This window comes from Triticum aestivum, chromosome 1A, assembly GCF_018294505.1.
Source record: "Triticum aestivum cultivar Chinese Spring chromosome 1A, IWGSC CS RefSeq v2.1, whole genome shotgun sequence".
NCBI lineage: Eukaryota > Viridiplantae > Streptophyta > Magnoliopsida > Poales > Poaceae > Triticum > Triticum aestivum.
The window spans coordinates 22102596-22246774 of NC_057794.1; the positions used below are offsets into that span (position 1 = coordinate 22102596).

General features: G+C 45.3%; 2 protein-coding genes and 1 pseudogene across 3 annotated transcripts; all 3 read right to left on the minus strand.

Moving 5' to 3' along the window:
• Positions 1-26740: 26740 nt before the first annotated feature.
• Positions 26741-28341, minus strand: LOC123066461 (F-box protein At5g07610-like). Its single transcript, XM_044489817.1, has 3 exons — positions 28213-28341; positions 27969-28112; positions 26741-27862 (listed from the first exon to the last, which is right to left on the minus strand). The coding sequence occupies exons 1-3, from the start codon at positions 28339-28341 to the stop codon at positions 26741-26743; spliced, it is 1395 nt and encodes a 464-aa protein (XP_044345752.1).
• A 6345-nt stretch (positions 28342-34686) lies between these two features.
• LOC123187270 (F-box protein At5g07610) lies at positions 34687-36451 on the minus strand. 2 transcript variants are annotated; one of them, XM_044599092.1, is made up of 2 exons: positions 36145-36451; positions 34687-36037 (listed from the first exon to the last, which is right to left on the minus strand). In XM_044599092.1, the coding sequence occupies exons 1-2, from the start codon at positions 36286-36288 to the stop codon at positions 34934-34936; spliced, it is 1248 nt and encodes a 415-aa protein (XP_044455027.1). In that variant the 5' UTR covers positions 36289-36451; the 3' UTR covers positions 34687-34933. The 2 variants fall into 2 exon arrangements, with proteins under 2 accessions (XP_044455027.1, XP_044455020.1); XM_044599085.1 differs by having other exon boundaries at positions 34687-36040; positions 36145-36449.
• Positions 36452-38304: 1853 nt separating this feature from the next.
• On the minus strand, positions 38305-73123 carry LOC123067528 (DNA-directed RNA polymerase IV subunit 1-like; annotated as a pseudogene).
• Positions 73124-144179: the final 71056 nt, after the last annotated feature.

The following is a 144179-nucleotide window of genomic DNA, read 5'->3' on the forward strand; positions in this document are numbered from 1 at the left end:
TTCTATAGACATGCTTGCCCAGTAATACACTACAAACCATTATTTTAACATATTTCTTATAGTGTATGAATTAGAAATTTGTACCCATGATATTTAATCATATTAAAGTACATATGAACACACCCATACATGCAAATATGTGTTTTTAAGTATATAATTTGTGCAATGTTAAAATGAGTTCCTTACATCGTAAAATTTGCATTTAATAAAAGTAAAAAACATTGCATATTACAATTTTGTAACAACACACACTATAACTACTCTATAAAAACATCATTATGTGGTGAACTATGATATATAGGCAATAGAATTTTTTTGCTCGGTAACTATATTATGATACTTTTTGTTACAATAATCTAGTATGGTACGATTAAATTAAATAAGCATAAAAGTTTAGCATGCAAATATTTATTTTACTTTTCCCCCATACAAAAATTGCTTGGATCATCTCTAAGACAAAAATATTTATTTTCTTATTTTCCCGATGGAGCCGCACCGACACACCCGAGATAATTCAAACAAGTACAACATAAATTATTTTTCATTCATTGTCAACTCAGTGATCGAATCATTCAGATCGATGCGCTCTCCGACCTCTAGCCAAAAAGCACAGGATTCACTAGTAGAAAAAGGGTCATCTGTCCCGGTTGGTAAGGGCCCTTTGTCCCGGTTTTTGAAACCGGGACTAAAGGATCATTACTAATGCCCTAGCCCTTTAGTCCCGGTTCTTACACGAACCGGGACAGATGGGCCTTTGGTCCCGATTGGTGGCACCAACTGGGACCAATAGGCATCCACGCATCAGCATTTCAGGGGCTGGGGTTTTTGTTTTTTTTGAAGGGGGAGGGGTTGGAGGTTTTGGGGGTTTAATTTAGGTGTTTCATATATTGTGTTAGCTAGCTAATTAATAGAGAGAAGTGTCCTCTCTTATGTCCGTGCTTGGTCGACGCTATATATACATATAGAGAGGACTAGACATGCTAGCTGGTAAGCAAATGAAGGAAACAAAAGATCGTCATGAACATATGTATACAGAGAGAAGTGATATCGACCACCTCTCCTCCGAGAGATTGGTCGAACAACAAGTTCTCGTATATCTATCTGACACTACCGGCTACATATATACAATAATTATCTCTTACAATATAATCTCCTAATTATATATGAACACAGGGTCCACATAGTATTCTCCGTCTTCAGCGATCACGTGGTCAAGGAAGAATGCCGCCAATTCCTCTTGAATTGCTCGCATACGATCTGGTGGTAGGAGTTCATCCCGCATCCGAAAGATCTAATTTGAACAAGGGGGTTAATACATATATAAATGAATAAATGAAACTCAACACAAATGATGGTAATAAAATAAAATTGTGAATATTATTGCTTACGCACTTCATATTGTTCGTCAGAGTACCCCCATTCACAGGTCGTGTGGCGGATGGACTCGCAAACGTAGTATCCACAGAAATCATTCCCTTGTTCCTGCCACAATCACTTTACAAGAAATAGAGGTCAATCAAACTAATAAGCAAGCATGCCAAATGGTATTGATGAAACTAGCGCTTGAATCACTAGGAGATGCACAGAACATGTTACTATGGTACTTACTTTCGGGTGTCTAAATTGCAGCTTCTTCGGCAGTTCCGGAGCTTTTTTGGTGAATTTTCTCCAAACCCTGCCAGACAAAGAAAACAATTACTTGATATCAGGAAATGAACAAAGTTGCTGATATGGTGGATAATGATCGATTTAACTTACTTCTCGAGCATTTGAGTCATGTCCGCATAGTCCTGGGGATCTTTTCATCTCGAGTCTAAGACGGTTACTAGTCCCTGCTCAAGCTTAATCTCTAGGAGAATATAGTGGAAGCTGCGCACGCATGCATAACTCATCAATTACATTACTATAACCTGGACTAGTAAGGGAAACTGAATATGCACAAGACAGTAACACTCACTTGAAGTTGTAAGGAAAGAGTATTGTATCTTTGTTTTCATTTATTATCAACGATCGTAGCAAGTTGGCCTCGGTATCTTCGGCATGATATTTAACCTCAGTTGCATCTATGAGATTTGTGTTAATGAACCCAATATCACCGATTTGTCTTTTCTTCAATTCGGCGATCTTCAATCTGCATAATATAGTGAGAAAAATTATAAATACATGCAATGAAAGAGCTGACCTATATAGAGAGACTTAATGACAGAAGTAGTACTACTTAGAGACAGTAGCAAGTGACCGTTGCTTTGTTGAGGGCCTTTTGATTGAAAAACTGGAAGAACTCCTCAAATGGAACATTCAACAGTTCAATTCCAACGAGGTCATGATCCTCTCTAACTCTCAGTGTCAAAGTATCCCTCCCCCAGACTCTCTGCAAGTTTTCATGTACCAATCATGGAATCTTCGCATCATCGTTGTTAGAGATCTTTCATCTTTGACGGGAGGCTTCCCGTACTCGTATTTGTGTTCCTCCACCTCCAAGAAATCATAATGTACATCGTCGGGCAGGTAATCTCCAAGATTGCTATAACCGGGCACCATCCTCGGATCATTAGCGACGATGTTGCTAGACACCTTGAGCGGGGGGCACGATTGGTTCGCTTGTTCGCCGAGCTGGGCAATTTTTTTCCCAGCTCGCCGTTCTTTTATCCTTTGATCACTGCAGTATTTCCCGACCGCTCCGCTTGGACAAATGTCTTTGCAATAATGCACTCATAGTTTCCTTTCAGCGGAGACTTTGGTGGTTTTGTCAGGGCAGCCAGAGTGCGCTTTGCTTTCACCGGATCTACCTTCTCCTCCGGAGGTGGATGTTTCTTTGCTTTCACCCCTTGAAAGAAGTTCGTCACTTCGGCTTGCGCGGTCTTCGTGTTCTCCTCCGGGGTCCTCTCGTATGGTAACTTCTCTGGAGTCTTCAGAGAAGGACCGAATTTGTATTGCCTCCCGTCTCTGGCTGTACTGCTAGACGCCGGCAGAGCAGACGGAGCGGCTGCAGCTGTCTTCTCTCCTTGCTTACGAGGCGGAGGAGAAGGACTACGACGCACCGGAGCGACCGGAGAGGCGGGGGGTCTCTTCCGCCCTTGCTGGCGAGGCGGAGAAGGAGGAGGCTGGTTGCTCGGGTGCGCCGGCGCAGGCGGAGAAGGACGCGGAGTGCCGCCACGCGCCGGAGAAGGAGGCTGAGTGCCCTAATCACTCGCCGGAGGAGGAGGCGGAGGAGGAGGCGGAGTGCCCTTCAAGCCGGAGGAGGAGGAGGAGGCGAAGGCGTCCAGTTCGAAAGGTTGATGAGCTCCTTCCGCCATAGGCATGGAGTCTTCAGAGCAGAACCCAGCCGAGTCTCCCCTTCACCGGTAGGGTGGTCAAGCTGGAGGTCCTCAAATCCCTCCGTTATTTCGTCCACCGTCACCCTGGCATATCCTTATGGAATCAGACGACAATGAAAAGTTGCGCTGGGTTCAGGAGGTCGAACAGAGCCGACAGCCGCCTTGACTTTGAAGTTCTGCCATTGCGTCATAAGGTGGCAATGTTGAGACTCCGTGATAGCATCCACGGGGTAGCTAGCAGGAGCCGTCAAGACATGATCCGGCTAAAGCAGCTCGGTGGAAGCCATGCTGCTTCTCCGCTGAGATGGCGGGGTAGCTTCGGGGGTAGTTTAGGAAGGTCGCTTGCTGCGAGCTACTTCTCGTTCCTCCAGCGCTTGAACCCTTTCGTGCAGTGTCTGAATTTGGGCCTGCTCCACTTTTTTCCTCCTCTCCTGGCATTTGTAACCACCCGCGTCCGGAAAACCAGCCTTCCACGGAACGGAGCCTGGCGTGCCTCATGTCCGTCCAGGATGCTCAGGATTCCCGAGGGCCATTGTGAGCTCGTCGTTCTCTCTGTCTATAACGAACGTCCCTTGCTGCGCTGCATCGATATAGTGCTTAAGCCTCTTGACTGGTATTCTCATGTGCTCGTCCGTCGAAACGCACTTCCCTGATACAGGGTCCAAGGTTCCGCCAGCCTCGAAGAACCAAGTCCGGCAACGGTCTGGCCAGTTCATTGTATCTGGTTCGATCCCTTTATCAAGCAGATCATTCTCAGCCTTGGCCCACTTAGGCCGGGCTTTGAGGTAGCCACCTGACCCCGTGCGATGGTGAAGCTTTTTCTTCGCAGCATTTTTCTTGTTTGTCGCCGACATCTTCTTACTCTTTTCCGATGTCTTGTGGGCCACAAATGCGGGCCAGTGATCTCTGATCTTCTCATATTTGCCGATGAATTCTGGTGTCTCTTCTTTGTCGACAAACATTTTCAGCTCATTCTTCCACCTCCTGAATAGGTCTGCCATCTTCTTAAGAGCATCAGACTTGATTAATTGCTCTTTAACTGGCTTCTCCGGATCCTCCTCTAGCGGTAGGGTGAAATTTGCCTTCAGCTCAGTCCAAAGATCATCTTTCTGCATATCATTGACACAAGACACCTCAGGGTCTTCGTTCTAGGCTTATACCATTGGTGGATGCTAATTGGGATCTTGTTCCTAACAAGAACCCCGCACTGAGCAGCAAATGCTTCCTTTGTCCGGATGGGTTCAATCGGTTGGCCGTCGCGCGCGATTGCTGTGATCTCAAACCTTTCATCCGAGCACAACTTTTTCTTCAGGCCTCATCTCTTTACTGAAGTTGTGTTCGATCCGGAGGGCTAGAAAAAATAAGAAACACGAGATTTAATTAATATGTGTACATACCAAAACATTGAATGCATCAATTAGCTAGTCAACATATGCTTAACTAATATATTTACCTGGCCGGACTCTGTTCGGTCACCGGAGCCGTCACCACGGGCTCCTTCTTGCACCAGCATTGGGTCACCGGAGCCATCATAATCATGTCTTTCCTCCTCCATTATTCGATCACCGTAGCCTGCTTCTTCACCCTGTTCTTCCAGACCATCATTGTCGTTAAGATACGACAAGACATCACCTCCGTCTAAGATTATGTCCCCCAACACCTCTTCTGCTTCATCGTCTCGTCCGTGCTCCATTGTTTCTGCAAATATTACAACATGGCAATTATTACACAAACATGACAGCATGTGGATATATTAGTGGCAAACGTAGACCTATCTTATTCCGGGTTTGGGTGGCCTCAACAATGCTTCAAGGATAGGGGCGCGGCGGGAGGGGGTAGGAGACCGACATCGTTTTTTTTCTAGGGTTTGGGTGTCCTCGAGAGTTTTGGTCGAGCGAGAGGGCCAGGGGGTGCTCCCGTGGTATAAGTTATCATTGTCGAAGTTATCCGAGAGGGGGTTATATCGACAACGACGACATACATACATGGGAAAATAATGTTATCGGGAAGGGGGGTAGGTCGACCCCCCCTCGTGTTGAAGTTATCGGGACACGGGGTATATCGGCAATGACATATCCGATAAAAAATAAGAAGACGAAGAAGAAATAAAAAGAGGAGAAGATTGAAGAAAAAAAGAAGAAAAAAAGAGGAGAAGAAGAAAGGAATAGAGGAGAAGAAGATCTCTTCTTCTCCTCTATTCCTTTCTGTTGGGTTACGTAGTAATTTCAAAAAATTTCCTACGCTCACGCAAGATCATGTGATGTATAGAAACGAGAGGGGAGAGTGTTGTCTACGTACCCACGCAGACCGACTGCGGAAGCGTTGACGCAACATAGAGGAAGTAGTCGTACGTCTTCACGATCCAACCGATCAAGCACCAAAACTACGGCACCTCCGAGTTCGAGCACACGTTCAGCTCGATGACGATCCCCGGACTCCGATCTAGCAAAGTGTCGGGGAAGAGTTCCGTCAGCACGACGGCGTGGTGACGATCTTGATGCACTACAGCAGCAGGGCTTCGCCTAAACTCCGCTACAGTCTTATCGAGGAATATGGTGGCTGGGGGCACCGCACACGGCTAAGGAATAGATCACGTGGATCAACTTGTGTGTTTCTGGGGTGCCTCTGCCTCAGTATATAAAGGACTAGAGGGGGAAGGCTGGCCGGCCATAGGAGGCGCGCCAGGAGAGTCCTACTCCCTCTGGGAGTAGGATTCCCCCCCCCCCAATCCTAGTTGGAATAGGATTCGCGGAGGGGGGAAAGAGAGAGAGGGGGCCGGCCACCTCTCCTAGTCCTAATAGGACTAGGGGAAGGGGGGAGGCGCACAGCCACCTTGGGCTGCCCCTTTCTCCTTTCCACTAAAGCCCACTAAGGCCCATATAGCTCCCGGGGGTTCCGGTAATCTCCCGGTACTTCGGTAAAATCCCGATTTCACCAGGAACACTTCCGATATCCAAACATAGGCTTCCAATATATCAATCTTTATGTCTCGACCATTTCAAGACTCCTCGTCATGTCCGTGATCATATCCGGGACTCCGAACAACCTTCGGTACATCAAAATGCATAAACTCATAATATAACTATCATCGTAACCTTAAGCGTGTGGACCCTATGGGTTCGAGAACAATGTAGACATGACCGAGACACGTCTCCGGTCAATAACCAATAGCGGGACCTGGATGCCCATATTGGCTCCTACATATTCTACGAAGATCTTTATCGGTCAGACCGCATAACAACATACGTTGTTCCCTTTGTCATCGGTATGTTACTTGCCCGAGATTCGATCATCGGTATTCCAATACCTAGTTCAATCTCATTACCGGCAAGTCTCTTTACTCGTTCCGTAATACATCATCTCACAACTAACTCATTAGTTGCAATGCTTGCAAGGCTTATGCGATGTGCATTACCGAGAGGGCCCAGAGATACCTCTCCGACAATCGGAGCGACAAATCCTAATCTCGAAATACGCCAACCCAACATCTACCTTTGGAGACACCTGTAATGCTCCTTTATAATCACCCAGTTACGTTGTGATGTTTGGTAGCACCCAAAGTGTTCTCCGGTAAACGGGAGTTGCATAATCTCATAGTCATAGGAACATGTATAAGTCATGAAGAAAGCAATACCAACATACTAAACGATCGGGTGCTAAGCTAATGGAATGGGTCATGTCAATCAGATCATTCAACTAATGATGTGACCTCGTTAATCAAATAACAACACTTTGTTCATGGTTAGGAAACATAACCATCTTTGATTAACGAGCTAGTCAAGTAGAGGCATACTAGTGACACTAAGTTTGTCTATGTATTCACACATGTATTATGTTTCCGGTTAATACAATTCTAGCATGAATAATAAACATTTATCATGATATAAGGAAATAAATAATAACTTTATTATTGCCTCTAGGGCATATTTCCTTCACTTTCTTCTTCTCCTCTTCTTTTTCTTCTTTTTTCTTCTTCTTATTTATTTCTCCTCTTCTTCCTCTCCTCTTCTTCTCATTTCTTCCTCTTCTTATTTTCCTTTTTCCTCTCATTCTTTTTCTTCTTTTTCCTTCTTAATATCACTTAGCAACTTTTGCAACGATAGGAAATGTTCAAATAGAAAATTTAGAAAAAAAGTAAATGTTTTGCCTAATGCATTGCTCATATGAATATACAAACATTTGCATATTCTACAATAATTAATATCACCAAAAAAATCTATGAACAGAAAAAAATCCTAACTTTTCTAAAAATCTATCTTTTGCATATATACACAGAGAACATATACATACATATATACATTTTTTTGCATACATGAACATACATGAACGTACGGGGTCACCAAGGTAGAGTTCTGTAGAAGTGTGTAGTGTTCTTGAGACCAAGAATATCCGTCCCTGCATATTATTGAGTCCCCTCCAAGCGTGCCTTTTCCAGTCAGTCTCCCCTCATACCGTGATTTAGGGAGACCTATCTTCTTAAGGCCAGGAATGAACTCAAAACAAAACCCAATGACATCCTCTGTTTGATGGCCCATGGAGATGCTTCCTTCTGGCCTAGCGCGGTTACAGACATATTTCTTTAGGACTCCCATGAACCTCTCAGAGGGGAACATATTGTGTAGAAACACGGGCCCCAGAATGACAATCTCGTCGACTAGATGAACTAGGACGTGTGTCATGATATTGAAGAAGGATGGTGGGAACACCAGCTCGAAACTGATAAGATATTGCACCACATCACTCCTTAGCCTTGGTACGATTTCTGGATCGATCACCTTCTAAGAGATTGCATTGAGGAATGCTCATAGCTTCACAATGGCTAATCAGACGTTTTCCGATAGAAGCCCCCTCAATGCAACCGGAAGTAGTTGCGTCATAATCACGTGGCAGTCATGAGACTTTAGGTTCTGGAACTTTTTCTCTGGCATATTTATTATTCCCTTTATATTCGACGAGAAGCCAGTCGGGACCTTCATACTGAGCAGGCATTCAAAGAAGATTTCTTTCTCTTCTTTCGTAAGAGCGTAGCTGGCAGGACCTTCATACTGCTTCGGAGGCATGCCGTCTTTTTCGTGCAAACGTTGCAGGTCCTCCCGTGTCTCAGGTGTATCTTTTGTCTTCCCATACACGCCCAAGAAGCGTAGAAGGTTCATGCAAAGGTTCTTCGTCACGTGCATCATGTCGATTGAAGAGCAGACCTCTCGGTCTTTCCAGTAGGGTAGGTACCAAAATATAGATTTCTTCTTCCACATGGGTGCGTGTTCCTCAGCGTCATTCGGAACAGCTAGTCCGCCGGGACCCTTTCCAAAGATTACGTGTAAATCATTGACCATAGCAAGTACGTGATCACCGATACACATGGCGGGCTTCTTCCGGTGATCTGCCTCGCCTTTGAAATGCTTGCCTTTCTTTCGACATTGATGGTTGGTCAGAAGAAATCGACGATGGCCCAGGTACACATTCTTCCTGCATTTGTCTAGGTATATACTTTCAGTTTCATCTAAACAGTGCGTGCATGCGTGGTATCCCTTGTTTGTCTGTCCTGAAAGGTTACTGAGAGTGGGCCAATCATTAATGGTTACAAACAGCAACGCGTGCAGGTTAAATTCCTCCTGTTTGTGCTCATCCCACGTACGTACACCGTTTCCATTCCACAGCTATAAAAGTTCTTCAACTAATGGCCTTAGGTACACATCAATGTCGTTGCCGGGTTGCTTAGGGCCTTGGATGAGAACTGGCATCATAATGAACTTCCGCTTCATGCACATCCAAGAAGGAAGGTTATACATACATAGAGTCATGGGCTAGGTGCTGTGATTGCTGCTCTGCTCCCCGAAAGGATTAATACCATCCACGCTTAAACCAAACCATACGTTCCTTGGGTCACTGTGACGCCCCCGATTCAATCGTACACTAATCATGCACGCAAATGTGTACGATCAAGATCAGGGACTCACGGGAAGATATCACAACACAACTCTACAAATAAAATAAGTCATACAAGCATCATAATACAAGCCAGGGGCCTCGAGGGCTCGAATACAAGTGCTCGATCATAGACGAGTCAGCGGAAGCAACAATATCTGAGTACAGACATAAGTTAAACAAGTTGCCTTAAGAAGGCTAGCACAAACTGGGATACAGATCGAAAGAGGCGCAGGCCTCCTGCCTGGGATCCTCCTAACTACTCCTGGTCGTCGTCAGCGGCTGCACGTAGTAGTAGGCACCTCCAGTGTAGTAGGATCATCGTCGACGGTGGCGTCTGGCTCCAGGGCTCCAGCATCTGGTTGCGACAACCAGGTAGAAGGGAAAGGGGAAAAGAGGGAGAAAAGCAACCGTGAGTACTCATCCAAAGTACTCGCAAGCAAGGAGCTACACTACATATGCATGGGTATATGTGTAAGGAGGCCATATCAGTGGACTGAACTGCAGAATGCCAGAATAAGAGGGGGATAGCTAATCCTGTCGAAGACTACGCTTCTGGCAGCCTCCGTCTTGCAGCATGTAGAAGAGAGTAGATTGAGTCCTCCAAGTAGCATCCTCAAGTAGCATCTCCAAGTAGCATCTCATAGTATAATCCTACCCGGCGATCCTCTCCTCGTTGCCCTGCGGAAAAGCGATCACCGGGTTGTCTGTGGAACTTGGAAGGGTGTGTTTTATTAAGTATCCGGTTCTAGTTGTCATAAGGTCAAGGTACAACTCCAAGTCGTCCTGTTACCGAAGATCACGGCTATTCGAATAGATTAACTTCCCTGCAGGGGTGCACCACATAGCCCAACACGCTCGATCCCATTTGGCCGGACACACTTTCCTGGGTCATGCCCGGCCTCGGAAGATCAACACGTCGCAGCCCCACCTAGGCACAACAGAGAGGCCAGCACGCCGGTCTAAACCTAAGCGCACAGGGGTCTGGGCCCATCGCCCATAGCACACCTGCACGTTGCGTGGGCGGCCGGAAGCAGAACTAGCCCCCTTAATACAAGAGCAGGCTTACGTTCCAATCCGGCGCGCGCCGCTCCGTCGCTGACGTCTGAAGTGCTTCGGCTGATACCACGACGTCGGGATACCCATAACTACTCCCACGTAGATGGTTAGTGCGTATAGGCTCGTAGCCAGACTCAGATCAAATACCAAGATCTCGTTAAGCGTGTTAAGTATCCGCGAACGCCGAACAGGGCCAGGCCCACCTGTCTCCTAGGTGGTCTCAACCTGCCCTGTCGCTCCGCCACAAAGTAACAGTCGAGGGCCGTCGGGAACCCAGGCCCACCTCTACCGGGATGGAGCCACCTGTCCTTTCAGCCCCCTCGTCAGAATCACTTGCGGGTACTCAATGAGCTGACCCGACTTTAGTCACCATCTGTATAGTATGTATGTATGTATAGTATATACCCGTGATCACCTCCCAAGTGATCACGGCCCGATAGTATAGCAAGGCAGACTGACAAGAATGTAGGGCCAATGATGATAAACTAGCATCCTATACTAAGCATTTAGGATTGCAGGTAAGGTATCAACAGATGTAGCGACAATGTCAGGCTATGCATCAGAATAGGATTAACGAAAGCAGTAACATGCTACACTACTCTAATGCAAGCAGTATAGAGGAGAATAGGCGATATCTGGTGATCAAGGGGGGGGGCTTGCCTGGTTGCTCAGACAAGGAGGGGTCGTCGGTGACGTAGTCGTACTCGGTGGCATCAGCGTCGGTCTCGTAGTCTACCGGAGAGAAGAGGGGGAAGAAATAATGAATACAGAGCAAACAAAGCATCACAAAATATAACAAGGCAATACGCGGTGTTCGGTGTGCCCTAACACGGTAGTAGGTGATACCGGTGAAGGGGGGAAAACCCCGGGAAAGTATTCCCGGTGTTTCGTGTTTTCGGGCAGAGGAGCCGGAGGGGGAAAGTTGCGGGTTCGATAGGTTAGGGGTGTGTGGCGGACGAACGGACCGCGTATCCGGATTCGTCTCGTCGTTCTGAACAACTTTCATGTTGAAAATATTTTAATCCGAGTTACGGATTAAAAGATATGATTTTTAAAGATTTTAACAATTTCTGGAATTTAATTATTTATTTAATTAATTCGAAAAAATGTATTTATGACGTCAGCATGATGTCATGCTGACGTCAGCAGTCAACAGGGGTTGACTGAGTCAACCCGACAGGTGGGTCCCGTTCGTCATTGACTGTTTAGTCAAATTAATGTTTAGCTAATCTAATCACTGTTTAATTAAACTAATTAGTTAATTAGGTTAATCTAATTATGATTAATTAACTTAATTAATTCCTTAATTAATTAATTAATTTAATTATTATTTATTTATTTAATATCTTTTTTTAATTCTTTTTTCTTTTTTTTTTATAAAACCGCTCTGGGGCTGGGGTGTGGGACCCCACATGTCATAGGCCTAAGTGCCTTAGCGGGCGCACGGTTACGGGCGCCGGGTGGGTCGGGCGACGAGCGCCAGCCCGACGAGGCGCCGCGGGGCAGCGGGCGTGCGGCCTGGCTCCGACGACCGGAGCAGGGCGGCGCGGTTGGCTGAGAGGATCGCCGCAGCGGACGGCTGACGTAGCGGGAGTGGGATGAGGCGTCGGACGACGACGGCGCCCCGGGCAGACGCGGCCAGGAGCCGCAGGGCAGAGACGGCGGTGGGAGTCGGCAGCAGGGGCGACGGGCGTCGTGGCTACGGCTGGATGGCGCGGGTCGCGCGCGCGGGGGCGCACGGGAGCGCGTGGGCGCGCGCTGGGTCGAGCGGGGGCGAACGGGGTGCGGGCACGGTGACGTGCAACAGAGAGGGGAGAAGAGGAGAGGGAGGCCGTGGAGCACGTCCCCGTGCTCGGTGGCGGGGGAAGGGGGGCGGCCGGAGCCGGCGACGGGGGAGGGGGGGCGGTGGTGGCGCTCGGGAGGAGGACGAGGGGAGAGAGGGGATCCACGGGGAGGGGGGGAAGAGCTCACGGGGGGGGGGGCAGGGTCTCTGAGGCGTGCTCGGAGACGGTCGGGGGCGAACGATGAGGAGGAGGGCGGGGAGGCGGCCGTCCGGCGTCGCGGATCCGGCGAGGTGGGGTGGGGGTCGAGGCGGCGGGGTCCAGGTGGCGGCGCGGGCTTCGGACGACAACGAGCGATGGGGGCACGGCGTCGGGGTCGAGGCGATGGGGAAGTGGGGCGCTGGTGTCGCGCGGGGGGGGGGGGAGGCAGTTCGTCCCTGATCCAGATCGGATCGGGAGGCGAGAGGAGGGGGAAGAGCGACTGGGGGGATCGGGAGGAGTGGGGGGGTTAGGTGCGGTTGGGCCCTAGGGTTCCACGGGGGGGAGGTTAAGCAGGCGTGGCTGGGCCAGTCGGGGTGGGCTGGCCGGCTGAGGTGGGATGGGCCGAGGCCCATGCGGAGCTGGGGTCTCCTTTTCTCTCCTCGCCCCTTTTTTTTGTTTCATTTCATTTCTGTTTTTATTTATTCGTTCCTGTTTTATCTTAGTTACATTTTATTCTAGTTTTAGTAAAATATACACTTAGCATCTAAATTAGTATCTCAACTTAAGTCCATAGTCACAAAAGTCTAGTCCCCAAATAGCTTAGTTTGAAATTTTATTAACTATAAAAGGTATTTAAATATTCGTTTTTGCTACTGTTTTAATTAATATAGTGCACTTAAATACTTTACAGAAGTGTGGTTCCTTCAGCAATATTTAGTATGGAATATTTGCCACAACCCGAACATTTTTGTTTTATTGTTTTGAAAACTTTTGTTGTGTGTTTTTATTTTAAATTTTGAACTGGGTCTCATACTGACGCGAGTTTATCAACAGTAACCGAGGGGACGTGGCATCATTAGCGATGGTTCACTGTAGCTTAACTATCCGGGCGTCACAATTCTCCTCCACTACAAGAAATCTCGTCCCGAGATTTAAGAGGGGTCTAAGGGGGAAACGTTTGGTTACGAAATTCTAACAAATCTTCTCGGTCTTGGTTGCTCCTCTCAAAGTGGTCGATCCATTATATTGATGTCTTCATTTTTCTGCTTCAGGTCATCAAGATGAAGTCGATATCCTTTCTTTGGGGGTTCCATCGTACTTACGAAAGAATAAGGGGGTGGGCATACAGGGAGAACGAACCTCTGCAAGGTTAACTATCTGGTCGATAATATCGGGGAAGGTGGCGGAAAGTAACTCTCGAATTGAAACTTAACGAATTATCGAGAGCAAAGTAAGAAAGTACCACGAGAAGTTCCAAGCGGGTAGGTAATCGTTCGATGCCTGTTACAAGGCGTGAAAGGGGTTCAGAGCAACGGGAATAAGCATTGCGTCTGATACCAGAATAGATCACTAGGAAGGTGGCTCGTGATCTTTCATACGAAGCCAAGCGTGCGGGTTAGCTTTAGGAACAGGGGTGCAGGAGATTCAGGTTTTGATCCTGTGGAACTGTGGGTTATGGGCCCACCATGTGGGTTAAACGTTGAGAGAGCGGTGACATCTTGCACGGTTATGACAGCAAGGCATGCCAGAGAATAACCTGTCAGTTATGTCGGTAACAACGTCGATACCAAGGGCGAGGGACGAAGAGAACCATTTTCCTGCTCGTTGAACGAGGCGGACCAATAGGCAAAGTTCTCGTCCATCGGCGGCTACCGGAATGTCATCAACAATAGTATCAGGGTTACACCAGACAAGATGGTACACCGAGGTGTTTACTTGAGCAGGGATATTACTGCTTATATTATATAGATCACAATAAGGTTTAAACAAACCAATGGAAGGAAAATATGATCATCAGATTAAACAGAACAATGGAAAGGAAAATATGTTTAAACACATATTTCGAGGGTATATCCTTCCCAAGGACAAGCAAAGCAAGATATCCATGACAGGATATAAAGTAGAAAACCATTTAGGAAAGGGGGGAGGAATCTCATGATATTACTCATACAACGGTGTTAGGATAATTGATAATTAAAATATAGCATCGTGCTTCAAACGTGCCTGTTGAAAATCGGAGTACCATTGACATGCTTCGAGATAGCAGTGACATGGTCTTCAGGTGAAGATCAGACTTTGGAAACACGAAGGATCCATCAAGAATAACTTGTAGAATAAGTCTTACAATTTCCTCATGGATGAATGGATAACCTTGCTGAAAAGGAATCTATAATGATAGGTCCTCCAGCCGGGGGGGGGGGGTGCTAGGCATGACATCATGTTACCGGGTCATCAAAGGATCAACGTCATAACTCTTGGAAAGTTGTCCCAACCATCATACCTGACCGAGATTCAGATCCGATTGGTGTCAGGATACCTGAGACTCAGGATGTCCGAGAAGAAAAGGCGCAACACAAATCGTTGAAATGGCATTGCAAGCTTCTCAGGAAATGAACTATGGGAGCGGGTTTCTAAAGCAATAGTTCACCATTAAACCAAGGAGAGGACAAGGAGGCGTCTGGTGAACTCAACGGCAATTCACCGATATTCCCAAAAGATGGATTTCCACCATTAGGTGAACAAGGAGATAACATTGTCAGATCAAAAGATATAAGGAAGTATGCTCGAGGAAAACATACACAATTAAACATTGGTTGAAAGGTGCGCCCGAAATGTGGATTGGGTTGCACGACCAATGTCAGAATGGTGATTTAATTAGCGAAGGACTTAGAATGAACTATCGATCATTAACTTCAAAGCAATAGGGTTGCTAGAAGTGCATAATCCAAACAACACCGTTCACTTGTGGGTACCCCGGTTGGAATCAACACGAGGACCAAGAAAGAATGGTGATGGTGAGAAGTATCATTATAGCAAGAATTCTTAAGAGGTGGAGCAATCCTCACAACATTCTTAACATCAAAGATGGTAATACTCCGCGGTAGAATATAACATAAGTTGGATAGCAAGGAACTCAAGGTATAACAACAAACATGAACAAGCTTGTGTTGGTGGGAAGGCAATAAAGTGGTCGATGATAATACAATTCATCGAGGCAAGGATGGTATTTCTTATCATGAATCCAATTGATATCCTGGATGAGCTCAGAATGTTGATGATCACGACACCTTTGTCGCGAGAGTTCATGAAGATGTAATCGATCGGTGACGACATCAAGTCAAGTAATGATGAAGTGAAAGGTTATTGGAACCAAGGGTACGACACAAACTCGAAACCAAGCTTGTTGTTCAAGGCGAAATGATATGACGATGAGGATCGACGTAAGGTTAGTTCATCGTCGAAATTGGTGCTCCGAGAATAAGGACCAGGTAGCACAGTTAGAATCGTCACGACAATGATATAGCCAAACAGGCTAGGAATGGCGTGATCGGGTACAAACTCGTACTTATAGAAGCTTACTGAAGAGTTGTTGAACCGAAGAGCGGACTCGGTTCAGTTATCGGTGTCTTTGAGTGTTCAATAACTCAGAGCCCGCGAAAAATTGGAATCAGTGGGAAGGTAGCACTTGATGAAGAACTCATAAAAAGTTATGCAGTTCCATGATAATCTCGAGATACCAGGGGGGTAATACTCGACACAAGATCAAAGTAAAGGTTGGACTGGTGTATTGATCCATAGAAGACAATTGTTTTAACTTGTCCGAGAAATGAGATCAAAGAAGAACAATCATGGTCGGAACCACGGTTGCAAAAGGCCAGATCCTAGATATAAGATGAACTTATACCAAGGGAATAATTGATTTTAAAGAAGCTTCAATGATAAGATCTACATCGTGTCCATGGGCATGAACACAAGTTCAAGGTCGACTCCCACTTCTCCAATGCATAACCTTTCATTCACTTCTCACGTTCGATGAAGTTGCAGTGTTGAAATTTTATCTGGTGAAGCACCAGAAGAGTATGACTCGTGAAAACTTTCGGGTTCACACGGTTTAGAGAAGGCATATGTTCAACCCATAGGGGCTTCTTAGAAACATATACCACAAGTTTCAAGAGTAAATAACACAAGCCCGAAAGCAGAGCATGGTTGGCCAAGCAGAGGATACAACTTAACAAGGCATTATGTATCAGGGGAAGAACTCACAAGGTGATCAAATGTGAAGGACACTGTCGGATAACAATCCAACAAAGGACTTGATGGTCCACAAAGGATCTGATACGAGTATCGGTACTCAACTAGAGGAAGAAGAATGCAAGGAGATCAGATTATAGAAACAACTGACTAACTCAATTGTCAAATGCAAAGGAATTATGATTTCCAATTCAAGGGATCAGAAGCAATGCTCTGATTAGGGATGGATAAGTTGAATAGCCTTAGGGTACAATCAACGACAATTGGATTGGTCGAGAACCAATTCCAGTTAAAAGAATGGCAGCTTAGCCGGAGAAGTAATTTATAAGGATCAATGATGATTGCGTGCATTCGCAAACATATTGAGTCAGCAGACTCAAAATGATAATGACAAGGAATGTCATTAAGACTACGAGACTTATGGGATTAACCATAATGCGAGCAAGCAAGAATTTCAAGAGCCAAAGGCTCCAGAGGATTTTCGGAAGATCGAATAGTATTTTGAAGACTTTTGTGAAACTCATGAACAACTGGGGATGAGCGGATACTCGGCAAGCGCGAGTAATTATCCGTAGGGGTATTCATGCAGCAAGGAACTGCAGGGCAGTAAGTGCAAAGTATTTTCGGAACAGTAAAGAAACTTCGGGGTATCTTGTAATAACAAGATCAATGGGGGATGATCGTATGAATGGCAAGTGTAAGTAGTTATCCATACGGATTTATCGGTGGTCAGGAATAGCAAAAGTGATGGGCACAAAGTCTCGAGAGCACATCGTAGAGTATCTTCGGAATCTTCTGGTGCAGCAGGCGGTCATCGGTAACAAGTGGCTCTCCGGGAGAAAGTACTTGCGAGAACCTAAAGTTAGTTTTGTTTTTTAGCAAAAATCGTTTAACCCGAATAGAAGAGGGTTCAGAATCCCAGAGTAAAGGTCGAGGAATAAAAGATCCTAATACCTCCCGATGGCGACGTGGGCCCATGGGCCACACAGCCATGTTAGTAAAAGTTTTTCAACGACTAGACTCGACTTCGGCCAAGGAGTTGGAAAGGGGGATTCCTACAGGCAGTCGGCTCTGATACCAACTTGTGACGCCCCCGATTCAATCGTACACTAATCATGCACGCAAATGTGTACGATCAAGATCAGGGACTCACGGGAAGATATCACAACACAACTCTACAAATAAAATAAGTCATACAAGCATCATAATACAAGCCAGGGGCCTCGAGGGCTCGAATACAAGTGCTCGATCATAGACGAGTCAGCGGAAGCAACAATATCTGAGTACAGACATAAGTTAAACAAGTTTGCCTTAAGAAGGCTAGCACAAACTGGGATACAGATCGAAAGAGGTGCAGGCCTCCTGCCTGGGATCCTCCTAACTACTCCTGGTCGTCGTCAGCGGGCTGCACGTAGTAGTAGGCACCTCCAGTGTAGTAGGATCGTCGTCGACGGTGGCGTCTGGCTCCAGGGCTCCAGCATCTGGTTGCGACAACCAGGTAGAAGGGAAAGGGGAAAAGAGGGAGAAAAGCAACCGTGAGTACTCATCCAAAGTACTCGCAAGCAAGGAGCTACACTACATATGCATGGGTATATGTGTAAGGAGGCCATATCAGTGGACTGAACTGCAGAATGCCAGAATAAGAGGGGGATAGCTAATCCTGTCGAAGACTACGCTTCTGGCAGCCTCCGTCTTGCAGCATGTAGAAGAGAGTAGATTGAAGTCCTCCAAGTAGCATCTCCAAGTAGCATCTCCAAGTAGCATCGCATAGCATAATCCTACCCGGCGATCCTCTCCTCGTCGCCCTGAGGAAAAGCGATCACCGGGTTGTCTGTGGAACTTGGAAGGGTGTGTTTTATTAAGTATCCGGTTCTAGTTGTCATAAGGTCAAGGTACAACTCCAAGTCGTCCTGTTACCGAAGATCACGGCTATTCGAATAGATTAACTTCCCTGCAGGGGTGCACCACATAGCCCAACACGCTCGATCCCATTTGGCCGGACACACTTTCCTGGGTCATGCCCGGCCTCGGAAGATCAACACGTCGCAGCCCCACCTAGGCACAACAGAGAGGCCAGCACGCCGGTCTAAACCTAAGCGCACAGGGGTCTGGGCCCATCGCCCATAGCACACCTGCACGTTGCGTGGGCGGCCGGAAGCAGAACTAGCCCCTAATAAGAGCAGGCTTACGTTCCAATCCGGCGCGCGCCGCTCCGTCGCTGACGTCTGAAGTGCTTCGGCTGATACCACGACGTCGGGATACCCATAACTACTCCCACGTAGATGGTTAGTGCGTATAGGCTCGTAGCCAGACTCAGATCAAATACCAAGATCTCGTTAAGCGTGTTAAGTATCCGCGAACGCCGAACAGGGCCAGGCCCACCTGTCTCCTAGGTGGTCTCAACCTGCCCTGTCGCTCCGCCACAAAGTAACAGTCGAGGGCCGTCGGGAACCCAGGCCCACCTCTACCGGGATGGAGCCACCTGTCCTTTCAGCCCCCTCGTCAGAATCACTTGCGGGTACTCAATGAGCTGACCCGACTTTAGTCACCATCTGTATAGTATGTATGTATGTATAGTATATACCCGTGATCACCTCCCAAGTGATCACGGCCCGATAGTATAGCAAGGCAGACTGACAAGAATGTAGGGCCAATGATGATAAACTAGCATCCTATACTAAGCATTTAGGATTGCAGGTAAGGTATCAACAGATGTAGCGACAATGTCAGGCTATGCATCAGAATAGGATTAACGAAAGCAGTAACATGCTACACTACTCTAATGCAAGCAGTATAGAGGAGAATAGGCGATATCTGGTGATCAAGGGGGGGGGCTTGCCTGGTTGCTCAGACAAGGAGGGGTCGTCGGTGACGTAGTCGTACTCGGTGGCATCAGCGTCGGTCTCGTAGTCTACCGGAGAGAAGAGGGGGAAGAAATAATGAATACAGAGCAAACAAAGCATCACAAAATATAACAAGGCAATACGCGGTGTTCGGTGTGCCCTAACACGGTAGTAGGTGATACCGGTGAAGGGGGGAAAACCCCGGGAAAGTATTCCCGGTGTTTCGTGTTTTCGGGCAGAGGAGCCGGAGGGGGAAAGTTGCGGGTTCGATAGGTTAGGGGTGTGTGGCGGACGAACGGACCGCGTATCCGGATTCGTCTCGTCGTTCTGAGCAACTTTCATGTTGAAAATATTTTAATCCGAGTTACGGATTAAAAGATATGATTTTCTAAAGATTTTATTAATTTCTGGAATTTAATTATTTATTTAATTAATTCGAAAAAATGTATTATGACGTCAGCATGATGTCATGCTGACGTCAGCAGTCAACAGGGGTTGGCTGAGTCAACCCTGACATGTGGGTCCCGTTCGTCATTGACTGTTTAGTCAAATTAATGTTTAGCTAATCTAATCACTGTTTAATTAAACTAATTAGTTAATTAGGTTAATCTAATTATGATTAATTAACTTAATTAATTCCTTAATTAATTAATTAATTTAATTATTATTTATTTATTTAATATCTTTTTTTTAATTCTTTTTTTTCTTTTTTTTTATAAAACCGCTCTGGGGCTGGGGTGTGGGACCCCACATGTCATTGGCCTAAGTGCCTTAGCGGGCGCACGGTTACGGGCGCCGGGTGGGTCGGGCGACGAGCGCCAGCCCGACGAGGCGCCGCGGGGCAGCGGGCGTGCGGCCTGGCTCCGACGACCGGAGCAGGGCGGCGCGGTTGGCTGAGAGGATCGCCGCAGCGGACGGCTGACGTAGCGGGAGTGGGATGAGGCGTCGGACGACGACGGCGCCCCGGGCAGACGCGGCCAGGAGCCGCAGGGCAGAGACGGCGGTGGGAGTCGGCAGCAGGGGCGACGGGCGTCGTGGCTACGGCTGGATGGCGCGGGTCGCGCGCGCGGGGGCGCACGGGAGCGCGTGGGCGCGCGCTGGGTCGAGCGGGGGCGAACGGGGTGCGGGCACGGTGACGTGCAACAGAGAGGGGAGAAGAGGAGAGGGAGGCCGTGGAGCACGTCCCCGTGCTCGGTGGCGGGGGAAGGGGGGCGGCCGGAGCCGGCGACGGGGGAGGGGGGGCGGTGGTGGCGCTCGGGAGGAGGACGAGGGGAGAGAGGGGATCCACGGGGAGGGGGGGAAGAGCTCACGGGGGGGGCAGGGTCTCTGAGGCGTGCTCGGAGACGGTCGGGGGCGACCGATGAGGAGGAGGGCGGGGAGGCGGCCGTCCGGCGTCGCGGATCCGGCGAGGTGGGGTGGGGGTCGAGGCGGCGGGGTCCAGGCGGCGGCGCGGGCTTCGGACGACAACGAGCGATGGGGGCGCGGCGTCGGGGTCGAGGCGATGGGGAAGTGGGGCGCTGGCGTCGCGCGGGGGGGGGGGAGGCAGTTCGTCCCTGATCCAGATCGGATCGGGAGGCGAGAGGAGGGGGAAGAGCGACTGGGGGGATCGGGAGGAGTGGGGGGGTTAGGTGCGGTTGGGCCCTAGGGTTCCACGGGGGGGGGGTTAAGCAGGCGTGGCTGGGCCAGTCGGGGTGGGCTGGCCGGCTGAGGTGGGATGGGCCGAGGCCCATGCGGAGCTGGGGTCTCCTTTTCTCTCCTCGCCCCTTTTTTTTTGTTTCATTTCATTTCTGTTTTTATTTATTCGTTCCTGTTTTATCTTAGTTACATTTTATTCTAGTTTTAGTAAAATATACACTTAGCATCTAAATTAGTATCTCAACTTAAGTCCATAGTCACAAAAGTCTAGTCCCCAAATAGCTTAGTTTGAAATTTTATTAACTATAAAAGGTATTTAAATATTCGTTTTTGCTACTGTTTTAATTAATATAGTGCACTTAAATACTTTACAGAAGTGTGGTTCCTTCAGCAATATTTAGTATGGAATATTTGCCACAACCCGAACATTTTTGTTTTATTGTTTTGAAAACTTTTGTTGTGTGTTTTTATTTTAAATTTTGAACTGGGTCTCATACTGACGCGAGTTTATCAACAGTAACCGAGGGGACGTGGCATCATTAGCGATGGTTCACTGTAGCTTAACTATCCGGGCGTCACAGTCACTTGCAAACTCAGGCCAGTACTTTCTCTCTATTTTTCTCCACTTCGACCCGTCAGCGGGTGCTCTCAACTTCCCGTCTTTCTTACGGTCCTCACTGTGCCATCGCATCAACTTGGCATGCTCTTCGTTTCTGAACAGATGTTTCAACCGCGATATTATAGGAGAATACCACATCACCTTCGCAGGAACCCTCTTCCTGGGGGGCTCGCTGTCAACATCACCAGGGTCATCTCGTCTGATCTTATACCGCAATGCACCGCATACCGGGCACGCGTTCAGATACTTGTACGCACCGCGGTAGAAGATGCAGTCATTAGGGCATGCATGTATCTTCTGCACCTCCAATCCTAGAGGGCATACAACCTTCTTTGCTGCGTATGTACTATCGGGCAATTCGTTATCCTTTGGAAGCTTCTTCTTCAATATTTTCAGTAGCTTCTCAAATCCTTTGTCAGGCACAGCATTCTCGGCCTTCCACTGCAACAATTCCAGTACGGTACCGAGCTTTGTGTTGCCATCTTCGCAATTGGGGTACAGCCCTTTTTTGTGATCCTCTAACATGCGATCGAACTTCAGCTTCTCCTTTTGACTTTCGCATTGCGTCCTTGCATCGACAATGACCCGGCGGAGATCATCATCATCGGGCACATCGTCTGGTTCCTCATGATCTTCAGCAGCTTCCCCCGTTGCAGCATCATTGGGCACATCGTCTGGTTCCTCTTGATCTTCAGCAGCTTCCCCCGTTGCAGCATCACCGTATTCAGGGGGCACATAGTTGTCATCATCCTCTTCTTCGCCGTCTTCCATCATAACCCCTATTTCTCCGTGCCTCGTCCAAACATTATAGTGTGGCATGAAACCATTGTAAAGCAGGTGGGTGTGAAGGATTTTCCGGTCAGAGTAAGACTTCGTATTCCCACATTTAGGGCATGGACAACACATAAAACCATTCTGCTTGTTTACCTCAGCCACTTCGAGAAAATCATGCACGCCCTTAATGTACTTGGAGGTGTGTCTGTCACCGTACATCCATTGCCAGTTCATCTGCGTGCATTATATATAATTAAGTGTGTCAAAAACCATTATAGAACATCATGAATAGATAATTAAGTGACCAAATTAATAGAAGTTTATCGTCACATTAAAACCAAAGTACATACATAGTTCTCATCTAACAACATATAGCTCTCCAGAGCATCTAATTAATTAAACCATACATTAAAACTATGTAAAACATTTCAATGCGAAAACAAATGCGATCATAATCGCAACCAAGGTAACAATTGATCCAACAGCATAATGATACCAAGCCTCGGTATGAATGGCATATTTTCTAATCTTTCTAATCTTCAATCACATTGCATCCATCTTGATCTTGTGATCATCGACGACATCCGCAACATGCAACTCCAATATCATCTTCTCCTCCTCAATTTGTTTCCTTCAAGTAATTGTTTTCTTCTTCAACTAAATTTAACCTCTCGACAATAGGGTTGGTTGGAATTTCCGGTTCAACTACCTCCTACATAAATAAAATCTATGTCACGTTGGTCGGCATAATTGTCATAAACAATAAATGAACCAAATAGTTATAAAAAGATAATATATATACCACATCCGAATCATAGACAGGACGAGGGCCGACAGGGGCGGATACCAAAACCATCGCATTATATATTAACAAGCAATAAAATAGTAAGAAAATTAGACAAGTATCTAACTAAAGTAAGAATTTTTTCTTTCAGAAAGAAGATAAGAACAAGAGGCTCACCACGGTGGTGCCGGTGACGAGATCGGCGCGGGCGATCGACGGCGGTGAAGACGGGAATGGGACATGACGGGCCGCTAAACCTAGACAAATCTCGAGGAAAATGGAGCTTTGAGGTCGAGCTTCGAGAGGAGAAGGCTTAACTAGTGTGGCTCGGGCATTTCATCGAACACCTCATGTGCATAGGAGGTGAGCTAGAGCACCACAAAGCCCCCCCCTCGCCGGCCAGAGAAAAATAGAGCACTGGAGTGCTCTGCTCGCGGGCGAGGGGTGTATATAGGCACCTCATTGGTCCCGGTTCGTGACATGAACCGGGACTAAAGGGTAGCCTGTGGTCCCGGTTCAAGCCACCAACCGGGACCAATGGTGGTGGGCCAGGAGCGAGGCCCATTGGTCCCGGTTCGTCCCACCAATCGGGATCAAAGGGGCCAGGCGAACCAGGACCAATGCCCCCACGAGGCCCGGCAGGCCCCTGGCCTCACGAACCGGGACCAATGCCCTCATGGGTCCCGGTTCTGGACTGAACCGGGACTAATGGGCTAACCTGGCCTGAACCAAAGCCCTCTTTTCTACTAGTGATTATTTGAGATTGATTGTCAACATGGCATCATCTTGCAGGATGATAGAATTAAAACCATAAATATTTGGTTTGTGCAAAACTACTCAAATGAGCTATGGGCACTGGAGCATTACATCGAGTTGTCAATGGTAACACATCCATGATAAGTTACATGGTTCTGTCAAAAGGGAGATGTGATACTTCCGTGTAGCGATTTTACCCATATCATTCACCATGACAATGAGGACAATATGATCAAGGAGTTGACATGCGAGTCAAATGATCTCATCATCACTGAATATGACTTACCTTATTTCCGAGAGAAAAAGGACAACGCTCGAGACAGCAGACACACTTTCTCAAAGGTCTCTAAGAAGTTAATCCACATTTTCTTGCTGCGTGCATGCCTCGTTAGTCAGTATTTATATCTTCTAGTGGTGTCACGTGAAAATACCAAAGCAGTCATTATAGATACAACCAATGACCGCTCTGTTGAAATTGATGTCACTTAAAGTTTCATAAATAGTGTCATGTGAGTAACCAGAGCAGACATCATAGATGCAAATGGAGGGAGATGTAATTGCAGTATCAAAGGTTTCAGATAGCCACTCATGATAATGAATTGTGCAATGATTTTGTAGGAAAATAGAATAAGTACATCAAAACCAAACTAAAATTCTTTTGTTTCCAAAGGGATTCTAATAGAATGGGGGTAAAATTTTCACTTTCATGCTCGTATGTCCGCCTAACCTATGCAATCTTTTCTATATAATAATCAAATCTAGTCTGCATGACTCACTTGATTTTTGATAAATGAAATACTTGGTTGCTTAAAATACATTGGCTGTAGAAAAGCGAGTTATTTGTTGATGATGCAAAAGCATGGATGGTAGCTCTACGCGATATATATTTTATGTGTGGTTTTGTGATCTCTACTTTATTTGTTATGCCTAATCCTACCTTGTAACTTCATTCCGGTTCTTGTTCTAGCATGGGCTCTATTATAATGAGCAGGGAAAGAACGCGTTCATAAGCATCTTGTTCTCTTTAGACAAGAAAGAAAACGCTATGCTCTGAACAGGTTTGAATGCAATTGGAAGACCTACTTAATTCCAGACTATTATTTTTGTTGATAGTTAGTTTTGATTTTGTTTTAGTTCCATCAACAAGCTTGATGGTTTACTTTAAACCTTATATGGTTTATTTTAACAGAATATATGTTGCAAAGAGTTGGTAATTGCAAACAATAAGAAAATGAGCCCACGACATGGCGAATCACATGCAAATGTTTTTGTCATGGTTTACCGTCGAAGTCACAACACCATAGTGGCCGCCCGACCAGATAGATAACACATGCAACCTTCAAAAGCCAGCGGTCACAAGGGTAGTATGAATTCTAACCAGATTGTGCAGGAAGAAGACAAAACTGTCAAGGGCTCACACTCATCTCATGTTAAGACTCGGCCAGCCAAGCAAATGGACAATTTTTAGCTTCAGCATAGTGCAGGAAGCTTTCAGCAAAGAATAGCAGGGTGATACCTCCTGCGTGTAAGTTCGAGACAGCAGAAGTTCAGACTGGAACAAGATCCAATTTTGATCTAGTTAATCTATCGTGAACTCTGAAATTAAATGTTCTCATCCACCAACAACCTGCGTCGAACAAAATCAAAGGGTTTGAAGAATGAAGACACACCAGAATAAGCTGCTTGGCTGACCTAACACTAAAGGAAGCCCATCCCGCTCCAACAGACAATGTTTGAACTTTGAACAATATTGATTTGACTCCTGAGTCCTGATTCCCCAATGTAAGCACTATGTAGTAGCAAAGTACTCCCTCTATTGTATAATACTTGTCGTGATTTTAGATCAAATTTCAACTAAAACCACGATAAGTATTTTGGAATGGAGGGAGTAAGAATTAGTAGTACACTGCAGTAAGATCTCACAAATTTTACAAGCAATGCTCAGATTGGACCTGGCTTTCTTTTCCGATTTAAATTTACCAGTTTAGAAAAACAATACATAGGTAACAGTGAGCAATTATGAAGCAAATCACTCTACATATTAGCAACTCAAAGCAAGCCTTGGAGTGCTAACAACATGATAGGTAATGCACTAGAAGAATCTGCACGAGTTACAATATGGTCAGCAAAAATATAAGATGCCTCAGAAATAGATTTAGTAGGACAACAACTTAGAATCTTAACTAGTGAGAAGTCAAGTAGAAAATATTGGTCATGGGCAGCTTAAACGAAGATATTAGCCATGGATAGCTTAAGCAAAACAAAAATGAACAGTGGAGCTGCATGACTAGTAAGTACTCTAGTAGTAGTAATGAACAACTAACTTGTGTGCATCATTACCCATATCTACCTACAAACATATCATTTCAGTGAATTATGCTATTATCTACCTCATGGGAAAGGGAAATCCTCTTCCTATCTAAAAGGAGAAAAGGAAAGAAAAGGTAGTTTGTCTAGCTCTATTAAGCTGCACATATAGAGTTATAGAGTGAAACAACAATGGAACACCATGCAGATTGTTTACCCCCTGTAAATGCAGCGGTTATTCTGCCATGTTCTATTACTAAATTGAAAACTTTCCTAATCAGGCGAATGAAAGAGTAATAGTTTCAAATGCAGAATAACAGCACGACATCGATATTTGACATCGAAAGATACCAATTTAAAGGAAATAAAAATAGTTTGGCATAGATAAGACACTTGTACGATGTAAATGGAAATAAAAGGAGTTTGACATCTCTTAGATTCACCCAGCATATGGCTAACAAGGTGGCATTAATAATGACCAATTAGAGGGCACCTTACAGATTCTCTATGCTTAACCAGCATTGTTCAAAGCCACAAAACGCATTAGACGTTGAGGACACAAACCGATAGGAAGATCAAACTGAACTAGACATAGAAAGCTAGGAGATATCCAAGGCAGTGCCACAAACCAACAAGATTAGGCCCATACCCAACAACTTCTTTTAATGAAGTGCCACGCTAAGGACATTAAGCTGAATGCAGTACTTTCAGTGACCATCAGAAAACAACCATTCAGCAAAACATGGAATGTAAGGCAGAACACCCTGGAATTCTTGAGAAAAAGTGCATGTAGCATTGACTTTCTGATTCTCCATATCATATGACACTGCCATCTCCTCCTCATCGGTAAGGAAAATCAAATCACAATCTGGATGAATCGCGAACACCTTATAGGACATGTCATCTTCGCCACGTTGCCTCCCGAACAGCTCTGAAACGTTGACAGTATACTTGAGGGTCCAGTTTCCACCACCAGAATCTTCAAGAACCCACACATAGAGTTGGCAATCATGATCGTTATCAATTTGCCACGCATACAAGCGTCCTTGGGACTGCCCAATGGAAGCCAAATGATTTTTGTTTGGCATGTCCTCTGGCATTTCAATCTCCCTCCAGATCTTCCCTTCCGCGTCGACCGTGACCACTGAGGCATAATGTGTAGCCAAATGCATAGTGCCATTCAGGAAGACACATTCTGAATTCCCGACCAGAATAGTTTTGTAACCCCACTCACTCTGCACCTTGTTCCATCGTCCGGTTTCCGACGAGTAGATGGCCATCTCTGTGAATTCGCAGAAACAGTTGGTCAGGGGCACAAACACCACAAAGCGGGACGGAGCTGCTGTGTCGAAACCCAAGAAGATATCCATTATTGGTTCGAAATACACAATGTCACCATCCTCTTCGTCCAGCCATACCACAGGAGGCAACACAGTCCACTGCCCGGTCATAGGATTGCACACGACGTAATCGTATTCGTCTTCCTCATCATGACGCGATTCCCAGCACTTGCAAAGGAGGAGGCTGCTGCAGCACTGCTCGACAGAAAAGCAATCGTAGCTCTCGCGCAAGAAATGGAGCGAAGGGTCGACTAATGGGGGGCCTCTTCCCGACAAATTACGGAAATTGAAACGCCCACGCTCGATGAAGAAGAAGCCAGACAAGGTCTGCGGCGACCTCTTGTGGACTTCCGGATCGGAGCAGAGGGCCAGCCATGGCTTGGAGACGCACTTGAAGCGGCAGAGCGACCTGTAGGGCACCCTCGACAGGATCTCGACAATGGCGCCTTCAGGAAGATCTGTAGGGCACCCGGGCTGCTGCTGCTGCTGCTGGTTGTTACAAATGGATCCAAAGGCAATTCGTTTAGGTTCAGTTTAACGTCCGCTGTATTGGATTGGATTCAAGATTGGAAGAAGGCACTGTAGGGGAGCATACCTCAGAGTCAGACGCTTCATCGGTGGAGGGGAATGGCGGCGTGGCGCTGTCGCGGCCTGGGTTGCCGGTCGACGGCGAATGATCCTGCTCCGAGCAGCCATGGGGAAGGCTGGCCTGCTGCTCGTGCCCATGCTCCTTCTTCATCTACAGATGGTGGACACGATTCATACAGGTTCTTTTCTTGGATAGAACTAGAAGATTGGGAGAAGGAATAGTTAAAAAAGGAGGAAACCTCTGAACCTACCTCGGTGATGGGGAACGGCGGCGGCGAATGGCAGGGAACGTCCTCGCCGTGGCCTGGGTGAACAGTCGCCGGAGCATGGCCCTGCTCCGTGCAGCCTTGCTCGCCGCCTCCTCGTCTTCCTTGCGGCATCGCCTCCTCGATCGAGGCTAGACTGGGTGGGTCGTCCTAGGCAGGCGGCGCGGCTCGCCGAGTCTCGAGGGTTTTCAAGGACATCGTGGCTTTATGGCTTCGTTTCCCCCCTTGAGAAGTGGAATGGGCGCCTCACCCAAAAAATCGAGTAGAAAAGAAATGAAAACGTTTTGTGCTGACCGACCACCTACAAACTGCTACATGTTAGGCCAACTCCAACACACGACCCATTTCGTCCGGCCACACTTCGTTTGGATTATCGCGGCCCAACGCGCACCCGCAAACAGACAGGCGTCCATATTCTGTTCGTCTGTGACCCATTTTCAACCCGAAATTAGTTCACGTTTGCGTCGAAACGGACAGGACACAGACGGACGGGACGCGAGCCCTTGTCTTCCCCTTGCCAGCCCATGGGGAACACAACATTCTCATTTCCACCTTCTTTCCCAAAAACCCTCTCACCCACCCCCGCCCCTTCCCAGTTCCATGGCCGGTGCCCCGCAGCAACCCACCGTTGTCCTCTTGGACGCCATCTCCACCCGTCCCGCGATGAAAAAGAAGCCAAAGGTGGGGCTCGACCGAGTCATTCAAGAATCATCCAAGAGGAGAGGGCCGCTGTTGCGGAGAGGAAAGCCGCAGCCCAGTATGCTCTCAAGGCCGCTGCCGCACAACACAAGGCCGCTGTTGAGGCCAACGAGTCCCTTGTCGCCAAGGCCACACAGGCAACAACGCCACACTCCCTCCTCATGCTAGGGTTTAGCCGACCCGCGCCGGCCACATGCTCATCAGCCGTTCGCCCTCCTCATGCTAGGGTTTAGCCGACCCGCACCGGCCACATGCTCATCGGCCGTTCGCCCTCCACAGGGCCAGTCAATGAGCTCCTCCTCAACACCACAAACGGGTGGCATTTATCTGGCACGAGCATGGTGCAAACCGCTTCTCCATGTCGCGGGACGGCAACATGATCGCCCCGTGCCGCCGACCGTCATCGACCTCAATGTCACGTGCTGGGTTGGGTGTCGCCGGTCAGTAAGCCATCGGGATGCAAAGCTAGCGGCCACAGGCGATTGCTATGGCCAACCTTCGCAACGACCGCATCCTGTTCGACGGATCACCCTACCGTCGCCGGGCAAGACGGCCCCAACTTCAACGCTTTCATGGAGAATGTCATCTACGAGGGCCATGGCCAAGCCTTCCACACCAAGGGCCAAGGCCAAGGCTTCGATCCCGACAAGACCCAAAAGCGAAGACAGGCGTGACCAACATGAAAAGGCCGACGACATTGGCCATGGCAACCAAGATGAAGAGGCTGACAGCATTGGCTGCGGCAACCAAGATGAAGAGGCCGACAGTCATAGCAACTCATTGGCCATGGCAACCATGCAAATGCATACACATTTTTTTTAACATCAGTACAGACGCAAACGCTCATACATACACGCATACACTCACCCCTATGAACGCAAACATACACACCCTACCTCTATGAGCACCTCCGAGAGACTGAGGCGGCATGTCATCTTAAAATTTACGAAGTCACCGTAGGCGCCTCGTCGTCGACGGGAATGTCTCCTCCCACTGAAAGCACATCACCAGAAATCCTTAAATAAATCCAAGAATAATGCCACCACCAGACTTGAACCCTGGTGGGCTGGGGATACCACAGTCCCTCTAACCATCCAACCACATGTTGGTTCGCGTATACGCATTTTTAATTGGTTGTTCGTTCGTCATGTAGGGTAATCCAATTTTTTACCCTGCAAAAACAAATCCATTTTTTAGTGGTCTTTACATTTTCTAGTGGTGCCCTGTGAAATACTACAACAATCATCATAGATGCAACCAACGACTGCTACTCTGCCTGAATTGGTGCCACTTTTAATGTTTCATAAATAGTGCCATGTGAAAAACCGGACGTCCGAAAAAACCATAGCAGTCATTGATCATAGGTGCAGATGCACGGAGACGTAAGCATTATTAGAGGTTTCACATAGATACTCATGGTAAGGGCGTCTACTCCCTCCGTTCCAAATTACTCGTCATAGAAATGGATGTATTTAGAACTAAAATACATCTAAATATATCCATATGTATGACAAGTAATTCGGAACGGAGGGAGTACAATGCAGACGCTAAGGACGGACGCCAGGTTCCGAATCCTACTCGATTTCAGCGATTCCCGTCCAATCCCAGGAAAACCGTTGGCGTCGATGCCATATCATTTGCCGGGTGCTCCAGCCCTTTTTTCATACAGATTAAACTGGTCCGAAGGCGGGCGCTTATAACTATTGGCGTTGTACACAAAGGCTCCAAGGCAGACGGCAGGTTTAAAATTCCTTTTTTTTATTTTCCTCAAGCACTTTGGAAGTGCCTTGCGTTGGAGATGCCCTAATGAAATTGTGCGATTATTTTGTAGGAAAAGAGTAAAAGTACATCAGAACCAAACTAAAATTCCTTTCTTTCTGTTGGGGCAAAATAAGCCATGCTCTGCCGAGCTGACCGAGGTAGGGCGCGCCGGGTCTGGTCCGGCAAAGGTGTGGGCGTGTGCGTGTGTGTGAGTTCAGTTATAACAAATACAAGGCGTTGGAGCGCCGGTGCATTCGTTGCACACAAAACAAACTCGAGTCTCCTGTCCATCGTCTACCTTTGAGCGAGAGTAACCAGACAGAGAGAGAGCCACCCATCACTTGGTATACAGAGCTTTGTTGTGATCCTACCCGCAGCGATATCGCTCGCCCCGTACGCAGGCGGATCGGGGAGCTCGCTGCCTATGTCCGTCCCCATGCTCACTGGTGACAACTACACCACGTGGGCGATCAAGGTGGAAGCCAACCTCGACGCGGCCGGGCTGTGGGAGGCGGTCGTTCCGGCGGAGGATGCAGCAGCTGCGGTCATCGCGAAGAACAAAACAAACTCGAGTCTCCTGTCCATCGTCTACCTTTGAGCGAGAGTAACCAGACAGAGAGAGAGCCACCCATCACTTTCCAACGGGATTCTAACGGAACGGGGGTAAAAGTTTATCTTCCATTCTTGTATGTCCGCCAACACCTATGCAATCTAGTGTGTATAATAATCAAATCTACTCTGCATGACTCGCTAGATTTTTGATAAATGAATTTTTGGCTGCTTGTAGAAAGTGTCTTCCTTGTTTGCTGATGATGCAGCAACATGGATGGTAGCTGTACGCGATATCTATTTTATGTGTGGTTCTGGGGTCTCTACTTTATTTGTTATGCCTAATCCTGCCCTTCTTTTTGCAGGAATAATACTTGTATTACTCAATTATCAGGTCCTTACAATCCTCTTGGACAAACTTCAAAACATCCTCAGGGCCCGAACCAACCCACGTAATTGTTTGACCCTCTACTCTAGCAAAACTAGCTTGTTACTTCATGCCAATTCTTATTCTACAATAGGCTCTATTATAATGAGAAGGGGAAGAATGGGTTCACAAACATCTTGTTATGTTTAGACAAAAAAAAAACACTGTTCTGAACTTGTTATAATGTAACTGGAAGACCTACTTATGTGGGGTTCGACCTGGTAACGGAAATCGTAGCCTGCAATCCTCTGATTGGTGAAAGATTTTACCAAGCACATATGAACGATTAAACCTGATACTGTTTCCACTCATCCTCTTGTTTCAGTTTCGGGTTATTATTTTTGTTGGCAGTTAGTTTCAGTTTTGTTTTTGTTCCATTTGTCCTGCCTGTACCAGCACAATGGTTTACTTTAAACCTTGTATGGTTTGTTTTAACAGAATATATGCTGCAAATAGCTGTTACGTGCAAACAATAAGAAAAGGAGTCTGCGGCATGGGGAATCACATGCAAATGTTTTCGTAGTCAGTCTTGCTAAATCTCAGTCGACTAATGTTTGCTGTCAATGGCACAACACCACAGTGGACGCCCGACCAGATAGATAGTACATGCAACAAGTAGCTAGCAGCCTAAGTTGAACCCTCAACCTACAAAAGACAGCGGCCACAAGATCACACTATGGAGCTTTTTCAACTGAGACTTGATTATTTATAAGGAACAAGGTAGCATGAATTCTAACCAGACTGTGCCGGAAGACAAAACTGTCACAGGCGGTCACACTCACCTCATGTGAAGACTTGGCCAGCCAAGCAAATGGACTATTTTCCGTTGTAGCAAAATGCAGCCAGCTTTCAGACGGGAACACGATTTGATCTAGTTAATAGCTCCTAAACTGAATGTCCTCATCCGCCAACAACTTGCATCGAACAAAATACAAGGGTTTGACGAATGAAGACACACCAGAATAGGCTGCTTGGCTCAGCTAACCCGAAAGGGAGCTTATCCCACTCAAGAAGACAATGTTTGAACTTTGAACAATATTGATTTGACTGCTGAATCCTGATTCAATATAAGTACTATGTAGAAAAGTAACAATCGGTAGTACACTGCAGTAAGATCTCGCAAATTTTACAAGTAATGCTCCGATTGGACTTGGCTTTCTTCTCCGATTCAAATTTACCAGTCTAAAAAAGGAAGAATTTGTCAATACTGGACCGGAATGGTTACTGGATCTTCTAGCACGAATTAAAGAGGGAAAGAAAGAATGTGATCATGACAATCTGGAGGAACTGGCAACAAAGGAATGATCAAGTGCATAATAAACCGGTGCCACCAGTGCACGTAACGAAGAGTTTCTTGGTTAGCTACAATAATTCGCTTATCCCAAATTAAACGCAAAGATGGACAGGATCCTATCAAGGGGAAAGGACTTGCAGATGAATATTGTGTGCAGCGTGAACACAAGCTTAGGGCGACGGCCCATGCCCCATGGCCACCGCTAGCAGAAGGAAAACTGGCGATCTCAGTGGATGGAGCCTACCATGTCCAGAACAAAGATGCAGGCGTAGGCATGATTATTAGAGACTCGGTTGGTGACTTGGTTCTTGCATTCTACAAGTATGTGGCTAGGTGTGAAGATCCCTTTGAAGCAGGACTGTTGGCAGACAGGGAAGGGATTCAGGCAGCGACCACCTATGCAACAGGGCCGTTTGTCCTTCAAACTGACTGTTGGAATCTGATTAAGATGCCGAAGAACCCGAGCCAAGACAAGTCAGGAATAGGCCATCTGGTTAGAGAGGTGAAGAAGTTGTTCGTGGAAGAAAGGAGGCCATCTAGTTAGAGAGGTGAAGAAGTTGTTCGTGGTAGAAAGGGAGCTGATCATCATGAAATTAGATAGAAGCCAGAATAGAGTTGCAGATTTCATAGCTAAATTTTCGCGCTCAGAGCATCGTACCGACCTGTAGTTACAAGATGCCCCTGAGAATCTCAAAAGCCTTTTGGCTATGGATTGTAAACCTATTCACTAATCAGTAAGCTCCCAATTTTGTCGCAAAAAATATATAATTACAAAGCAAATCACTCTGTGAATTAGCAATTCAATGCAAGCCTTGGAGTGCTAACAAGATGATAGGTAAAGGACGAGAAGAATCTGTAAGTTATGTCAGCAAACATATAAGATGCATCAGAAATAGATTTAGTAGGACAACTTAGAATCTTATAACAGACTAATGAGAAGTCAAGCAGAAAAATATTGGTCATGGGCAGCTTAAACGAATATATCAGCCACGGATAGCTTAACAACAACAACAACAACAACAAAGCCTTTAGTGCCAAACAAGTTGGGGTAGGCTAGAGGTGAAACCCATAAGATCTCGCAACCAACTCATGGCTCTGGCACATGGATAGCAAGCTTCCACGCACCCCTGTCCATAGCTATCTCTTTGGTGATACTCCAATCCTTCAGGTCTCTCTTAACGGACTCCTCCCATGTCAAATTCGGTCTACCACGGATAGCTTAATCAAAACAAAAATTAACATTGGAGCGGCATGACTAGCAAGTACTCTAGTAGTAGTAATGAACGGCTAACTTGTGTGCATCATTACCCCTGTCTTACCTACAAACATATCATTTCAGTGAATTATGCACACACACTGGTCTGCATGAATCAATCCACGGAATATTTTGGAAGGGGAGTTCTCCCATAAAAAAAAGAAATGATAATTTGTCTAGCTCTATTAAACTGCATATATATAGACTGAAACAACAATGGAACATCATGCAGTTTTATTTACCCTCTGTACATGCAGCTGTTACTCTGCCATTTTCTGTTACTAAATTGAAACCTTCCAAATCAGGTGAATGAGAAAGTAATAGTTTCAAATGCAGAAGAACAGCACGACATCAATATTTGACATCAAAAGATAACCAATTTCATACTAGAAACTCGTATGATGTAAATGGAAATAAAAAGAGTTTGACATCTCTTAGATTCACCCCGCATAGGAGCTAACAAGGTGACATCAATAAGACAATAATGACCAATTAAGGGTCCCTTGCAGATTCTCTATGCTTAACCAGCACTGTTCAAAGCCACAAAACCCGTTAGAAGTTCAGGGCACAAAGAGATGGGAAGATCAAACTGAAGCAGACATAGACGCTAGGACACATCCAATCCAGTGCCACAAAACAAGAAGATTAGGCCATGTCCAATACCCAATAACCGCTTTTTATGAAGTGCCACGCTAAGTACACTAAGCCGCATGTAGTACTTTCAGTGAGCATCTGAAGCCCATTCCGCAAAACATGGGACGTACGGTAGAACATCCTCGAATTCTTGAGAAAAAGTGCAGGTAAAATTGACTTTCTGATTCTCCATATCATAAGACACTGCCATCTCCTCCTCATCGGTAAGGAAAATCAAATCACAATCTGGATGAATCGCAAACACCTTATAGGACATGTCATCTTTGCCACGTTGCCTCCCGAACAGCTCTGAGACGCCAACAGTATACTTGAGGGTCCACTTTCCAGCACCATAATCTTCAAGAACCCACACATAGAGTTGGCAATCATGATCGTCATCAATTTGCCACGCATACAGGCGTCCTTGGGACTTCCCAATGGAAGCCAACTGATTTGAGTCTGGCGAGTGCTCAGGCATTTCAATTTCCCTCCAAACCTTCCCCTCCGCGTCGACGGTGACTACTAAAGCATAATGGGTAGCCAAATGCATGGTGCCATTGAGGAAGACGCATTCTGAATTCCCAACCAGAATAGTTTTGTAACCCCACTCACTATGCACCTTTTTCCAGCGTCCGGTTTCCGACGAGTAGATGGCCATCTCTGTGAATTCACAGAAACAGTTGGTCAGGGGCACAAACACCAGAAAGCGGGACGGAGCTGCCGCGTCGAAACCCAGGAAGATGTCCCTTATCGGTTCGAAGTACGTCATAGCACCATCCTCTTCGTCCAGCCATACTATGGGAGGCAGCACAGTCCACTGCCCTGTCATAGGATTGCAGACGACGTAATCGCATTCGTCTTCCTTGTGACGTGATTTCAAACATTTGCAAAGGAGGAGGCTGCCGCAGCACTGCTCGACCGCGAAGCAGTCGTAGATCCCGCGCCAGAAACGGAGCGAAGGGTCGACCAAAGGGGGGCCTTTTCCAGACAAGTTACGGAAATTGAAGCGGCCACGGTCCATGAAGAAGAAGCCGGACAGGGTCTGCGTCGACCTCTTGCGGACATTCGGGTCGGAGCAGAGGGCCAGCCATGGCTTGGACACGCACTTGAAGCGGCAGAGCGACCTGTAGGGCACCCTGGACAGGATCTCGACGATGGCGCCCTCAGGAAGATCCACCCCGGGCGGCTGCTGCTGCTGGTGGTTGTCAGAAAGGGTGGAGGTTCAGGTTCAACACGTCCTCTGTATTGGATTGGATTCAAGATTGGAAGAAAGGGAGAGGAGGGGAGCATATTACATACCTCAGACGCTTCCTCGGTGGATGGGAATGGCGGCGCCTCGCCGTCGCGGCCTTGGTTGCCGGTCGGCGGCGAGTGGTCCTGCTGCGTGCAGTCATGGTCATGGGGAAGGCTCGCCTGCTGCTCGTGCACGTGCTTCTTCTTCATCTACAGATGGTGGACACAGGTTCCCTTTGTTGGATTCAAGATTGGGAGGAGGGAGAGTTCGCCGGAGAGGGGGCGGTGGTGGCGGCGTGAGAGGGGGGAGGGAGGAGCGGCGGCATGGGAATGGACGATTTGCTAGGGTAGGGTTAGGAGGAGCGAGGAATGTGGTTTGATTTGGGCTTTTGGTGCTGGGCCGCGTCACATGATCCAAACAAAGTGATTTTCGCGCGACGCGAGCGGGAACCCAAAAACATACTTACTGTTGTCACGTTTGAGTTCTTTACATGCACGTACAATTACAACTCGTCTTACTTCTGTCTGATCTTTCTAGAGGCATTTTGTCTTTCTAGAGGCATATCAGTGATTACCAGCTCCTAAGATTCGAATACATATCAATTCGATAGCCCTACTCCGTTGTTATCCGCTACATTCAAAAGGGTCTGAGTGAGATGGATCTTGAAAGTCTAGTTTTTGATTGAATAGTGATCTCGGGCATGAGTGGTCGATCTCCGCGGGCCGTGAATGGCCATGGAAAGGAGTATTGATGTCAATATGTTTGATCGAGAAGATTGGACGATGAAAGACGAATCCTTTGTGGTTTGAATAATAGGGTGTGGTCTTGATATTGGGCTATGGGCTGATTGCTTTCTGTCCCTCCGTTCTTAAATATTTGTCTTTCTAAAAATTTCAACAAATGATTACATACGAAGCAAAGTGAGTGAACCTACACTCTAGAATATGTCTATATACATCCGTATGTGATAGTCTATTTGAAATCTCTAAACAGACAAATATTTAGAAACAGAGGAAGTATTTGGTCTAGAGTGGTTGGTTTCGAGCGGGAGTCTCAGAATTTTTTTTTCCATAAAAGAAAGAGAATGAGTACAATAAAGGGTACAACGGCATAAATGGAAGGAGGCATGATCATGAAAACACGGAGCAGAGAGACAAGGGGCGTTCAGCCCGAACAGGGGAAATGACACAACTAAACCCACTAATCCTAAACAGAAAGGCGGGCCAAACTAGCACGATGTCGAACATCTCCAAATCCAACACCGGGGATGCTGCGAGTGAATAAGATGGTGCCTTCAAGAAGGGGTGCAACATTGTGACGCCACCGCCATCCGATCCGAAGAACAGAACCTAGGGTTTCCCCCCAATGCTTGAAGAGGGGCACAGATAAAAGGCCATGACAGCGCCTCCATGAAGGAAAAAGACACTCGCGAGTGCCAGCGCTGCCAGCATCGGCAAGCTGAGCATGGATTTCATCCGACCTGAGTCCGAGCAATCCCATAGCCGCCAACTCAGGATCCGAAGATGAGGAATACAAGCCACCGATCAACCGCCATCCCGGTAGGGAGGTGGTGGGGCTGCACCTGCTGCTGAACGAACACAAGCTTTGAAAATGACATGCCGTGAGCGTGGAGGGTAGGATGGTGGCTGGCGCCGCCGACGAGCTGGAGTTGAAAGGGAGCGCAGATCCAAGTTGTCGAAGGCAGAGCCGCCAGAACACCAGCAACCCGAAGACGCTGGAAGGAGACGCAACAACCAAAGTGTCGGGGCCGAAATCACGCCGGTAGGGACGCCAACAAGCAAAAGAATGGCATCATGTAAGACGTTTTAATGTAATAATGTAAGACGTTTTGTTTTTGCACTGCAAAAACATCTTACATTAAGTTAGAGGTTGTAGGATCGATTGCAGCACTATGCTAATTATACTACAAAGTTATGCATTTAGGTTACAATTAATGACGGTCATGGATGATCCATCAGCACACGGAGAAGAAAAAGGGTTGCACAACAAAACAATGGCATCGCCGGTCCTAGAAGACAACAACAGAGTTCGATGGAGTTCTTTTCCTATCAGAAGGGTTGTCAAGAAGCATGCCACCTTCGCTAATTGGCGGTTTACTCCTCTGCGATAACTGAGCATCATTCACTCGTGTTCGACAGTTCCTTGTCGACAAAGCATCAATCAAACTCTCTACCTATGGTCTGAAACAAATTGGCCTCTGCAAACTAGTGTGACCAACTTGCTCTGTTCTGAAATATCCTCTCGACATAGCATCCAAGCTGAGGCGAGATAGATCCGCAGCACCCTGGACACATTTCTTGTAAGACACGTCCTCAGTGGTGCCGTCGTTCCGCACCAAAATGAAACACCTTGTGCCTGGGTGACTGGGATGATGTCCGATCTGCAAACAGCACACCGTCACTTAATCACAGGGTCACTATTATAAGATGTTTTGGATATTTCAATATAAATTACATACGGACTGAAATAAGTGAACAAACACACTTAAATGTGTCTGTATACATCCGATTCAGAAAAAAGTTGCACCATATTATAATAGTGAACGGAGGCAGTAGAATTCAAGAGTAGCCATATTGCACTGCAAAATAGTCCAGTTGGCTAGCACAGATTAAGTGGACAGCTCATTTGCACATTTGCATGTCACCACCAAGAATATTAGCACGTATACCAAACGAAAAAACAGATGCACACAAAGATGTAAGAAAACTAATCCTGTAATTTTTGGAAACAATAGAAATCCTGTTAATACAGCCATCTGTAATTGTCCACATTCATATCAGTGGAATTGTAGAATTATGAAGCTATGAGAAAAACAGAAACACATTTGTATTACCTTTATATTTCTTATTCCAGCACCAATCTTTTCACGCCCTCTGGGATGAAATCTCAGGGCCTCAATCACATGTGATTTATCTAGCTCCACGGCATATGCATTTAATTGGTACCTTCATGCGAGTAAAACGTGCTATCATATAAGAAAGTAATTAAGATAAAACTTCAAACGGGATAAAAACTAATATACACAATACAATTCCATGGATAGTGATAGGGGGAATTACTTTCATAGCATTTTCTGCAAGCAAGTGTGCATATCAATAATATTGTCCCATATACCAACTGTAGCACCAAGAGAGTTCTGTTCCACAGATATGGTGCTACCATTTAAGACAGCGCCAACCGACACTTCCCGAACTTCAGGGCCATGTAGGAAGTCATAGATGTTCTCATTTGGTATGAGTGCATGCTCCTTGAGAAAAATTTAAACATTAGCATCGAACTGAACATATGTATACATCAAGTATAGTAAGGAGAAAATATATTTTTATCCATTTATCACTTGGCCAAGATTGACTCACTGGTTTCAAAATAATCCAGAGACAGGCTGTTCAAAGCCCACAGCTTTATCTCGGACAAGTATCTGGGAAAATATATGTGGCACTATGCTCTCGTTAACTAAATGCATGACACTAGAAGTGGGGTAGAGGGTGATTTCTATGTGAAGGCCTCAATTTGTTTGAGCTGTTTTTCATTTTTGGGAGTACAAAGAAATGCCTTCAAGAAATTATGTGCCTAAATTTGGCAGCAATTATAATACTCACCTTCCCAGAATACATAATCTTTAAAGGACCCGACGTCCCAGTAGAAGGCCATTGCATCTACAGTACCACAGAGATAGTCCACTGAAGATTGCTTTGCAGCATTTATAAAACTATGCGCAGGCCTCTACAGAAAATAACATCAAATGAGAATTTGTTCACCACACTTTAAAAAGACAACTCTTGTAGTAAACAGTCACTCAGAGTAGCATAAATTACTCACGGAAAAACATGCTTCAGAAAATGGAGATGAGATTGCTAATCGAGTCCGCTGTTGCTTTAAACCTTGACTGCTTAGTCCATGTAACTGCCCACTTACAGACAAGCAATCTGCCATGACCAGCAAGTGTTTGCGGTGAATGTTCCTTCCAATATCATCAGTTTTTGATCTTAAAGACTGTACAAGGAATGAGGAAACATCAAATGCTAAAGTCGAAATTATCACGGGCAATCAGGCTTAAAAAAATTGACCCAAATGTTTACGGAGAAGTCAAAATCAAAACAGAGAGAAGTAAATATATACTTCAACAAAATATTTCCACGCTGAGTCTGTGCCATATGAGCAGAAAATATCATATACACTCCCTGGCCGGCTCCATTCCCAGTCAATCAACGCCATAATTGCAACGCAAGACTTTTGTAGAGTAGCCCAAAATATCCCACTCTTGTTGCAATGCTCAGACATAACAACTTTCACAACAGGTTCACCGTCTTCATGACACTGGATCTCCACATCCTTAAATTCCCAAAATCCTGCAAAAGAAAACAAGTAGTGCACATCATATATTATCTGCATATTGTTTACTGAAGGAATCAAGGAACTATGTATTCTTTGATAAAAGTCACATAAGGGGTCCTCCGTCCCTGAAACCACCGGCCCCATCCCCCGCGTCCCTTTCCGAGGCGACACGGGGGAACCCTAGCCGCCCCCGCCGCCGGCCTTCAATTCCTCCACCCTCCCCTCCCCCTCGCCGCCGCCGAGAGCCACCGCTGGGCAAAGCCCAGGCAGTGCCGGCGGCGGCGGGGCTTCTCCCCTGGCGCGGCTTCCCTTCTTCCTCGCGGCGGCTTAGTCACTCCCGGTGGGCTTGGTGGAGCGGCGCTTCGAAGCTCCGGCGGCGGCTCGCTTTGCGGCAGGTTGGAGGGCTTGTCCCTGCCTGGTGGTGCCGCCTAGACAGCGGTTGCGGCCTAGGGCTCTTGACCCCAGATTGGATCTGGGTGGTGCTCGGGCCTGGCCGTGGTTGCCTGTTAGGCGTGGTGGCGGCGAGTCTCGCGGCCTCTGGGCATCGTGGAGGTGCCGGCGGCGGCGTGTGCTCAGCCTGGTGATGGCGGCGGCCGTGCACGGGAGTTGGATTCTTCCGAACAGATCTGGGTGAAAACTTGCTTTCGGCTACTGCCAAGGCCGGCGGTGGCGGCGCTATCTGCATCGTTCCCTTCTTGAAGGCATCGCCGTGAAGAAGTTCAAGGCCACTCTCTGCTACCTCCGGGGGAAACCCTAGATCGGATGATGGCGGCGCTCTAGTGTCGTTCCCCCCTTCGGGCGTCATTCTTGGAGGTACACACGTGATCGAGGGACCAGAGGAAGGATTCTTTGGTGGAGCGGTGTGTCATCTCACTCATTGATGGCGGCGGATCACGGCGGCATGGTGCTATGGTGACTCGGCGTCCGATGCGCGTAGATGGACTCGCGCAGGAGGGTGACGCGGTCTGGTGTCGTGGTGGCGTCGACGGCAACTAAACCGGGCAAGGTAGATGCATCAGTACAACTCTGAAGATGGATTGGTGGTAGGTGGCTGCGGCGGCCTCATACCCGGCAGGCGTCCTGGTTGAGGAGTGTGCCGGACCGGTGGGTGCCCCATACCCGGCAGGCGTCCTGGATGGCTTTAGTCTTATTGTTGTATTACTTTATAAGGTCTTGTGTGAACAATTAATAAAGTGGCTGCATGCATCGTCCAGATACAGAGGCAGGGGGTCTTCCTCCTTTTCTAAAAAAAACACAAAGGGTCCTCGGATTTGTGATAACATCAGAACTCAGAAGACTGGAATCATACAAGTTGCACCTAAAACAATTTTACATTTGTACCATGAAACATAGAAAAATAAAATTATATAATTTAGAACTTGATCTAGGAATTATTAAGGATTCCATGGCATGAATATATAGAGAACATATTTCGAAAAATCTATCGAACAATAATAACCTTTCACTGGTATGGCCAGGAGGCTTGGAATCACCCTTTTCTTGATACTGTCCAATTGAGACATGGAGTTCGATTCATCCTGTGTTACCACCACAGTGATGCAACAAGTCTGCTTGCTGACGCACGCATTGCCAGCAGAACATTTGCTGCAGGGTAGAAGTATGTTATATGTCAAAATATATATTGCAGAAGCACAAAGGGAAACGTAAAGTAGGTAATTGCATAATGTACCACACTTAAGACCTAAGCGCTACATAACCTACAATGCATCTCATGTTGCCTTGCCTGATATGTTTATTGAAATACTGATGTGTCAATATCACTTGGGCAGGCAATCCAATAATTGGACATAGCTACTTGAGGCCTTGAGATGAATGAATCAAGCAAAAAGAATTACGATCTATTTGCCATCTACTTTATCCTCCCAATCCCTATTCTAACCCCTCTCCCACACAGCTGCCTGACCATCTTCACAGCGGTATTTACTGTTCATGACAACTATCATTTTTACAAAGAAATGAAGCATGCACTAAAAAATGATGCTGCTGACATGCAATTAAGCATGAGATACACCAAAATGTTTATCCTTATTGGTAAACATCACACATATGTTGCCATGAATATTAGTGATTAGTGATATCTACCTCACTAATCACTAATCCTAGAAACAGCCTCTTACAGAAATGTAGGGAAAGACTGCGTACAATAGACCCAAAGTGGTCGGACCCTTCCCCAGACCCTGCGCAAGCGGGAGCTACATGCACTGGGGCTGCCCTTTAGTGATATCTACCTCACTGAGGGAGGGCAAAAAGTACAGAGTTGAGTATTTAAGGAAGAGGGATGATACTGTACGTATCTTCATTTTCAGGTTAGGGAGAACATAGAAGCAGTTGTAGTGTGGTTAGGCAACAGGAAACAGAGAAACATACAGATACTCATTTTAGGCCTCCTTTGGTACATAGAGTAGGAAAATTATAGGAATAGAAAAATCGTAGGAAATGAGATGACATGCATCTCAAATCCTATGAGTAGGAATAGGAAAGGAGATGTCCTTTGTTTCACATCATAGGATTTTTTTCATTGAGTCTAGGCTAATGTTTATTTTCCTATGAAATGTGGCGGATAGGAAGATTTCCTCCATAGGAATAATATTCCATTCCTACAAACCAAAGAGCTCTGTAGGATTTTTTTTTCTTATAAAAATCCTACCCTATAAAATTCCTACAAAATTCCTCCAAACATGACTTTTTTTTTACGGGAAGACAAAGTTTCTGTCTTTCTGAACTTACCCCTTTGAGATATAAACATCAGGCATCACATTGTTTGGCTTGTTTCTCGTGGCATTGTATTGTTCTGTAAGCTCTTCTACAACAAGTGCTAGTCCCAATCTTTTTCTCGTCATAAATTCCTGCATGTGCAATTGTGCGTACAAGTTTAAATATTGAAGACATCGGCTTATTTTATCCCTCATAAAATAGGAAATGCGGTCATTTTGCTTCAAAATAATACCGAAAAAGGCTTTCGCCCCGCTTTATATTATAAAGCAAATGCCGAAGCCAACATCCAACAAGGTTCAAACACACACACACACAAGGTCCAGACAGACAAGTAGTCAAAGGGTTAATGCTGAGGGCACAGCTCAACAAGCCCTGAAAAAACACAAAAGAGCGCACGCGCCGGGTGCGACACAGCATCTAGTCGGGCTCCGGGGGTGGCGGAGGGAGCGGAGGCGCCAAGCGGAAGGCCATCGATCGAAGGTCGGCGAGGAGGGTGCTGATGACGTCCCGGTCCTGGGGGCGGCTAAGCTGCCGCCAGAGCTGCAAATAACCACACATTTTAAAAATGGAGTCAGTAGCACACCGAAGAGGCACCTTCTGTATGACAAGCTTATTGCGTACGGTCCATAGCGTCCAGGCAAGGACCCCAATGCAAAGCCATCTAATATGCCTGTAGCGAGGGGGGGAGGCCTGAATTTCCGCAAGCAGATCAGGGAAGTTGGTGTTGCACCACTGGCCCCCAACCATTTCGCGGAAACAGGACCAAAGGAACTGTGCCATGTAGCACGAGAAGAAGATGTGGTTGGCATCCTCTACCGTGCCGCACATGGGGCACATCCCATCTCCAGGTCCATGACGCTTAAGGACCTTTACGCCGGACGGGAGGCGGCCGCGGATCCATTGCCACAGGAAGATCCTGATCTTCAGGGGCAGGCGGATGTCCCAGATCAAACTGAAGGGCTCGGGGGCCATCGATGGGGCGATAGCCGCGTAGAGGGATTTGGTGGAGAAGCAGCTGGAGGGTTCCAGACGCCAAGAGATGGCGTCCGGGGTGTCGGTGACGTCCATAGGGAGAAGGGCGATGTCCTGGAGGAGGACATCCCAAGCTGCAACCTCAGGGGGGCCAAAGGGGCGGCGGAAAGCGAGGCGCCCTAAGTCAATAAGGGCCGCCTCGACAGATACCCGAGGGTCGACAGCGATGTCGAAGAACACTGGAAAACGCGCGGCCAGGGGGGTGTCGCCAAGCCACCTATCAAACCAGAACAGGGTCGAGGACCCAGTACCCACCGAAATGGATGTGCCAATGCGAAGCACGGGCAGCAACTGGACGACGGCCTGCCAAAACTGGGAGCCGCCTGAGCGCTGACAGAATGCGAGAGGCTATCCACGAAGGTACTTGTTCTGGATGATAGTAAGCCAGAGATCTCCCTCTCCATTGGCAATGCGCCAGAGCCAACGGGTCAGGAGGGCAATGTTCATGCGTCGGGAGGACAAGATCCCAAGACCGCCCTGGTCCTTGGGTTTGCAGATATCTGGCCAGCTGACCATGTGGTATTTCTGCTTACCCCCCTCCCCTGCCCAGAAGAATCTGGATTGGTATTTGGCGATCTCCTGGTGAAGGGTTTCATGGAGGCTATAGAAGCTCATGAGGAACCAAAAGAGGCTAGAAAGCGAAAAATTGATAAGGATCACGCGAGCAGCCTTCGACAGCCAGCGCCCTTTCCAGGGCTCAACGCGATGTTGCATACGGGTCACCGTGGGGTGAAGATCGGCCATGGTGAGGCGTGAATCACTAATGGGGATCCCCAGATAGGTCGTGGGGAAAGAACCCAGCCGACAATTTAGTCGGTCAGCAATAGCCTGTGCTTCCTCCAAGGGGTAACCGAGAACCATCACTTCGCTCTTATCGAAGTTGATGGTTAGACCCGACATTTGTTGGAAGCACAGGAGGAGGAACTTCAGGTTAGTAATATCTAGAGCGGATCCCTCCACCATTATAATGGAATCATCCGCATATTGAAGGATGGAGACCCCTTCCCCTCCAACTAGGTGGGGGACTAAGCCGCGGATATGACCAGCGGCCTTGGCCTTATCCAGGATGGATGCCAGGGCATCGACCACCATGTTGAACAAGAACGGAGAGAAATGGTCACCCTGACGGACCCCACAGAGGGTGGGGAAGTAGGGCCCAATGTCTCCGTTGATGTTCACCGCGGTCCGGCCACAGGAGACAAGCTGCATGACGCAAGTCACCCAACGGTCGTCGAAGCCCTTGCGAAGCAACACTTCCCGCAGGAATGGCCAGTGTACCGTGTCGTATGCTTTGTGAAAGTCTAGCTTTAGGAAGACCGCGCGATGGCGTTTCAGCCGAACCTCGTGGAGGACTTCATGGAATACTAACACCCCATCAAGAATAAATTGGCCTTGTATGAAGGCGGATTGGTTCGGATGGGTAATCGTGTCAGCGAGGAGGGTCACCCTATTGGCGTACCCTTTGGCCAGGATCCGGAAAATCACATTAATCACTGTGATTGGGTGGAACTAGCGAATGTCAGAAGCGCCCGGGACCTTGGGGATGAGGGTCACAATCCCATAATTGAGGCGCCCAAGGTCCATGGAGCCCGAATAAAATTCTCAAACAGGGCCATGACCTCCGCCTTGATGGTAGGCCAGAACGTCTTGAAGAACGTCATGGGCAGGCCATCCGGACCCGGGGCTGAGGAGGGGTTCATCCCCTTAATGGCCGCGAGGACCTCATCCTCGTCAAAAGGGGCGACTAATGCCGCATTGGCCTCAGCCGAGACCAATTGCGTACCCGACCAAGTGTCGGGGGCAAGACTGGTCCCACCCTGCGGGGTGGGGGTGATTAAATAGGGCTTTATAGAAGCCGTCTATATGGGTACGGATGGCCGAGGGGAGAACGATAGGCATGCCGCCATCCCACAGGCAGTGGATGGAATTGCGACGACGCCGGCCGTTCGCCACCGCCTGGAAATAGGCGGTGTTGGCATCACCCCGAAGCACCCACCGTTGGGTACCGCGCAAGCGCCAGTAGGCCTCTTCATCGGTGTAGATGGTGGAGAGCTGGTCTTCAAGGTCGTATTGCAACATCCACTCATCTGGGGAGATCCCGGTCGAGTCGGCGCGGGCGTCCAAGGCTTGGGTAGCCGACAATAGGGCCTTTTTGCGATCTTTAAGGTCCCGGCCAAGGTTAGCCCCCCAACCCTTCATGAATTGGCGGGCGAGCTTGGCGCAGAAGTGCCACGAGTCCACAACAGACATGGAGCGATGGGGTGCAGAGCGAGCGGAAATCCAGCGAGCGACGACAGCCTCCCGGAAGCTGGCCTGATTGAGCCAGAAGGGCTCGAACCGGAATTGCGGCGGGGTGGAAGACAGCTCGTCGGCGGTGGAGAGGAGGGGGACATGGTCAGACCCGATCCGGGTGACAGCCCGGAGCGAGGCCAGGGGGCAGCGTAATTCCCATTCCGGGGAAACTAGGACATGATCCAAGACGGATTGTGTCGGGTCAATCTGCCAGTTCGTCCAGGTGAACCTGGCCCCCGTCCGATCAAGCTCGCGGAGCCCCAGCTCTGCGATCCAATCGTTGAATAACTGCATCCGGGGGAAGTTAATCCGATCATTATTCTTCTCATCCGGGGATCGGATGAGGTTAATGTCTCCGCCCACGAGAACTGGGAGGAGGGAGTTAGAGATATTCAGCTGTAGCTCTGCTAAGAAGGTCGGGGAGCACCGGTGGTCCGCGGGTCCGTATACAATTATGACCTCCCATTTGAAGTTCAGGGCACGCTCGAAGATCTCCATACTAACGAAGAATTCGCCCCGGTCCATGCTACCCACCTCAAAGGTGTTGGGGAACGTTGTAGAAAACAAAAAATTTCCTACCGTTTCACCAAGATCCATCTATGAGTTCATCTAGCAACGAGTGATCGGATTGCATCTACATACCTTTGTAGATCACGCGCGGAAGCGTTCAAAGAACGGGGATGAGGAAGTCGTACTCGACATGATCCAAATCACCGGAGATCCTAGCGCCGAACGGACGACACCTCCGTGTTCAACACACGTACGGTCAGCGTGACGTCTCCTCCTTCTTGATCCAGCAAGGGGGAAGGAGAGGTTGATGAAGATCCAGCAGCACGGCGGCGTGGTGGTGGATGCAGGGGTCACCGCAGCAGGGCTTCGCCATTCTACTGCGAGAGGGAGAGGTGTAGCAGGGGAGAGGGAGGCGCCAAGACTCAAGGGTGTGGCTGCCCCTCCCTCCCCCCTTTATATAGGCCCCCTAGGGGGTGCGCCGGCCCTAGGAGATGGGACCTCCTAGGGGGGCGGCGGCCAAGGGGTGGAGCGCCCCCCCACCCTAGGGTTCCCAACCCTAGACGCATGGGGTGGGCCAAGGGGGGCGCACCAGCCCACTATGGGCTGGTTCCCCTCCCCACTTAGCCCATGGGGCCCTCCGGGATGGGTGGCCCCACCCGGTGGACCCCCGGGCCCCTTCCGGTGATCCCGGTACAATACCGGTGACCCCCGAAACTCTCCCGATGGCCGAAACTGCACTTCCTATATATAATTCTTCACCCCGGACCATTCCGGAACTCCTCGTGACGTCCAGGATCTCAGCCGGGACTCCAAACAACTTTCGGGTTACTGCATATTCATATCTCTACAACCCTAGCGTCACCGAACCTTAAGTGTGTAGACCCTACGGGTTCGGGAGACATGTAGACATGACCGAGATGGCTCTCCGGTCAATAACCAACAGCGGGATCTGGATACCCATGTTGGCTCCCACATGCTCCTCGATGATCTCATCGGATGAACCACGATGTCGAGGATTCAAGCAACCCCGTATACAATTCCCTTTGTCAATCGGTACGTTACTTGCCCAAGATTCGATCGTCGGTATCCTAATACCTCGTTCAATCTCGTTATCGGCAAGTCACTTTACTCGTACCGTAATGCATGATCCCGTGACCAGACACTTGGTCACTTTGAGCTCATTATGATGATGCAGTACCGAGTGGGCCCAGAGATACCTCTCTGTCATACGGAGTGACAAATCCCAGTCTTGATCCGTGTCAACCCAACAGACACTTTCGGAGATACCCGTAGTATACCTTTATAGTCACCCAGTTACGTTGTGACGTTTGGTACACCCAAAGCATTCCTACGGTATCTGGGAGTTACATGATCTCATGGTCTAAGGAAAAGATACTTGACATTTGGAAAAACTCTAGCAAACGAACTATATGATCTTGTGCTATGTTTAGGATTGGGTCTTGTCCATCACATCATTCTCCTAATGATGTGATCTCGTTATCAATGACATCCAATGTCCATAGTCAGGAAACCATGACTATTTGTTGATCAACGAGCTAGTCAACTAGAGGCTTACTAGGGACATGTTGGTGTCTATGTATTTACACATGTATTACGATTTCCGGATAACACAATTATAGCATGATAAAAGACAATTATCATGAACAAGGAAATATAATAATAATCCTTTTATTATTGCCTCTAGGGCATATTTCCAACAGTCTCCCACTTGCACTAGAGTCAATAATCTAGTTACATTGTGATGAATCGAACACCCATGGAATTCTGGTGTTGATCATGTTTTGCTCTAGGGAGAGGTTTAGTCAACGGATCTGCTACATTCAGGTCCGTATGTACTTTACAAATATCTATGTCTCCATCTTGAATATTTTCACGAATGGAGTTGAAGTGACGCTTGATGTGCCTGGTCTTCTTGTGAAACCTGGGCTCCTTGGCAAGTGCAATAGCTCCAGTGTTGTCACAGAAGAGTTTGATCGGCCCCGACGCATTGGGTATGACTCCTAGGTCGGTGATGAACTCCTTCACCCAAATTGCTTCATGCGCTGCCTCCGAGGCTGCCATGTACTCTGCTTCACATGTAGATCCCGCCACGACGCTCTGCTTGCAACTGCACCAGCTTACTGCCCCACCATTCAAAATATACACGTATCCGGTTTGTGACTTAGAGTCATCCAGATCTGTGTCGAAGCTAGCGTCGACGTAACCCTTTACGACGAGCTCTTCGTCACCTCCATAAACGAGAAACATTTCCTTAGACCTTTTCAGGTACTTCAGGATATTCTTGACCGCTGTCCAGTGTTCCTTGCCGGGATTACTTTGGTACCTACCTACCAAACTTACGGCAAGGTTTACATCAGGTCTGGTACACAACATGGCATACATAATAGAACCTATGGCTGAGGCATAGGGGATGACACTCATCTCTTCTATATCTTCTGCCGTGGTCGGACATTGAGCTGAGCTCAATTTCACACCTTGCAACACAGGCAAGAACCCCTTCTTAGACTGATCCATATTGAACTTCTTCAATATCTTATCAAGGTATGTGCTTTGTGAAAGACCTATGAGGCGTCTTGATCTATCTCTATAGATCTTGATGCATAATATATAAGCAGCTTCTCCAAGGTCCTTCATTGAAAAACTCTTATTCAAGTAGGCCTTAATGCTGTCCAAAAGCTCTATATCATTTCCCATCAAAATTATGTCATCTATATATAATATGAGAAATGCTACAGAGCTCCCACTCACTTTCTTGTAAACGCAGGCTTCTCCACAAGTCTGCATAAACCCAAACGCTTTGATCATCTCATCAAAAGCGAATGTTCCAACTCCGAGATGCTTGCACCAGCCCATAAATCGAGCGTTGGAGCTTGCACACCTTGTCAGCATTCTTAGGATCGACAAAACCTTCCGACTGCATCATATACAATTCTTCCTTAAGGAAACCATTAAGGAATGCCGTTTTGACGTCCATTTGCCATATCTCATAATCATAGAATGCGGCAATTGCTAACATGATTCGGACGGACTTCAGCTTCGCTACCGATGAGAAAGTCTCATCGTAGTCAACCCCTTGAACTTGTCGATAACCCTTAGCGACAAGCCGAGCTTTATAGATGGTCACATTACCATCCGCGTCTGTCTTCTTCTTAAAGATCCATTTATTTTCTATGGCTCGCCGCTCAACGGGCAAGTCAGTCAAAGTCCATACTTCGTTTTCATACATGGATCCTATCTCGGATTTCATGGCTTCCAGCCATTTGTCAGAATCCGGGCCCGCCATCGCTTCTTCATAGTTTGAAGGTTCACCATTGTCTAACAACATGATTTTCAAGACAGGGTTGCCGTACCATTCTGGTGCGGAACGTGTCCTTGTGGACCTTCGAATTTTAGTAGGAGCTTGATCAGAAGTATCTTGATCATCATCATCATCATTAACTTCCTCTCTAATTGGTGCAGGCACCACAGGAACATTTTCCTGAGTTGCGCCACTTTCTGGTTCAAGAGGTAATACTTCATCAAGTTCTACTTTCCTCCCACTTACTTCTTTCGAGAGAAACTCCTTCTCTAGAAAGGATCCATTCTTGGCAACAAAGATCTTTCCTTCGGATCTAAGGTAGAAGGTATACCCAATAGTTTTTTTAGGCTATCCTATGAAGACGCATTTTACCCATGAGGCATGGTTCGCATGTGTCAAATGATTCGTAATCAAGAGACTCTAAAAGTCCATCTGCATGGAGCTTCTTCATGCGTTTGACACCTATGTGACCAAGGCGGCAGTGCCACAAGTATGTGGGACTATCATTATCAACCTTACATCTTTTGGTACTCACACTATGAATATGTGTAGCATTACACTCGAGATTCATTAAGAATAAACCATTCACCATCGGAGCATGACCATAAAACATATCTCTCATATAAATAGAACAACCATTATTCTCAGATTTAAATGAGTAACCATCTCGTATTAAACGAGATCCTGATACAATGTTCATGCTCAAACTTGGCACTAAATAACAATTATTGAGGTTCAAAACTAATCCCGTAGGTAAATGTAGAGGTAGCGTGCTGACGGTGATCACATCGACCTTGGAACCATTCCCGACGGGCATCGTCACCTCGTCCTTCGCCAGTCTCCGCTTATTCCGCAGCTCCTGCTTTGAGTTACAAATGTGAGCAACCGCACCGGTATCAAATACCCAGGAGCTACTACGAGTACTGGTAAGGTACACATCAATTACATGTATATCACATATACCTTTCGTGATGCCGTCCTTCTTGTCCGCTAAGTATTTGGGGCAGTTCTGCTTCCAGTGACCACTTCCCTTGCAATAAAAACACTCAGTCTCGGGCTTGGGTCCATTCTTTGGCTTCTTTCCGGCAACTTGCTTGCCGGGCGCGGCAACTCCCTTGTCCTTTTTGAAGTTCTTCTTACCCTTGCCTTTCTTGAACTTAGTGGTTTTATTCACCATCAACTCTTGATGTTCCTTTTTGACTTCTACCTCTGCTGATTTCAGCATTGCAAATACTTCAGGAACGGTCTTTTCCATCCCCTGCATATTGAAGTTCATCACAAAGCTCTTGTAGCTCGGTGGAAGCGACTGAAGGATTCTGTCAATGACCGCGTCATCCGGGAGATTAACTCCCAGCTGAGTCAAGCGGTTATGTAACCCAGACATAGTGAGTATGTGCTCACTGACAGAACTGTTTTCCTCCATCTTACAGCTGAAGAACTTGTCGGAGACTTCATATCTCTCGACCCGGGCATGAGCTTGAAAAACCATTTTCAGCTCTTCGAACATCTCATATGCTCCGTGTCTCTCAAAATGCTTTTGGAGCCCCGGCTCTAAGCTGTAAAGCATGCCGCACTGAACGAGGGAGTAATCATCGGTACGTGTCTGCCAAGCGTTCATAACATCTTGTTCTGCAAGGAGAGCAGGTGCTTCACCTAGCGGTGCTTGTAGGACAAAATCTTTCTTGGCAGCTATGAGGATGATCCTCAGGTTCCGGACCCAGTCCGTATAGTTGCTGTCATCGTCTTTCAGCTTGGTTTTCTCTAGGAACGCGTTGAAGTTGAGGACAACGTTGGCCATTTGATCTACAATACATGTTGTAAAGATTTTAGACTAAGTTCATGATAATTAAGTTCATCTAAATCAAATTATTGAATGAACTCCCACTCAGATAGACATCCCTCCAGTCATCTAAGTATAACATGATCCGAGTTAACTAGGCCGTGTCCAATCATCACGTGAGACGGACTAGTCAACATCGGTGAATATCTTCATGTTGATCGTATCTTCTATACGACTCATGCTCGACCTTTCGGTCTTCTGTGTTCCGAGGCCATGTCTGTACATGCTAGGCTCGTCAAGTCAACCTAAGTGTTTGCATGTGTAAATCTGTCTTACACCCGTTGTATGTGAATGTTGGAATCTATCACACCCGATCATCACGTGGTGCTTCGAAAGAATGAACTGTCGCAACGGTGCACAGTTAGGGGGAACACTTTCTTGAAATTGTTATGAGGGATCATCTTATTTACTACCGTCGTTCTAAGTAAACAAGATGCAAAAACATGATAAACATCACATGCAATCAAATAATAATAGTGACATGATATGGCCAATGTCACATAGCTCCTTTGATCTCCATCTTGGGGCTCCATGATCATCTTGTCACCAGCATGACAACATGATTTCCATCATCATGATCTCCATCATCGTGTCTCCATGAAGTTGCTCGCAGACTATTACTTCTACTACTATGGCTAACACGTTTAGCAATAAAGTAAAGTAATTTACATGGCATTTCTCAATGACACGCAGGTCATACACAAATAAAGACAACTCCTATGGCTCCTGCCGGTTGTCATACTCATCGACATGCAAGTCGTGATTCCTATTACAATAGCATGAACATCTCATACATCACATATATATCATTCATCATTCATCACAACTTTGGCCATATCACATCATAAAACACTTGCTGCAAAAACAAGTTAGACGTCCTCGAATTGTTGTTGCAAGTTTTACGTGGCTGCAATAGGGTTCTAGCAAGAACGTTTTCTTACCTACGTGAAAGCCACAACGTGATTTGTCAACTTCTATTTACCCTTCATAAGGACCCTTTTCATCAAATCCGCTCCAACTAAAGTGGGAGAGACAGACACCCGCCAGCCACCTTATGCAACTAGTGCATGTTAGTCGGTGGAACCGGTCTCACGTAAGCGTACGTGTAAGGTTGGTCCGGGCCGCTTCATCCCACAATACTGCTGAAGCAAAATAAGACTAGTAGCGGCAAGAAAGTTGACAACATCTATGCCCACAACAAATTGTGTTCTACTCATGCAAAGAGAACTACGCATAGACCTAGCTCATGATGCCACTGTTGGGGAACGTTGTAGAAAACAAAAATTTTCCTACGGTTTCACCAAGATCCATCTATGAGTTCATCTAGCAACGAGTGATCGGATTGCATCTACATACCTTTGTAGATCACGCGCGGAAGCGTTCAAAGAACGGGGATGAGGAAGTCGTACTCGACGTGATCCAAATCAACGGAGATCCTAGCACTGAACGGACGGCACCTCCGCGTTCAACACACGTACGGTCAGCGTGACGTCTCCTCCTTCTTGATCCAGCAAGGGGGAAGGAGAGGTTGATGAAGATCTAGCAGCACGATGGCGTGGTGGTGGATGCAGGGGTCACCGCAGCAGGGCTTCGCCGTTCTACTGCGAGAGGGAGAGGTGTAGCAGGGGAGAGGGAGGCGCCAAGACTCAAGGGTGCGGCTGCCCCTCCCTCCCCCCTTTATATAGGCCCCCTAGGGGGTGCGCCGACCCTAGGAGATGGGATCTCCTAGGGGGGGCGGCGGCCAAGGGGTGGAGTGCCCCCCAAGCCAGGTGGGGCGCCCCCCACCCTAGGGTTCCCAACCCTAGGCGCATGGGGTGGGCCAAGGGGGCACACCAGCCCACTATGGGCTGGTTCCCCTCCCCACTTAGCCCATGGGGCCCTCCGGGATGGGTGGCCCCACCCGGTGGACCCCCGGGACCCTTCCGGTGGTCCCGGTACAATACCGGTGACCCTCGAAACTCTCCCGATGGCCGAAACTGCACTTCCTATATATAATTCTTCACCCCGGACCATTCCGGAACTCCTCGTGACGTCCAGGATCTCATCCGGGACTCCAAACAACTTTTGGGTTACTGCATATTCATATCTCTACAACCCTAGCGTCACCGAACCTTAAGTGTGGAGACCCTACGGGTTCGGGAGACATGTAGACATGACCGAGATGGCTCTCCGGTCAATAACCAACAGCGGGATCTGGATACCCATGTTGGCTCCCACATGCTCCTCGATGATCTCATCGGATGAACCACGATGTCGAGGATTCAAGCAACCCCGTATACAATTCCCTTTGTCAATCGGCACGTTACTTGCCCGAGATTCGATCGTCGGTATCCCAATACCTCGTTCAATCTCGTTACCGGCAAGTCACTTTACTCGTACCGTAATGCATGATCCCGTGACCAGACACTTGGTCACTTTGAGCTCATTATGATGATGCATTACCGAGTGGGCCCAGAGATACCTCTCCGTCATACGGAGTGACAAATCCCAGTCTTGATCCGTGTCAACCCAACAGACACTTTCGGAGATACCCGTAGTATACCTTTATAGTCACCCAGTTACGTTGTGACGTTTGGTACACCCAAAGCATTCCTACGGTATCCGGGAGTTACATGATCTCATGGTCTAAGGAAAAGATACTTGACATTTGGAAAAACTCTAGCAAACGAACTATACGATCTTGTGCTATGTTTAGGATTGGGTCTTGTCCATCACATCATTCTCCTAATGATGTGATCTCGTTATCAATGACATCCAATGTCCATAGTCAGGAAATCATGACTATCTGTTGATCAACGAGCTAGTCAACTAGAGGCTTACTAGGGACATGTTGGTGTCTATGTATTCACACATGTATTACGATTTCCGGATAACACAATTATAGCATGAATAAAAGACAATTATCATGAACAAGGAAATATAATAATAATCCTTTTATTATTGCCTCTAGGGCATATTTCCAACAAAAGGTGGCATCCTTTACCCCTGAAAGGATGCCGCCAGAGTGGCCTGAGGTCCCACTAGAAGGGAGCCAGTGCCAAGCGAAGAGGTGGGAGCTAAGACTTTCAAGCTCCTGAAGGGCGAATTCGGTACACAAGGTTTCCTGGATGGCAATGATGTCAATGCGTTCGTAACGAATGTACTCGATGAGTTGGCGGCGACGGCCATCATGGCCGAAACCACGGATGTTCTAGAAAAGGGCCCACATCTAAGCCCCCATCGGGGGGCTGCTTGACCCCAGGACACGGGAGGCGATTTGAGTGCGAAGGGCCACAGTGCGCGAACGCGTGCGTCCACGGATTATCCTGTCGGCCACCAGAGGGGCCTGAACCGCGGGGGTGGCGGTCGATCCCTCGGGGGCCGAAGCAAGCGGGCTCGGGTCTCAGCCAGCTTGCCATCGGGAATCTCACAGGCCCTAATTGCCGCGATCTGTTCTAAGGGGGGACCGACCTCCCCCTGAAGACTATGGCCGAGTCAGTGGCCACCTTGGCGAGGTGGCCAAGCGGAGCGACCTCAAGTGCGGAAAAGGAACAGCTAGAAGAACTGGGAAGGTCGGGGTCCGCACCTGACTCGAGGTTTCGGGCTGCCGCCCAGAGCTCATCGCGCTCGGCGATGGACGGAGCCGGGGAGCCTGCCGGCTGGGTCGCATCGAGGCGGGCGCTGTGGCGGGAGGCTGTCACCGGTGTCGAGGTGGAGCGGGGCCGTTTGGCGTATGCCACCGTTGGAGGAGGGTGCGCGGAGGCTAGGGTGGAGACGCCCACTGCCATCGAAGCGGCCGAGGAGGCAGGTGAGGAGAGGCAGACGCCGGAGGTCACCGGCAAGGGGAGCTGGCCGACGAGCTCCAGGGTGACACCGGTCGCGGTCCCCGCGGGTGGGGGTGTCGGGGCAGGCGCGTCGGAAGCCTCACACCCGCCGCCACCCGTGGAGGCCGGGGAGGCCGAGCCGGCGGGGGACGGGGGGTCCGGCCCCGACGGAGTGGGGCGAAGGGCGGAGACAGCGTAGGGAGAGCGAGGCGACGAAGCCGGCGCGACGAGCAGACCCACACTGGAGATGTCACTGGCTGACTCCGAGGGAGACTGAGAGGGCATGACTGGCGGGGTGGCCAGGCGGAGGGCCACCGCGAGGTCAATGGCCGACACTCGAGTGCGCCTCGCCCCAGAACCGCCACGACTCGCTGGTGGGTTGGAGGGCTCCCGGGAGGGGGAGCGGGAGTGCTCCGAGCCGTCCTCGTCATCTCCAGGGTCGTCGAGGCGGGAGTGGCGCGAGCGTCTTCGGTGGGAGTCGTCGGCATCGTCTGGGCCACCCCCCAGGTGGCTGTCATCAGAGAAGCGGGGGCGGCCGACTTGGTTCGAAGGCTCAGGGCAGATCTTGAGGTCATAGCCGTCGTCGTTGAAGAAGACACGGATCGTGGCGTGGAGCTTGGAGGAGTCCAGGCACTTCACCTTGACCCAGACCTCCTCCTCCTTGCGTAGGGAAAGCTCGTCGACCACCACCACCTTGCCTAGGATCTTGGACATACTGCGGATGACCCGCTCAGACCGGGCCACATCTGGCAGGCTGGCAATGAGGAGCCAAGCAGTGTCCAAGACAGCCACGGCCTTGGGATCCCACCTCGGCCCAGAAATGCTCACCACAATGTCGTTGAGGGACAAGGTGATGTTGTTGCTGCGGTTACAGAGTCCCATGCTCATAGCGTCGGGGAAGATCACCGAGAAGGCGTTGGATGCGGTGGGGGTCACATGCCAATCCCACGAGCACCTGCACAGGTGGTTGAGCTCCGCCTCGATCAGCTCCGGGATGGCGACGGCCTCGCCCACGACCGACACAATCGCCAGCAACAAGGGGGAGGGAGGGGGGATCTCTTGGACCTCGATGTGGAAGAAGGCCATGTCCTCGATGCCGTGGCCGTACATCATGATCTCCTCCGTCACCGGGCGGTCCGGACAGAGAATCGCGGGGTGCCCGACATCCTTGCACAGGTAGCACATCGGAGGGTTGGGGCAAGCCACCTGGAAGTGGCCGGTCAAGCCGCAATTGAAGCACGGTGGACCATCGGAAGAGGCGTTGGTGCCCGGAGGAGGAGCCGCGGCGGCGGTGGAGGTGGAAGCCGGGTGGCGCGGGGGGCCCTTCTTCTTCTTCTTCTTGGGGCCCTGGCGTCCCCGATTCCCATTACCACCGTTAGACGGCGGGAACGCCGCCTAGGAGTAGGGAGGCTGGTAACGACGGGTGGCCGGGGCGCTGTTGGTGTTGGCGATGGGCAACGGGCGGGGCGGGGAGGGGGACCGATCCCGGCGACGAGCAGGCGAAGGGGACCGCCGCCGCGTGGACGGCCTAGGCTCCCCGGCCGGCGACCGACCACGGTCCCGCGACTCCGCCCGAGGAGAGGGGCGGCGCGCGAGCGGCGGTCGTCGCGAGTTGGTGAGCGGCGAGATGGACGGGGGGAGGAGCGACGGGAGTCACGCGCTGGGGATCGCCTAGCCGGTCGGCAGGCGAGCTGCTGCCGCAGGTCGGCCTCGGGCCGTAGGCCATCGGGGGAGGAGCGGGGAGGTTCACGGCGGTCGTCAGCCCGCCGCTTGGGGCGCCCAGCGTCGTCCCCCCACTCCCGAGTCATGGTCGGCGGGGGGTGAGAAGGGGGCGCGGGGAGGTCGGCGACGCCGGCGAGCAGGGGGCGTGGCGGGTTGGCTGGAACCAGGGCGAGACAGGGGGCAGGCAGCGTGGGGGTGGGATTCGGGGGGCGAGGAAACCCTACCAGGGGCCAGATAAATCGCTGGCCTGGGCCAGAGGCCGACTTGGGAAGAGTCTGGGCCGAGCGGGGCGGGACCGGTCTGCTGGGCCAGCCCACCACACCCGCGGTGGCCCGCATCCCACAGGCCGCGCCCGCGGTCAACGCCCCGGGAAGGGGGGTAGCAGCCAGGTCCATAGGCCGGCCCAGGAGCACGGCGGCCCGGTACGAGCGCCCCGGGGTGGCCAAGGGGGGAGCTAGGGTTTCCCCGAGAGCCGCCGCGGTTGCCGCCGGCGGGGGGGGGGGGGGGGCGGTGTGGGGATGGCGGGGCGTGAATGCGACCCGGAGGGTGGGGCCCAGAGGGACCGCGAGACGAGAAGAAGGGGTGGAAGGGGGCACGACGGGAGAGGGCCACAGCAAGCTCGGGCGGGATCGTCGGAGACGATCGGGCCGGAGCAGAGGGGGGCATGGCCGGGGTCGAGGGCTTCTATGAGGCGCGAGCAGGACCACGGTCCGCGCGGCCGGCAACACCCCAGTTGCCGGCACGGCGTTGCCGGGAGGGCACCCCGGACCCCAAGGTCGGACCTTGCGACCCCCGCGATGGAGAGGCGGCCGGAGGGAGGCGCCGGCGCCGAGCTGACCCGCGGGCGGCCGAACTCCCACCCCTGGGAGTAGGGCCACCGGCGAGGTCGGGAAGCGGCAGCCGCGGCGGAGCCTTGGGAGGGACACGATCCCGGCACACGATGGGTCGCCCAGCGGCGACATCGTCGGCCTCGGCGAGGTCAGCCCACACGACCCGCGGCGGACCAGAGGAGGGGGTCGGCGGTGGGACAGGTGCGGCAGACGCCGACGAGGGGGCGGGGCTCGAGGGGGGGGGGGGGGGGGGGGGGGGCGGGAGGAGGGGCGGTGGCGGGGCAACCGCGGCGACAGCGTCGCCAGGGGCGCCGCCCGAGCAGTCGCCAGAGCCGTCCATCCGACCACCTCTGGATCACTCGCTTCAAAATAATAAGACGTGGTTTAGATGAAAATGAGTAATCCATGGACTTTCTTTGGTTGACTGGATACCACCTCCCCCATATCTTTAGAACAAAATGCAAAAGTTATTTATTAATTAAACAGTATTAAACGTAAAGTGATAGGAAAAAAGATGGTTCAAATGTACTGACAGAATCATGACGGTGTCAACCAAATCAGAGAACTTCACTGGTTCGAGATGATCCTTGACTTCTAGCGATGCGTACTCCAAACCGTATCTATATTTTTTTACATTCTTCGACAGGAAAAGCAAAACAAAATGATCCCGAGAACTAATACCCTTCTGGCACTTTAATACGTCCTGAAATTGAAGTTAAGGTAGTATCAGAACAAAGAAAAGGGAGATCACAATAATCATGGGCCATGAAATAAAGAAACTAACCTGCAAATTCATGAGAGGGGAGTCCTCTAAGCTGTTCACTGGGTGATCCAAAGCTCCATATGCAGCTTCTGAAATGGAACATGGAGCCCAAGAACCAACAGGGGCACCAGGTTCAGCAGTATCATAAGTAAACCGCACTATTTGCTGCCCGGAAGAACTTCTAACAGTCCCATCATAAGCAACATATACATCCCTCAGGTGACATTAGTTTTCTTGTTAATGCCCCAGGAACATCTGCATTCGCACTGAAGAAATTTTCTCTACCAGATATTGAATGAAGAAGACACTCCAATGGATTTAAACCACCTGCAAAAGAATTCCTTATCACAGCATATAGGTTTTGGCCTCCCAAGCATTCAGCCGTGCTCCCAGCATTCAATGATTTATGTCTATTGCAGCTAGCACACGAGAGTTCTGGAGGAATTCTAAAGGGAAATTTGCTTCCTGGAAGTTGAAGACCGACACATGCAGTTTGTTGCACAAACTTCCACATGCTACCCTTACTTCCGGAATTAATCATCACCATCATTGAATTATCTTTGGACGTGTGTTGATGAACCATCTTTAGGAGATCATTGAACACACTCTTAAACGCCATGATTGAAGATTTAATGATTGATAGATTGTTCTGCATGAACTCAGACTGTTCATAAGCATTTGAGAGATCAGCACAGTCATCATAACACTTCAAATTAAGTATAGAATTTGGACTTAGCAATAGTTGTTCAATATGAAAAGCCTCTTTAGCATCATCCAGTGCCAGATTAACTTCATCGGCAAGTTTTTTCCTTGAGTTATGGTCTGAGTAAAGATAGATATCTGAAAGACAGACACTAAAACCCCTCATTGTTAAAAACTCAAGAGTATATCCTGAGCAGAAGAAAGGAACTTGAGAGCCGTGTCACCATATTCTTTGAACATGACAGAGGAAAGGCCAGACAAGCCATTCTGTAGCCATAAAGAATCAGATGATCAGGCAAGAACTTCACCATCTATGATGTGTACCTTAGGATCAGTACTGAAATTCATATCAGAAGGAAGCAGCATGCTGAACAACTGTTTACCAGTCCACAGTGGACCGTGAGAGCATACAGATTTAAATACTGATGGTGCTGCTGTCAGAGAGAGTGGATGGCATAACATTTGAAATTGTTGAAATTCAGTTTTCTCCAGTAAAACCTCCGAGCTTGTTAATAGATACGCAGCAGCCAGAGAGTCATGTGTTAATGACACCAAACTTCGACCATCTTGCACATTCAACAGTTGGCGTCTTAAGCTAACTAGCTCTCCAAGCTCAGCACTTGATTGTATAAACTGTGTGACATATCCATGCAAAAAATCTCCATCAAAATCTCCCATAAAAGGTGCACAACACAGTGGGTTGATTGAAAGAACTGACTGAACTGGTAATAACTTCGCAGATAGCGCAATAAGTGAGTGTTGATGTACTGATGGTGGCCTATTGATAAGAATGCAATCACTATCCTGCAATAACTTATGCACAATGTCACCAATTACCAGCTGATTTGCCTCCTTAACAAGGATTTGCTTTCCATTGCGCTTAATTAATAGTTCTTCCTTGGCAAGAAGGTGCAGGTTGCACTTAGAATTTATGTTGTCGAAGTTGTATGAGTTAACATACTCAGAAACGTGCAATTTCGAAGCTAAATCCATAGGGATGCCAATTTCATGTAATCTAATCTTCAGATCACCGACCATAGTACTCCGAAAAGAATTATTGGATCGTTTGCTGAGAATGGAATCCTTCAACCATTTCATTCCATATGTGTCTCTTGATGATTCCTTATCTGTCCTTTTAGAGTGTAATTGCAAATAAATAAAATGTCAATGAAGCAAGTGAAAGCATATGACATACGCAGTAAGCACAATGTCACCTCAAAGTCTCAACTGCATAGTAATATTAATTTTGTGACAGAATTACCAAGTAGGTTAAAAAACCATTTTATTTTACTTGTTATGAAGTAATAACAAAAAACAAACAGTTAGATATCAATGATAACTTGTAAGCCATGGAGATAGACCAAATATGTTCTCTTCAGGTAAAAGACTTTTCTTTCACTGAAACTGATACTCATCCTTCAAAATTAACCGAATTAAATCTTAGTGGTTAGCAAGGGACTAGATGAAACAGCTATGTTTTGTCGGTTATGTTTAATCAGTTTACAGAGGGCATCATATCAAGGTGCAGGATTGGTACATGAGATATTCTCCACTACAATCAGGTAAAGTGTTAGAACAATTTGTATATCATATGGTGCAAGTCACATGAGGCCCACTGCTGCAAGGAGCACATCTGTCCCTCGGCGTTGCTTTAGCCGGTGCGACGCGGGGGGTGGGACGCATAGCGCACTGCAATTGGAGGCGCGGTGGGCTGGAGGCACCAGCGCCACATGAGGTTGAGCTGCAACCAGCAGCACAGAGAGCTGGGACCAGCTGATCCAGGAGTTGCAATCAGTGACACCGGAAGCTACGACGGGCAGCGCACTGTAGTCGAAGATTGTTTCTGCCAGCGTTGGTGGTAGCTGGAACTGGCTTCAGTGCATGCTGGAACCAGCGGCGCGATTTTCTGGAACCAGGAGTCGTCGGTGCTGGAAGCAGACTACAACGCCACCGAATGCTGGAACATCACTGCATTTTTGTTGGAACCAGCTCCGCGAATTGCTTGCACCATTGTCCCTCAGAGCTACAACTGTTTGCAGCGGTGCTGTGACGGGGTGTGATTGCGCGGCGGAAATGTTGGAACCAGCTCCGTGATTTGCTGGAACCTGCATTTCCGGGAGCTACAACAGGCATGCGGTGGTGCTGCAAGTGTGGCTGGGAGTGGCGAAAATGCTGGAAGAGGCACCATGATTTGCTGGAACCATTGTCCCCGGAAGCTGCAACGACACAAGACGGTGCTGCAGCGGGCGGGGTGGCACATTGATAAATACTGGAGCTGGCGCGGTCCAGTGCTGCAACCAGCGATGCAAGAAGCTTCGACGTCCCGCGAGGGTGCTCTGATTGGGGCAAGAGGCTGCGGCGAACACGCCAGGGATGACGATTTGCTACAACAGGCTTCAATGCATCTACGACCGCGGTTGACCGATTGAGAGAAGGCGCGACGCCGGTGTGTAGGCCAGCGACAAGGAACAACATGGGGAGATGGGTGAGAATGTGCCCGCTGGCTGCGTCCGTTGGTTATTTTGCTGCCACTGGAGCTGGGGTCCGGCGAGAAGAGCGAGATACGCTCAGCATCTGAGCATGGAGGGGATTTTTTTTTCTTCACAAACTGAAGCCAGCAAAACGACGCGCAAGGTGAATCAAACGCTCCTGCTCTCTCGCATCAAACATCTGCGAGGCGACCGGCCCAAGTTTGGGCTGGCCGAGCAGCGCCTAGCACCGGCCTTCGAGAAAGCATATGATCCGAGCCGAGTTAGTTGGGACTTCTTTGAGGAGATCCTCCATAATAAAGGCTTTGAGGCTAGATGACTAGCTGGATGATGTAGCTGGTTATTAATATCAATGGGGAAGAGGGCCCCTTCTTTAGGAAGTACAAAGGAGCCCATTGTTTAATTTAGTCTCTCATGCCCTAGCTGCAGCGGCGGAGCTTGATCAGAATTATAGGAGGGGCTAATCCATGTAGGAGGGGCTATTCAACCAAAGATTGGGCAAAACACCATCATTTCTGTCTAATTATGTGCTAATAATATAAGAAAACTACACAAGCAGGAGGGGCCATGGCCCAGGTTGGCCTTAAGGAAGCTCCGCCACTGCCTAGCCGCCATGTTAGAGCCATATCCCTGGGGTGGTTCCTTGTGGCCTCACCCATCTTCAATATGTGGATGATACACTTATCCTCATTAGAAATGCCCCTGTCAACATTGTTTTTTGATAAAGGATGGATTTTATTGACTTAAAATGAAGCATCAAGAGGAAACAAACACAATGAGCACACACCTGGTCTTTGCATAGCTAGGTGCATAAGCCAACACCAACGCACACACACAAAATACGCCGGCAAATAGCAAAGTCATATAATACCAAAGCTATGCATAGGGAAGGAAAAAAAACAAAAGTGATCAAATCTCTGCGCCACTCCATACGGTCTTCTAATGACTTTGTATCGAACCTATTTGCCCTGTTGTAAACCTCTGTCCACCCCAGCGTCAAGAAATTGGTTAATTGGTAAAGATACATGAATTTGGTGCCCCGCCCAAAAAAGAGACCCAAGTCCTAATAATCCCACTAAGTGGTGATTCAACATGGATTCTACATCTTGGAACCAGACCAATTTGGAAGCGGCTTTGTGATAATGGAACCAACCAGCAAAAAGCATTAACGCTGCAAAAATCAATGGACCCTCAGTTTATGGACCGGCACAAGCTTTATTAGTTTTACCAGCGGCATCATAATAAACTAACATGTCTTTTTACTGGAGTACAACAGAGAAGTGGCACGCGCATATGTACAGATGATACTGTTAAACATCCAATATTATGGGCCGCCAAGAGTTATTCTTGGGCGCCACTTCTAGGAGATAGAGATAGTTTTTCTTTCCTGTTTAAGTTACATCTTATCTCCAATCTTCTGTAAACTCTTCCAGTTAGTCATCTAACCGTACGCTATGTAATCTCCTCGAGAGGTTTTCTCTCGCCATCAATATATAAGCACGCGGGCTCCCGTCCAGGGGGTTGAGACGCTTCGACAATACTTTACATGGTATACAGAGCAGGCCTTTTCCATCGCATCTAGCTCATCTACCTCCATCGATCATCCCCATCGACCTTCATCGATCAACTCCATCGCCGCCATGTCCTCCTCCTTCGCTGTTCCCTCCTCCGGCCTAAACTACAACATCTCCGAGCCTCTCACCAGGACGAACTATGTTCTTTGGCGAGCTCAAGCCCGATCCCAAATACTGGGCGCCGGCTTGTATGGATACGTCGACAAAACCATAGCTGAGCCTCCCAAGACAATCATCGCCAAGGATAAAGATGGCAAGGATCAGGAGATGCCAAACCCTGCCTATGCCCCCCGGCTAGTCCAGGATCAGCAAATCGTTGCCTACCTTCTCCGAAACCTCTCCAAGGAGGTCCTCGTCCAGGTGGCTTCGCTGGAGACCTCGCATGCAATATGGACGGCGCTCTCCAACATGTTTGCTGCGGTCTCCCTCTCTCGCGTCAACAATCTTCGTGCTGCCCTCACTAACGCCCAAAAGGGCACACAATCTGCCTCAACATACTTCGGCTATATGCATTCCCTCTCTGACGAGCTCGCGGCGGCCGGCAGACCTCTTGGAGAGCCGTAACTCATCTTGTTCATTGTCGCCGGCCTTGATATGGATTACCAGCCACTTATCTCCGCGCTTGATGTCCGCACCGAGCCCATCACGGCCGATCTCCTTTTCTCTCTAGTGGCCAATTTTGATCAGCGGGTCGAACTATACCACGGCAACAACGGTGGCGGGTTCAAATCCTCAGCGAACTCTGCTTCCCGAGGCAGGCAGGGAGGCAGAGGTGGCTATCGTAACCAGAAGAACGGCTCTGGCAACGGATCCCGTGGAGGCCCTGGCAGCGGCGGCCACTCTGGTGGCAGCAGTGGCCCTCCTGGTGGTGGCGGCGGCTACCAAGGGAGTGGTGGCGGCGGCGGCTACCATAGCAATGGTGGCGGCGGAGGCTACAACGGCGGCTATCACCATAACAATGGTGGTGGCGGCTATCAGGGTGGTGGTGGCGGCGACTACTATCACTCCTCCAACAACAATGGCAGCAACAACAATCAACGACCCCTCTCCAACAACAACCGGCGCCCCTTCCAAGGCTATGAGGGCTATGAAGGCAAGTGCCAAATATGTAAGAAAACAAACCACATTGCTAAGGATTGTGATTGGCGCTACGCCGATGACAACTCCCAGAAAAAGAAAATTGCAACTGCAACAGAAGGATCATATGGTGTCGATACCAATTGGTACATGGACACGGGTGCAACAAACCACATTACTGGAGAGTTGGAGAAGCTGACCATGCATGACAAATATCGTGGCCACGATCAGATCTACACCGCCGCTAATGGTGCAGGTATGGAGAATGAAAATATTGGTCAATCAATTATCAAAACCCCACATAAAGATCTTGTCCTAAAAGAAATTTTGCATGTTCCTAATGCTTCCAAAACTCTTCTTTCAGTCCATCGCATTGCTCTTGATAATAATGTCTTTCTAGAATTTCATCCCTATTTCTTTTTGATCAAGGACCAGGCCACAAAGAGAGTTCTCCATAGGGGTGTCTGTATTCAAGGGTTGTATGCGTTGCTTCCTCAATACTGCAAGTTTAATAAACAAGTCTATGGTGCCATCAAACTCTCCGCTGAAAGGTGGCACAGTCGTTTAGGTCATCCGTCCTTTTTCACTGTTCATCAAATTCTTAGTAGAAATAAACTCCCAGTTGTTGGTGAGAGAGATTCAGAAACTATTGTGATTCATGTCAAAGAGCAAAAAGTCATCAATTACCGTACCCTGTTTCCACTAGTATATCTACCAAACCTTTACAACTTATTTTTTCTGATGTATGGGGTCCTGCACCCACTTCGGTTGGTAGACATTCTTACTATGTAAGCTTCATTGATGATTTTAGCAAGTATACCTGGATTTATCTTCTTAAAAAACGCTCGGATGTTTTTGAAGTCTTTCACAATTTCCAAGCTCTAGTAGAACGCAAGTTTGATAGCAAAATCATTGCCGTGCAATCTGATTGGGGTGGGGAATATGAGAAGCTGAATTCTTTTTTTCAAAAGACAGGTATTTCTCATCATGTGTCCTGCCCCCACGCCCATCAGCAAAATGGTTCTGCAGAACGGAAACATAGACACATTGTTGAGGTAGGCCTAGCTCTCCTAGCTGCGGCCTCCATGCCTTTAAAATTTTGGGACGAAGCCTTTCTTAATGCTGTCCATCTTATCAACATGTGGCCTAGTCGCACTATTGCCAATGAAACTCCTACTGAACGTCTTCTTCATGTCACCCCTGATTATACTACACTTCGTGTTTTTGGGTGTGCATGTTGGCCTAATCTTTGTCCCTACAATGCTCGCAAACTCATGTTCCGCTCATAAAAATGCATTTTTCTTGGCTATAGTGCTCAACACAAGGGTGTGAAATGTCTAGATATTCCAACTGGTCGTGTGTATATTTCTCGCGATTTTGTCTTTGATGAAACCCAGTTTCCCTTTGAAAAACTACATCCCAATGTCGGTGCCCTTCTACGAAAGGAGATTCTTCTCCTCCCTTCTAATCTATCCGGAGTTGATTGTGTGTGCAGTGATGATTGTATTGATTCAATTACGACTAATTCTTCTAATTCTGCATCTGAGTGTGCTGCTACAGGGGCCAATAGTGGTGAAAACGGTGCACACAATGGTGCAAAAACGGCAGCAAATGGTGCTTCTACACGATCTGCAGCTGCCACGGACGATCTGACACGACCGCCTTCGGGATCTGCGCCTCTGATCACGCCAGGGCCGACAACATCGGCCTCGGGATTGCCGATCTGCCAAGCGGCCCCGCGCCCTACGCCTAGCCCGCATCCACCTGCGGCTGGGCGCTCGCCAACACCCAGCCCGACCCACTTGTCCGCTGCCACGTCAGGCGCTAGGCCAACGCGGTTTGCCCCTGAGCCCCGCGTCTACATCAGGCGGGGTCCACTCCTGTCAACTGCGCCCGGCGCGTGCGTCCGTGTGGGATCCAACCCCGATTCTGCTGCTTCCCCGGGATCTTCTGTGGCTCCTTCCTCATCTCCTGTGCCTCATTCGGCCACAGACGATCCGGTGGTCATGGAGGCTACAACGGACGATGCAGCCGCCTTCTCGGGGTCGGTTCCGAGCCCTGTAGCTGATTTTTCTTCACCTGCGGTCACTGGATCTTCTGTGCCGCAAACTGCTACACCGCCACGCACACATCTCCAAGCAGGTGTTATTCAGCCTGTAAATTACAAAACAAAATTTGGTTTGGCTGCATCCACAGGAGAACCATGCACACATCTTGAGGCTCTTGCTGATCCTAAGTGGAAGGCAGCCATGGATGATGAATTTCAAGCTCTTCAGAAAAATCGTACTTGGCACTTGGTTCCTTCACCACAAGGTAAAAATGTGATTGATTGCAAGTGGGTATTCAGCATAAAACGGAAGTCTGATGGTACAATAGATCGTTATAAAGCTAGGCTTGTTGCTAAGGGCTTCAAGCAAAGGTATGGCATAGACTATGAGGATACTTTCAGTCCAGTTGTTAAAGCTGCTACTATTCGTCTTGTATTGTCTATTGTTGTATCTAGAGGATGGAGTCTCAGGCAGCTAGATGTGCAGAATGTGTTTCTTCATGGTGTTCTGGAAGAGGAAGTATATATGAAGCAACCTCTTGGGTTTGAAGACAAGAACAAACCGTATCATGTGTGCAGGCTTAACAAGTCTCTCTATGGGCTGAAGCAAGCTCCTAGAGCATGGTACTCTCGTTTAAGTACAAAATTGCAGCAACTTGGTTTTGTTTCTTCAAAGTCTGATACTTCACTGTTCATCTTCAACAAGTCTCATACATCAATCTTTGTGCTTACTTATGTTGATGATATCATTGTTACAAGTTCTTCCAATGAAGCAGTGATAGCTCTTTTGTCAGATTTGAATTCAGAATTTGCTCTCAAGGATCTAGGATATTTGCACTTCTTCCTTGGTATTGAGGTCAAGAAAAACAAGGAAGGTGGTCTTCATCTTTCTCAGGAAAAATGTGCAACTGATCTTTTGAGGAGAGTTGGGTTGCAGAATTGTAATCCTTCACCAACACCATTGTCCAGTTCAGAAAGACTCTCTTACTGAAGGTGAACCTTTGAGTCAGGAGGATGGCACCAACTATAGAAGCTTGGCAGGTGCACTACAGTATTTGACCCTTACCAGACCTGACATTGCTTTTTCAGTCAATAAAGTCTGCCAGTTTCTTCATGCACCTACTACTGCCCATTGGACTGCAGCAAAACGTATATTGAGATATGTGAAACACACTTTGAGTGTTGGATTGACCTTCAGCAAGTCCTCATCCACGCTTATGAGTGCTTTTTCAGACTCTGACTGGGCAGGCTGTTTGGATGACAGACGATCAACAGGAGGGTTTGCAGTTTTCCTTGGTCCTAATTTGATCTCATGGTGTGCAAAGAAACACGCTACAGTTTCTAGGTCAAGTACTGAGGCAGAGTATAAGGCATTGGCAAATGCAACATCAGAAGTTATTTGGGTGAAAGCTGTTCTTAAGGAACTTGGTCTTCATCACACACAAACTCCTTGTCTTTGGTGCGACAACCTTGGTGCCACATACTTATCTGCTAACCCTGTGTTTCATGCAAGAACTAAGAATATTGAGATAGATTATCATTTTGTTAGAGAATGAGTTGCCAACAAGGAACTGGACATTCGTTTTGTACCCTCAAGAGATCAAGTTGCGGATGGTTTCACGAAAGCTTTGGCCACAAGACCGTTTGAAGAGTTTAAACGTAATCTCAAATTGAGGAGTTTAGATTAAGGGAGGGTGTTAAACATCCAATATTATGGGCCGCCAAGAGTTATTCTTGGGCGCCACTTCTAGGAGATAGAGATAGTTTTTCTTTCCTGTTTAAGTTACATCTATCTCCAATCTTCTGTAAACTCTTCCGGCTAGTCCTCTAACCGTACGCTATGTAATCTCCTCGAGAGGTTTTCTCTCGCTATCAATATATAAGCACGCGGGCTCCCGTCCAGGGGGTTGAGACGCTTCGACAATACTTTACAGATACGACAGGAAAACTTGACCGCAAAACTACAGGGGAGGCCTTGACATTGTATAATTTTACTGATATACTGAGAAAAATAGGGAAAATGACATATAATCATGAAACTTGGATACTGTAACAAAAAGAAAATATCAGTTCCCTTGCCTTTGATGATTTAAGGCACTCCATAACTAGGCTTGTGACAAGTAAGTTTGCATGAACACTGAACTGTGGAGGCTGACGCAAGTCATAAATTTTCCTACAGGCATCAACCGTCCTCTTATAAGCTTGTCAGGTCATCATACGTCCAAACAAGAAATGAACAAACATATAAGTTCATAATTAAGACACCAACACATCCCAGATATTCCCTGCAGAAAAAAACAGCCCAGCTATTCATGTGCATCAGACCACAATAAAAACATGCATGCTCGACAAACATATAAAGAAGCCGGAGAGTATTAGACATGTGAGAGTATATTAGACAGAATAGTGATGAATCAATCTATTAACGTAGGAAATGTATATTGTTCGATTAGGTTCTCTCGTTGATTAAATGATTTATGGTCAGATTTTAATCCTTACACCGTACAATGGATCTGGTTGCATTTAACAAAAGTATTTAAGGGGAAATTGTTAGAAAAAGTTGAAGGTATGATACAGAAAATAATCTTGGGTACAAAGTTCGCCAGCGAGATATCACATAGTCACATACATAAACAAAGCGAGTGCCATCTGAGAACTCATAGGGCAACTCTGCCACACGATGGAAGTTAGGAGTCACCAGCAAACAAGACAGATAAATTAGCTCCCGCCTTGAAACAAACCGGCTAATAAGATCAGGATCATCAAGTTGTTTCAATATGTGACGGAACTGCAAACATGATAAGGAAATAAGATTTTAACCATAATAAATAATGTAAAATTATATGGTCAGCTGCTCACCATTTTCTTTTGAAAGAAACTTAGCATAGCAATACCAATGCACTGGCCAACAAGAATATGCATACCACCTTCCAAAAGAAGCTTTGAGAAAATAGCATTCGCCCAGTTGCCCTTATCACTTAAATTATATTTACATCCACATACCATGCACTGAACAAAACTAGAATATACAGCATAATTTCACCGAGAAGTCTTCTCTAAAAAAAATCACTGAGAAGTGGATGAGTTAATTTACAATTTATGAGGGCATTCTGTGTCAGAGTTCGTAATGCACCATAGCTATTTTTTTACCGGAAAGGTAATGCATCATAAGGATCAGGTGTATTGCCTTAATGATCATGCAAAACTACTTTGCCAAATAATAACACATCATATTACTCGATCTCATAGGATTTGTTGTGTTCTGTTTTCTGTATGTTGTAGATATTCAAAACAACACAAGCAACCCAAAAATCCCTTTTTAAAATTGTCTTATAAGTTATAATTCCACACTTAAAGCGTTGATAAAAATATGGCAGGGACAAAGTTGATGAATTGTCAGCCAATAATATATAACATTTTATGAAACATGAAAAGATGTTGCAGTAAAACCAGATCTGCTCTGCAAGCCAACTCAGAGCAGACTAACAAACTGAATATATAGAAAATACTTACTTGGGATGGAGATATCAATATCTTGGTTATATTTGATTGAGAGGGGTGGCGATGAGGTAAAAAATCCCAATAGTCCTGGGGTAACTTGTCTGTCACTCTGCCAACAACTTCTGCGGTAACCGAAATTCTGTTCCATAATGGTAGGGTTCTGTTGAAGTTTAGGTTTATTCTTGAACCCTCTTATTCTCGGGCTTGCCAGCGTCTTAAATATTACATCAGGGTATTGTTTAGTGTCATCCTTCTGTTCAGTAAAAAAGGTCGAGGTTTAATACAATATGTAGAAACACAGGCCAAAACGTCTGAACATGCACTTACTGAGCAATACTTGCAAGTTGCTTGACTTGTAGCCCCATCCGACCTCTTCAACAACAAAAATCAACATGTTAGAGGAGTATTTACGCACCAACCAGATATACCAAAAAAGAGAGCCCATATCCACATTTTTTTTTGCAATGCTTACATATCTTCTTATGTGCTTTTGGGATGTAAATATCTTCTCACAAATTCCAAATGTTCAAACAAACAAAGTGTAAGTAATTAATATAAAGTTTGGTTTCCACATTGCAGCAGTTTGTTTAAGGATACATTATGTATGGAAAAATATACACTAGCTATGACAACAGTACCGATGTTTGTTTTACGGCGTTTTATTTTGTATATGCAGGCCTTTGCACACCGACATTAGTTTAGAAGATCAATAATGATTAAAGAAAATAAATTGCTAAATGAAGATGAAATAGGTTAATTTGGCCATTACAAACCTTTGAATATCTGTTTTTCTTTGGAGTGTGGCAGCTAGGACATATCTGATTCAGTAACTGAACAGCTTCCTCAACCGTATATGGGTTGAACACAATTGTCGGCAGCTTAATGACACTGAAATGACCTAACATTTCGACAAGTCAATTAATTTTGGATTAGGAAGATAAAACAAGATAAATTTGGTGCTGAATGCTTAATATTACTCACCATCGCCATCACACTTGCTGTGCAATCCACAAGTCTCACACTTTTTTGCCCCATTTGGTAATCCCAACTTCGCACTAGTGACATTAGATGCTTTTGCAATGCTCGCGCTGCTATACTTTTTCTGGAAATGCCTGTCAGTTTAACATACTTTCCGCAGGGTAAAAATTGTGGAGGCAAAGTAAATAAAAGATTACCATATCTTTACTGGACATGAGATCGAATTTGATTGCCTTTAGCTCCACCTCCGCGATCAGCGGATCCATTTCAGTAATTGCCTCATCCATCCTGCAGAAACGAACACACAGAGAAATATCACACTGACAGAAGTATATGATGGCATACAAAAATGAAAAGAATCTAAATCGTTAATACTCCAGGGATTGCTTTTGGATGGAGTACAAGAAGAAACAGGAAATTTCTACAGGGATTGCTTTGGAACGAGGAATCTCATGTCAATCTCAAGCACTCGTATCGAGCCGAAGCAAACGGGCCATCAGCACAGGAAAAGCGGGACTTAGTCAGTGCAAAAAGGAGGTTAATTAGACATAGGAAACCAAGTAGGGTTTTTATATAGGAAAATGAAGGACCGAAGTCGACAACAGAAAAATAAAGACCTTTTTTGCAACCTGCAACAAAGGGTGGAACAAATCCACGCCTAGCCGGATCGAGGAGCAGTAGAAGGTGGCGGCGCCGGCGCCGGCGCAACAATCTGCCGTGCGAGGAAGAGATGGGGGGAGCACAAGCGCGGTAGCAGCCTGGCCTTTTGGAAATTTGTGGGTCGGGACTCGGGAGCAATCCACCCGGCCGGGAGACGGCTGCAGAGAGAAGCACGCGGCAGGGGTGTGGGCGCCTTGGAGGGGCTGAATGCGGCGGCGCTGCCCGCGCTGCATTCTCGGGAGAGGAAGCGCACGGGGAGCTGAGACGACAGGGTCGGAGTTTTTGCTTCTCTCCTTTTCTTCCCCCTTCTTTTCTCTTTGAAGGTTTACACTTTTTTTTTGGTCACTAGACTGGATTTCTTCAAAAAGTGCAAATGCGACATTTAATCCCAAAAAGGTGGTATTCTAATGAAGATGCAAAATACAATGTGGTATTTTATCAAATTTCAACTAGTTGCAAAAAGCCTGCTATCTCTACTCCTAGATCGGGAGTTAATAGCCTGGTATCCGGGTTTTTATTGGCCCCCCTCCCCCCACACTTCCACGCTAGTTTTTCACACTTACCAGAAACCTACCGCGCGCAAAGAAAACAGCAAGGTTACCGAATCTTGCCTTCACCCCGCCCAAATCTTTCTCGCCCTTTTCTTCCTTCTCTCGCGAGGAGAGAGCTTCGCGCCTGATGCAGCTAGGCGGTCGTCCCAACCTCCCACTCCTGGTTGTTGGCAACCGACGAGCCACAACCTGCAAGGACGCCGCTGGCCACGCGGTGCTCGCTCCTCCTCCCTACCTCTCCACCATCGCCGCCTGTGTCCATGCCACGTACATCTCACGCCCGCCTGAGCCGCGATGGGTTGGCCCATCGCCGCTGCCGCGTGCACCCAACCACCGCCAGCTCGTCACCCGACGTCACCCAGCCGTCGCGCCATCCCGTCTCCGACCTCCCTTTGCGCTCGTTATCATGTCGAGAAGATGTTGCAGAGGATGCTCCTACTTGGCGGCAACTGGCCATGAGTAGAGGGTGCTCCCCGACCGCAACTGCATGTCTTCCAGGCGACTATAACTTAGTGGTGCTTTGTAGGGGGAGAATGGCAGTTGCAGTGGCGGAGCTAGACAGGATGTTCGGGGCGGAGGGGGTGGGGCTGAGGTAGAAAATATGGTTGTTTAAGGGCTGAGCTAAAAATATATAATCCCCAAAAATTTCTTCAGGTTTTGTAGTGAGGCTGGGGGCATGGCCCCTGCTAGCCCCAACTAAGCTCCGCCGATGGATAGTTGCATGTCCGTCACTAGGCATGCAACTGCAAAAGTTGCCCCCCTCCCTAATTGCAACAGCATGTATTCAATGCGACTGCAACTTGGCAGGGCGAAAGTGGTGTTTTTGTCGAGAGAGACGATGGTTGCATGTTTGCCACTAGGCACACAACTGCAAGTGCTGCCCTCAACCTCTACTATGTGTTTTCAACATGGCTTCAACATTGATCTTTCCCAAATTACACAATGAAACATTTTTTGAAATACAATTTGAATGTTTCTAAATTATTGGACTAATCTTTTATAAATTATTGAACCTTTTCCCAAATACACATTGTATAATAAATATGTTTCTTAATACAGGATGATTTATTTTCTTTCAAATTGCGTTACATTTTGTATGACAATATCATCAGACTTAAAAACCCACAAAATTTGAGAGGTGTTCACGAAATTTTTAAATTTATGTTACACTTTTTAAAAAGTGCTCACCTATTTAAAAAATGTTTTTGTATTTTTAGTAGATTTTGGTATATCTTTTAACAAGTATTTCTTGAATGAAAGAAAATCAAAATTAGAAAAAAAGGAAAAGAAAAGAAAAGCATATGCAGAACAATAAAGAAATAGAAAAAACAATGAAAGGAAAAGAAAATAGAGAAAGTAAAGAAAAAAGAAAAAGAGGAACAACACACAAAATATCGATGTTCTAACTAAATTAAAAAATATTTAGACAACAGGCCACATGTTCAACATTTGTAAAAAAGAAAGGCCCTAAGTATTTCCTATAGCCCAATATGGGATATTTAATTCTGCACAAGAGGGGACAAGAAAACTAGGCCCAACTAAAGCCCATAAAAAGTTCACAACAACACTGGCTAGAGAAACACGTATGAACGATGAAAAATATACAAGACAACACATATTGTATTATAAGATGACATTAGCCGACTGAGACGATTGAGTCCTAGCCAGACCCATTAGTTATAGGTTAATCAGTACCTAGAAGAGAAAGAAGAGAGAAAGGGTGAAGAGAAAGAAGAGAGAAGAGAACATAGAGAGAAGGTAGAAGAGAAAGAGGTGTGAGAGAGAGAAAGAGAAGGGAAAAGAGAAAAGGAGAGAAGGGAAAAAGAGAGATGGATAAAGTGTTTTTGCTATACATGTCTTTTACTTCGATCCATATTAATTGTCTCTTATCTGTATAAATTTATACTCCCTCCGTATCAAATTGCTTTGCCTACATATAGTCCTCGGCCGGGTCCTCCCCCTGAAAAGGTCTTCCCCCCTCTCTCCCTCTCGTGGTGCCCCTCGGGCGACGCGAAAGGAGACCCTAGCCGGCCGCCGCCGCAGCTCTCCCCCACCTCTTCCCCTCCTCGGTCACCACCGGAGGGCGCCACCAGGAAAGCCCATACAACATCGGCAATGACAAGGCCTGTTCTCTCTCCCAAGCGCTTCTGATGGGGCGGTGTAGGACGCCAGATCTGGCGGAGGCTCGCGTGAAAGCTAGGTGCACACCCTGGCATCCGCCACGAGCGCGGGGCAGCTTGGGCAGGAGGAGTGGCGCTGACGGTGGTCTAGGCGGAGGTAGCGCGGCTCGAGGGCTTCCCTCCTGTCTGGATTTGCGCCTTTTGTGGGAGCGACGACTCACTTGCCATAGCCACTGTTAGAGGATGGAAGGATCACCGCCCCGTGAAGAGTGGCTGGTGGTGGGATGTATGTGTGTTTCCGCGGGAGGTGGATGGCAGAGTCTGGTGGTGCCACACGTGTCGGCCAGGCTCGAAGCACCGTGGAGGTGGAGGAGCTATGCTTGGTTATGAGGGCGTGGTGGCTGGCGGTTCTGTTCTGGTGGCACTGGCCAGTGCTACTTCTTGAGGTTGCGTTGTTTTTTCCCTTGAAGAGGAAAGGGTGACACAACAAAGTATAGATAAGTATTTCCCTAAGTTTGAGAATCAAGGTATCAATCCAGTAGGAGACAACGCACAAATCACCGAATACCTGCACAAACAATCAAACAACTTGCACCCAACGCGATAAAGGGGTTGTCAAACCCTTCACGGTTACTTGCAAAAGTGAGATCTGATAGAGATAGATAAACGATAAGGTAAATATTTTTGGTATTTTTGGTTTATAGATCGGATACAAAATAGTAGATCGGAAACGTATATGATGGAAAATAGACCTGGGGGCCATAGGTTTCACTAGAGGCTTCTCTCAAGATAGCAAATAATACGGTGGGTGAACAAATTAATGCCGAACAATTGATAGACACTAGTAGAAAAAGGGCCTAATGTTCAACTCATTAGTCCCGGTTTGAATTTAAGCCGGCACTCCTATTCCAACGGCTAGGCGGGCCGCTCTCATTAGTACCGGTTCGTGGCGAACCTTTAGTACCGGTTCGTGCCACGAACCTAAAGAGGCTATGGCAGGCTGGGCCCCACCAACCCCTTTAGTACCGGTTCATGCCACAAACGGGTAGTAAAGTTTTTTAGTTGATTCGCCGTGCATCGGTTTTTTAGCCCCACCTCGCTCGCTAACATGCTTTTTATCACCTTGAATATGTTACTTCTCAAACTATCACAACCACTTGGTCTTCACTGAACTCTATGTGTAGGATTTGTGACCGCAATAGGAATCTTCGCCGGTTCATAAGACGGGGAAGATTCGTATTAACAATTCAGATTCTACACAAAAAGATCATTGATGATCAATATATTTTTATGTATATTTTTACACGTTTACATGGACGAAAACTCATCTGTTACACTGGCACTTCATTTTTTTAAACTTATTACAACTCCAGATTTTTTATTGTTCAGTATGCACCATTCAAAGCCACGTCATTAACTTTCAACCCTTTCTGACATCATTTGCTATTTTTCAGGGATTTACTGATTTTTTAGCTAAATGACCCTGAAATTGAAAAGCAATACAAATGAACTCTGAAAAGGTTGAAACTTGGCATGGTATCATCATTTCACCCATATAACATGTGCAAAAAACTAGAGATGGTTATGGCAAAAACTGGATGCACTTCGTGTACAAACTGAACAATCTCTTTCGAAGTATTAGGGTTTCGGACGAAAACTCATCTGTTACGCCGGCACTTCATTTTCTAAACTTATTACAACTCCAGACTTTTTTGCGTTCAGTATGCATCATTCAAAGCCACGTCATCAACTCTCAACCCTTTCTTACATCATTTGCTATTTTTCATGCATTTACTGATTTGTTTTGAGCTAAATGACCCTGAAATTGAAAATCACTATAAATGAACACTGAAAAGGTTGAAACTTGGAATGGTATCATCATTTCACCCACATAGCATGTGCAAAAAACTAAAGAGGATATGCACCATTCAAAGCCACATTATCAAATTTGAAAACTACTCGCACTAACAGAAAGTTTGTAATTTTTTGTACCTAAAGCAAAAATATTAATAAAGAAACTCTAAATACAGCAAAAAACTACTCAGAATAAAATAAAAGAAAATAAATAAAGAAGAAAACAAAAAACTATATATATAAAAATATTTGTGCGCTGCCCAGTGGGCCTGCTCGGCCTTGGGCGTGGATGCAGGCCCATAAGGCTTAGCAGGCTCACAGGGCAGCGCGACAAAGTTAGGCTAGAAGCCTGCTTTAGAGAGGAGTTCGAAAGAGCAGCCGCGGCTGGGTTTATAAACCAGTGCGACTGCCCTTCGCTCGGCGAGGTGGGACTAAACTTTATGCATCGTGGGTGGCAGCGCAACCCCTTTAGTACCAGTTCGTGGATCCAACCGGTACTAAGGGGGGGGGGGGGCTTTGGTATCGGTTGGAGCCACCAACCGGTACTAAACAGACCTTTAGTACCGGTTGGTGGCTCTAACCGGTACTAAAGGCCCCTTCTATATATATAACACTTACGAAAAATTCAGTTAGTTTCTTCTTCATCTGCTTCTTCGTCGTCGCGCCCGTCCCCCCGTCGCCGCCCCCATCCCCGTCGTCGTCCCCGTCCCCGTCGCCACCCCATCGCGCGCGCCCGTCCCCGCCCACGTCGCCGCGCGTGCCCGTACGTCCCCGTCATCGATCGCGCGCTCATCCCAGGCCTGTCCATGTACGTCGCCGCCCCGGCCCGTCCCCGTCGCCGCCCCCCGTCGCCTTGCATCGCCGGCCGTCGCCCCGCAGCTGTAAGATCGATCGCCCCGACCGCCCTGCAGCGCCATGGCCGACCGGCGGCCCTCACACACAGTACACACAAACAGAGACAGATTTTTCTTAATTATTTTCTGTTTTCTGTTTTTTAGTTTTTTATACTTTTAGTTTATATAAATGTTAGATTAATGTCAATTGTTAGATCGATGATTATATATGTGTAGAAATGTTAGATATTAATATCAAATGTTAGATGAACTAGATAGAAATGTTAGATATTAATGTCAAATGTTAGATGAATTAGATGAATTAGTGCTAGATATTAATGTTAGATGAGTTAGTTTTTTATGCTTTTAGTTATAGATGAATTAGATATATTAATGTTAGATGAATTAGATATATTAAATTTAGGTATATCAGATTTGATCATCTAATTAATTAAAACTTTACTATATAGCACTGGTGCAGAACCGGGCTTTAGCGCCGGTTCGTAAGGGCCTTTAGTGCCGGTTCTACAACCGGCACTAAAGATTGGGGACTAAAGCCCCCCCCCCTTTAGTACCGGTTCGACACGAACCGGCGCTAAAGTGCCACCACGTGGCACGAGCCAGGCACGGGTGCTGGTAGACCATTAGTACCAGTTGGTAACACCAACCGGTACTAAATGTTTTCGGGGGGGGGGGGGGGGTTGGTTTTATTTTTTATTTTTCCATGAATTTTGTGTTTTCCATTTAATTCTTTTTTGTTTGCTGGTATTTTACGATACTACATCGAATGTCTCACAAACACCATTAATTATTCACACATACACATGTATATATATACAAATTCTCCTACATTTTACATTGATGCCTTCGGAGCACGATGACAAGTGGTTCATGGGGGCGGTAGCGGGTAATAGTATTCTCCTTTGGAATCTATGACCTGGTCGAGCAAACATCCCGCTATTTCCTCTTGAAGTGCTAGTATGCGCTCCGTTTCTAGGAGGTTCTCCCGCACCTCTTTGAACTGTTAAGAAGAAGATCAATATGCATGTGTATTAGTTGTGTGACTAGATATCGATAATGATGTAAATATTGTGAATAGTGTTTTGGCAAACGTACCCACTTCTGTCTATCAGATTTGCTCCTTTCGGACACCATCATGCGAATGTTCTCGCAAACGTAGTATGCACACAGATTAGTCCCCGAAGCCTGCTTCAGGGCCTTTACAATAATATAATTTAATCAGATAATGATTAATCAAGTATGATAATTAATTAATGGTATTGAAACAAGAATTAAAGAGATGGTAAGCTAGCTAGTAATACTTAATTACTTACCTTGGGTCGAAACCAAAACAGCTTATTTCGCCATTTGCCTGGAGTCACCTTGATGAACTTTGCCCAAGCCCTGCCCGCCAGCAAAGAAAATGAATAAAGGGGTTATTAAATAGTTGATATCAGAAAATGACGAACTAATTAAATCGGCCGAGATATAGTTAATAATGATTGAAATTACCTGCCGACTATCCCCTTCACGATGGCGAAGTCACTTTCTTCCTTAAGAGTGAGTCATGTACTTCAACTGTTCCTTTATCAATTTTAATGACTAACAAGATCCAGTGGAAACTGCATGCGCACACGTTTGCATGTCTTAACTAAGCGGGCATGTGCACAACACTAATCAACTAGCCTAAACCCAATGCACTTAATTATTAACATCTAGCTAGCTAGTAAGCAAAAACTGAATTTGTAGTACAAGACAGTGTGACTCACAGGAAGTTGTAAGGAAGTAGTATATCTTCATTGGTATTGAGGCGCTTGAAGAACTCTAGCATGCTTTCCTATAAACTTTCTCGACAACTTGGAATATTCCATGTGTACTCATTAACCGTATTTGGGTCAATGAAACCAATGCCATAGCGTCCATATTTTTTCATTTCATACATCTTCATCCTGCATAATACCACATAAAAGAATATAGTGAGAATAATTACAGGTAATGATTGATCAAAATGATCACTACAGCTAGCTTGAGACTTAAATTATAGAAAGAAATCACTTACAGACAATAGCATCTGACGAGAGATTTGTCGAGTGCGTCTTGATTGTATAACTGAAATAGTTCTGAATACTCAATAGACAGAGCTTTCTCATGGAAGTAATGCTCCTCCTTGACATTCACCATGAGGGACACTCGATTGGAAATCTTGGTAATGTTCATGTACCACTGATGTAGTTCATACATTCTCGTTGGGAGGTTCTTGACCTCTTTGGGCTTGACCAAAGGTTCGCCCCAGACATATTTCCGTTTTATTTCCTCCTCTCTAAGAGGAGACATGGGCTCAATCTCGAGGAGTTGTCCAACACTGATATTGAGCATTTTAGCCTGGCTTATATGCTCCTCGGTTATTACCAGATTGTTCAGCTGGGGAACGGTTTGCCCACAATAATATAGGGCGCGCGTACTCTCATGTGTTGTTGGCACAACAAGCGGGGGGTCGATTGCGCCGCCTGTTCTTCTAGCTGGGGAATGGTTTTCCCGCATTTTTTGCCAGCCGCTTGTTGGATCGAGCTCGAGCTCACTTACTTATGTAGTCGTGCTCGATGTGACTTCCTGATTTTGCGCTCATAGTCCGAGTCAACAGGCTTGGGAGCTGGTGGTCTAGCCATACGAATGAAGTGGTCAATCTTTTCCTCAGACACTTTCTGCCTTGGCGGCGGTGCCGGTTTCGGTCCAAAATGGGCATCCACTTGGGCCTGCACTATGGCTGTGTTTTGCTCCTCGGTCATGTCATAAGGCCTCAAAGGAAGAGGAGCGAGGCTACTTGGACCATATTTATATCGCTTGCCTCTGCCTGTACCTCCTATACTACCTCGACTCGTACCGCTACGCACCATAGCTGCGGCGTGTCTCTTCTACGATTGCTGAGGCGGCGGAGGCGGCTGACGTGGCTGAGTTGGAGTAGGAGTCTGCTCACGCATTGGTGGACTTGAAGGAGCGGGAGTCTGCTGACATGGTGTCGGACTTCGAGGAGGAGTCGGCTCACGCGTTCGTGGACTTGGAGGAGCAGGAGTCTGATGACACGGTGGCAGACTTCGAGGAGGAGTCGGCTCACACGTTCATGGACTTGGAGGAGCGCGAGTTTGCTGACTCGATGGCGGACTTCGAGGAGGAGTCGGTTGACGCGGTGTCGGTGGCCTTGGAAAGATGATGGAATCCTTTCTCCATAGGATGATACGATGTCTGGCCTCTCCCAGTGTGTGCTCGTCGTCACCTCTAGGAATGTCAAGCTCTAGCCCCGAATATTGGTCCACCACCTCATCAACCAAGACACGAGCATAGCCCACTGGAATCGGGGTGCAATGGAAGGTTGCTTCGGGGGTATTTGTAAAAGCAACGGCGTCCTCCACCTTCATGGATATGTTCTTCATTTTGAAGTGTAGCGCACAGTTAGTGTTCTCTATGATGTCATCCACAGGGTATGTATCCAGCAGTGTGTCGCCCGGGGTGGAACCAACGCTGCTTCTCGGCATGGATGGGACTGTGCTATCCAATGCTGGATCATCCGCTTGCCGCTGCCGCTGCTGAGACCCCCTTTCCTGGCTAAGTGAGTCGATCTGCTGCTGCTGCCGTTGGAATTTGAGTGCCAAGTCCGCGTGCCTTGCTTCAAGGCCTTGAAGGCGTTCTGCTTCCTGCTTCCTCTGCTCCTCCTCCAACTTCCTCTTCTTCTCCTCCTCCATCTTCTTTCTTGCACGGCTCCTGTAGTCGTCGTTCCATTCCAAAAAGCCCTCATACCAGGGAATAACGCCCTTGCCTTGTGTTCTTCCCGGGTGTTCAGGATTTCTCAGGGCGCGCGTAAGCTCGTTGTTCTCTGTGTTAGGCTTGAACACCCCCTTTCGAGCATCTTCTATTGCGTCAAGTAACTTCTGTTCGGCTCCTTTTAGACTTGCCTTCTTCGAAACCACGCCTGTCTTCGGGTCCAACGCCCCCCATGCGCATAGAACCAAGTTCTGCACCTGGGGGCCAGCTCCTAGTAACCGGAGTGACCCCTGCATCCTCCATCTCTTGCTCAGACTTATCCCACTTAGGCATTGCCACCGCGTAGCCACCTGGCCCCAGCCTATGGAACTGCGTCTTTTTTGCGGCATTAGCCTTGTTTTTTCTCGACCGTTCCTTAGATAATTCTGATTCCTTGAATTCCACGAAAGCGGGTTAGTGTTCTCTTTGCTTCTCGAGTGTTCCCTTGAATTCTGGAGTCTTCCTTTCTGCAGCGACGTAGTTGGCCCATACAATTTTCTTGTGGGTGTTGAATGCAATTGCCATCTTCTTAAGAGTAGCGTCCTTGACTTTCTGCACATCTGCATCTGTGAAATAATCTGGTAGGGTGAAATGTTCCATCAGAGATTCCCAAAGATTTTCTTTTGCTCTGTCGTCGACCCAAGTAACATCTGGACGTTTAGTTTTTGGCTCTTTCCATTCTTGAATGGAGATCGGGAGTTGGTCCTTCACAAGAAATCCGCACTGACGAACAAACTTGTTCGCAATGGTCTTAGGCATGAGGGGTTCACGACTAGCTTTGATGGAATTGATGTTGTACTTTACACCGTCCTTCAACTTTTTGCCCGGGCCTCGCTTTGTCCTGCTGTCTGTAGAAGCAGATTTGCTCGATCCGGAGGGCTGAAAGAAGAAAGATCGATTCGTTAATATATCTTCAAATAAAAAAACATGTGATGATCACTAGATTCCTGCTTATATAAATATACCTTGCCGGTAGTCTTTGTTATTTCAAGATCAACATTGTATGCGCCATCATAGTCATAATCATAGTTCATGACTTCATCAGCTCTGTCGTCGAGATCGAATATCTTATCATCACCCTCCCCGGTATTGCTTAGATATTGGGAGCCGTCATCTGCTTCATTCAGATCATCTGGCCTGCGAGGGCTGCGTATGATCTCGAACATGGCCTCTTCTCCACCTCTGCCGGTATTGTCCGCCATATCTTTTATTTATATAATCCATAAGAAATATAAAACAATTTAGTATTCAAATTACAATGCATGGATGCAATCAATAAGGAAAAACTGAATCATATAGTAAATAATATGCATCCTCTTGAATAATATATAATCTCGAATACATCGTCTCGATTAATATATAATCTTGAATACATCGTCTCTAATAATATATATAATCTCGAATACATTGTCTCGAATATTATATATGGAATACATCACTGGCTAGGTAGCTAATAAAGATTGAATACTACAGAAGAATCTATGGGCGGGCGGTGGACACCCAAAGAGAAGGAACTATCACAGGATCATATCTACGGTCATCTGCCCAAAGAACCTGCCAGGTATTGGAGAATCTGACGTCCATAGCAGCCATGTAGCGATGGACGTGCTCGTCCTCCTCCCTGACACGACGACGCACCACCTCCGGCGGGGCTGGCTCCCTCTGCACCGAATGTGGCCCACGCGAACGCCACCAAAGGCGATCAGGGTCGACGACGGGACCCGAGGCCGGGTTCCTCACCAAGCGGCGCCCCCTGCAGGTAGCACCTCCCAGTGCCAGCCCGGTGGAGCCCAGTCCCGGACATGGGTCAGCCGGACATCGTCGCGAACCCGTCGATGGCGAGGATGCGGGCCGGGCATCGTCAAGAACAAATACTATATAAAGTAACATTTTTCAAATGATTGGATTGTGATAACTAAAATTCTATATGCAAATTCTAATTTTTTCTATAACTAAAATTATACGAAAGTAAAAAAACCATCGATTATCATCTAACAATTTGACATTAATCTAATTCATCTAGCTAAAACTAATTCTAAAATTTCTAACATTTCTATATAACTAACATTTCTAATATTTCTATAACTAAAAACAGAAAAATTGCTAACATTTCTATAAATATTTCTGTAACTACAAAACAGAAAAATTTATAACATTTCTATATAACTAACATTTCTATAACATTTCTAATATTTCCATAAATAAAAAACAGAAAAATTTCAAACATTTCTATAAATATTTCTATAACTAAAAAACAGAAAAATTGATATAACTAAAATTTATAACTAAACAACTAAAAAACAATGTGTGTGTGTGTGGACATGGCGACCGAGGCATGCAGGAGCGCTCACCGCGACGAGGCGAGGCGACGGGGGCCAGCGACGGGCGGCGCCGACGGGGATGGGGACGGGGCGGCGACGACGGCAACGGGGCCGGGCCGGGCGGGGACGACGGGGCGGGGCACGGCGACGGAGACGACGGGGACAACCGGGGCGGCGACGACGGGGATGGGGACGGGGTGGTGATGGGGGCGTCGACGAGGGTGTAATGCCCTCGATGCGGCTATAGCTCCCACGTGTCGAGGCACGACTTAGAGACATAACCGCATTGAAAGCAATGTCACAAGTTATGCAATCTTCACAACATCCCATGTAATATAGATAATAAAAGGGGAGATACATAGTTGGCTTACACTCGCCACGTCAATCAAAGTACATAAATAGCATTACAACATTCAAACACTCATGGCCCGACTACGGCGCCAAAATAAAAGATAACCCAACATGCGACACGTTCCCGATCACCCCAACTAGGCACCACTACTGATCATCAGGGAAAGACACGTAGTAACGGCGTGAGTCCTCGTCGAACTCCCACTTGAGCTCAAGCGCGTCATCTGGAACAGAATCATCAGGCCCTGCATCTGGTTTGGAAGTAATCTGTGAGCCACAGGGACTCAGCAATCTCGCACCCTCGCGATCAAGACTATTTAAGCTTATAGGTAAGGCAAGGTAAAATATGTGGAGCTGCAGCAAGCGACTAGCATATATGGTGGCTAACCTGTTCGCAAAAAAGAGCAGGAAGAGGAGGCAAAGCGCGAACGAGAAACTAGAGAGCAACCTGCGGCAAGCATTACTCCAACACCGTGTTCACTTCCCGGACTCCGCCGAGAAGAGACCATCACGGTAACTCACACTGTTGATTCATTTTAATTAAGTTAAGGACATTAACAAATTCTCATCTGCCCATAACTGCGGGCACGGCTTTCGAAAGTTCAAATCCCTGCAGGGGAGTCCCAACTTAGCCCATGACAAGCTCTCACGGTCAACGAAGGAATAGACCTCCTCCCGAGACATTCCGATCAGGCTCGGTATCTCAGTTCTACAAGACACTTCGACAAGTTAAAACAAATCCAGCAACACCGCCCGAATGTGCCGACAAATCCCGATAGGAGCTGCACATATCTCGTTCTCAGGGCACACTCAGATGAGACTAGCTACGAGTAAAACCAACCCTCAAGTTGCCCCGAGGTGGCCCCGCAGGCAGCTCAGTCGGACCAACACTCAGAGGAGCACTGGCCCGGGGGGGGGGGGTTAAATAAGATGACCCTCGGGCTCCGGAAACCCAAGGGAAAAAGAGGCTAGGTGGCAAATGGTAAAACCAAGGTTGGGCATTGCTGGAAAAGCTTTAATCAAGGCGAACTATCAAGGGATTCCCATTATCACCCAACTGCGTAAAGAACGCAAAATCCGGGAACATAACACCGATATGACGGAAACTAGGGCAGCAAGAGTGGAACAAAACACTAGGCGAGAGGCCGAGCCTTCCACCCTTTACCAAGTATATATATGCATTAAGACAACAAGATAATATAATGATATCCCAACAAGTAAATAATGTTCCAACAAGGAACGGTCTCCAATCTTCACCTGCAACTAGCAAAGCTATAAGAGGGGCTGAGCAAAGCGGTAACATAGCCAATCAACGGTTTGCTAGGACATGGTGGGTTAGAGGTTTGACATGGCAATTTGGGAGGCATGGAAAGCAAGTGGTTGGCATCGTAGCATAGGCATAGCAAAAGAGCGAGCATCTAGCAAAGCAAAGATAGTAGTGATTTCGAGGGTATGATCATCTTGCCTGCAAAGTTGTCAGAGTTGACTGGATCCTCGAAAGCAAACTCAACGGGCTCCTCGTTAGCGAACTCGTCTCCCGGCTCTACCCAAATAAGACAAACAAGCAACAAGGACACAATCAACCACGTGCAAACTCAAACAACATGAGGCGAACATGGTATGCTATGCGGGATGCAATATGCGATGCATATGCAAGACTTGATGAGGAATGAATGAACCTGGCCTCAACATGGAAATCCAAGTGTGCCACTGGAAAGATGAGATGAAATCACTTGACAACGATATAAAGAACGCCGGAAACGGAGTTACGGTTTGAAAATGGCAAGCGATTCAAATATGGCCGCGTTCTGCGATTTACAGCAAGTAGCCATCTAAATGCCACAAGATGAACATGCTACAGCTCCCAAACATGGCATCAAAATACATGGCAGGGATCCATACATGATGCTTAACAAAAGACTAGCACTGAGCTACGACCAATTCATCCATTAACAGGTTCAAACAAGCATGGCAAAAATGCATTTGGTAAACAGATTTCAGACTTAGTGAAATTAACACTTGTCTGGAATTTCAGATCAAATAGCACACTTTGGAGCATGAAAACTATATGCTACAGGACCTGAACATGGCAAAGTAAAGCATGGCATGGAGCTACTCAAAGAGCTTAACAAAAATCCCTAAGTGACCTTGAGCCAAAAGGGATCAGAAAATACATTTGCAAGCATGTGAACATGGAAAAAACATAATCAGTTCTCAGACTTAGTGAAAACTGGAGCATGCTGAAACAGATATCAAGTAGGCATGTTTACGAGCTCGGTGCACTCACTACAGAGTAATGCATGACAATCTAAGCATACACCCATCAAGAATACACAAAATACAAGCTAGACATGGCAATAACAATAACATAGCATGCACGGATCAACTACAACATCGTCGGCAAACTTGCTAACAAGTAGACAATCTGCCCAGATTCACGAAATGACAAAAGTAGAGCTCAATTGACTCAAGCTAGGGTGCTCCATAATTGCAAACAAAGACATGGATGGATAGAGCACTACAAGATTAACAAAACATCCTTACTGATCATCCTCAAAAGAGGCACGGATCACTAGGAAACAACATGAACATATGGCATATTGAGATAAACAGCTCAAGGACTATGTGGAAATGCCAAGTCCCTGAAATCAGCATTAACGAATGCACCACTTTACAAGCTTGTGCTAGTCACCACACACATCACAAAAATACATGGGTTGCACCTCTGGATAGATGGCAAAACATATAAAAAAACTCATGTAGAGCTCAGGGGCATATCATGCACACAATAATCATGGCAAAAATGACAAATACCTATTTGGAGCAGCAGATCTGACAATTATCTCAAATAGCACTCTTCCAACAGCATTTCGTGCCTCAAGATGAACTCAAATGAAAATGATGCAATGAGATGAAATGATGTACTCTCTGAGGCAAAAATTTTGATATGCTATATACCCAAAACGGAGCTACGGATGCGGAGATATAGCATGATGAAATATGCAAAAAAAACTGGAAACGGGGCAAAAGTCAACCCTAGGATTAGGATCCGGATCTGGATCAGATCGACACTGTTCATGCGCGCGCCTCCCGAGGACACCGGCGAGCAGGTCGGGCTCCGACGAGGTCGGCCGGCGAGCGGGCGGAGGGAGTCGCCGACGAGGGGCAACGGCGGCGGCTCGGCGATGCACGGGCGGCGGAGCTGCTCCCTGGCCGCAGCGGCCGGCGAGGTGGCGAGCGGCGTGTCCGGCGCGGTCCAGACAATGTCCGGCGCGTGGAGAAACGGATCTAGGGTTTCGGGGAGAAGAAGGAGATTTTCGGGGGGGATCTTTAAATAGGCATAGGAGGAGCTAGGAGAGTTTAATGAGGTGCGCTTTTCGGCCACGCGATCGTGATCGAACGCTTTAGATGATGGAGAGGGTTTTGGTGGGTTTTGGGCCAAAATGGAGGGGTGTTGGGATGCAACACACACGAGGCCTTTTTCGTCCCTCGGTTAACCGTTGGAGCATCAAACGAAGTCCAAATGGTACGAAACTTGACAGGCGGTCTACCGGTGGTAAACCAAGGCCGCTTGGCAAGTCTCGGTCCAATCCGGAAATGTTTAATCCCCACAGACGAAAGAAAGGTAGAAATAACCACCGGAGGAGAACGGAGCGCCGGAATGCAAAATGGACAACGGGGAAAATGCTCGAATGCATGAGATGAACACGTATGCAAATGCAATGCACATGATGACATGATATGAGATGCATGACAACAACAACAACACACGGAGACAAAAACCCGAACCTGAGAAAATAAAATAACTTAAGGCCGGAAATGGCAAGAGTTGGAGTACATATTGGGTAAATCATATCCGGGGTGTTACAACACTCCACCAGTACGAAAGGATCTCGTCCCGAGATCTAGGACTGAAAGAACGCCAGGTATTCAGAATGGAGGTGATCCTCGCGTTCCCAGGTAGCTTCACGGTTGGAATGGTGTGACCACTTGACTTTGAGGAATTTGATTGACTTGTTGCGAGTCTTGCGTTCAGTCTCTTCAAGAATAGCAACGGGGTGCTCACGATAAGAGAGATCTTCTTGGAGCTCAATGTCCTCGAAGTTGACGGTGCGGTCAGGAGTCTTGAAGCACTTTCGGAGCTAAGAGACATGGAACATGTCATGAACATTTGCAAAGTTTCAAGGAAGCTCGAGTTGATAGGCGAGATCGCCTCTCTTGCTGACGATCTTGAAAGGTCCCACGTATCTAGGGGCAAGCTTCCCTTTGATACCGAAGCGACGAGTACCTTTCATAGGAGAGACGCGGAGGTAAACATGATCTCCGATCTCGAAAGCCAAATCCCGGTGCTTACTATCATAGTAGCTCTTCTGGCGTGATTGGGCTGCTTTGAGGTTAGCTCGAATGACTTTGCACATTTCCTCTGCCTCTGTGATTAAGTCATTACCCAAAAGCTGACGTTCAACGGTTTCAGACTAGTTGGGAGGGGTACGACACTTCCTGCCATACAGAATTTCAAATGGGACCTTGCCCAAACTTGCTTGAAAACTATTGTTGTAGGAGAATTCAGCATAAGGAAGACAATCCTCCCACTTCATGCCGAAGGAGATCACACAAGCCCTGAGCACATCTTCAAGAATCTGATTGACACGCTCGACTTGACCGCTAGTTTGAGGATGGAAAGCTGTACTGAAGTGGATGTTGGTGCCCATGGCCTTCTGAAAAGAATCCCAAAACTTGGAGGTAAAGATGCTGCCACGGTCTGAAGAGATCACTTGTGGAATACCGTGCAGCGAGACAATTCGAGAGGTATAGAGTTCCGCCAATTGAGCTGGAGTGATTGACTCTTTGATAGGCAGAAAGTGAGCCACTTTAGTGAGTTTGTCGATGACAACGAATATAGCATCATTGCACGCTTGGGCTTTGAAAACCCAGTCACGAAGTCTATCTCAATGTGGTCAAACTTCCATTCTAGAATGGCAAGAGGTTGGAGGAGACCCGCTGGACTTTGGTGTTCTACCTTCACTCTTCTGCAGAAATCACATTCATTCACGAATTGAGAAATCTCGCGCTTCATTCGAGTCCACCAATAAGCCTGCTTATGGTCCTGATACATCTTCGTGCTCCCAGGGTGGATGGAGAGGAGAGAATTGTGAGCCTCGTTCATGATCACTTTACGAAGGTCACCTTTGGGCACAACAATACGATCCTCGAAGAAGAGAGTATCCTTGTCATCAAGGCAGTAGCACTTGTACTTGGGTTGACTCTTGGCAATCCCAATCTTCACCTTTTTCACCATAGCATCGAGAAGCTGAACTTGGCGAATCTGGTCTTCCAAGGTAGGAGAGACTTGGAGGTTGGCGAGGAAACCTTGAGGAACAACTTGTAGATTGAGTTTGCGAAAAGCTTCACAAAGCTCGGGTTGTTAAGGCTTGAGAATCAGACTGTTGCAATAAGCCTTCCTGCTCAATGTGTCAGCAATCACATTGGCCTTGCCTGGAGTATACTCGATACTCGGATTATACTCTTGAATCATTTCGACCCATTGAGTTTGCCTAAGGTTGAGATTAGGCCGAGTGAAGATGTACTTGAGACTCTTGTGGTCAGTGAAGATGTCCACTTTTCTTCCCAATAAGAGATGTCTCCAAGTCAAAAGAGCATGCACAACTGCTGCCAACTCGAGATCATGAGTGGGGTAGTTCTTCTCGTTGGGATTCAACTGGCGAGAGGTATAAGCCACAACTTTCTTCTCTTGCATCACTACTGTGCCAAGACCTTGGAGAGAGGCATCACAAAAGATCTCGTACAGCTTGGGTTCATCAGGCGGAGTCAGAACTGTAGCAGTGACCAATTTCTCTTTCAAAGTGTTGAAAGCAAAGTCACACTCCGGAGACCAAACGTACTTGATATGCTTCTGGAGAAGATTTGAGAGAGGCTTCGCGATCTTTGAAAAGTTTTCAACGAATCTCCGACAGTAGCTTGCGAGACCGAGGAAGCTACGGAGTTGCTTCACGTTCTGAGGTGGTTCCCAATTCACAATTGCAGACACCTTCTCAGGATTCACCGCAATGCCCTTGGCAGAGATGATATGACCAAGATAAAGAACCTCATCGAGCCAAAATTCGCACTTGGAGAACTTGGCGTAGAACTTGTGTTCTCTGAGCTTGTCGAGTACCAAACGCAAGTGCTTGGCATGATCTTCCTTGTTCTTCGAAAAGACCAGAATGTCGTCGAGATAGACCAAAACGAAGTCATTGGTGTAGGCGTTGAAGGTGAAGTTCATCATGCGAGAGAAAGTCGGAGGAGCGTTGACGAGGCCAAAAGACATGACAGTGTATTCATATGAACCAAAACTTGTCCTGAAAGTCGTCTTGGGAATATCTTGCTCACGGATTTGAATCTGATGGTAACCCATACGGAGATCAAGCTTGGAGAATACTTGGGCACCTTTGAGTTGTTCGAACAGCTCGTTGATGTTGGGAAGTGGGTACTTGTTCTTGATGGTCTTCTTGTTCAATGGACGGTAATCAACACAAAGTCGGTCCGTTCCATCCTTCTTCTTCACAAAAAGAACACCACAACCCCACGGAGAAGAACTAGGCCGGATGAGACCCATTCTCTCTTGAACATCGAGTTGCTTCTTCAGCTCCTTCAACTCTTCAGGTTCGAGCTTGTAAGGACGCTTGCAAACCGGTTCCGTGCTAGGCTCAAGATCGATGACGAATTCAACTGGCCGGTGCGGAGGCATTCCTGGAAGCTCTTCTGGAAAGACGTCTTGATATTCGCAAACGACTGGAATTTGCGAGATAGCATCCAGTTCACCCTTCTCATTGAGAGAAAACAGACGGATTGTATTATCCCGAGCGGCAAAGACAATTACATCCTCAGAAAAATGAGTCAATTGAATCTGCCTGGCTGCACAATCAAGCTGAGCCTTGTGCTTAGAAAGCCAATCCATCCCAAGAATAAGATCAATATCCGAGTTACCAAGAACCATTGGAGAAGCCAGAAACTTGAAATCACCCATCATGATAGAAATATCCGGAACCATCATACTAGAACTCAGACAATTAGCCGGAGAGACGACTTGCATAGCTCTAGGTAATGCCTTAGTACTAAAATTGTTCTCCGATGCAAATGGAAATGACATGAAGGAATGCGATGCACCAGAGTCAAAAAGTACTTTTGCGGGAATATCATTAACAGGAAGGTTACCCATGATGACATCTGACGAGTCCTCTGCCTGAGCTGCATTCATCAAGTTGACCTTGGCCTGCTTGGGGTTATGCTTGACCACTACTGTACTTGCCGATCTCACAGGAGGAGGAGGAGGAGGGAGACGCCTTTGATTGAAGCATTTGTTGGCATAGTGACCCTTCTGTTGGCACTTGTTGCACGTGACCTATGAAAGCGGACAGTGATACGGAGCACTCGATCTTGGAGCTTGAGACGAAGTCTTGTTCTGAAAGCCAGGGTTGGGTGGGTGGGAAGATCCACTGCCACCTTTGCTCTTCTGCTGATACAGCTGACGGAACGGAGGAGGAGGAAGCCAATACTTTTGCTGCTTGGCCACTTGAGTAGAGGAAGAAGGAGTAGCATCTCTGACTCGCTTCTTGGAAGCATCACACCTCAGTTGAGCGGCCTCTTGCTTCAATGCCATGCTGTAGAACTCATCGTACCTCAAGGGCTCAAAGAGAACAAGAGCTAGCTGAATCTCTTCCCTGAGACCACCCCTGAACTGGTATATCATGCTCTTCTCGTCAGGGACGTCCTGCTTAGCAAAGCGGGCGAGCTTCTGAAACAACTTGTTGTAGTCATAGACAGACAAAGAGCCTTGCTTCAAGTTGCGGAATTCCTCACGCTTGCTTTCAACCACGCTCTGAGGAATATGATGAGCTTTGAAGTCTTGACGGAATTCATCCCAGGTAATCACACGGCCTCCTCTGGAATCCTTGTACTGCTGGAACCATTCTGCAGCTTGGTCTTTGAGTTGGAAGGAAGCGAACTTGACAAAGTCCTCAGGCCTGATGTTACTGCACTCGAAATGCTTGCACAGATCCACGAGCCAATCGTCAGCATCAGTTGCCTCAACACAATTGTTGAAAGTCTTTGGCCCGTTAGCAAGGAATTGGTTGAGTGTAGCAAAGTGATTCTGATTGTTGCCTTGGTTGCCTTGGTTCGCTTGATTGCGCTCTTGAAGAATTTGCATGATCAACTGTGTGTTTGCATTGGTTGCGGCCATCACAGCTTTCCATGCCTCCGGAGGAGGTGGAGGTGGTGGCGGATCCTGATTCTGATTCTGATTGATGCTCTTAGCGGGAGCCATCTGAAGAGGTTGACCACCATTAGCACATTGACAGATAAAATGAAGCTGAATCAAATGGTTTGAAATTGCAACATAAAGTCTTCACATCCGAACATAAGAACGAATGCATTCCACTTGAAATGGTCACATATCCATAAATTGAGAAGCCACTTAGAATTTAGGTAGAGGAATAAATCAACAAGGTACGGATCAAGAACAAATACTCAGTAAGAAATCCCAATCTCAAACCAAATATCCGTGGAAGAAGAACTAGAGCTACAAGAATTCCCACCTATGAAACTCCCGAACCTTTCCCGTTATGCAATCAGGTGTTGGGGATACAGGGGAAGCATAATATCTCACCCAAATCTAGCAAATCCTACATCCAGCTGTATCCATCCTTCAACACATAACCAAGAAAACTTCTGAAACCATCTACCTCAACCTTCGAAAAGCATCCGTTATACAAGTTATGGCGATACTCCCGAACTCCCGCCCTAGTACTGGGTGGCGTCGAGGTTATCTCACCAACGAACTGCATAAAAGAGATTTTCGATGTCGGCGTACTAAACTCAGGTATTCCAGAACTGCAACGATAAAATTGTGATGACAACACCTCGGAGCTCAACTCCCCGGGACACTGCCACAACCCCTAAAGACAGGAGGCACCAAGAACAATGTTCTCGTCACAAAACAATCGGAACGATTCCAAGATACCCGCGTGATCCTAAATTTTTTTTGTGAAATTTGACAAGAGAAGAGTCAAAACTCTATGTCAGGATGCCTTACCAGAGCGATGAGGAGACTGGGAAGTAAAAAGAATTCCTAAACTCTCCGATATATAATTCCTAAATGACTCAAAACATTTTTCTAGACTCAACTCGTCCGCTAAAAACGATCAAGCAATGGGGCTCCTAAGGTCGGGGAAGGCTCTGATTACCAACTTGTAACGCCCTCGATGCAGCTATAGCTCCCACGTGTCGAGGCACGACTTAGAGACATAACCGCATTGAAAGCAATGTCGCAAGTTAGGCAATCTTCACAACATCCCATGTAATATAGATAATAAAAGGGGAGATACATAGTTGGCTTACACTCGCCACGTCAATCAAAGTACATAAATAGCATTACAACATTCAAACACTCATGGCCTAACTATGGCGCCAAAATAGAAGATAACCCAACATGCGACACGGTCCCGATCACCCCAACTGGGCACCACTACTCATCATCAGGGAAAGACACGTAGTAACGGCGTGAGTTCTTGTCTAACTCCCACTTGAGCTCAAGCGCGTCATCTGGAACGGAATCATCAGGCCCTGCATTTGGTTTGGAAGTAATCAGTGAGCCACAGGGACTCAGCAATCTCGCACCCTCGCGATCAAGACTATTTAAGCTTATAGGTAAGGCAAGGTAAAATATGTGGAGCTACAGCAAGCGACTAGCATATATGGTGGCTAACTTGTTCGCAAAAGAGAGCGGGAAGAGGAGGCAAAGCGCGAACGAGAAACTAGAGAGCAACCTGCGGCAAGCATTACTCCAACATCGTGTTCACTTCCCGGACTCCGCCGAGAAGAGACCATCACGGTAACTCACACTGTTGATTCATTTTAATCAAGTTAAGGTTCAAGTTATCTACAACCGGACATTAACAAATTCCCGTCTGGCCATAACCGCGGGCATGGCTTTCGAAAGTTCAAATCCCTGCAGGGGAGTCCAAACTTAGCCCATGACAAGCTCTCACGGTCAACGAAGGAATAGACCTCCTCCCGAGACATTCCGATCAGGCTCGGTATCTCGGTTCTACAAGACACTTCGACAAGTTAAAACAAATCCAGCAACACCGCCCGAATGTGCCGACAAATCCCGATAGGAGCTGCACATATCTCGTTCTCAGGGCACACTCAGATGAGACTAGCTACGAGTAAAACCAACCCTCAAGTTGCCCCGAGGTGGCCCCGCGGGCAGCTCAGTCGGACCAACACTCAGAGGAGCACTGGCCCGGGGGGGTTAAATAAGATGACCCTCGGTCTCCGGAAACCCAAGGGAAAAAGAGGCTAGGTGGCAAATGGTAAAACCAAGGTTGGGCATTGCTGGAAAAGCTTTGATCAAGGCGAATTATCAAGGGGTTCCCATTATCACCCAACCGCGTAAGGAACGCAAAATCCGAGAACATGACACCGATATGACGGAAACTAGGGCGGCAAGAGTGGAACAAAACACTAGGCGAGAGGCCAAGCCTTCCACACTTTACCAAGTATATAGATGCATTAAGATAACACGATAATATAATGATATCCCAACAAGTAAATAATGTTCCAACAAGGAACGGTCTCCAATCTTCACCTGCAACTAGCAACCTATAAGAGGGATTGAGCAAAGCGGTAACATAGCCAATCAACAGTTTGCTAGGACATGGTGGGTTAGAGGTTTGACATGGCAATTTGGGAGGCATGAAAAGCAAGTGGTAGGCATCGTAGCATAGGCATAGCAAAAGAGCGAGCATCTAGCAAAGCAAAGATAGTAGTGATTTCGAGGGTATGATTATCTTGCCTGCAAAGTTGTCAGAGTTGACTGGATCCACGAAAGCAAACTCAACTTGCTCCTTGTTAGCGAACTCGTCTCCCGGCTCTACCCAAACAAGACAAACAAGCAACAAGGACACAATCAACCACGTGCAAACTCAAACAACATGAGGCAAACATGGTATGCTATGCGGGATGCAATATGCGATGCATATGCAAGACTTGACGAGGAATGAATGAACCTGGCCTCAACATGGAAATCCAAGTGTGCCACTGGAAATATGAGACAAAATCGCTTGAAAAAAATATAAAGAACGCCGGAAACGGAGTTACGGTTTGGAAATGGCAAGCGATTCAAATATGGCCACGTTCTATAATTTTCAGCAAGTAGCCATTTAAATGCAACAAGATGAACATGCTACAGCTCCCAAACATGGCATCAAAATACATGGCAGGGATCCATACATGATGCTTAACAAAAGACTAGCACTGAGCTACGTCCAATTCATCCATTAACAGGTTCAAACAAGCATGGCAAAAATGCATTTGGTAAACAGATTTCAGACTTAGTGAAATTAACACTTGTCTGGAATTTAAGATCAGATAGCACACTTTGGAGCATGAAAACTATATGCTACAGGACCTGAACATGGAAAAGTAAAGCATGGCATGGATCTACTCAAAGATCTTAACAAAAGTCCCTTAGTGACCTTGAGCCAAAAGGGATCAGAAAATACATTTTCAAGCATGTGAACATGGCAAAAACATAATCAGTTCTCAGACTTAGTGAAAACTGGAGAATGCTGAAACAGATATCAAGTAGGCATGTTTACGAGCTCGATGCACTCACTACAGAGCAAGGCATGACAATCTAAGCATACACCCATCAAGAATACACAAAATACAAGCTAGACTGGCAATAACAATAACATAGCATGCACGGATCAACTACAACATCCTCGGCAAAATTGCTAACAAGTAGACAATCTGCACAGATTCATGAAATGACAAAAGTAGAGCTCGATTGACTCAAGCTAGGGTGCTCCATAATTGCAAACAAAGACATGGATGGATAGAGCACTACAAGATTAACAAAACATCCTTACTGATCATCCTCAAAAGAGGCACGGATCACTAGTAAACGACATGAACATATGGCATATTGAGATAAACAGCTCAAGGACTTAGTGGAAATGCTAAGTCCCTGAAATCAGCATTAACGAATGCACCAATTTGCAAGCTTGTGCTAGTCACCACACACATCACAAAAATACATGGGTTGCACCTCTGGATAGATGGCAAAACATATAAGAAAACTCATGTAGAGCTTAGGGGCATATCATGCACACAATAATCATGGCAAAAATGACAAATATCTATTTGGAGCAGCAGATCTGACAATTATCTTAAATAGCACTCTTCCAACAGCATTTCGGGCATCAAGATGAACTCAAATTAAAATGATGCAATGAGATGAAATGATGTACTCTCTGAGACGAACATTTCGATATGCTATATGCCCAAAACGGAGCTACGGATGCGGAGATATAGCATGATGAAATATGCAAAAAAAATACTAGAAACGGGGCAAAAGTCAACCCTAGGGTTAGGATCCGGATCGGGATTGGATCGACACTGTTCATGAGCACGCCTCCCGAGGACTCCGGTGAGCAGGTCGGGCTCCGGCGAGGTGGGCGAGGTCGGCCGGCGAGCGGGCGGAGGGAGTCGCCGGCGAGGGGCAACGGCGGCGGCTCGGCGATGCACGGGCGGCGGAGCTGCTCCCTGGCCGCGGCGGCCGGCGAGGTGGCGAGCGGCGTGTCCGGCACGGTCCGGACAATGTCCGGCGCGCGGAGAAACGGATCTAGGGTTTCGGGGAGAAGAAGGAGATTTTCGAGGGGATCTTTAAATAGGCATAGGAGGAGCTAGGAGAGTCCAAATGAGGTGCGGTTTTTGACCACGCGGTCGTGATCGAACGCTCTAGATGATGGAGAGGGTTTTGGTGGGTTTTGGGCCAAAATGGAGGGGTGTTGGGCTGCAACACACACGAGGCCTTTTCGGTCCCTCGGTTAACCGTTGGAGCATCAAACGAAGTCCAAATGGTACGAAACTTGACAGGCGGTCTACCGGTAGTAAACCAAGGCCGCTTGGCAAGTATCGGTCCAATCCAGAAATGTTTAATCCCCACACACGAAAGAAAGGTAGAAATGACCACCGGAGGAGAACGGAGCGCCGGAATGCAAAACGGACAACGGGGAAAATGCTCGAATGCATGAGATGAACATGTATGCAAATGCAATGCACATGATGACTTGATATGAGATGCATGACAACGACAACAACACACGGAGACAAAAACCCGAACCCGAGAAAATAAAATAACTTAAGGCCGGAAACGGCAAGAGTTGGAGTACATATTGGGTAAATCATATCCGGGGTGTTACAGAGGGGTGGCGACGAGGGCGTCGACGGGGGCAGCGACGAGGGTGCGCGGCGACGGGGGGCGGGGGCGGCGGGCGACGGGGCAGAGAAGAAGAAGCAGATGAGAAACAGAATTTTTTGAAGTGTTTTCTTATATAGGATGTGTCTTTAGTACCGGTTGGAGCCACCAACCGGTACCAAAGGTCAATTTTGGCCAGGCCAAGCGGCGGGAAGCGCCCCCCTTTAGTACCGGGTGGTGGCTCCAACCGGTACTAAAGACCCCCCCCCCCTTTAATACCGATTGGAGCCACGACCCAGTACTAAAGGGGGTGCGCTGGCGCAGGTGCGGTGCGGCAAGTTTAGTCCCACCTTGATAGCCGAGGGGCGTCCGCACTGGTTTATAAGCCCAGTGCGGCAGCTCTCTCAAGCTCCTCTCCAAAGCAGGCCTACTGGGCCTACCTGTTCTGTGCTGCCCTGTGGGCCTACTGGGCCTTTGCGGGCCTGCATCCTGGCCCAATAACAGGTTGGGTTTCTAGTCGTATGCAGGCCGCTCTGGCCGAGTAGGCGGGCTTTTTTTTCTTTATTTATTTTTGAGTTGTTTTTTGCTGTATTTAGAGTTTCTTTGTGAATATTTTTGCTTTAGGTACAAAAAGTTACAAACTTTATGTTAGTGCCGGTAGTTTTCAAATTTGAATACTTATAATTTTGAATTATTTGAAATTTGTGTGAATCACTAGTTTATGAATAACTTAACTTTGAAAATAGATTTTTAGTGATTATTTTTTCTTATGTTTAATATTCGTGTGTTTTACCATTATATTCAATTTGGTAATGCTTAGGTTATTTAAAAAATGAAATGCCTTTGTAACAGATGAGTTTTCATCCGAAACCCTGATACTTGGAAAGAGATTGTCCATTTTGTACACGAAGTGCATCCACCTTTTGTGGTAACCCTCTATACTTTTTTGCACATGCTATGTGGGTGGAATTATGATACCATGCCAACTTTCAACCTTTGCTGAGTTCATTTGAAGTGCTTTTAAATTTCAGGGTCATTTAGCTTAAAAAATCAGTAAATGCATGAAAGAATTTGTTTGCACATAAAATTTCTTCGCATTTCAAATGCCAAAACACATAACTACCCTAACTATTACAGAGATTCCCTCCTGGGTGTGAAACACAGAAGAAAGTGATGATAGTGGAGCCGATCACATCCCAGATCTTTGGGTGTGAAACTTTTTCTTCGCGTGTGTCCCTTTGCGCCGTAGCTATGAAAAATCTTCATCATTTAACGGGATGCTCGGGTCAATATTCACTGTGAATGGAGCAATTTCATCAAACTTGAATAATCTTCTGACATGTCTGTCTTCTCATCCACTCCCACGATGTTTCTCTTCCCAGAAACAACTATGTGGCGCTTTGTCTCATCGTATGATGCATTCGCTTCCTTATATTTTCTTTTTCTCGGCTTGGTAGACATGTCCTTCACATAGAAAACATGTGCCACATCATTGGCTAGGACAAATGGTTCGTCTGCATACGGAAGATTGTTGAGATCCACTGTTGTCATTCCGTACTGCGGGTCTTCCGTTACCCTGCCTCGTGTCATATTGACCCATTTGCACCGAAACAAAGGGACCTTCAAACCACGTCCATAGTCAAGTTCCCATATGTCCTCTATGTAACCATAATATGTTTCCCGTCTTGGTTGTTGCATCAAAGCGGACGCCACTGTTTTGGTTGGTGCTCTTCTTATCTTGGGCGATCGTGTAAAATGTATTACCATTTATCTCGTACCCTTGAAAGTCATTATATTCGAAGATGGTAACTGGGTCAGTGAGTACAGGTCATCTTCAGTAGAGGCGTCATGCATGGTATGTGTCTGCAACCAGCCGGCAAAACTCCTGGTTTGTTCACGTGTAATCCAGTCATCAGACCGCTCTGGGTGTTTGGAGCGTAGAAAATTCTTGTGTTCATCCATATACGAAGCCACCAAGGAGGAATTCTGTAGAACTGTGTAGTGTGCTTCAGTGAGAGAATGTCCGTCCATACATATTATTTGATTCCCTCCTAGGGTGCCTTTTCCATCCAGTCTGCCCTTATGCCATAATTCAGGAACACCAATCGGCTTAAGGTCAGGAATAAAGTCAATACAAAACTCAATGACCTCCTCATTTTCATGGCCCTTGGAGATGCTTCCTTCTGGCCTAGCATGGTTATGAACATATTTCTTTAAGACCCCCATGAACCTCTCAAAGGGGAACATATTGTGTAGAAATACAGGACCCAAAACGTTAATCTCTTCACATAGGTGAACTAGGACGTGCGTCATGATGTTGAAGAAGGATGGTGGGAACACCAACTCGAAACTGACAAGACATTGCACCAAATCATTCTCTAAACTTGGTATAATTTCTGGATCGATTACCTTCTAAGAGATTGCATTGAGGAATGCACATAGCTTCACAATGGCTAATCGAACGTTATCCGGTAGAAGCCCTCTCAATGCAACCGGAAGCAGTTGCATCATAGTCACATGGCAGTCATGAGACTTTAGGTTCTGGAACTTTTTCTCTACCATGTTTATTATTCCCTTATATTCGACGAGAAGCCAGACGGTACCTTAATACTGAGCAGGCATTCAAAGAAGATTTCCTTCTCTTCTTTGGTAAGAGCGTAGCTGGCATGACCCTGATGTATGCCATCTTTTCCGTGCATACGTTGCTGGTCCACCCGTGCCTCAGGTGTATCTTTTGTCTTCCCATACATGCCCAAGAAGCCAAGCAAGGTCATGCAAAGATTCTTCGTCACGTGCATCATGTCAATTGCGGAGCGGACCTCTAGGTCTTTCCGATAGGGCAGGTCCCAGAATATATATTTCTTCTTCCACATGGGTGCGCGTCCGTCAGCGTCATTCGGAACAGGTTGTCCGCTAGGACCCTTTCCAAAGACTACCTTCAAATCCTTGACCATATCATGTACATCAGCACCAGTACAGTGGCGAGGCTTCGTCCGGTGATCCGCCTCACCTTTGAATGCTTGCCTTTGTTTCTTACGGGATGCCTGCTCGGAAGAAATAGACGATGTCCCGGGTACACATTCTTCCTACAATTATCCAAATATATACTGTCGGTATCATCCAAACAGTGCGTGCATGTGCGGTATCCCTTGTTTGTCTATCCCAAAAGGTTACTGAGAGCAGGCCAATCATTGATGGTCACGAACAGCAACGCCTTTAGGTCAAATTGTTCCCTCATGTGCTCATCCCATGCACGTACACCTGTTCCATTCCACAGCTGTAAGAGTTCTTCAACTAATGGCCTTATGTACACATCAATGTCGTTGCCGGGTTACTTCGGGCCTTGGATGAGCACTGGCATCATAATGAACTTCCGCTTCATGCACAACCAAGGAGGAAGGTTATACAAACATAGAGTCATAGGCCAGGTGCTATGGTTGCTGCTCTGCTCCCCAAAAGGATTAATGCCATCTGCGCTTAGACCAAACCATACGTTCCTTGAGTCACCTGCAAACTCCTTCCTGTACTTTCTCTCGATTTTTCTCCACTGCGACCCGTCAGCGGGTACTCTCAAATTTCTGTCTTTCTTACGGTCTTCTCTGTGCTATCGCATTGCCTTGGCGTACTCTTTGTTTTGGAACAAACATTTCAACCGTGGTATTATAGGAGCATACCACATCACCTTGGCAGGAATCCGCTTCCTGGGGCGCTCGCCCTTGACATCACCAAGGTCATCAGGGCTGATCTTATAGCGCAATGCACCACATACCGGGCAACCGTTGAAATCCTCATACTGATCACCGCGGTAGAGGATGCAGTCATTAGGGCATGCATGTATCTTCTGCACTTCTAACCCTAGAGGGAAGACATCCTTCTTTGCTTCGTACGTACTCTCGGGCAATTCGTTGTCCTTTGGAAGCATATTCTTTATCATTACCAGCAAATTTCCAAATCCCTTGTCAGATACACCATTCTCTGCCTTCCATTGCAGCAATTCCAGTGTGGTGCCCAACTTTTTCTTGTCAGCTTCGCAATTCGGGTACAACAATTTCTTGTGATCCTCTAACATGCGCTACAACTTCTTCTTCTCCAAATCACTTGCGCGGTTTCTCTTTGCATCAGCAATGGCCCGACCTAGATCATCAGCGGGCTCATCTGATGCCTCTTCTTCATGTTCTTCCTGCATTGCCGGCTCAGCTTCTTCCCCATTGTTGTATCATCGTATTCAGGGAACCCATCATGGCCAGGATAGCTGTTGTCGTCCTCTTCTTCTTCATTGTCTTCCATCATAACCCCTCTTTCTCCATGCTTGGTCCAAACATTATAGTGGGGCATGAAACCGGACTCAAACAGGTGGACGTGAATGGTTCTTGACTTAGAGTAATTGTTATCATTCTTACAGCCAGCACATGGACAAGGCATAAAACCATCCGCCCGCTTGTTTGCCTCAGCCGCAAGCAGAAAAGTTTGCACGCCATTAATGAACTTGGGAGAGCATCGGTCATCGTACATCCATTGTCGGCTCATCTTCATTACACAACATCGAAAATACCAAATTAATACAAGTTCATAGAACACTTAAATGCAACAAACAAATAACTCTCTAGCTAAAGAATTTAAATGCAACAACAAATGCGATCAAAATCGTAACTAAGGTATCAATTGATCCAACAGCATAATGATACCAAGCCTCACTCTGAATGGCATATTTTGTAATCTTTCTAATCTTCAAGCGCATTTTCTCCATCTTAATCTTGTGATCATCGACGACATCGGCAACATGCAACTCCAATTCCATCTTCTCCCCCTCAATTCTTTTCAATTTTTCTTTCAAATACTCGTTTTCTCTTTCAACAAAATTTAACCTCTCGACAATAGGGTCGTTTGGAATTTTTGGTTCACATACCTCCTACATTCAAATATCTATGTTAGCAATTGATGGGCATAATTTGTCATAAACACGAAATGCAAAAAATAGTTATAAAAGAGAATATACCACATCCGAATCATAACCCGGACGAGGGCCGGCGGGGATGGATATCAAAACCATGGCACTATGTATAACAAACAACATACGGGTAAGATAATTATACAAGTAACTATATATCCAAATCACACAAACATCAATTTTTTATATAAAACATTCATGAACAATAGGCTCACCACAAGGTGGTGCTGGCGACAGGACGGTGCGGGCGATCGACGGTGGTTATGACGGAGATTTAGAAGGCACTAAGTAAACCACACCTACATATGCAAACTAAGTGTTATTTTTGACCTCAAATTACATATAAATAAAATACTAGCACATATCTATAATTCCTCCCACATTACTAAACTCACAAATCAATCACTATATAAAGCATTGCAAGAGCTAATCTAGCAATGAGAGATGAAAGGACAAAGTTTCTAACCTTTGTGATCATTTGAATGGATGGGGGCCTTTAAATCTTGACAAATTTTGGGCAAAATGTGTGATGAGCTTGAGAGGAAGAGGGGAAGAGCAGAGAGGAGAGGGGAAAGGGGAAGAACAGAGCGAGCTCGGGTGGACAAAGGGTGTATGTAGGACGACGTTTAGTACCGGTTCGTGATACGACCCGGTACTAAAGGTGTTGGAGGGGCACTAGACTAACAACATCCTGTCACCACTCACTTTAGTACCGGTTCGTGGCACGAACCGGTGCTAAAGGTTCGCCACGAACCGGTACTAATGAGAGCGACCGGCTAGCCGTTAGAACTGGCACTAATGCACACATTAGTGTCGGCTCAAAACCAAACCGGCACTAATGTGCTTCACATTTGACCCTTTTTTCTACTAGTGTAGAACTAGCTACTTTATTTTTACTAAGAAAATTAATAGAACTAGCTTATTTTTATTAAGTGCTTAGTTGAATTAATAGAACTAGTTGAATTAGCTGAATTAATAGAACGAGTAAGTGTTTATCAATTAATGTTTCAACTATGAACGTAGGAAATGTCGTCTGACGACAAAAACGATTTCGGTATGTGTGAATACTGCGAAGACGAGCGCGGCCTGTGCGACAGAAATTTCCTAGTTGATGATAGGCGCTTCAGCATCAAGCTGGATGAGACCTTCGAAGTGGATCCATTAAGTCACAATGACAAGTCTTTTTTCGTAATTAAGCATGACTTATGCTTCATTTTCTTCAACTTATAAATTGAAAATTTTACTATTCTACTAGTGTATCCCCTGCCATGCAAGAATTTTTTGTCTTGGATAAGATAGGTTTCAATCCTAAGAAAACTACGGAGGTAAAGAGAGTTTACTTAAAGGCTGAGCATGGTTATACTTTTGACGTTAAATTATACAATGCAGACACCTACACCTATTTTGAATGCAAAACTTGGCAAGCACTATGCAAGGATTATGCATTTGAGCCTGATATGGTTATCACCTTTGATATTTGTCCAGAAGATGATATTGAAGGTAATAGAGACATTTGGGTCGATGTGCAGACGCCTCTAGTTCCACCATTATGTGAGTTTCTCAACCATATTTATGTCTTTGATATTCTTCATTCAAAAATAGTTGACAACTAATTTCTATTGACAGCTTATTTCCATTCAAGCTGATATGTCCGGCGCTTGGTAGACAGGACCGTCCACTGTCTCGGGGCCGAACTAAACTGCGAGGAGATAAGTCATTATGTTTCATGGCTTGAGGATCTTGATGCTGTCAAGAGAAAATATTTTCTTGAATTTGAAAATATTAGTACTCAAAACATGCGACCAATTGTGTTCGTATTGAACTAGTGTCACATCTATTTAGGAAATATGGTAAGATTTTTACTATTTGTCCCCAGTGCATCTTTTGCATACTTATTTTTCAAGATAAACTTCATTTCTAAGTATGTTACTATATGTTGTTCTTCAACAGGGACTCTCGATGATAGGTGTGCCTCAGTGGATCGGTACTAAAGGTCGCATGTCAATGGTTAGCTTACGGCCAAGACATCCTACATTGCACATGAGTGCATTCAGGATTTCAAAAACCGAGGAATGCTTAATAATGAAAGACTAGAGCAAAATTGTGAACGATCGCAGAAAAAAGAAGAGAAAGGCCAAATAAAAAAAAGAGAAGGCCCAAAAAATGAGAGAAAAAGAGAGAAGGGGCAATGTTACTATCCTTTTTCCACACTTGTGCTTCAAAGTATCACCATGATCTTCATGATAGAGAGTCTCTTATTTTGTCACTTTCATATACTAGTGGGAATATTTCATTATAGAACTTCGCTTGTATATTCCAACGATGGGCTTCCTCAAATGCCCTAGGTCTTCATGAGCAAGCAAGTTGGATGCACCCCCTTAGTTTCTTTTGTTGAGCTTTCATACATTTATAGCTCTAGTGCATCCGTTGCATGGCAATCCCTACTCCTCGCATGGGCATCTCCATAGCCCGTTCATTAGCCGTGTTGATGTGAGACTTTCTCCTTTTTTTGTCTTCTCGACACAACCTCCGTCATCATATTCTATTCCACCCATAGTGCTATGTCCATGGCTCGCACTCATATATTGCGTGAAAGTTGAAAAAGTTTGAGAATACTAAAGTATGAAACAACTGCTTGGCTTGTCATCGGGGTTGTGCATGATGGGAGCATTTTGTGTGACGAAAATCAAGCATGACCAAACTATATGATTTTGTAGAGATGAGCTTTCTTTGGCTATGTTATTTTGAGAGGACATAATTACTTTGTTAGTATGCTTGAAGTATTATATTTTTTATGTCAATATTAAACTTTTGTCTTGAATCTTTCGGATCTGAACATTCATGCCACAATAAAGAAAATTACATTGATAAATATGTTAGGTAGCATTCCACATCAAAAATTCTGTTTTTATCATTTACCTACTCGAGGACTAGCAGGAATTAAGCTTGGGGATGCTTGATACGTCTCCAACGTATCTATAATTTTTTATTGTTCCATGCTATTATATTATTCATCTAGGATGTTTTATATGCATTTGTATGCTATCTTATATGATTTTTGGGACTAACCTATTAACCTAGAGCCCAGTGCCAGTTTCTGTTTTTTCCTTGTTTTGAGTTTTACAGAAAAGGAATACCAAACGGAGTCCAATTGACTTGCCAATTTTTGATGATTTTTTATGGACCAAAAGAAGCCCCCGGAGTAAAAGAGTTAGGCTAGAAGAGTCCTGAGCCATCCACGAGGGTGGAGGGCGCGCCCTACCCCCTGGGCATGCCCCCCCTATCTCGTGAACGACTCGGAGACCCCCCTGACTTGTTCCCGATGCCAAAAATTCCTATAAATACAGAAACCCTCGAATAGAAACCTATATCGGGAGTTCCGCCACCGCAAGCCTCCGTAGCCACTGAAAACCAATATAGACCCGTTCCGGCACCCTGCCATAGGGGGGAATCCATTTCGTATGGCCATCTTCATCATCCCGGTGCTCTCCATGACGAGGAGGGAGTAGTTCACCCTCGGGGCTGAGGGTATGTACCATTAGCTATGTGTTTGGTCTCTCTCTCTCTCTCTCTCTCGTGTTCTTGATTTGGCACGATCTTGATGTACCGTGAGCTTTGCTACTATAGTTGGATATTATGATGTTTCTCCCCCTCTATCTCCTTGTGATGAATTGAGTTTTCCCTTTGAAGTTACCTTATCAGATTGAGTTTTAAGGATTTGAGAACACTTGATGTATGTCTTGCATGTGCTTATCTGTGGTGAAAATGGGATATTCACGTGATCCACTTGATGTATGTTTTGGTGATCAACTTGCGAGTTCCATGACCTCGTGAACTTATGCATAGGGGTTGGCACGCGTTTTCTTCTTGACTCTCCGATATAAATTTTGGGGCACTCTTTGAACTTCTTTGTGTTGGTTGAATAGATGAATCTGATGTTGTGTGATGCATATCGTACAGATACATGAGGTGACATTGGAGTATCTAGGTGACATTAGGTTTTTTGTTGAGTTGTGTCTTAAGGTGTTATTCTAGTACGAACTCTAGGATAGATCAAACGAAAATAATAGCTTCATGTTATTTTACTACTGACTCTTGAATAGATCGATTAGAAAGGATAACTTTGAGGAGGTTTCGTAGCCTAAAATAATCTCTTTGTTTGTTCTCCGCTATTAGTGACTTTGGAGTGACTCTTTGTTGAATGTTGAGGGATAGTTATTGGTACGTCTCTGTCGTATCTACTTTTCCAAACACTTTTTCCCTTGTTTTGGACTCTAACTTGCATGATTTGAATGGAACTAACCCGGACCGGCGTTGTTTTCAGCAGAATTGCCATGGTGTTATTTTTGTGCAGAAATAAAAGTTCTCGGAATAACCTGAAAATCAACGGAGATTATTTTGGAATATTTAAAAAATACTGGTGAAAGAATCAAGGCCAGGGGGCCCACACCCTGTCCACGAGGGTGGGGGCGCGCCTACCCTTGGGCGCGCGCCCTGTCTTATGGGCCCCCTGGTGCTCCACCGACCTCAATTCCAACTCTATATATTCGTGTTCGGGGAGAAAAAAATCAGAGAGAAGGATTCATCGTGTTTTACGATACGGAGCCGCCGCCAAGCCCTAAGCTCTCTCGGGAGGGCTGATCTGGAGTCCGTTCGGGCTCCGGAGAGGGGAATCCATCGCCATCGTCATCATCAACCTTGCTCCATCACCAATTTCATTATGCTCACCGCCGTGCGTGAGTAATTCCATCGTAGCCTTGCTGGACGGTGATCGGTTGGATGAGATTTACCATGTAATTGAGTTAGTTTTGTTAAGGTTTGATCCCTAGTATCCACTATGTTCTGAGTTTGATGTTGCTATGACTTTGCTATGATTAATGCTTGTCACTAGGGCCCGAGTTCCATGGGTTCAGATCTGAACCTATTATGTTTTCATGAATATATTTGTGTTCTTGATCCTATCTTGCAAGTCAATAGTCACCTATTATGTGTTATGATCTGTTAACCCCGAAGTGACAGTAATCGGGATAATTACTGGTGATGACAGTAGTTTGATGAGTTCATGTATTCACTAAGTGCTAATGCTTTGGTCTGGTACTCTATTAAAAGGAGGCCTTAATATCCCTTAGTTTCCAATACGACCCCGCTGCCACGGGAGGGTAGGACAAAAGATGCCATGCAAGTTCTTTTCCATAAGCACGTATGACTACATTCGGAATACATGCCTACATTACATTGATAAACTGGAGCTAGTTCTGTGTCACCCTAGGTTATAACTTTTACATTAGGGATTGCATCCGACATAATTCTCCATCACCGATCCAATGCCTACGAGCTTTTCATATAGTGTTCTCCGCTTATTTACTTTTTCGTTGCTACTGTTACAATCACTATAAAACCAAAATTGCTACAGTTACTTTTGCCACTATTACTACTACTATCATATTACTTTGTCACTAAATACTTTGCTGCAGATATTAAGTTATCCAGGTGTGGTTGAATTGACAACTCAGCTGCTAATACTTGAGAATATTATTTGGCTCCCCTTGTGTCGAATCAATAAATTTGGGTTGAATATTGTACCCTCGAAAACTATTGCGATCCCCTATACTTGTGGGTTATCAAGACTATTTTCTGGCACTGTTGCCGGGGAGCATAGCTCTATTCTTTGAGTCACTTGGGATTTTAATCTGCTGATCACTATGAAGAACTTGAAAGATCAAAGAACCAAAATGTATCCCTCAACCGCGAGGGGAGGTAAGGAACTGCCATCTGAAGGAAATATGCCCTAGAGGCAATAATAAAGTTATTATTTATTTCCTTATATCATGATAAATGTTTATTATTCATGCTACAATTGTATTAACCGGAAACACAATACATGTGTGAATACATAGACAAATAGAGTGTCACTAGTATGCCTCTACTTGACTAGCTCGTTGATCAAAGATGGTTATGTTTCCTAACCATAGACATGAGTTGTCATTTGATTAACGGGATCACATCATTAGGAGAATGATGTGATTGACTTGACCCATTCCGTTAGCTTAGCACTCGATCGTTTAGTATGTTGCTATTGCTTTCTTCATGACTTATACATGTTCCTATGACTATGAGATTATGCAACTCCCGTTTACCAGAGGAACACTTTTTGTGCTACCAAACGTCACAATGTAACTGGGTGATTATAAAGGTGCTCTACAAGTGTCTCCGAAGGTACTTGTTGGGTTGGCGTATTTCGAGATTAGGATTTGTCACTCTGATTGTCGGAGAGGTATCTCTGGGCCCTCGAGGTAATGCACATCAATTAAGCCTTACAATCATTGCAACTAATGAGTTAGTTGCGGGATGATGTATTACGGAATGAGTAAAGAGACTTGCCGGTAACGAGATTGAACTAGGTATTGAGATACTGGCGATCGAATCTCGGGCAAGTAACATACCGATGACAAAGGGAACAACGTATGTTGTTATGAGGTTTGACCGATAAAGATCTTCGTAGAATATGTGGGAGCTAATATGAGCATCCAGGTTCCACTATTGGTTATTGACCGGAGACGTGTCTCGGTCATGTCTACATAGTTCTCGAACCCGTAGAGTCCGCACGCTTAAAGTTCAATGACAGTTATATTATGAGTTTATGTGTTTTGATGTACCGAAGGAGTTCGGAGTCCCGGATGAGATCAGGGACATGACGAGGAGTCTTGAAATGGTCGATACGTAAAGATCGATATATTGGACGACTATATTCGGACATCGGAAAGGTTCCGAGTGATTCGGGTATTTTCGGGAGTACCGGGGAGTTACGGGAATTCGTATTGGGCCTTAATGGGCCATACGGGAAAGGAGAGAAAGGCCTTAAAGGGTGGCCGCACCCCTCCCCATGGGCTGGTCCGAATTGGACTAGGGAGGAGGGGCGCCCCCTTCCTTCCTTCTCCTTTTCCCTTCCCTTTCCTTCCCTCCTACTCCTACTACTTGGAAGGGCTCCTAGTTCTACTAGGAAAGGGGGAATCCTACTCCCGGTGGGAGTAGGACTCCCCTGGGGCGCGCCATAGAGAGGTCCGGCCCCTCCCCTCCTCCACTCCTTTATATACGTGGCCAGGGGGCACCCCATAGATACAACAATTGACCATTGATCTCTTAGCCGTGTGCGGTGCCCCCCTCCACCATAATCCTCGATAATATTGTAGCGGTGCTTAGGCGAAGCCCTGCGACGGTAGAACATCAAGATCGTCACCACGCCGTCGTGCTGACGGAACTCTTCCCCGACATTCTGCTGGATCGGAGTCCGGGGATCGTCATCGAGCTGAACGTGTGCTAGAACTCGGAGGTGCCGTAGTTTCGGTGCTTGATCGGTCGGGCCGTGAAGACGTACGACTACATCGACCGCGTTGTGCTAACGCTTCCACTTTCGGTCTACGAGGATACGTAGATAACACTCTCCTCTCTCGTTGCTATGCATCACCATGATCTTGCATGTGCGTAGGAAAATTTTGAAATTACTACGTTACCCAACAGTGGCATCAGAGCCAGGTTTTATGCGTTGATGTTATGCACGAGTAGAACACAAGTGAGTTGTGGGTGATATAAGACATACTGCTTACCAGCATGTCATACTTTGGTTTCGCGGTATTGTTGGATGAAGCGGCCCGGACCGACATTACGCGTATGCTTACGCGAGACTGGTTCTAGCGACGTGCTTTGCACACAAGTGGCTGGCGGGTGTCAGATTCTCCAACTTCAGTTGAACCGAGTGTGGCTACGCCCGGTCCTTGTGAAGGTTAAAACATCACCAACTTGACAAACTATCATTGTGGTTTTGATGCGTAGGTAAGAACGGTTCTTGCTAAGCCCGTAGCAGCCATGTAAAACTTGCAACAACAAAGTAGAGGACGTCTAACTTGTTTTTGCAGGGCATGTTGTGATGTGATATGGTCAAGACATGATGCTAAATTTTATTGTATGAGATGATCATGTTTTGTAACCGAGTTATCGGCAACTGGCAGGAGCCATATGGTTGTCGCTTTATTGTATGCAATGCAATCACGCTGTAATGCTTTAATTTATCACTAAGCGGTAGCGATAGTCGTGGAAGCATAAGATTGGCGTGACGACAACGATGCTACGATGGAGATCAAGGTGTCGCGCCGGTGACGATGGTGATCATGACAGTACTTCGGATATGGAGATCACAAGTACAAGATGATGATGGACATATCATATCACTTATATTAATTGCATGTGATGTTTATCTTTTATGCATCTTATCTTGCTTTGATTGACGGTAGCATTATAAGATGATCCCTCACTAAATTATCAAAGTATAAGTGTTCTCCCTGAGTATGCACCGTTGTGAAAGTTCTTCGTGCTGAGACACCACATGATGATCGAGTGTGATAGGCTCTACGTTCAAATACAATGGGTGCAAAATAGTTGCACACGCGGAATACTCAGGTTAAACTTGACGAGCCTAGCATATAACAGATATGGCCTCGGAACACGGAGACCGAAAGGTCGAGCGTGAATCATATAGTAGATATGATCAACATAGTGATGTTCACCATTGAAACTACTCCATCTCACGTGATGATCGGACATGGTTTAGTTGATTTGGATCACGTGATCACTTAGAGGATTAGAGGGATGTCTATCTAAGTGGGAGTTCTTAAGTAATATGATTAATTGAACTTTAATTTACCATGAACTTAGTCCTGGTAGTATTAGCATATCTATGTTGTAGATCAATTGCTCGAGATATCGCTCCCTGTTTAATTTTTTATATATTCCTAGAGAAAACTATGTTGAAAAATGGAAGTAGCAATGATGCGGATTGGATCCGTGATCTGAGGATTAACCTCATTGCTGCATAGAAGAATTATGTCCTTGATACACCGCTAGGTGACAGACCTATTGCAGGAGCAGATGCAGATGTTATGAACGTTTGGCTTGCTCAATATGATGACTACTTGATAGTTTAGTGCACCATGCTTAACGGCTTAGAATCGGGACTTCAAAGACATTTTGAACGTCATGGACCATATGAGATGTTCTAGGAGTTGAAGTTAAATATTTCAAGAAAATACCCGAGCTGAGAGATATGAAGTCTCCAACAAGTTCTATAGCTAAAAGATGGAGGAGAATAGCTCAAGCAGTGAGCATATGCTCAGATTGTCTGGGTACTACAATCGCATGAATCAAGTGGGAGTTAATCTTACAGATAAGATAGTGATTGACAGAGTTCTCTAGTCACCATCACCAAGTTACTAGAACTTCGTGATGAACTATAGTATGCAAGGGATGACGAAAACGATTCCCGAGCTCTTCGTGATGTTGAAATCGACGAAGGTAGAAATCAAGAAAGAGCATCAAGTGTTGATGATTGACAAGAACACTAGTTTCAAGAAAAGGGAAAAGGGAAAGAAAGGGAACTTCAAGTAGAATGACAAGCAAGTTGTCACTCCCGTGAAGAAGCCCAAAGATGGACCAAAGCCTGAAACTGAGTGCTTCTACTGCAAAGGAAATGATCACTCAAAGCAGAAATTCCCTGAATATTTGGTGGATAAGAAAGATGGCAAAGTGAACAAAGGGTATATTTGATATACAGGTTATTGATGTGTGCCTTGCTAGTGTTTATAGTAGCCCCTAAGTATTTGATACTTGTTCGGTTGCTAAAATTAGCAACTTGAAACAGGAGTTACAGAATGAATAGAGACTAGTTAAGGGTGAAGTGACGATGTGTGTTGGAATTGGTTCCAAGATTGATATGATCATCATCGCACACTCCCTATACTTTCAGGATTAGTGTTGAACCTAAATAAGTGTTATTTGGTGTTTACGTTGAGCATAAATATGATTTGTTCATGTTTATTGCAATACGGTTATTCATTTAAGTTAGAGAGCAATTATTGTTCTGTTTACATGAATAGAACCTTCGATGTTCATACACACCAACAAAAATGGTTTGTTGGATCTCGATCGTAGTGATACACATATTCATAATATTCAAGCCAAAAAGATGCAAAGTTAATGATGATAGTGCAACTTATCTGTGGCACTGCCGTTTAGGTCATATTGGTGTAAAGCGCATGAAGAAAATCCATGCTGATGGGCTTTTGGAATCACTTGATGCTTGCGAACCATGCCTCATGGGCAAGATGACTAAGACTCCGTTCTCTAGAACAATGGAGCGAGCAACAGATTTGTTGGAAATCATACATACTGACGTATGTGGTCCGATGAATATTGAAACTCACGGCAGGTATCCTTATTTTTTGATCTTCACAGATGATTTGAGTAGATATGAGTATATCTACTTGATGAAACAAAAGTCTGGAATATTTGAAAAGTTCATATAATTTCAGAGTGAAGTGGAAAATCATCGTAACAAGAAAATAAAGTTTCTACGATCTGATCGTGGAGGAGAATATTTGAGTTACAAGTTTGGCCTTCAGTTAAAACAATGTGAAATAGTTTCACTACTCACGCCACCTGGAACACCACAGTGTAATGGTGTATCCGAACGTCGTAACCGTACTTTATTAGATATGGTGCGATCTATGATGCCTCTTACCGTTTTACCACTATTGTTTTGGGGTTATGCATTAGAGACAGCTGCATTCACGTTAAATAGGGCACCAGCTAAATCCGTTGAGACGACACAATATGAACTATGGTTTGGCAAGAAACCAAAGTTGTCGTTTCTTAAAGTTTGGAGTTGCGATGCTTATGTGAAAAAGTTTCATCTTGATAAGCTCAAACCCAAGTCGAAGAAGTGCGTCTTCATAGAGTACCCAAAAGTAACTATTGGGTACACCTTCTATCATAGATCCGAAGGCGAGACATTTGTTGCTGAAAATGGATCCTTTCTGGAGAAGGAGTTTCTCTCGAAAGAAGTGAGTGGGAGGAAAGTAGAACTTGATGAGGTAACTGTACCTGCTCCCTTATTGGAAAGTAGTTCATCACAAAAATCTGTTCCTGTGACTCCTACACCAATTAGTGAGGAAGCTAATGATGATGATCATGTAACTTCAGATCAAGTTACTACCGAACCTCGTAGGTAAACCAGAGTGAGATCCACACCAGTGTGGTACGGTAATCCTGTTCTAGAGGTCATGTTACTTGACCATGATGAACCTATGAACTATGAGGAAGCGATGATGAGCCCAGATTCCGTGAAATGGCTTGAGACCATGAAATCTGAGATGAGATCCATGTATGAGAACAAAGTATGGACTTTGATTGACTTTCCCATTGATCGGCCAGCCATTGAGATTAAATGGATCTTTAGGAGGAAGACGGACGCTGATAGTAGTGTTACTACCTATAAAGCTAGAATTGTCGCAAAAAGGTTTTCGACAAGTTCAAGGTGTTGACTACAATGAGAGTTTCTCACTTGTATCTATGCTTAAGTCTATCCGAATCATGTTAGAAATTGCCGCATTTTATGAAATCTGGCAAATGGATAAACAAAACTGTATTCCTTAATGTATTTATTAAAGAAGAGTTGTATATGATGCAACCAGAAGGTTTTGTCAATCCTAAAGGTGCTAAGAAAATATGCAAGCTCCAGCGATCCATCTATGGACTGGTGCAAGCATCTCGGAGTTGGAATATACGCTTTGATAAGTTGATCAAAGCATATAGTTTTATACAGACTTGCGGTAAAGCCTGTATTTACAAGAAAGTGAGTGGGAGCACTACAACGTTTCTGATAAGTATATGTGAATGACATATTGTTGATCGGAAATAATGTTGAACTATTCTGCAAAGCATAAAGGAGTGTTTGAAAGGAGTTTTTCAAAGAAAGACCTCGGTGAAGCTGCTCACATATTGAGCATCAAGATCTATAGAGATAGATCAAGATGCTTGATAAGTTTTTTCAATGAGTACATACCTTGACAAGATTTTGAAGTAGTTCAAAATGGAACAGTCAAAGAAGGAGTTCTTGCCTGTGTTACAAGGTGTGAAGTTGAGTAAGACAAGAGTTTGACAAGAGAGTTCTCGATTATGGAGTAGATCACTGGACATTGGTCAAAATTATCCTTAGTGGAATAAGGATATGTTTCTCGATTATGGAGGTGACAAAAGATTCATCGTAAAGGGTTACGTCGATACAAGTTTTGACACTGATCCAGATGACTCAAAGTCACAATCTGGATAAATATTAAAAGTGGGAGCAATTAGCTAGAGTAGCTCCGTGCAGAGCATTGTTGACATAGAAATTTGCAAAATACTTACGGATCTGAATGTGGCAGACCCGTTGACTAAACTTCTCTCACAAGCAAAACATGATCACACCTTAGTACTCTTTGGGTATTAATCATATAGCAATGTGAACTAGATTATTGACTCTAGTATACCCTTTGGGTATTGGTCACATGTCGATGTGAACTATGGGTGTTAATCACATGATGATGTGAACTATTGGTATTAAATCACATGGCGATGTGAACTAGATTATTGACTCTAGTGCAAGTGGGAGACTGAAGGAAATATGCCCTAGAGGCAATAATAAAGTTATTATATATTTCCTTATATCATGATAAATGTTTATTATTCATGCTAGAATTGTATTAACCGGAAACTCAATACATGTGTGAATACATAGACAAATAGAGTGTCACTAGTATGCCTCTACTTGACTAGCTCGTTGATCAAAGATGGTTATGTTTCCTAACCATAGACTTGAGTTGTCATTTGATTAACGGGATCACATCATTAGGAGAATGATGTGATTGACTTGACCCATTCCGTTAGCTTAGCACTCGATCGTTTAGTATGTTGCTATTGCTTTCTTCATGACTTATACATGTTCCTATGACTATGAGATTATGCAACTCCCGTTTACCGGAGGAACACTTTGTGTGCTACCAAACGTCACAACGTAACTGGGTGATTATAAAGGTGCTCTACAGGTGTCTCCGAAGGTACTTGTTGGGTTGGCGTATTTCGAGATTAGGATTTGTCACTCCGATTGTCGGAGAGGTATCTCTGGGCCCTCTCGGTAATGCACATCACTTAAGCCTTGCAAGCATTGCAACTAATGAGTTAGTTGCGGGATGATGTATTACGGAACGAGTAAAGAGACTTGCCGGTAACAAGATTGAACTAGGTATTGAGATACTGACGATCGAATCTCGGGCAAGTAACATACCAATGACAAAGGGAACAACGTATGTTGTTATGCGGTTTGACCGATAAAGATCTTCGTAGAATATGTGGGAGCCAATATGAGCATCCAGGTTCCGCTATTAGTTATTGACCAGAGACGTGTCTCGGTCATGTCTACATAGTTCTCGAACCCGTAGGGTCCGCACGCTTAAAGTTCAATGACAGTTATATTATGAGTTTATGTGTTTTGATGTACCGAAGGAGTTTGGAGTCCCGAATGAGATCGGGGACATGACGAGGAGTCTCGAAATGGCCGAGACGTAAAGATCGATATATTGGACGACTATGTTCGGACATCGGAAAGGATCCGAGTGATTCGGGTATTTTCGGGAGTACTGGGGAGTTACGGGAATTCGTATTGGGCCTTAATGGGCCATACGGGAAAGGAGAGAAAGGCCTTAAAGGGTGGCTGCACCCCTCCCCATGGGCTGGTCCGAATTGGACTAGGGAGGAGGGGCGCCCCCTTCCTTCCTTCTCCTTTTCCCTTCCCTTTCCTTCCCTCCTACTCCTACTACTTGGAAGGGCTCCTAGTTCTACTAGGAAAGGGGGAATCCTACTCCCGGTGGGAGTAGGACTCCCCTGGGGCGCGCCATAGAGAGGTCCAGCTCCTCCCCTCCTCCACTCCTTTATATACGTGGCCAGGGGGCACCCCATAGATACAACAATTGATCATTGATCTCTTAGCCATGTGCGGTGCCCCCGTCCACCATAATCCTCGATAATATTGTAGCGGTGCTTAGGCGAAGCCCTGCGACGGTAGAACATCAAGATCGTCACCACGCTGTCGTGCTGACGGAACTCTTCCCTGACATTCTGCTGGATCAGAGTCCGGGGATCGTCATCGAGCTGAACGTATGCTAGAACTCGGAGGTGCCGTAGTTTCAGTGCTTGATCGGTCGGGCCGTGAAGACGTACGACTACATCGACCGTGTTGTGCTAACGCTTCCGCTTTTGGTCTACGAGGGTACGTAGACAACACTCTCCTCTCTCGTTGCTATGTATCACCATGATCTTGCGTGTGCATAGGAAAATTTTGAAATTACTATGTTACCCAACACCATCTAGCTCTGCACTTGATTCACCTTCTGTTATGAGTAAACTTGCGACACCTACTGCTGTTATTGATTCTGATAGGTCGCATGTTATTGATGATGCCACTTCTGCTATGCGTGATATTTATGATGAAACTACTTCTATGCTTGATACTACTATGCCACTAGGTGAATTCCTAGATTAACAACTTGCTAGGGCTAGAGAGAATGAAATTATTGAAACTGATAATATGGATGAAAGTGATGATGAAGATTCTCCCCCTAGATATGAATTGCCTGTTGTGCCTGAGGGGTATTTTATGGATGAAGAAACTGCTAGAGACTTTCTTGATTGCAATTATAGGAATGATCTTAAGAAATTATTAGCTAAGCTAAAAGAAAAATCTTTGAATGCTAGAATGAAATATGACCCTGCTTTTGCTACTTCACCTATCTTTATTACTGATGAGTATTATGATTTCTCTATCGATCCTGAGTTAATTACTTTGGTTGAACCTGATCCTTTTTATGGCTATGAATCTGAAACTGTTGTGGCACATCTTACTAAATTAAATGATATAGCCACCCTATTCACTAATGATGAGAAAACTCTCTATTATTATATCCTTAAGTTATTTCCGTTCTTATTAAAGGTTGATGCTAAAACATGGTTTAATTCTCTTGATCCTGGTTGTGTGCGTAGTCCCCAAGATATGATTTATTACTTCTCTGCTAAATATTTCCCTGCTCATAAGAAACAAGCTGCTTTAAGGGAAATATATAATTTTGTGCAAATTGAAGAAGAGAGTCTCCCACAAGCTTGGGGAGGCTTCTCCGATTACTTAATGCTTTGCCTGATCATCCTCTTAGGAAAATGAAATACTTGATATCTTTTATAATGGACTAACCGTTGCTTCCAGAGATTACCTGGATAGTTGTGTTGGTTGTGTTTTCACGGAAAGAACCGTTGATCAAGCTGAATTGCTATTGAATAATATGTTGACCAATGAAAATAATTGGATACTTCCTGAACCAACTCCTGAGCCAACTCCGAAGAAAAGGGGTATTCTATTTCTCAGTCCCGAAGATATGCAAGAGGCAAAGATATCTATGAAAGAAAAAGGTATTAAAGCTGAAGATGTTAAGAATTTACCACCTATTGAAGAGAAACATGGTCTTAATTTGCCACCTATTGAAGAAATACATGGTCTTGATAACCCGACACGGGTAGTAAAGGTAAATTCTCTTTATAGATATGATAAAGCTGAAATCTCGTCTACTAAGTTTGCTAGTCAATGCTTGGATGAGTATGATGACTTTATGGTTAAACAAGAAAACTTCAATGCTTATGTTGGTAGACAATTGAAACATAATGCTTATATGATTGAACACTTGAGTGATTATATGTCTAGAGTTAAAGGTGAACTTAAACTCATTAGTAAACATGCTTCAATGGTTACCACTCAAGTAGAACAAGTACTTAAGGCTCAGAATGATTTGCTCAATGAATTAAATAATAATAAGAATGATAATGTTGTTAGAGTTATGACTAGAGGAGGCAAAATGACTTAGGAACCTTTGTATCCTGAGGGCCATCTGATACGTCTCCAACGTATCTATAATTTTTGATTGCTCCATGCTATATTATGTACTATTTTGGACAATATTCGGCTTTATTATCCACTTTTATTTTATTTTTGGGACTAACCTATTAACCGGAGGCCCAGCCCAGAATTGCTGTTTTTTGCCTGTTTTAGGGTTTCGAAGAAAAGGAATATCAAACGGAGTCCAAACGGAATGAAACCTTCGGGAATGTGATTTTCTCAACGAATAAGACCAGAGAGACTTGGACCCTACATCAAGAAAGGAAACAGGAGGCCACTGCTACCTCTTGAGCACTGCGTTGGATTTCCCCGAAGAGGAGAGGATGATGCAGCAAAGTAGCGTAAGTATTTCCCTCAATTTTTGAGAACCAAGGTATCAATCTAGTAGGAGGCTACGCTCGAGTCCCTTGTACCTACACAAAAACAATAGCTCAACGCAACCAACGCGCTTAGGGGTTGTCAATCCCTTCACGGTCACTTACGAAAGTGAGATCTGATAGAGATGATAAATAATATTTTTGGTATTTTTGATATAGAGATGCAAAGTGGAAAGTAAAAGGCAAAGTAATAACAAAGCAATAATAAAGTGATGGAGATTGATATGATGAGAAAGAGACCCGGGGGCCATAGGTTTCACTAGTGGCTTCTCTCAAGAGCATAAGTATTCTACGGTGGGTGAACAAATTACTGTTGAGCAATTGACAGAATTGAGCATAGTTATGAGAATATCTAGGTATGATCATGTATATAGGCATCACGTCCGAGACAAGTAGACCGACTCCTGCCTGCATCTACTACTATTACTCCACTCATCGACCGCTTTGCAGCATGCATCTAGAGTATTAAGTTAAAAACATAGTAACGCCTTAAGCAAGATGACATGATGTAGAGGGATAGTTTCATGCAATATGATAAAAACCTCATCTAGTTATCCTCGATGGCAACGATACAATACGTGCCTTGCTGCCCCTTCTGTCACTGGGAAAGGACACCGCAAGATCGAACCCAAAGCTAAGCACTTCTCCCATGGCAAGAACAACCAATCTAGTAGGCCAAACCAAACTGATAATTCAAGGAGACTTGCAAAGATAACCAATCATACATAAAAGGATTTAGAAAAGATTCAAATATTATTCATAGATAGACTTGATCATAAACCTACAATTCATCGGTCTAAACAAACACACCGCAAAAAGAAGATTACATTGGATAGATCTCCATGAGAAAGGGGGAGAACATTGTATTGAGTTCCAAAAAGAGAGAAGAAGCCATCTAGCTACTAACTATGGACCCATAGGTCTGAAGTAAACTACTCACGCTTCATCGGAGGGGCTTGGATGATGATGTAGAAGCCCTCCATGATCAATGCCCCCCCTCCGGCGGATCTCCTAAAAAAGCCCCAAGACAGGATCTCGTGGATACAGAAAGTTGCGGCGGTGGAATTAGGTTTTTGGCTCCGTTTTATATTCCTTTTCTTCGAAACCCTAAAACAGGCAAAAAACAGCAATTCTGGGTTGGGCCTCCGGTTAATAGGTTAGTCCCAAAAATAATATAAAAGTGGAAAATTAAGCCCAATAATGTTCAAAACAGTAGATAATATAGCATGGAGCATTCAAAAATTATAGATACGTTGGAGACGTATCAAGCATCCCCAAGCTTAATTCCTGCTCGTCCTCGAGTAGGTAAATGATAAAAACAGAATTTTTGATGCGGAGTGCTACTTGGCATAATTTCAATGTAAATCTTCTTAATTGTGGTATGAATATTCAGATTCAAAAAGATTCAAGACAAAAGTTCAGGCTGACATAAAAATAATAATACTTCAAGCATACTAACAAAGCAATTATGTCTTCTCAAAATAACATGGCCAAAGAAAGCTATCCCTACAAAATCATATAGTCTGGCTATGCTCTATCTTCACCGCACAAAGTATTTAAATCATGCACAACCCCGATGACAAGCCAAGCAATTGTTTCATACTTTTGACATTTTCAAAAAAATCGATCTTCACGCAATACATGAGCATGAGCCATGGATATAGCACTATATGTGGAATAGAATGGTGGTTGTGGAGAAGACAAAAAGAGGGGAAGATAGTCTCACATCAACTAGGCGTATCAACGGGCTATGGAGATGCCCATTAATAGATATCAATGTGAGTGAGTAGGGATTGCCATGCAACGGATGCACTAGAGCTATAAGTATATGAAAGCTCAACAAAAGAAACTAAGTGGGTGTGCATCCAACTCGCTTGCTCACGAAGACCTAGGGCATTTTGAGGAAGCCCATCATTGGAATATACAATCCAAGTTCTATAATGAAAAATTCCCACTAGTATATGAAAGTGACAGAATGAGAGACTCTCTATCATGAAGATCATGGTGCTACTTTGAAGCACAAGTGTGGTAAAAGGATAGTAACATTGTTCCTTCTCTCTTTTTCTCTCATTTTTTGGGCCTTCTCTTTTTTATGGCCTCTTTTTCTTTTTATTTTTTTTTCGTCCGGAGTCTCATCCCGACTTGTGGGGGAATCATAGTCTCCATTATCCTTTCCTCACTTGGGACAATGCTCTAAAAATGATGATCATCACACTTTTTATTTTTCTTACAACTCAACAATTACAACTCAATACTTAAAACAAAATATGACTCTATATGAATGCCTCCGGCGGTGTACCGGGATATGCAATGAATCAAGAGTGACATGTATGAAAGAATTATGAATGGTGGCTTTGCCACAAATACGATGTCAACTACATGATCATGCTAGCAATATGACAATGATGGAACGTGTCATAATGAATGGAACGGTGGAAAGTTGCATGGCAATATATATCGGAGTGTCTATGGAAATGCCATGATAGGTAGGTATAGTGGCTGTTTTGAGGAAGGTATTTGGTGGGTGTATGATACCGGCGGAAAGTGCACGGTATTAGAGAGGCTAGCAATGGTGGAAGGAAGGAAAGTGCGTATAATCCATGGACACAACATTAGTCATAAACAACTCATATACTTATTGCAAAAATCTAGAAGTTACCAAAGCAAAGTATTACGCGCATGCTCCTAGGGGATAGATTGGTAGGAAAATACCATCGCTCGTCCCCGATCGCCACTCATAAGGAAGACAATCAATAAATAAATCATGCTCCGACTTCATCACATAGTGGTTCACCTTACGTGCATGCTACGGGAATCACAAACTTTAACACAAGAATTTCTCAAATTCACAACTACTCAACTAGCATGACTCTAATATCACCATCGTCATATCTCAAAACAATTATCAAGCATCAATTTTTTTCTTAGTATTCAACGCACTCTAAAGAAAGTTTTACAAATCTTGAATACCAAGCATATTATTATTAAGCAATTACCATGCCATTAAGACTCTCAAAATAATCTAAGTGAAGCATGTGAGATCAATAGTTTCTATAAAACAAATCCACCACCGTGGTCTAAAAGATATAAGTGAAGCACTAGAGCAAAATTATATAACTCAAAAGATATAAGTGAAACACTAAAGTAAAATTATAGAGCTCAAAAGATATAAGTGAAGCACATAGAGTATTCTATCAAATTCCAAATTATGTATGGCTCTCTCAAAAGGTGTGTACAGCAAGGATGATTGTGGTAAACTAATAAGCAAAGACTCAAATCATAAAAGAAACTCCAAGCAAAACACATATCATGTGGTGAATAAAAATATAGCTCCAAGTAAAGTTACCGATAGAAGTAGACGAAAGAGGGGATGCCCAAGCTTTGGCTTTTAGGTGTCCTTAGATTATCTTGGGGGTGCCATGGGCATCCCCAAGCTTAGGCTCTTGCCACTCCTTGTTCCATAATCCATCAAATCTTTACCCAAAACTTGAAAACTTCACAACACAAAACTTAAAGTAGAAAATCTCGTGAGCTCCGTTAGCGAAAGAAAACAAAAGACCACTTCAAGGTACTGTAATGCACTCATTATTTATTTATATTGGTGTTATACCTACTGTATTCCAACTTCTCTATGGATTATAAACTATTTTACTAGCCATGGATTCATCAAAATAAGCAAACAACACACGAAAAACAGAATCAGTCAAAAACAGAACAGTCTGTAGTAATCTGTAGCTAGCGAAAGATCTGGAACCCCAAAAATTATAAAATAAATTGATGGACGTGAGTAATTTATCTATTAATCATCTTTATAAATAATTAACCAAATATCACTCTCCAAATAAAAATAACAGCAGTTCTCGTGAGCGCTAAAGTTTCTGTTTTTTACAGCAAGTTCAACAAGACTTTCCCCAAGTCTTCCCAACGGTTCTACTTGGCACAAACACTAATTAAACAAAAAAACACAAACAAAACAGAGGCTAAATAATTTATTTATTACTAAACAGGACCAAAAAGCAAGGAAAAAATAAAATTGGGTTGCCTCCCAACAAGCGCCATCGTTTAACGCCCCTAGCTAGGCATAACAAACAAGAATAGGTCTAGGTATTGCCATCTTTGGTAGGCAGTCCATAAGTGGATTTCATGATAGATTCATATGTTAATTTTATTTTCTTTACAGGGAAGTGTTACATGCCCTTTTTTAATGGAAATTGGAATCTAATATTCTCTTCCTTCATATCAATAATTGCACCAACCGTTCTAAGGAAAGGTCTACCGAGAATAATAGGGCAAGAAGGATTGCAATCTATATCAAGAACGATAAAATCTAAAGGCACATAATTCCTATTTGCAACAATAAGAACATCATTAATTCTTCCCATAGGTTTCTTAATAGTGGAATCCGCAAGATGCAGGTTTAGAGAGCAATCATCAAAATCACGGAAATCTAGCAAATCACACAAAGTTTTGGGAATAGTAGAGACACTAGCACCCAAATCACACAAAGCATAAAACTAATGATATTTAATTTTAATTTTAATAGTTGGTTCCCACTCATCATAAAGTTTTCTAGGGATAGAAACTTCTAATTCAAGTTTTTCTTCATAAGATTGCATCAAGGCATCAATGATATGTTTAGTAAACACTTTATTTTGACTATAAGCGTGAGGAGAATTGAGCACGGATTGCAACAAGGAAATACAATCAATCAAAGAGAAATTTTCATAGTTAAATTCCTTGAAATCCATAATAGTGGGTTTAGAAACATCTAGGGTTTTAATTTCTTCAATCCCACTTTTATCAAATTTAGCATCAAGATCAAAAGATTCAGAATTCTTAGAACGCCTGCTAGGTAAAGGTGGATCATACTCAGTACCATCATTATCAAGATTCATATTGCAAAACAAAGATTTAATAGGGGACACATCAATAACTTTTAGATCTTCATCATTATTTTCATAGGAACTAGAAGAACACGCTTTTATAAAGGCATCTTTCTTAGCACGCATCCTAGCGGTTCTTTCTTTGCACTCGTCAATGGAAATTCTCATGGCTTTGAGAGACTCATTGATATCATGCTTAGGTGGAATAGATCTTAGTTTCAAAGAATCAGCATCAAGAGCAATTCTATCAACGTTCCTAGCCAAATCATCAATCTTAAGCAATTTTTCTTCAATCATAGCATTAAAATTCTTTTGCGAAGAAATAAATTCTTTAATATTAGATTCAAAATCAGAGGGCATCTTATTATAATTTCCATAAGAATTGTTGTAGGAATTACCATAATTATTAGAGGGATTACTAGGATAAGGCCTAGGGTTGAAATTTCCTCTATACGCGTTGTTACCAAAATTGTTCCTAGCAACAAAATTCACATCCATAGATTCATTATTATTCTCGATCAAAGTAGACAAAGGAACATTAATAGGATCAGAAGAAACACTCTTATTAGCAAATAATTTCATAAGTTCATCCATCTTTCCACTCAAAACATTAATTTCTTCTATCGCATGCACCTTTTTAGTAGAGCTTTCAGTATGCCATTGAGAATAATTAACCATAATATTATCTAGGAGTTTAGTAGCTTCTCCTAAAGTGATTTCCATAAAAGTGCCTCCCGCGGCCAAATCTAAAAGATTTCTAGAAGCAAAATTCAATCCGGCATAAAAATTTTGTATAATCATCCACAAATTTAAACCATGAGTACGGCAATTACGTATAATTAATTTCATTCTTTCCCAAGCTTGTGCAACATCTTCATGATCAAGTTGCTTAAAATACATAATATCGTTTCTAAGAGAGATGATCTTAGCGGGAGGAAAATACTTAGAGATAAAAGCATCTTTGCACTTGTTCCATGAATCAATACTATTTTTAGGCAAAGACGAAAACCAAGCTTTAGCACGATCTCTAAGCGAAAAATAAAATAGCCTCAATTTAACAATATCATTATCGACATCTTTCTTCTTTTGCATGTCACACAAATCAACGAAGCTATTAAGATGGGTAGCGTCATCTTCACTAGGAAGGCCGGAGAATGGATCTTTCATGACAAGATTCAGCAAAGCAGTATTAATTTCACAAGATTCAGCATCGGTAAGAGGAGCAATCGGAGTGCTAAGGAAATCCTTGTTGTTGGTATTGGTGAAGTCACACAATTTAGTATTATCTTGAGCCATAGCAACAAACAAGCAAACTAACACACAAGCAAACAAAAAGGCAAACGGGCAAAAAGACAAATAGAGAGGGAGGATAGAGAGAGAGAGGGCAAATAAAACGTCAAGGGTGAAGTGTGGGGGGGAGGAAAACGAGAGGAAAATGGCAAATAATGTAATGTGGGAGATAGGGATTGTGATGGGTACTTGGTATGGTGACTTTTGCACAGACTCCCTGGCAACGGCGCCAGAAATTCTTCTTGCTACCTCTTAAGCACTGCGTTGGATTTCCCCGAAGAGGAGAGGATGATGCAGCAAAGTAGCGTAAGTATTTCCCTCAGTTTTGAGAACCAAGGTATCAATCCAGTAGGAGGCTACGCTCGAGTCCCTTGTACCTACACAAAAACAATAGCTCAACGCAACCAACACGCTTAGGGGTTGTCAATCCCTTCATGGTCACATACGAAAGTGAGATCTGATAGAGATGATAAATAATATTTTTGGTATTTTTGATATAGAGATGCAAAGTGAAAAGTAAAAGGCAAAGTAATAACAAAGCAATAATAAAGTGATGGAGATTGATATGATGAGAAAGAGACCCGGGGGCCATAGGTTTCACTAGTGGCTTCTCTCAAGAGCATAAGTATTCTACAGTGGGTGAACAAATTACTGTTGAGCAATTGACAGAATTGAGCATACTTATGAGAATATCTACGTATGATCATGTATATAGGCATCACATCCGAGACAAGTAGACCGACTCCTGCCTGCATCTACTACTATTACTCCACTCATCGACCGCTTCGCAGCATGCATCTAGAGTATTAAGTTAAAAACATAGTAACGCCTTAAGCAAGATGACATGTTGTAGAGGGATAGTTTCATGCAATATGATAAAAACCCCATCTTGTTATCCTCGATGGCAACGATACAATACGTGCCTTGCTGCCCCTTCTGTCACTGGGAAAGGACACCGCAAGATCGAACCCAACGCTAAGCACTTCTCCCATGGCAAGAACAACCAATCTAGTAGGCCAAACCAAATTGATAATTCGAAGAGACTTGCAAAGATAACCAATCATTCATCAAAGAATTCAGAGAAGATTCAAATATTATTCATAGATAGACTTGATCACAAACCCACAATTCATCGATCTCAACAAACACACCGCAAAAAGAAGATTACATCAAATAGATCTCCACGAGAGAGGGGGAAGAACATTGTATTGAGATCCAAAAAGAAAGAAGAAGCCATCTAGCTACTAACTATGGACCCGTAGGTCTGAAGTAAACTACTCACGCTTCATCGGAGGGGCTTGGATGATGATGCAGAAGCCCTCTGTGATCGATGCCCCCTCCAGCTGAGCTGCGGAACAAGCCCCAAGATGGGATCTCGTGGATATAGAAAGTTGCGGCGGTGGAATTAGGTTTTTGGCTCCGTTTGATATTCCTTTTCTTCGAAACCCTAAAACAGGCAAAGAAACAGCAATTCTAGGCTGGGCCTTCGATTAATAGGTTAGTCCCAAAAATAATATAAAAGTGGAAAATAAAGCCCAATAATGTCAAAACAGTAGATAATATAGCATGGAGCAATCAAAAATTATAGATACGTTGGAGACGTATCAGCCACGAGGTAGGGGGCGCGCCCACCCCTATGAGGCGTGCCCTCCACCGTCGTGGGCCCCCTGTTGCTCCACCGATGTACTCCTTCCTCCTATATATCCACGTACCCCCAAACGATCAGATACTGAGCCAAAACCCTAATTCCACCACCGTAACTTTCTGTATCCACGAGATCCCATCTTGGGGCCTGTTCCGGAGCTCCGCCGGAGGGGGCATCGATCATGGAGGGCTTCTACATCAACACCATAGCCTCTCCGATGAAGTGTGAGTAGTTTACCTCAGACCTACGGGTCCATAGTTAGTAGCTAGATGGCTTCTTATCTCTTTTTGGATCTCAATACAATGTTCTACCCATCTCTTGTGGAGAACTATTCGATGTAATCTTCTTGCGGTGTGTTTGTTGAGACCGATGAATTGTGGGTTTGTGATCAAGTCTATCTATGAATAATATTTGAATCTTCGCTGAATTCTTTTATGTATGATTGGTTACCTTTGCAAGTCTCTTCGAATTATCAGTTTGGTTTAGCCTACTAGATTGATCTTTCTTGCAATGGGAGAAGTGCTTGGCTTTGGGTTCAATCTTGCGGTGTCCTTTCTCGACGACAGTAAGGGCAGCAAGGCACATATTGTATTGTTGCCATCGAGATAACAAGATGGGGTTTTCTTCATATTGCATGAGTCTATCCCTCTACATCATGTGATCTTGCTTAAGGCGTTACTCTATTTTTAACTTTATACTCTAGATGCATGCTGGATAGCGGTCAATGAGTGGAGTAATAGTAGTAGATGCAGGCAGGAGTCGGTCTACTTGTCTCGGACATGATGCCTATATACATGATCATACCTAGATATTCTCATAACTATGCTCAATTCTGTCAATTGCTCAACAGTAATTTGTTCACCCACCATAGAATACTTATGCTCTCGAGAGAAGCCACTAGTGAAACCTATGGCCCCCGGGTCTATCTTTATCATATTGATCTCCTACTACTTAGTTATTTCCTTTGCTATTTACTTTGCCTTTATTTTACTTTGCATCTTTATCATAAAAATAGTAAAAATATTATCATATCATATCTTGCAGATCTCACTCTCGTAAGTGGCCTTATAGGGACTGACAACCCCTATTTGCGTTGGTTGCGAGGATTTATTTGTTTTGTGCAGGTACGAGGGACTCGCGCGTAGCCTCCTACTGGATTGATACCTTGGTTCTAAAAAACTGAGGGAAATACTTACGCTACTTTGCTACATAATCCCTTCCTCTTCGTGGAAAACCAATGCAGTGCTCAAGAGGTAGCAAGAAGGATTTCTGGCGCCGTTGTTGGGGAGGTCTACGCAAAAGTCAACATAACAAGTACCCATCACATACCCTTATCTCTCGCATTACATTATTTGCCATTTGCCTCTCGTTTTCCTCTCCCCCACTTCACCCTTGCCGTTTTATTCACCCTCTCTCTCTATCCTCCCTCTCTTTTCCATTTGCCTCTGTTGCTTGTTTGCTTGTGTTACCATGTGCCTTCCATTTGCTTGCATCTTTGCTTGCTAATAATCAATTGATATGGATCCACTTAAAGTGTTCTACTTGGATCATCTTCGATCCTTATGTGCTCGTGCTGAAACCCCAACTAGCCTAGTTGATGGGAAATCTTTAGATGAGCATGCTCATTTTGTGCGTCATCGTTTGTCTGAAAAAGGGAAGCTCTTATGGTATCATATAAATAGTTTGCTATGATATGCTTGGAATCTTTGTGAAATTTGTGATTTTACCTGTTGCTCTAAGAACCCTAAAAAACACCTTCCCTACCTATGTGAGTTCGATGATAATGAAATCTTATCTTCTTACACAAAGGGTGTTTATAGTTACTATGATATCGAACAAATTGAAGAATTTGTCGTTTTTAAGGGTGCTCATGAAGTTGCTTCTTTGATTGAAAAGTATGATTTTACTCTCAATAAATCTGAAAATTCCATCATACTTAAATATTGCAATGAAAACTTTGCTCATAATGTCTATGTCCAAGAATTTATTGAAAGAATGACTATTGCTTTGGAAGAAAATAATGATATGCATCAATCTATAGATAATGATGATTCCGATGATTTGGTTGAAATATCCCTTGATGAACATGATGCTTGCTATTCTTGTGGCCATGATGCCAATATTTATGAAGATAAATTTGCTATAGTTCCTTATGTTAAACATGATATCATTGCTATTGCACCCATACTTGATAGTTTCTTCGATGAAAAGCATGATTGCAATGATGTTATTATAAATTCTCTTAATGTTAATTGTGTTAATGATATGCAAAACCCTAAGCTTGGGGATGCTAGTTTTGTTATGACTACTATTTGTTGCAATGATCATGATTGGGGTGATTCTTCTTTTGATCTTGAAAATTTATTTAAGCCCCATGATGAATATGAGATTGATAATAGTGTTTGCAATATTATTGAAAGTGGGTTTGGAAGAGTGTCAAATTTAGATCCCACATATTTGGAGAATGTTCAATCTTATGAAGTTTTTGATAAAAGTGGGTTTGGAGAGGTCATGACTTTAGTTAATGTTAAGCCCACTATTTTGGAAGAGTGACAACTTTGCATGCATGTGGATCATGTTGAAAATATTTTATGTGATAGCTATTATGTTGAATTTGCTTATGATCCTACATGTAATTATTATGAGAGAAATATGGTGGTAGAAATTTTCATGTCACTAGCTAAATTACCTCTCGTTATGTTGAGATTGCTATTGTTTCTTTCCGCCTCCTTGCATATGCAAGTTTTTGCTTGCCTTGATAATTTGTTTCCCTATAAGATGCCTATGCATAAGAAGTATGTTAGACTTAGATGTGTTTTTCACCTGTTTTATGATGCTCTCTTTGTGCTTCAATTCTTGTCTTTCATGTGAGCATCATTAAAATTATCAATGCCTAGCTAGGGGCGTTAAACGATAGCGCTTGTTGGGAGGAATCCCAATTTTATTTTTATTCCTTGCTTTTTGCTCCTGTTTAGTAATAAATAATTTATCTAGCCTCTGTTTTGCCTGTGTTTAATTAGTGTTTGTGCCAAGTAGAACCGTTGGGAAGACTTGGGGAAAGTCTTGTTGAACTTGCTGTAAAAAACAGAAACTTTAGCACTCACGAGAACTACTACCATTTTTATTTGGAAAGTTCTATTTAGTTAATTCTTTTTAAGAAGATTAATAGATAAATTCCTCACGTCCAGCAATTTATTTTAGAATTTTTTGGGATTCCAGATCTTGCGCTAGCTACAGATTACTACAGATTGTTCTGTTTTTGACAGATTCTGTTTTTCGTGTGTTGTTTGCTTATTTTGATGAATCTATGGCTAGTAAAATAGTTTATAAACCATAGGGAAGTTGTAATACAGTAGGTATAACACCAATATAAATAAATAATGAGTTCATTACAGTACCTTGAAGTGGTCTTTTATTTTCTTTCGCTAACGGAGCTCACGAGATTTTCTACTTTAAGTTTTGTGTTGTGAAGATTCCAAGTTTTGGGTAAAGATTTGAGGGATTATGGAACAAGGAGTGGCAAGAGCCTAAGCTTGGGGATGCCCATGGCACCCCCAAGATAATCTAAGGACACCCAAAAGCCATAGCTTCGGGATGCCCCGGAAGGCATCCCCTCTTTCGTCTACTTCTATCGGTAACTTTACTTGGAGCTATATTTTTATTCGCCACATGATATGTGTTTTACTTGGAGCGTCTTGTATTATTTGAGTCTTTGCTTGTTAGTTTACCAAAATCATCCTTTCTGTACACACCTTTTGAGAGAGCCATATATGATTCGGAATTTGTTAGAATACTCTATGTGCTTCGCTTATATCTTTTGAGTTATATAATTTTGCTCTAGTACTTCACTTATATCTTTTAGAGCACGGTGGTGGATTTGTTTTATAGAAACTATTGATCTCTCATGCTTCACTTAGATTATTTTGAGAGTTTTAAATAGCATGGTAATTTTCTTAAAGTCTTAATATGCTTGGTATACAAGATTAATAATAAAACTTTCTTATGAGTGTGTTGAATACTATGATAAGTTTGATACTTGATAATTGTTTTGAGATATAAAGATGGTGATATTAAAGTTGTGCTAGTTGAGTAGTTGTGAATTTGAGAAATACCTTTGTTGAAGTTTGTGATTCCCGTAGCATGCACGTATGGTGAGCCATTATGTGATGAAGTCGGAGCATGATTTATTTTTTGATTGCCTTCCTTATGAGTGGCAGTCGGGGACGAGCGATGGTCTTTTCCTACCAATCCATCCCCCAAGGAGCATGCGCGTAATACTTTGCTTTGATAACTTCTAGATTTTTGCAATAAGTATATGAGTTCTTTATGACTAATGTTGAGTCCATGGATTATACGCACTCTCACCCTTCCACCTTTGCTAGCCTCTCTAATACCGCGCACCTTTCGCCGGTATCATACACCCACCATATACCTTCCTCAAAACAACCACCATACCTACCTATTATGGCATTTCCATAGCCATTCCAAGATATTTTGCCATGCAACTTTCCACCGTTCCGTTTATTATGACACACTGCATCATTGTCATATTGCATATCCCGGTACACCGCCGGAGGCATTCATATAGAGTCATATTTTATTCTAAGTATCGAGTTGTAATTGTTGAGTTGTAAGAAAAATAAAAGTGTGATGATCATCATTATTAGAGCATTGTCCCAGTGAGGAAAGGATGATGGAGACTATGATTCCCCCACAAGTCGGGATGACGAAAAATAAATAAAAGAGGCCAAAGAAGCCCAAATAAAAGAGGCCATAAAAAAGAGAAAAGGCCCAAATAAAAAAATAAAAAAAATGAGAGAAAAAGAGAGAAGGGACAATGTTACTATCCTTTTACCACACTTGTGCTTCAAAGTAGCACCATGATCTTCATAGTAGAGAGTCTCTCATGTTATCACTTTCATATACTACTGCGAATCTTTCATTATAGAACTTGGCTTGTATATTCCAATGATGGGCTTCCTCAAATTGCCCTAGGTCTTCATGAGCAAGCAAGTTGGATGCACACCCACTTAGTTTCTTTTTGAGCTTTCATATACTTATAGCTCTAGTGCATCCGTTGCATGGCAATCCCTACTCACTCACATTGATATCTATTGATGGGCATCTCCATAGCCCGTTGATACGCCTAGTTGATGTGAGACTATTTTTTCCCTTTTTGTCTCCTCCACAACCACCACTCTATTCCACCTATAGTGCTATATCCATGGCTCACGCTCATGTATTGCGTGAAGATTGAACAAGTTTTGAGAATGTGAAAGTATGAAACAATTGCTTGGCTTATCATCGGGGTTGTGCATGATTTAAATATTTTGTGTGGTGAAGATAGAACATAGCCAGACTATATGATTTTGTAGGGATAACTTTCTTTAGCCATGTTATTTTGAGAAGACATAATTGCTTTGTTAGTATGCTTGAAGTATTATTATTTTTATGTCAATATTAAACTTTTGTCTTGAAGCTTTCAGATCTGAATATTCATACCACAATTAAGAAGAATTACATTAAAATTATGCCAAGTAGCACTCCGCATCAAAAATTCTGTTTTTATCATTTACCTACTCGAGGACGAGCAGGAATTAAGCTTGGGGATGCTTGATACGTCTCCAACGTATCTATAATTTTTGATTGCTCCATGCTATATTATCTACTGTTTTGAACATTATTGGGCTTTATTATCCACTTTTATATTATTTTGGGACTAACCTATTAATCGGAGGCCCAGCCCAGAATTGCTGTTTTTTGCTTGTTTTAGAGTTTCGAAGAAAAGGAATAACAAACGGAGTCCAATCGGAATGAAACCTTCAGGAACGTGATTTTCTCAATGAATAAGACCAGAGAGACTTGGACCCTACGTCAAGAAAGGAAACAGAAGGCCACGAGGTAGGGGGGCGCGCCCACCCCTACCAGGCGCGCCCTCCACCCTCTGTGGCCCCCTGTTGCTCCACCGATGTACTCCTTCCTCCTATATATATCCACGTACCCCCAAATGATCAGATACGGAGCCAAAACCCTAATTCCACCGCCGTAACTTTCTGTATCCACGAGATCCCATCTTGGGGCCTGTTCCGGAGCTCCGCCGGAGGGGGCATCGATCACGGAGGGCTTCTACATCAACACCATAGCCTCTCCGATGAAGTGTGAGCAGTTTACCTCAAACCTACGGGTCCATAGTTAGTAGCTAGATGGCTTCTTCTCTCTTTTTGGATCTCAATACAATGTTCTCCCCCTCTCTTGTGGAGAACTATTCGATGTAATCTTCTTTTTGCGGTGTGTTTGTTGAGACCGATGAATTGTGGGTTTATGATCAAGTCTATCTATGAATAATATTTGAATCTTCTCTGAATTCTTTTATGTATGATTGGTTATCTTTGCAAGTCTCTTCGAATTATCAGTTTGGTTTGGTCCACTAGAATGATCTTTCTTGCAATGGGAGAAGTGCTTAGCTTTGGGTTCAATCTTGCAGTGTCCTTTCCCGGTGACAGTAAGGGCAGCAAGGCATGTATTGTATTGTTGCCATCGAGGATAACAAGGTGGGGTTTTCTTCATATTGCATGAGTCTATCCCTCTACATCATGTCATCTTGCTTAAGGCGTTACTCTATTTTTAACTTAATACTCTAGATGCATGCTGGATAGCGGTCGATGAGTGGAGTAATAGTAGTAGATGCAGGCAAGAGTCAGTCTACTTGTCTCGGACGTGATGCCTATATACATGATCATACCTAGATATTCTCATAACTATGCTCAATTCTGTCAATTGCTCAACAGTAATTTGTTCACCCACCGTAGAATACTTATGCTCTCGAGAGAAGCCACTAGTGAAACCTATGGCCCCCGGGTCTATCTTTATCATATTGATCTCCTACTACTTAGTTATTTCCTTTGCTATTTACTTTGCCTTTATTTTGCGTTGCATCTTTATCATAAAAATACCAAAAATATTATCTTATCATATCTATCAGATCTCACTCTCGTAAGTGGCCTTATAGGGACTGACAACCCCTATTTGCATTGGTTGCGAGGATTTATTTGTTTTGTGCAGGTACGAGGGACTTGCGCGTAGCCTCCTACTGGATTGATACCTTGGTTCTCAAAAACTGAGGGAAATACTTACGCTACTTTGCTACATAATCCCTTCCTCTTCGGGGAAAACCAACGCAGTGCTCAAGAGGTAGCACCATCCTAAGAGAATTGAGCAAGATTCTCAGAGAATATAATGTAGATGCACCTAGACCTTCTAAGAGGAAGAAAAGGAAAAATGATAGGACTTTGCCTGCTTCTAGTGAACCTGTTGTTGACACACCTGAGAATCCCAATGATATTTCTATTTCTGATGCTGAGACCCAATCTAGTAATGAACATGAACCTAGTGATAATGTTAATGACGTTTTTCATGTTGATGCTCAACCTAGCAATGATAATGCTGTAGAAATTGAACCTGATGTTGATCTTGATAACCCACAATCAAAGAATCAACGTTATGATAAAAGAGACTTCGTTGCTAGGAAGCACGGTAAAGAAAGAGAACCATGGGTTCAGAAACCCATGCCTTTTCCTCCCAACCGATCCAAGAAAAAGGATGATGAGGATTTTGAGCACTTTGCTGAAATGATTAGACCTATCTTTTTGTGTATGTGTTTGACTGATATGCTTAAAATGAATCCTTATGCTAAGTATATGAAGGATATTGTTACTAATAAGAGAAAGATACCGGAAGATGGAATTTCCACCATTCTTGCTAATTATACGTTTAAGGGGGGAATACCAAAGAAACTTGGGGATCCAGGAGTACCCACTATACCATGATCCACTAAAAGAAACTATGTTAAAACTGCTTTATGTGATCTTGGATCCGGTGTTAGTGTTATGTTTCTCTTTTTATATCGTAGACTTGATTTGAATAAGTTGACACCTACTGAAATATCTTTGCAAATGGCTGATAAATCAACTGCTATACCTGTCGGTATTTGTGAGGATGTGCCTATTGTGGTTGCAAACGTTAGTATTTTAATGGACTTTGTTATTCTTGATATTCCCAAGGACGATAGTATCTCTATTATTCTTGGAAGACCCTTTTTGAATACTGTAGGGGCTGTTATTGATTGCAACAAAGGCAATGTCACTTTTCATGTTAATGGTAATGAGCATACGGTACACTTTCCGAGGAAAGAACCTCAAGTTCACAGTACCAATTCTATTGGAAAATTTTCAACAATTACTTTTGGAGGTTTTGAATTTCCTCTTCCTACTGTCAAGAAGAAATATGATATTCTTATTCTTGGGGACATGCATATCCCCGTTGAGATAACATAGTGTTATTCGAAAATTCTCCGGTTTCATGTTATTCGGAAAGAGTTTGTTAACAAGACTTGATCAACCTTGTTAGTGGATTCCTTTTGATGAGCATGAGATGGATGAAGTTAGAAAACACAACTCTCTGTACCCTCCTTTTACTTTCTATAATTTAGATTAAATAAAGTAATATTAATATTTTCTGTCTGTTTTCTGGATTATCCGTGCAATGAAAAATACCACGAAAATAAAATTTCTCCAAATGCCCTGAAAATGAAATATGTTTTTTTATAGAATATTTGAGAATAATTGGCACTGAGAACACATCAGGGGGAGCAAGCACCTGACCACGAGGGTCGAGGGCGTGCCCCTTGCCTCGTGGGCCCCCGGTGGCCCCCCTCCACTTATTCCAGCCACCACACACTCCTTCCTCCCAAAAAAATCACCAACCAGCTCAAGCATGCTCATCTTGCTGCCATTTTCGATCTCCTAGCTCAAAGCTCCATTCCCAAAACTGCTTTGTTGGATTGTTCTTTGGTATGTGACTCCTCCAATGGTCCAATTAGTTTTTGTTCTAGTGCTTTATTCATTGCAAATTTTTGCTGCCCAGGTGACCCTGTTCTTGAGCTTGCATGTCAAATTTATATGGTCCCAAGTAGTTTTAATGCATGATATTGCCTCTAGGCACTTGTAGGAGTAGTTGCTATCAATCTTGTTGAGTTTGGTTCACTTTTATTTTGAGTTACTAAAAATTTCAGAAATTTTTCAGAGGAAGAAATATGTTCAGGAAATTGTACCAAGGGGGTTCTTCAAGGAAGCAAGGACCCAGGCCCGCAATACGCGAGCCGGACAATGAACTACCAAGGGAGGCTCTAGTGCGGCCTTGTGAATGGTCGTCAGAGGACTTCATGGTTCAGGCAAGAATTAAGGAAGAATTTGACGCATATGTGTGTAACGCTGATCTAGAGAGCTTCGAGGCAGATAAGTGTCGGCAATACCTCTACTTAACTGATTCGTTTGTGAGAAGATTTAAATTTACATCATCAAGCAATTCTCAAACTGTCTTGTTTGATCTTTATGATAAATCTTATACCATGGATTTAGAGGATTTTAATACTACTTGTAAACTCATGCAGTGGGGTAATGTTAGTGAACCCCGCAAATCTGAATATAAAGACTTTCTTGCTAGTATAACTGTGGGGGAATCTAGGGAGATCACGCAAGCTACCATAGGGAGCATTCATTTTCCTGCTATACATTATTTTGCTCTCTTTATAGGTAGATGCATAAATGGTAAGGATGAGGCATGTCACATGTGTGTTCCAGATCTTAGTGTTCTCAAGAGTGCTGTATTAGGAGATAGACAATATAACTTGGGGGCCATTCTTGCACGTAGGTTGCATAACAATAGTATTCATGGAGATTTCTTTGGTGGAATTTATGCAACTTGTATAGCTAACTTTCTTGAGATACCCATACGTGGAGATGATATTGAGTTACCTCCTTCTTATCTTGATTATGATGCTATGGTTCGTCATCAGTTTGTTGAGAGGAACAATCAGTTCCTCCAGTACCGACTAATCTTTGACAGATGACGTACCTATCATGTTGCTCTCCCTACTCCTACTTTCTTTGACTTTCAGACAAAAGGGAGATATGTTATAACCAGGGAAGAGGCGAGTGAGTATGAGAGGAGGACGGAGGCAGCCCGCCTCCAAGCTGCAGCCCTTGAGGCAGTAGCTGATGCATCTCAGTATGACCCTAGTTTCAACTTCGGATATCCACCAGGCCATCCATGGGCATAGACGAACTTAGGCCAAAAGCCTAAGCTTGGGGGAGTACGTATTTCCCACCGACATTATATTTATGCTCACACACTCATTCTAGTTGTCGGTGCTCATACTTTTTCATTGTATCATCCATGCTAGTTTATTTTCCTTTTTATCGCTTTCTTCTTGTGTGTTTGAATAACCTTAAGAAAAACCAAAAAAAATAGTAGCTTTTAGCTAGTTTACTTTCCTTGCCTATAATTGTAATTAAAGGAAAACCCAAAAAGATTTCTCATTCTTCTTTTGCTTGTTGGGAATTTTCCCGTGTAAGTAGTTTTATTTCTTTTCTTGTTCTTTGGGGGTTGAGAGGAGAAGACCATGATGAAAATGATAAATGGCTCTCATATGCATTATTGTTAATTTAACCAAGAGCCATATTACCTTGTCTTCTCATGTGTATTGAATGCTTGCATATTCCAGCTTAGTCTAATGCACGTGCACTATTATTATTTTCCACACCGTTTGGTCGTGCAAGTGAAAGTCAATAATGACGATATATGATGGACTGATTGAGATGAGAAAAGCTGGTATGAACTCGACCTCTCTTATTTTTGTAAATATGATTAGTTCATCATTCCTGATTCAGCCTATTATGGAATAAACATGTTTGCAATGACAATTAGAGATTATAGTTGCTTATGCCATGCTTAATTAGCTAGGAGTTTATAATGGTTTACCTTGTGTGCCAACATGCTATTAAAATGGTTGTGATGTGGTATGATAGGGTGGTATCCTCCTTTGAATGATTTGAGTGTCTTGACTTGACACATGTTCACGCATGTAGTTGAAACAAAATCAACATAGCCTCCCCGATATTTATGTTCATGGTGAATTTTAATGCATGTTCATGACTGTTGTCGCTCTCTAGCTGGTTGCTTCCCAGTCTCTTTCTAGCATTCACTTGTACTAAGCGGGAATACTGCTTGTGCATCCAACTCCATAAACCCCAAAGTTATTCCTTATGAGTCCACCATACCTACCTATATGAGGTATCTACCTGTCATTCCAAGTAAATTTGTATGTGCCAAACTCTAAACCTTCAAATGAAATTCTGTTTTGTATGCTCGAATAGCTCATGTATCAACTAGGGCTGCCTGTATCTTCCATGCTAGGCGGGTTATTCTCAAGAGGAGTGGAATCCGCTCCTCATTCACGAGAAAATGGCTGGTCATCGGGATGCCCAGTCCCATGCTTTAAGAAAATCAAATCAAATTAATTGCAAACAAAAATCCCCCAGGATTGTTGTTACTTTGAGGCACCCATTGTTTCGGGCAAGCCATGGATTGATGCTTGTTGGTGGTGGGGGAGTATAAACTTTACCATTCTGCTTGGGAACCGCCTATAATGTGAGTAGCATGGAAGATATCGAAATCTCTCGGTTGTTATGTTGACAATGAAAGTATACCGCTCAAAATATTATTCATCTCTATTTCAAAATCGAGCTCTGGCACCTCTACAAATCCCTGCTTCCCTCTAAGAAGGGCCTATCTATTTACTTTTATGTTGAGTCGTCATCCTCTTATTAAAAAGCACCAGTTGGAGAGCACCGATGTCATTTGCATCCATTACTATTAATTTATATTGAGTGTGACTATGACTGGATCTCTTTTTACCATGAATTACAATTTCCAGTCAGTCCTTGATCTTCAGAGGTGCTCTGCATTTATGTTTTGCGGTCTCAGAAAGGGCTAGTGAGATACCATCTTGTTATATCATATTATGATTGTTTTGAGAAAGTGTTGTCATCCGAGATTTATTATTATTGCTCGCTAGTTGATTATGCCATTGATATGAGTAAATGTGAGACCTAAATGTTATTGTGAATATGGTTAGTTCATAATCTTTGCTGAAAACTTGAATGTTGGCTTTACATATTTGCAACAACAAGAGCAAACAGAGTTTGTAAAAGTTTTTCTTTATCACTTTCAGTTTATCAACTGAATTGCTTGAGGACAAGCAAAGGTTTAAGCTTGGGGGAGTTGATACGTCTCCGTCGTATCTAATTTTCCAAACACTTTTGCCCTTGTCTTGGACTCTAACTTGCATGATTTTAATGGAACTAACCCGGACTGACGCTGCTTTCAGCAGAATTGCCATGGTGTTATTTTTGTGCAGAAATAAAAGTTCTCGGAATGATCTGAAAATCAACGAAGATTATTTTTGGAATATATAAAAAATACTGGCGCGATAATCAAGGCCAGGGTGACCACACCCTGTCCACGAGGGTGGGGGCGCACCTACCCCCATGGGCGCGCCCCTTGCCTCGTGGGCCCCTGGTGCTCCACCGACCTCAACTCCAACTCCATATATTCGTGTTCGGGGAGAAAAAATCAAAGAGAAGGATTCATCGCGTTTTACGATACGGAGCCGCCACCAAGCCCTAAACTCTCTCGTGAGGGCTGATCTGGAGTCCGTTTGGGGCTTTGGAGAGGGGAATCCGTCGCCATCGTCATCATCAACCTTCCTCCATCATCAATTTCATGATGCTCACCGCCGTGCGTGGGTAATTCCACCGTAGGCTTGCTGGACGGTGATGGGTTGGATGAGATTTACCATGTAATCGAGTTAGTTTTGTTAGTGTTTGATCCCTAGTATCCACTATGTTCTGAGATTGATGTTGCTATGACTTTGCTATGCTTAATGCTTGTCACTAGGGCCCGAGTGCCATGATTTCAGATCTGAACCTATTATGTTTTCATGAACATATTTGTGTTTTTGATCCTATCTTGCAAGTCAATAGTCACCTATTATGTGTTATGATACGTTAACCCCGAAGTGATAATAATCGGGATAATTACCGGTGATGACCGTAGTTTGAGGAGTTCATGTATTCACTAAGTGCTAATGCTTTGGTCCGGTACTCTATTAAAAGGAGGCCTTAATATCCCTTAGTTTCCAATGGGACCCCACTTCCACAGGAGGGTAGGACAAAAGATGTCATGCAAGTTCTTTTCCATAAGCACGTATGACTACATTCGGAATACTTGCCTACATTACATTGATGAACTGGAGCTAGTTTTGTGTCACCCTAGGTTATAACTTTTACATGAGGGATTGCATCCGACATAATTCTCCATCACTGATCCAATGCCTACGAGCTTTTCATATAGTGTTCTCCGCTTATTTACTTTTCCGTTGCTACTGTTACAATCACTATAAAACCAAAACGGCTATCGTTACTTTTGCCACTGGTACCACTACTATCATATTACTTTGCTACTAAATACTTTGTTGCAGATATTAAGTTATCCAGGTGTGGTTGAATTGACAACTCAGCTGCTAATACTTGAGAATATTCTTTGGCTCCCCTCGTGTCGAATCAATAAATTTGGGTTGAATACTCTACCCTCGAAAACTGTTGTGATCCCCTATACTTGTGGGTTATCAGTTATATGATCCAATTATGTTATTATTGTTTAGAGAACTTGCACTAGTGAAAGTATGAACCCTAGGCCTTGTTTCCTAGCATTGCAATACCGTTTACGCTCACTTTTACCACTTGCTACCTTGCTGTTTTTATATTTTCATATTACAAAAACCTATATCTACCATCATTATTGCACTTATATCACCATCTCTTCGCCGAACTAGTGCACCTATACAATTTACCATTGTATTGGGTGTGTTGGGGACACAAGAGACTCTTTGTTATTTGGTTGTAGGGTTGCTTGAGAGAGACCATCTTCATCCTACGCTTCCCACGGATTGATAAACCTTAGGTCATCCACTTGAGGGAAATTTGCTACTGTCCTACAAACCTCTGCACTTGGAGGCCCAACAACGTCTACAAGAAGAAGGTTGTATAGTAGACATCACGGTTCTTTCACCTAGTGGTTTAATAACTCATTATGATGTAAAAACAATCTGTAAATTAAATGGAAAACACAAAATTAAAAGAAAATTAAATGATAAAACAAAAAAAACCCAAAATTTTTAGGACCGGTTGGTGTTAATTACCAACCGGTACTAAAGGTCTCCCCGCCCCCGGCGCTAGCTCGTGCCACGTGGTGGCCCTTTAGTGGCGGTTCGTGCTGAATTGGTACTAAAGGGGTGTAATGCCCGGATAATTAAGCTACAGTGAATCTCCGCTAATGATGCCACGTCACCCCGGTTACTGTTGATAAACCCGCGTAGTTCGAAACCCAGTTCAAAATTCAAATTTAAAATAAAGGCAAACAGTAAAAGTTTTCAAATATTAAAAATAAAATGTTCGGAGTGAGCCAAATAATCCATATTAAATATTGGTGAAGAAACCACACCTTTATAAAATGTTTAAATAATATGAGATGGGTAAAACAGCAGCAAAACAATTATTTTATATGCTTTTAAATACTAAACAAGTGTTATTCTAGTTTATATAATCACCAAACTTTTTGGAGTAGGTGGCCTATGTTATTATGCTAATTTAGGAGTAGGGGTTATATTTTTGTAAAGCTGTTTTGCTAATTAAAATAAATAAAATAGAAAAGGGAAAAATAATAAAAATAGAAAAAACAAAAGAAATTAAAAGCCCCCCCCCTCACTGGGCCTCGGCCCAGCTGGCCATCCAACTAGGTTGGCCCACCTAACCCTTGCTTAACCCCCTGCCTCTCCCCGTGACCTAGCCACTACCCAGTCAACCCCCCATGATCCCCTTATCCCCTCCCCGCGCGATCTGGATCGGGCGCACGCCCCGCCCCCGACACGGTCGCCCTCGCCGCCCGGAACGACTCCGCCGCCCGAGGACCTCGCTGGACCGCCTCCACCTCGTCGCTGCCTTCCACGTCTTCCTCCCTGACTCGCGTCACCAAGCCTCGCCGCCCAGTGCCCCTGCAACGCCGGTGAGGCCATCGGCCTCCGCCTTCCCTCCTCCTCTTCCCCTTCGTCGCCTTGCACACTCGCTGACCGGGCCTCCAACATGCTCACCATGACCACGCCGTGCCCCTACCACCACACCGCTCTGCCGACTCCGTCGGCCGCGCCTGCTGTTGCTTCAGCAACGGCCACCGTCCGCAGCTCGAACCGCTCCCCCACCTGCCGGTTCCCAGCCGCACCTGCTGCACCATTGCCCTATCCGCCATGCCCGCCTCTGCTCGCCCGCGCCCTCCCTTGCGTCCTTGCACGCATCCGCCACGCCGGCACTGCCCAGCTCCGCCATGGCCCTCCTCCCTTCACCCCCCTGGCCTCCCTCTGCTTCCTCTGGAAGCGCATGAGCGCGCGCTCGCCCCCGGTGGCCTTCGTGACTCGAGTTGCCGCCCATAGCAGCGATCTGGCGTGCCTCCGCCATGGCTCGAGGCCACCAGCGTTTAAACACCGGCCTAATAGGCCATTAGTGCTAATTGCGCTATTAACCCTCCTGATAAGCCAATAACACATGGGGCCACCCCGCTAATTAATTAGCTGGCTAAATAAACCTCTTTTAATTTACCTCTCATTGACAGTCGGGCCCCACCACTTGTTTGAGTTAATTTAAAAGGTTAAACTCTGGTAAAACAGGCTCTGTCTATGACAGGTGGCCCCCTGGTCAGTTTGACTAGTCAACGTCCACAGTTGACTGCTGACTGGGCAGTCAACTGGGACCACTGTCAGCCACACATTACACCCCTGGGTACACTTCTCTGTGTACCCATAGCAATTAATGTATATTATTTTTCAAATTAAATTAAATCCAGTAAATTAGAAAATGTGTTAAAACTTTAAAAATTAATATAAAATAATCCGTAACTCGGATGAAAATACTTTGTACATGAAAGTTGCTCAGAACGACGAGACGAACCCGGATACACAGCTCGTTCGTTCGCCACACATACCTAACATAGCGAACACGCAACTTTCCCCCTCCGTTTCATCTGTCCGAAAACGCGAAACACCGGGAATACTTTTCCGGATGTTTTCCCCCTTCACCGGTACCACCTCGTACCGCGTTAGGGGACACCTAGCATCACGTTTTGTCATGTCATGCATCATTATGCACCTGTTTGCATTATATTTATTGTTTCTTCCCCCTCTTCTCTCGCTAGACACCGAGACCGACGCCGCTGCTACCCAGTACGACTACAGTGTTGACGACCCCTCTCTCTTGCCAGAGCAACCAGGCAAGCCCACCTTGATCACCAGATATCGCCTACTCTCTTTCTACTGCTTGCATTAGAGTAGTGTAGCATGTTACTGCTTTCCGTTCATCCTATCCTGATGCATAGCCTGTCCTTGCTACTACTGTTGTTACCTTTACCTGCAATCCTAATGCTTAGTATAGGATGCTAGTTTTTCATCAGTGGCCCTACATTCTTATCCGTCTGCCATGCTATACTATCGGGCCGTTATCACTCGGGAGGTGATCACGGGTATATACTATATACTTTATACATGATACATGTGATGACCAAAGTCGGGTTGGCTCAAGGAGTACCCGCAGTTGATTCACGAATTGGGGGCTGGAAGGACATACTTTCCCGATGGCCCTCTGTGTGGATCTTTGTGGTGGAGCGACAGGGCAGGTTGAGACCACCTGGCCCTGGTCGGCGTCCGTGGTTATTTCAAAATAACATGCTTAACAAGATCTTGGTATTTGATCTGAGTCTGGCTACTGGCCTATATGCACTAACCATCTACGCGGGGACAGTTATGGGCACTCGACGTCGTGGTATCAGCCGAAGCCTTCGTGACGTCAGCGACTGAGCAGCGCGCGCCGGATTGGACCGTAAGCCTGCTCTTGTATTAAGGGGGCTAGTTCTGCTTCCGGCCGCGTTCGCAATGTGCAGGTGTGCAAAGGGCGATGGGCCCAGACCCCTGCGCCATAGGATTTAGACCGGCGTGCTGACCTCTCTGTTGTGCCTAGGTAGGGCTGCGACGTGTTGATCTTCCGAGGCCGGGCATGACCCAGGAAAGTGTGTCCGGCCAAATGGGATCGAGCGTGTTAGGTTATGTGGTGCACCGCTGCAGGGATGTTAATCTATTCGAATAGCCGTGATCTTCGGTAACAGGACGACTTGGAGTTGTACCTTGACCTTATGACAACTAGAACCGGATACTTAATAAAACACACCCTTCCAAGTGCCAGATACAACCGGTGATCGCTCTCTCACAGGGCGACGAGGGGAGGATCATCGGTTAGGATTATGCTACGTGATGATACTTGGAGGACTTCAGTCTACTCTCTTCTACATGCTGCAAGACGGAGGCTGCCAGAAGCGTAGTCTTCGAAAGGACTAGCTATACCCCTCTTATTCCGGCTTTCTGCAGTTCAGTCCACATATAATAGCCTTATTCCAGTTGGTACCAATGCATACATATGTAGTGTAGCTCCTTGCTTGCGAGTACTTTGGATGAGTACTCACGGTTGCTTTCTCCTTCTTTTCCCTCTATCCCTTCTACCTGGTTGTCGCCACCAGATGTTGGAGCCTAGGAGCCAGACGCCACCATCGACGACGACCCCTACTACACCAGAGGTGCCTACTACTACGTGCTGCCCGCTGACGGCGACCAGGAGTAGTTAGGAGGATCCCAGGCAGGAGGCCTGCGCCTCTTTCGATCTGTATCCCAGTTTGTGCTAGCCTTCTTAAGGCAAACTTGTTTAACTTATGTCTGTACTCAGATATTGTTGCTTCCGCTGACTCGTCTATGATCGAGCTCTTGAATTCGAGCCTTCGAGGCCCCTGTCTTGTAATATGATGCTTGTATGACTTTTTTTTCTAGAGTTGTGTTGTGAT

Bases quoted from the DNA above. Each gene is read 5' to 3' on its own strand.
- LOC123066461 (XM_044489817.1), bottom strand. From the start codon at position 28,341: ATGCCGCAAGGAAGACGAGGAGGCGGCGAGCAAGGCTGCACGGAGCAG. The intron at 28,113-28,212 runs GTAGGTTCAGAG...CACCATCTGTAG, and splicing joins CGCCGTTCCCCATCACCGAG to ATGAAGAAGGAGCATGGGCA. The intron at 27,863-27,968 runs GTATGCTCCCCT...TGTAACAACCAG, and splicing joins ATGAAGCGTCTGACTCTGAG to CAGCAGCAGCAGCAGCCCGG.
- LOC123187270 (XM_044599085.1), bottom strand. From the start codon at position 36,288: ATGAAGAAGAAGCACGTGCACGAGCAGCAGGCGAGCCTTCCCCATGAC. The intron at 36,041-36,144 runs GTATGTAATATG...GACAACCACCAG, and splicing joins CCACCGAGGAAGCGTCTGAG to CAGCAGCAGCCGCCCGGGGT.